General features: G+C 43.5%; 9 protein-coding genes across 16 annotated transcripts in view; 4 read left to right on the top strand and 5 right to left on the bottom strand.

Moving 5' to 3' along the window:
- SEMA6C (semaphorin 6C) overlaps positions 1–14,564 on the top strand; it is a 51,533-nt gene extending 36,969 nt beyond the window's left edge. For 2 of the 3 annotated variants that reach the window (XM_070766651.1, XM_070766650.1), the window contains exons 15-19: positions 172–249; positions 1,176–1,231; positions 2,553–2,603; positions 6,186–6,332; positions 11,695–14,564. In XM_070766651.1, the coding sequence (XP_070622752.1) occupies positions 172–249; positions 1,176–1,231; positions 2,553–2,603; positions 6,186–6,332; positions 11,695–12,851 (1,489 nt within the window). In that variant the 3' untranslated portion in view covers positions 12,852–14,564. The remainder of the gene's footprint in view (positions 1–171; positions 250–1,175; positions 1,232–2,552; positions 2,604–6,185; positions 6,333–11,694) is intronic. The other variant, XM_070766649.1, reaches the window with a different exon arrangement.
- A 12,597-nt stretch (positions 14,565–27,161) lies between these two features.
- MLLT11 (MLLT11 transcription factor 7 cofactor) lies at positions 27,162–30,536 on the bottom strand. Its single transcript, XM_070766197.1, has 2 exons — positions 30,320–30,536; positions 27,162–27,599 (listed from the first exon to the last, which is right to left on the bottom strand). Exon 2 carries the CDS (start codon positions 27,591–27,593, stop codon positions 27,324–27,326), a length of 270 nt encoding a protein of 89 aa, XP_070622298.1. The 5' UTR covers positions 27,594–27,599; positions 30,320–30,536; the 3' UTR covers positions 27,162–27,323.
- A 2,098-nt stretch (positions 30,537–32,634) lies between these two features.
- Positions 32,635–49,030, top strand: CDC42SE1 (CDC42 small effector 1). 3 transcript variants are annotated; one of them, XM_070766632.1, is made up of 5 exons: positions 32,635–32,786; positions 43,097–43,345; positions 43,449–43,562; positions 44,563–44,668; positions 46,018–49,030. In XM_070766632.1, the coding sequence occupies exons 2-4, from the start codon at positions 43,289–43,291 to the stop codon at positions 44,632–44,634; spliced, it is 243 nt and encodes an 80-aa protein (XP_070622733.1). In that variant the 5' UTR covers positions 32,635–32,786; positions 43,097–43,288; the 3' UTR covers positions 44,635–44,668; positions 46,018–49,030. The 3 variants fall into 3 exon arrangements, with proteins under 3 accessions (XP_070622733.1, XP_070622732.1, XP_070622731.1); XM_070766631.1 differs by having other exon boundaries at positions 32,663–32,786; positions 43,452–43,562; XM_070766630.1 differs by having other exon boundaries at positions 32,663–32,786; positions 44,563–44,672; positions 46,090–49,030.
- C13H1orf56 (chromosome 13 C1orf56 homolog) lies at positions 48,271–51,492 on the bottom strand. Its single transcript, XM_070766607.1, has 2 exons — positions 50,866–51,492; positions 48,271–49,873 (listed from the first exon to the last, which is right to left on the bottom strand). The coding sequence occupies exons 1-2, from the start codon at positions 51,490–51,492 to the stop codon at positions 49,841–49,843; spliced, it is 660 nt and encodes a 219-aa protein (XP_070622708.1). The 3' UTR covers positions 48,271–49,840.
- Positions 51,493–51,924: 432 nt separating this feature from the next.
- BNIPL (BCL2 interacting protein like) lies at positions 51,925–66,330 on the bottom strand. Its single transcript, XM_070766628.1, has 10 exons — positions 66,130–66,330; positions 59,788–59,871; positions 57,539–57,600; positions 57,194–57,403; positions 56,917–57,096; positions 55,511–55,613; positions 54,245–54,376; positions 53,915–54,001; positions 53,646–53,744; positions 51,925–52,265 (listed from the first exon to the last, which is right to left on the bottom strand). The coding sequence occupies exons 1-10, from the start codon at positions 66,177–66,179 to the stop codon at positions 52,247–52,249; spliced, it is 1,026 nt and encodes a 341-aa protein (XP_070622729.1). The 5' UTR covers positions 66,180–66,330; the 3' UTR covers positions 51,925–52,246.
- A 1,920-nt stretch (positions 66,331–68,250) lies between these two features.
- PRUNE1 (prune exopolyphosphatase 1) lies at positions 68,251–83,157 on the bottom strand. 2 transcript variants are annotated; one of them, XM_070766507.1, is made up of 8 exons: positions 82,912–83,157; positions 79,084–79,188; positions 78,391–78,596; positions 77,976–78,160; positions 76,803–76,961; positions 75,321–75,415; positions 73,681–73,839; positions 68,251–69,426 (listed from the first exon to the last, which is right to left on the bottom strand). In XM_070766507.1, exons 1-8 carry the CDS (start codon positions 82,948–82,950, stop codon positions 68,974–68,976), a joined length of 1,401 nt encoding a protein of 466 aa, XP_070622608.1. In that variant the 5' UTR covers positions 82,951–83,157; the 3' UTR covers positions 68,251–68,973. The 2 variants fall into 2 exon arrangements, with proteins under 2 accessions (XP_070622608.1, XP_070622607.1); XM_070766506.1 differs by lacking the exon at positions 79,084–79,188 and having other exon boundaries at positions 82,912–83,039.
- Positions 83,158–87,110: 3,953 nt separating this feature from the next.
- On the top strand, positions 87,111–97,610 carry MINDY1 (MINDY lysine 48 deubiquitinase 1). Its single transcript, XM_070766505.1, has 9 exons — positions 87,111–88,909; positions 89,014–89,071; positions 90,751–90,815; positions 92,143–92,301; positions 92,674–92,776; positions 93,291–93,433; positions 94,746–94,925; positions 95,933–96,067; positions 96,262–97,610. Exons 1-9 carry the CDS (start codon positions 88,454–88,456, stop codon positions 96,340–96,342), a joined length of 1,380 nt encoding a protein of 459 aa, XP_070622606.1. The 5' UTR covers positions 87,111–88,453; the 3' UTR covers positions 96,343–97,610.
- Positions 97,611–98,470: 860 nt separating this feature from the next.
- Positions 98,471–109,643, bottom strand: ANXA9 (annexin A9). Its single transcript, XM_070766247.1, has 12 exons — positions 109,602–109,643; positions 107,767–107,863; positions 106,157–106,359; positions 105,203–105,316; positions 104,126–104,210; positions 103,506–103,585; positions 102,842–102,901; positions 102,637–102,736; positions 100,998–101,093; positions 100,339–100,397; positions 99,404–99,526; positions 98,471–99,085 (listed from the first exon to the last, which is right to left on the bottom strand). The coding sequence occupies exons 1-12, from the start codon at positions 109,641–109,643 to the stop codon at positions 99,023–99,025; spliced, it is 1,122 nt and encodes a 373-aa protein (XP_070622348.1). The 3' UTR covers positions 98,471–99,022.
- Positions 109,644–116,062: 6,419 nt separating this feature from the next.
- Positions 116,063–140,361, top strand: part of CERS2 (ceramide synthase 2) — a 31,172-nt gene continuing 6,873 nt past the window's right edge. Inside the window, exons 1-6 of one of the 3 annotated variants that reach the window (XM_070766317.1) lie at positions 116,063–116,144; positions 133,643–133,816; positions 134,719–134,836; positions 137,753–137,871; positions 138,794–138,851; positions 138,980–139,030. In XM_070766317.1, coding sequence (XP_070622418.1) covers positions 133,644–133,816; positions 134,719–134,836; positions 137,753–137,871; positions 138,794–138,851; positions 138,980–139,030 — 519 coding nt within the window. In that variant the 5' untranslated portion in view covers positions 116,063–116,144; position 133,643. Of the gene's footprint in view, positions 116,145–116,507; positions 116,531–124,228; positions 124,481–133,642; positions 133,817–134,718; positions 134,837–137,752; positions 137,872–138,793; positions 138,852–138,979; positions 139,031–140,361 lie in introns of those variants that run through there. The other 2 variants (XM_070766319.1, XM_070766318.1) reach the window with 2 other exon arrangements.

Genomic DNA, 140,361 nt, shown 5'->3' with positions numbered 1-140,361 from the left:
TGGGCGTTCCAGGATAGACTGCCCCCCTCTCTGGAGGCTCTTTTTAAAAAATTATTTTTATTATTATTATTGTTGTTGTTGTTGTTGTTGTTGTTATTATTATTATGTTCTAAAGGGGAGGGGGCTATGCGGGCAAAGATATTTCCCTTCTCTCTTTGTCTTTTATTACAGTAGCTGCTTCGCTTCCCGAGATCCTTATTGCGTTTGGTTGCCCTCCGGGACTTGTGCAAACTTCGGCAACAAAATCAGGTCATTCCAAAGGCGTTGCGGATTTTATATATATAAAAATAACTAAAATGAAAAGACGGCTGCTCCCTATACCTTTATTCTGCCTGGGATTTGGAAAACAAAACTTGAATTTAGATGGGGGGCTATAGCAATAGCATTTTAGACTTATATACCGCTGCACAGTGCTTTGACAGCCCTCTCTAAGCGGTTTGCAGAATCAGCATATTTGCCCCCAACAATCTGGGTCCTTATTTGACCCCCCTCGGAAGGAAAGAAGGAAAGAAGGAAGGAAGGAAGATAGCAATAGACTTATGTACCACTTCATGGTGCTTTTCCAACCCTCTCTAAGCGTTTTACAGAGGCAGCCTCTTGCCCCCAACAATCGGGGTCCTCATTTGACCCACCTTGGAAGGATGGAAGGTTTAGTCAACCTTGAGCCAGTGCTGAGATTTGAACTGCTGAACTACAGCTAGCACTTGAAGGAGCCTGCAGGGCTGCACTCTAACCACTGTGCCACCCCGGCTTTCTTTGTCTTCCTTTCCATGAGGACTAGAAACGCGCTTTTCGAACCGCTTAGATAAAAATCGATTTAAAAAACCCCCCCAAAACTAAACAGAGCGGTTAGGATTTTACTGTACACCGGTTGTGGTCTCTTAGAGTCTTCCTTCCCACAACCTATAAATCCATATTAATAAATAAGTAAAATAAACCTTCATATAAATCCAATACATAAATAAATAAATTAAATAAACCTTTATATAAATCCAATACATAAATAAATAAATTAAATAAACCTTCATGATCCCATCTTGGTCCAGTCTTCTTCTCCCCATTTGCCAATCCTGAACCCAAGTCACTTCTGGGCCCTTCGTGCGAATCCTTCCCTCCTTCTGGATGCCGCCTAAGGGACTAATTAACGAGGCGTCTCTTCTCTCGCTTCCCTGCAGAAGCCGATTTGAACAAGATTTGGAAAACGTCGCCAAGCCCTCGGCCAATTGTCAAGGTGAGTGAATTTGGGAGAAGCTCCGAAATCTTTCCGAGAAGAAGAAGCTCCTAAAATTTGGAGTTTGAAGGCCACGGTTGCAAAAACCCAACAGCCGTTTTATTATTTCCTTTTAATTCCAGGCTGGGGGGAAAAAAGGACTTTTGTTTTCATTTTAAAAAGTCTTAAGACTCATGGCACCAGGGTTGAGGCCATGAGGTTCTTGCCCTCTGGCCAAAGAATGGGTGCAGAGAAAGTTGATTGAATGAAATGACTGCTTTTATGATTTTGGGGGCTTTGGGATCTTAAATTGAATTAATTGGATTAAGATGTTTCATATTGTTTTATTATATGTTGTAAGACACCCTAAGTCCTTGGAGACGGGCGGCATAAAAGTCCAATAAATAAATAATAATTATCATACAGATGAATAGATAGATACTTAGGCACAGGATGGATGGATGGATGGATGGATGGAGATAGAGACCGACAGATAGACAATGATGGATGGATGAAAATAGATGATAGAGATAGATAGATAGATAGATAGAGAGAGAGAGAGAGATAAAGAGAGAGAGAGATAATTAAATAGATAGATTGATAGATAGATAGATAGATAATTAGATAGATAGATAGATAGATAATTAAATAGATAGATAATTAGATAGATAGATAGATAGATAGATAGATAGATAATTAGATAGATAGATAATTAGATAGATAATTAGATAGATAATTAGATAGATAGATAGATAGATAGATAGATAGATAGATAGATAATTAGATAGATAATTAGATAGATAGATAATTAGATAGATGGATAGATTTTGATATTAGATAGATGAGATGATATATTAGATGATAGGAAATTGGATTAAGATGCTTCATATTGTTTTATTATATGTTGTAAGTCCGAGTCCTTTGGAGAGGGGCGGCATAAAAGTCCAATTAATAAACAATTGGACTTTTAAATTTAAAAATGCTGAAAGGAAACAACTGGATCCATTTCCTTATTTTGCCTGGAATCTAGAAATCAAAATTTGGTGGCTTGGGGCGAATGGGAAGAAAGCCAATTTGGCAGCTTTGGCCTAGAAGGGAAGGGCCTCCAGAAGAGAAATTTCAAGGATTTTGGGGGGAACTAAAGACCTCGGTTGTATTCCTGGCCACCAGCCTCTATTCAGACAAACGAGAGTGAGTTTTTGGGGGGCCACAACCTGGTTGCACCCTTGCAACTATGCTTCAATCCAGCTGCTTCCATTCTTTGCTCGGGAGGTTTGACCCTTTGGTTGAACTGGGTATTTTTGGACTCCGTCCCTTGACCTGCCCCCCATTTCTGTTCCAGGTGATGTGATGTCCACGGGGGAACACAACAGCCTCAGCGACTCGGCTTTCGGTCAGTAGCCCCTGTCCTTCTCTTCCAAACTTGGTTTTTCGTCCTTCATCTTCCTTCCTTCATTCCATCCATCATGTCTCTTTTTTTTTTTTGCTTCTCTCCCCATTTCTAAATAGGTGTCTGTCAAAATTGGGAACTTTGCAGTTGGAGTTCGATTCCCAGAATTTCCCCAATCAGCTTAGCTGGTTGGGGAGGGGGGATTCTGGGAGTTGGAGACCACCCCTCTTAAAGTGTTCCCAGGTTTGACAGACACTGCCCCAAATGGTGCATTTTAGGGTGTGATGGACAGACATACAGTGGTGCCTCTATCTACGAGCGCCTCAACTTACGAACTTTTCGAGATAAGAACCAGGTGATCAAGATTTTTTTTGCCTCTTCTCAAGAACCATTTTCCACTTACAAACCTGAGCCTCCAAAACTCTAACCGGAAAAGGCGGGGAGAAGCCTCTGTGGGGCCTCTCTAGGAATCTCCTGGGAGGAAACAAGGCCGGAAAAGTCGGAGAGAAGCCTCCGTGGGTCCTCTCTAGGAATCTCCTGGAAGGAAAAGGCGGGGAGAAGCCTCCGTGGGGCCTCTCTAGGAATCTCCTGGGAGGAAACAGGGCCGGAAAAGGCAGGGAGAAGCCTCCGTGGGGCCTCTCTGGGTATCTCCTGGGAGGAAACAGGGCCTCTACCCTCCCTGTGGTTTCCCCAATCGCACGCCTTATTTGCTTTTACGTTGATTCTTATGGGAAAAAATGGCTTCTTCTTACAAACTTTTCTACTTAAGAACCTGGTCACAGAACGAATGAAGTTCATAAGTAGAGGCACCACTGTATTTTGACATTCACAGCTGTTTTGGACATATTGGTTAAGTTTCTCCCAGATTGCCAGCTTGGCTGCACACAACACCACCCCAAATTCCCAAGGTGGGGGGATTCCCTTCAGGGAAATTGGAGGGGGGGGTTCTTCACCCATCTCAGAATATGGGCTTGGGTGCCCCATGCAAAACATGTCCCCCGTCTGTTTGAGGCTGGACCGAGGCCTCCAGGGAGCCTGGAGCAAGAGAGGACAGGTGGCCTGCAAATATTTGGGGTGGGGGCTGTCCATGGAGATCCTCGGGGGAGGAGGGAAACCTCTGTGAAGAAGATGGGGGGGCCATTGCTTTCGTTGCGAGGATGCTAAACGCAACGGCGCAATTTCTTGCTTTCTGACTTTGATGGATGATCGGTGCCCCCCGCCTCTGGGGAGAAGAGGGGGGGGACAGTCTCCCTCCCCCACTCTACCAGCCAGGGTCACTGGAGGGGTCTCTTTGCCCCCCCTCCTCCCCTCCAGCTTCCTCCCAACTGGGGAGTTTAATCCGTTGGAAGGAAGGCAATTAAATCCCTAAGCAAATCCATTAATTGCACAGCAGGAGAGAAAGTTCCCTTGATTGAATTGGGGAGGGGGGAGGAAGAGAGACTGAAAAGATGGGGGGAGGGAGTTTGGTTATGGGGCTAAAGGAAGAGTGGGGGTCTCTTGGGGAGGAGGGGAGGAAGAGAAGGATATTTTTAGCACCCCAAAATGAGGCGGATGGGAAACTTCAGGGCCCACCTTGAGTGGCCCCCAACCACCCAATCCTTGCAAAACTCCCTTGCTTGTTCTCTGCACCCTGCAGGGAGATGCCAAGGTTTCTGGCTGGGAGGGGTTCTGGGCATGGAGTGGGGGGGACACAGCGTTGCAAGGATCAATAGAGAGACCAGGATTAGGGGAGGCTTTGGAACTATAGAACAAACCCCGGTTCAGACTTTGGGACCCGTATAGTGCCGTTCAGACGGTGCACAAATATTTCACTGACCCATTTGGGGGTCACCTGGATCCCCTCGATTTAGAAATGGCCTGGAACCAGAGGTGAAATTCAAATTTTTCCCCTACTGGTTCTTGTGGCCAGGGAAGAAAATCTCCATTCGCTCCAGAACCTGTCAGAACCGCCTGGATTTTTCCCCTACCAGGAAAATGAAATGCTACCAGTTCGGGCTGCTTTGCCCAAACTGGTAGTAAAAAAAAATGCTTTAAAAAAATAAAATAAAAACAAGGTTATGACGATCAGCTGTCAGAATCAGCTGCGCCTTTAAAAAAAACTTTTTAAAAAGTATTTTTTGCTACCGGTTCCAAAGAATATGTATTTTAGAATGCTTTAAAAGTGTAAAAAAACCACCACTTGGCCATGCCCACCTAGTCACCTGGCCCCATCAAGCCACACCCACAGAACAGGTAGGGTAAAATTTTGAATTCCCCCACTGCCTCCCTCCTCAGACTGGGAGAGAGCGAAGAGACGAGTTCAAATCCTTTAGGTCTAGATTACAGGGGTCTATATTACAGGGGTAGGCCAAGTTGGCTCCTCTGTGACTTGTGGACTTCAACTCAACGAATTCCTGTGCCAATCAAGCTAATCCTGTGCCAATCAAGCTAATGCACTTGGGGAAAATGAATCCTCAATCTGAGTATTGTATTGGCAGTTCTGTGTTAGCATAAACTTCAGAAGAGAAGGATTTAGGGGTAGTGATTTCTGACAGTCTCAAAATGGGTGATCAGTGCAGTCAGGCGGTAGGGAAAGCAAGAAGGATGCTTGGCTGCATAGCTAGAGGTATAACAAGCAGGAAGAGGGAGATTATGATCCCACTATATAGAATGCTGGTGAGACCACATTTGGAATACTGTGTTCAATTCTGGAGACCTCACCTACAAAAAGATATTGACAAAATTGAATGGGTCCATAGACGGGCTACAAGAATGGTGGAAGGTCTTAAGCATAAAACGTATCAGGAAAGACTTAATGAACTCAATCTGTATAGTCTGGAAGACAGAAGGAAAAGGGGGGAACATGATCGAAACATTTAAATATATTAAAGGGTTAAATAAGGTCCAGGAGGGAAGTGTTTTTAATAGGAAAGTGAACACAAGAACAAGGGGACACAAACTGAGGTTAGTTGGGGGAAAGATCGAAAGCAACATGAGAAAATATTATTTTACTGAAAGAGCAGTAGATCCTTGGAACAAACTTCCAGCAGACGTGGTAGATAAATCCACAGTAACTGAATTTAAACGTGCCTGGGATAAACATATATCCATCCTAAGATAAAATACAGAAAATAGTATAAGGGCAGACTAGATGGACCATGAGGTCTTTTTCTGCCATCAGACTTCTATGTTTCTATGTTTCTAGTTCAGGAATTCTGGGAGTTGAAGTCCACATGCCATAGAAGAGCCAACTTTGCCTACCAATATTCTAGTCTAACCTCCTGCCCAAGATCATAGAATCCTAGGGCTGGAAGGGACCTTGGAGGTCTTCTAGGCTAGGGATAGGCCAAGTTGGCTGTTTTATGACCTGTGGACCTCAGCTCCCAGAATTCCTGAGCCAATCAGGCTAGCTCAGGAATTCTGGGAGTTTTAAGTCCACATGCCATAGAAGAGCCAACTTTGCTGACCCCTGCTCTAGAACATATCTGAGCCTACTCTGCAGGGTTGTGGTTGAGGTTGTAGCTTGAGCTCTCTGTGCTGCCCGCTCTTTGCTCGGGGAGGGCGCCAGGCCCCATCCTGACGGTGTGTTTGTCACTGCTGACGCAGGAGATGTGCCGACCCCGCCGCCGTCCTCCGGCCTCTCCTCAGAGGCGCCCCCGGGGTCTCCCTCCGCTAGCTTGGCTCCCGGCGCCCACCCAGCCCCTGGTGTGGGGGACCCCAGTTTCACCCTCCACGTGGCTGTGAGCACGCAGGGTAAGGAGGTGCTCCTTTTCCCCTCCCCCCCAAATAATGCTTGCACGCACAAGGTCACTAACTTAAAGCAGGCGGGAATCTAACCCACAACCTGGAACGTCGGAGCATGCGAGCGAGGCTGTGCACCATTGGACCTGTGCACTGCATGTGCCACGGGGGTGGGTGGCTGTCTCCCAGAGGTGCCCTTTGACCTTCCTGCAGGCACAGGGGTGCAGTGTGTGTGTGTGTGTGTGTGATTGTGAGATGCGACCCAGACCAGCCCTGTTTTCAGATGCAGCGGAGTGGAGAAAAGCTGCACAGCCAGACCCCATCCAAGTCTTTCCCTCTCTAGCTGGGACTACAAAACCCACCCTCCACCACTGACAAGACTAAGAATCAGGGGGGTTGTAATCCAAAATCATTGACAGGTGGGGTTGTTGTGTTTTTGGGTCCTCACTGTTGTGGTTGGGCCAAAATTTCAGAAAGGCTGAAATTACAAAATACAAATCTTGTAAGCTAAATTCAAGTGTGTAATTTTTCTCCTGCAAATCAGCCAAGTTGTGGGTTCCTGTTGTGATTCCGTATCGTCCACATTAGCTTCCCGTTGTGGTGATTTTGGCGTGCGCCGTATTTTGCCTCCGGCTAGGGTCTTCCTGTGTTGGTTTCCAAAATTTCACTTGCTCAACCACAAAGCTACCTCCTACCTGTGGGAGATGACTGTTTCTAGTTTTCTGCTATCTTCCACTGTTTAGGATGAGCAGTTGTGCATTTTCTCACAATAGGACTTGACACATCTGGAGAGTGGCTGGGAGCCGCAGCGTGTTGTGGCGAAAGAGTCTGCAGGTGTTTTGTGTTGACTGAAAAGCTTGCAAAGTGAGCCGTTGCAGGATATTTGTGCAGTGGAAATTTGCTGCTTTAGACTCTCTTGGAAAATAAAAAATAAAAATCCCCCAGACTTTACTTTGTCTAGAAACTGGGGGTGGGTGGGGAAGCTGTGGCAGGCGAGATAAAACTGGTGGGTTTCTTTCTTTCCTTCCTGATCGCCAGCTCTCCCCCATAAACAAACTCTATGATATTTTTTTATTTCCTTGCAATTTGGCAATTGATAAAATGTCCACAGAGATGGAGCAAAACTTTGCAAGCTGCTAATTTTTCTTCTCCCCTGTCTGGAGGAGCGCGAGAGGGAAAGAAACCCCCAAAATAAAACCCAGAATGGAAATTTCTCTTTATCTTTGCCTCCACCAAAGTCTTGTGCAAAAGCTGTGGCGGAAAGAAAATGCATTTAACAGCCGAAACTTTTTTTTTTTTTTTTTTTAAAGCAAAATACTTCCCTTTGCATTTTTGACGCGGTCCAGATTTATGGGGCCACGGCCCACCAGCAAGGATCCAGTTTCCAGAGCTGAAACTTTTTCTTGAACTTTTTATATATAGGTTTTTTAAAAGTCAAACTTGACCCTTCGGCTCCGTTGAGAACGGAGACGCAAGGGAGACTCTGAACCCTTTACGGAAATGTCCCGAAAGTTCAGCGAGGGAACTGGAAAAAGAAAACACTTTCCAAAAAATCTTGAAAAACCAAAACGCCCCCAGACAGATTGTGCAAATGTTTGTAGTGTGCTTGGAAATCTGACTGCTTCCAAGTCTTGGTTGCAAGAGGGGGAGAAGCAAAATTGTGTATGAGTTGTATGGTTTTAATAATGGGTTTTTAATGTGTTTTTAATACATTGTATTTGTTGTGAGCCACTCCGAGTCCTCGGAGAGGGATGGCATACAAATCTAATTAATAATAATAATAATAATAATAATAATAATAATAATAATAATAATAAAAACCAAAACAACAGAAGCAGAGCCCTTGTTAGCCTAAGAAGTGCGTGAGTTGAAAAAGGCACAAATGACCCACAAAAAAACAGGCTTTTCCTCCCTAAACTGCTTCTGATGTTTTTATTTATTTATTTATTGCATTTATATATCGCTCACTGCGAAACGGACTCTGAGCGGCTAACAACAGTTATAAAATACAAGTAAAAAGAGCAATAAAAACATTGATAAAATCTATAATACCATAAAAACGTGTATATCTTTTTTTTTTAAACCCATGCGTACTAACAATCAACCCTAATTCCAGGCCTGCTGAAAAAGCCAGGTCTTGACTTAGGCCGGTCGATTTCACAGGGTCAGAGCCACCACAGAGAAGGCCCTTCCCCGAGGTCCTGCCAACCAACATTGGACCTGGAGAAGTCCAACTCTGTGGGGCCCTTACTGGCTGCAGCGAGGTGTGAGGGAGGAGGCGGTCCCATAAATAATAATAATAATAATAATAATAATAATAATAATAATTTATTAGATTTGTATGCCGCCCCTCTCCGAAGACTCGGGGCGGCCCTGAGCCATTTAGGACTTTAAAAGGTAATAACCAACACCTTGAATTGCGTTCGGAGACCGACTGGCAACCAATGCAGCTCTCGTAAAGATGGAGAAATACAGGCGTACCTTGGTACGCCCGTAATTACATGCGCCGTTGCATTTTGCACCGGCTGAAGTCTCCGAACGCTCTTCAAGGGTTGCCCCACGTAGAGTGCATTGCAATAGTCAAGACAGGAGATGATGAGGGCGTGAGTGATTGTGCGGAGTAGTCGAAATAGGGCCGCGACTGATAGACAAGACGGACGGATGCAAAAGTCCCCCCTAGCCACAGCTGAGAGGTGTCGTTCTAACCTCAGCTGTGGATCCGGGAGGAGGCCCAAGTTGCGAGTCCTCTCTGAGGGGGGAATGTTTCCGTGTTTCCGATTGACGGTGGTAAGATGAGGAGGGTCCAAAGTTCTCAAGGCATCTTTCTGGATGCCAACTGGCCACTCGGGGGCCCTGGGGGTGTCTCATTTGCACACTTAACGCACAAAGAGTTCCAGCCATTCTTTGTCCCAATATTCCTCCTTTTCTTGGTGTTTTGGCTGGCTCCTTCGCCCGTCCCCTTCGCCCCTTCCTCTGCCTTCTCCCTTGGCTTTGTTTCCCGTTCGTCATCTTGGGGGGGGGGCTCCATTTTTATCCCTTTTCTACGTGGCAACCCAGCCACGCGCTGCCTTGGTGATGCCGTGATGCAAAGCAGCTCAGCCTCTTTTTAATTGAAAACACGTGTGCCAAAAGTCACACTCGCCCACGCTTTTACGCAGCGTCTCTGGCACACTGCCTCTTGCACATGGAGGGAGGGAAAGAAGGAGGGAGAGAAAGGATAGAGAAGGAAGAAGATGAAGGAAGGGAGGAGGGAGGAAGGAAGGGATAGGGGAAGGAAGGAAGGAAAGAAGGAGGGAGAGAAAGACGTAGGGAAAGAAAGGATAGAGGAGAAAGAAAGAGAAGGAAGGAAGGAAAGAAGGAGGGAAAGAAGGAAGGAAGGAGGGAAAGAAGGAAGGAAGGAGGGAAGGAAGGAAGAATCCACAGGAACTGAATGTAAACATGCCTGGGATAAACATAGATCCATCCTAAGATAAAATATACAGGAAACAGTATAAGGGCAGACGAGATGGACCAGGAGGTCTTTTTCTGCCGTCAATCTTCTAGGTTTCTATGAATGAGGAAGGAAGGGAGGAAGGAAAGAAGGAAGGGGGGAAAAAGAAAGAGAAGGGAGGAAGGAAAAGAAGGAAGGAGGGAAGAAATGAGGAAGGAAGGGAGGAAAGAAAGAAGCAACGAAAGAAAGAGAAAGGAAGGAAGAGAAAGAAGGAAGGAAGGAAGAATCCACAGGAACTGAATGTAAACATGCCTGGGATAAACATAGATCCATCCTGAGATCAAATACAGGAAATAGTATATAAGGGCAGACGAGATGGACCAGGGGGTCCTTTTCTGCTGTCAATCTTCTAGGTTCCTATGTTTCTAACACGACCGTGGGTTTTTATACCTATTACTCTTGTTTTAATCTCTGAGATTCAGCAAGTGGAGAGAAAAGAAATGTAAAGGATTAAAAATGATTTTTAACTGGCTGGGTTTGGTCCTTAAATCTACAGCCGACAAGGACTAAAATGGCTGCGAGAGACTCGAGTGAAGGGAGCCAAATCTTCCGCTTTTTCTCCTTCTGAAAGTCGATATAATCAAATTAGCGGTGGAGCAATGACATTTGTGCTGGATCGGTCGATCTCCCCCCGGGAAGGCAGGAGGGAGTTGACGTCAGCCCGTTTAATTTTCCAGCCGGGCGCAGAGAAAATAAAAGAGAAACACAAATGTCTTATTCTGGGTCATTACAAGTGTGGCGTAATTGACCTGTTTGGCTGCCTCTAATTGGATCTCCTTATTATGTAATTGTGCCATTTAGGCGGTTTAAAAGAAAGCTCATTAAACTGGGGGGGGGAGTCCAATTCTTGGAGGTATTTTTAATCAACCGCAGAGTTTTATCACCTAAAACACACGCGCCTAATTTTTCGGGGGAACGGAGAGCTTTTGATGAGCCAGGGGTCTCCGTTCCCTGTTTGTTTAAGGGTGACACCCCCTCCTCTTTACCTTGCACACTGGGTGTGTAAACACACACCCATCGCAAGGGTCTGCCTTCCTCCTCTGGTGCCAAGAGTTAGGGTCTAATCACCCCAAGCCTGGTGGCATTGGTGAGTCTTGAGACTCGTACGGAAAGTGAGGAGGGTGGGGTGGTATAAATCTCCAGGGGGAGTTGATTCCAGAGGGCCAGGGCCACCACAGAGAAGGCTCTTCCCCTAGGCCCCACCAGACGACATTGTCTAGCAGTTGACGGAGAAGGCCGACTCTGTGGGAACTGAGCGGTCGCTGGGATTCATGCGGCAGGAGGCGGTCCCGAAAATAATAATAATTTAATAATAATTTATTAAGTTTGTATGCCGCCCCTCTCCGAAGACTCACAAAAATTCTGGTCCAATGCCATGCAGGGCTTTGTAGGTCATTACCGACACTTTGAATTGTGTCCGGAAACCAGTGTGGTCCACGGAGTGTCGGAGAAACATGGGCTTTCCCAAGAAGGCCGATGACCGCTCGCGCGGCACAATTTGTAGTTTCCGGACACTCTTCAAAGGTAGCCTTGTGTCATTCCGAGCATCCTGGTCCCTCGAGAAAGTTTTGGGGCACAGCAATGGCCTGGGGTGTGTTTGTGGGGCAGGGAAAAACTACCTTCTTCCTGCACCATCCCAGTTCCTTCTGCCGGGTTTCTGGGGCCTTTCCACCCAGCCTGCTTTGCTCGCTACTAACACCTCCACCTCATTGCAACTCCTGGGCCTCCTTGTGATCCGTGCAAAGTGGCTGCACCCCAGGAATGTCGGGGGCCAGGGGGGACACATCCCTGCATGACTTGGGAAGTTCTTGGCTCAGCCAGGAGTCGGTCGGCTTAAAAATTGAATGCATTGAATTAAAATCTCCCTCTCTCCCCTTTGCCCAGGCGTGAGGCAGGAGTCGGAAGCGGCGGACGGCGCCAAATCTGTCCACTTCACCTTCCTCATCGGCTGCGTCTTTGTGGCCTTCCTCCTGGGCGCCTTCCTCTCCGGCCTTCTCGTCTCCTGCTATTGTAGCCACAGCCTGCAGCGCGGCAAGCACGCCGGGAAAGACCCCGAGAACGGCATCCAGCGCCCGCTGTCGCTCCGCAGCCTGGCCAAGATGAACACCCTGCTGGACAGCAGCCAGGCCAAAGACGGGCTGATGGAGGCGGGCGGCCCTCAGCTCTACACCACCTTGCTGCCCAGCGAGAAGGAGCTGCCCAAGCCCGGCGTCCGCGAGCACCCCGAGCTCTCCGCCTTGCCCACCCCGGAGTCGACGCCGGAGCTGCCGCTCAAGAACGCGAAGGCCATCCGCAACCAGTGGGAGAAGAACCAGAACTTCAACAACGCCAAGGACGCCCAGGGGAAGACGTTGCCCTTCCACGCCGCGCTGCCCAACGCTTTCTCCTTCCCCGGTTCGGGAGGGGTGCCCGGGCACCCACGCGGCTACGACACCCCCTTGGACGAGAAGAAGATCTGCAACTCGGAGCGGGTGATGGTGCGGCCTTCCCCGCTGCCCCACGGCATGGAGGTCACCACCTTGGAAGAGCTGCTCAAACACCTGCACGGGGAGGCCTTCCCGCCTTCCTCCGCCCCCTTTGCCAACCGGGTGCAGCCGAAGGTGCCGAATTTCGAGAGCTCCCCGTATTACAACGCCTCCACGCTGCCGCGGAGGTTGGACATCCCTCCCGACGCGCCTTTGCCGCTGGGCCCGGACCGAGGAGGCCGCGTGGTCGGGCACAGACATTCCCTTGGCGGCGCCCCGAAGCTGGTGAATGTGGGCGGGGGCGGCGGGGGGCTGCTGATGCGGCAGCACAGCCTGGGCCAAGCGGGAAGGGTGCCGCCGGGCCTCTTGACCCGCATGCACTCCACGGGGAGCTCCGGGCCGCCCCACGAAGGTCACCACGCCATCTTCCTGGCCAGGCAACACAGCTACGGTGAGCAGGGGGCCCTGCCCAGCCACGGGGTTGGCATCCGGCGGTCGGTCTCGCTGATCAAGCCGGGCATGGCCCCGCAGCCTCTCTTCCAGCCTTCCTCCCCGCCCGGCCCCTTCAACTGTTGAGCCGCCTGGAGGGAGAGGCCTTGTTTTTGCCGCCTCCCTGGGGTTTCAACTCCGAGTGCCTTGTGTGGAAGGGAAGGGAACTGGACGGACAGCTGCTTCCTTCCTCTCTTCCTTGCGAGATGCTTCCAGAAGCTTCTTCGGCCCTGCGGGGCCTCCCAAGTGGGGGCCCCCAAAGTAGCAAAGCTGGCCGTTCCTCCCTACCTCACGGGTGAGGGCCTCGAAGGCGGCCCGCCCTCACCCATTCCTTATGCAAGAAATCTCCACCATCTCGGCTCGCTCGAACTCCCCTCCACCGAATTCTGCAAAGATGCTCCAGGCGGGGGAGGCGGGGGGGAGCAGAGACCCCTTCAAGCAACCGTCTGGGAACAGCCCCCTCCCCACCTTCCTTCTCTCCGCCAGGCGGTCGTGTTTTGAACCCGCCCCGTGGCCGGTTCGACTCCAAAATCGACGCGCTTCGTGTTTTGCAAAAAAAGTGGGATTTTCAAAGGGTGGGTCTTTCTCGGCGGTGGAGCAAAGGGGGGGGACAGGGGATGAGGGGGGTCCCAGGGCAGGTTTTTGGGATGGCCTCTTTGAGGGGGGGGGTCTCTGGGTGCAGCCAGCTGGAGAGCAGTGGTCAATTCAGGGGACCGAACGGGATCTCCAAATCAGGAATGTGATGCTCGAAACGACTCCGAAGGATCCGAATTCAGGTCAGGCTGGACCACTTGCCCCCTTGGAGGGGGGCTAGAGAACTGTGTTTGCTTAGTGGGGATGGGGGGGTCGCAAGGGGTGCCCCCCCGCCCATCTTTGTAGCACTTTGGGTATTTGTGCGTGTGGGGGGTTCTTTTTCTCCCAAAAGGGCAAATTACAATGTTGTTTGGATAGAGAAATGGGGGGACTTGAACTTGCAACCGTTCCCTCCAGCGATGGAAGAACTTCGGGGTCATGTCTGGGGGCCCCCCAAAACAGCCCCTGCTAGCTGGCATTCTTCCTTGCACCCCATTTTGGCCTCTCTCTTTTTCTAAAGGCCAATTGGGCATGGAAAAACTCCGATGAAGGCCAAATTATCTCCACCTGGGGGGGTGTCCCCAAATTTTATTCTCAAGTTACACCCCACACCTCATTGGGCAGAGTTTTTGCATAAACCAGCTTGGTTCATGCCACTCACCTACACCTTGATTCTTGGCGGGCTGAGTTTGGAAGTCCCAGCTTGCCCCAACCGGCCTGCGCAAGGCGCTAGTCCACAAAGAGGTTTCGCAAACTCCGTTTCCAAGAGTGCAAAAATAATGTGTAGATGTTTTCCCCACGTGCTCCGGAATCAGAGAGTGGTTTTCAAAACAAAAGTAAAACCAGAATTTGGGGGATGTTGGACTTGTAAGTCTCCAAAATGGGGGGGGGGGGGCGACCCAAGAGGAGGAAGAGGGGGAAATCTGTAAACCTGACCCATTTTTTTTTTAATTTTTAGTTTTTTTAGCTAAGTGCCATCCAGAGAAACCCACCGAGGGCTGCAAATCTGTTTTTTTTTTCCTGGTTTGTTTTTAATCACGCAGACGGGATATTTTGGGGTGGGTGGGAATTGGGATTTGGGGGGTGGGGATGGAGCGTGTGTGTGGACAGTTCTTCCTTGCAGCACTTTTATTTTCTAAAAAAAAATGTACATAAAGTATTAATATATGTGTATATTTCATTGTTTTAACTTCGTATAAGAGAAGTAAAAAAACAAACAAACAACAACCAGCTCTTTGGCTTTGGAGAATAGCTTGACTCCTTCTTCTTTGGGGCCACCCCTGAGATACTGGAAGGTTGCTGTCATGTCTCCCCTGGTCCTTCTCTCTCTCTCTCTCTCTCTCTCTCCCTCTCTCTCCCTCCCTTCCTCCCTCCCTCCCTTCTTTCTTTCTTTCTTTCTTTCTCTCCTTCCTCTTTTGCTTTGGAGAATAGCTTGACTCCTCCTTCTTTGGGGCAACCCCTGAGATACTAGAAGGCTGCTACCATGTCTCCCTGGTCCTTCTCTCTCCCTCTCTCTCTCCCTCTCTCTCTCCCTCTCTCTCCCTCCCTCCCTCCCTCCTTTCTTTATTTCTCTCCTTCCTCTTTTGCTTTGGAGAATAGCTTGACTCCTTCTTCTTTGGGGCAACCCCTGAGATACTAGAAGGCTGCTACCATGTCTCCCCTGGTCCTTCTCTCTCCCTCTCTCTCTCCCTCTCTCTCCCTCCCTCCCTCCCTCCTTTCTTTATTTCTCTCCTTCCTCTTTTGCTTTGGAGAATAGCTTGACTCCTTCTTCTTTGGGGCAACCCCTGAGATACTGGAAGGCTGCTACCATGTCTCCCCTGGTCCTTCTCTCTCCCTCTCTCTCTCCCTCTCTCTCTCCCTCTCTCTCCCTCCCTCCCTTCCTCCCTCCCTCCCTCCTTTCTTTATTTCTCTCCTTCCTCTTTTGCTTTGGAGAATAGCTTGACTCCTTCTTCTTTGGGGCAACCCCTGAGATACTGGAAGGCTGCTACCATGTCTCCCCTGGTCCTTCTCTCTCCCTCTCTCTCTCCCTCTCTCTCTCCCTCTCTCTCCCTCCCTCCCTTCCTCCCTCCCTCCCTCCTTTCTTTATTTCTCTCCTTCCTCTTTTGCTTTGGAGAATAGCTTGACTCCTTCTTCTTTGGGGCAACCCCTGAGATACTGGAAGGCTGCTACCATGTCTCCCCTGGTCCTTCTCTCTCCCTCTCTCTCTCCCTCTCTCTCTCTCCCTCTCTCTCCCTCCCTTCCTCCCTCCCTTCTTTCTTTCTTTCTCTCCTTCCTCTTTTGCTTTGGAGAATAGCTTGACTCCCTCTTCTTTGGGCAACCCCCTGGGATATTGGAAGGCTGCTATCATGTCTCCTGTAGTCTTTCTTTTCATTCAACTAGACATAAACCCAGTTCCTGCAACCGTTCTTCGTATGTTTTAGCCTCCAGTCCCCTAATCCTCTTTGTGGCTCTTCTCTGCACACTTTCGAAGAGTCTCAACGTCCTTTTTGCATTGTGGCGACCAAAACTGGATGCAACTATTCCTTGCGTGGCCTCACCAAGGATTATAAACACTGCACGTGGTCTTGATTCTATCCCTCTGTCAGAAGTGTGTTGGCTTTTTTTGACAGCTGCTGAGTTGGGTTACAACTCCAGGAAGGAGCGGCAGCTGGGCGTGGGGAGGGTCTCCGAAGTGGGGGTCTCTCCCCCCCCCCCCGTTTGCTCAGACTGCCCTTCCAGCTTCCTTGAACATCTGGCAGCCTTTGGTCTCCCTCCTTCCAGCCTCTGCAGCACATCTGGCCCACCTCTCCCCCTCCCTCTTGTCTGGGTTGGGAGAATTAAAAAAAAGTTTGATTGCTAAAACAGTCTCTCTTTCTACAGCCCCCCCTCCCAAATCTTTTCCTCCTTGCTTCATCTTCACAGACCTCCCCCTCCCCAAATTGGGCAGGTGGCTGGGGAGGGGAAAAGGCTCTCTCACCCCCCACCCCCCAAAAGGAAACCTCCCAGCTGTGCCAAAGATGAGCTCATCCTTCTAATTCAGACTTCCAGGACTTTGGGAAGTTGGAGTTCTGCAGTGCATTACGAAGACGGTCTTTTTTAAAAATCATGGTAGATTTATTTTGAGATTAGCTAATATCTTTATTCGGGTTATTTACATATAAAACAGCAAACCAGCAAAATAGTCCAAATGCAAACCCACGTAAAGCAGAGAGGAGAGGAAAGAAAGAGAAAGGGAAGAATTAAAGACAAAGAGAGATAAGAGGAGAAAAAAGAAGAATTAAAGACAAAGATAAGAGAAAAAAGAATAAAAGAGGGGATAAGAAACAAAAGAAGAAGAGGGTCAACTAATCTGTGGGCTATCATTCCAGCCTTTAAGTAGCATGATATCAAAGATCAAAAGCAACATGAGAAAATATTATTTTACTGAAAGAGTAGTAGACCCTTGGAACAAACTTCCAGCAGACGTGGTTGGTAAATCCACAGTAACTGAATTTAAACATGCCTGGGATAAACCTAGATCCATCCTAAGATAAAATACAGAAAATAGTATAAGGGCAGACTAGATGGACCAGGGGGTCTTTTTCTGCTGTCAGACTTCTATGTTTCTATTTCTATATATCTTTCCTCTACTCTTTGATATTAATTAAAGAAAAATATTTTAATCCTCCTAACTACACTGCTCAAAATAAATAAATAAAGGGAACTCTCCAAGTCTGAATGAATGAAATATTCGCATTGAATCCTTTGTTCTGTACAAAGTTGAATGTGCTGAGAACAAAATGAAATTGATTGTCCATCAGTGTTGCTTCCCAAGTGGACAGTTTGATTTCAGAGGTTTGATTGACTTGGAGTTCTATTCTGTTGCTTATGTGTTCCCTTTATTTTTATTTATTTTGAGCACTGTATTTTTCCACTCTATACAAGTAGAACGTGAATTTAACAGCAACCAGTTGTTTTTCTAATCCAGGGGGGCAAGAAACGACCCTTAAGTCAGCACAGCCGTTTATTTTATTTCTTTTTAAAAGTCTTTATTGAAACGTAAGTATAAACAAAGAAGAAAGCGAGAAAAAGAAGAAGAAACAGAAAAAAGAATACATAGATAAATACAAATGTATAAATTTTGCTTTGTGCCTATTACATAGTAAATATTAAATGGCAAAAAACACAAGGTGAGAAAAGAAAAATATTATGTACGTAGAAACATAGAAAATGGATAGCAGGAAAAGACCCCCTGGTCCATCTAGTCTGCCCTTATATACGATTTCCTGTCTTTTATCTTAGGGTGGATCTATGTTTATCCCAGGCAGGTTTAAATTCAGTTCCTGTGGATTCTTCCTTCCTTCCTCCCTTCCTTCTCTTTCTTTCTTTCCATCCTTCCTTCTTTCTTTCCTTCCTTCCTTCCTTCCTTCTCTTCCTTCTTTCTGTTCCTTCCTTCTCTTTCTTTCCTTCCTTCCTTCTCTTTCTTTCCATCCTTCCTTCCTTCTTTCTCTTCCTTCTCTTTCTTTCCTTCCTTCCTTCTCTTTCTTTCCATCCTTCCTTCCTTCTTTCTCTTCCTTCTCTTTCTTTCCTTCCTTCTTTCTCTTCCTTCCTTCTCTTTCTTTCCTTCCTTCTTTCCTTCCTTCCTTCTTTCCTTCCTTCTCTTCCTTCCTTCATTCTCTTCCTTCCTTCCTTCTCTTTCCTTCCTTCCTTCTTTCCTTCCTTCCTTCTCTTCCTTCCTCCTTTCTCTTCCTTCCTTCTCTTTCTTTCCTTCCTTCCTTCTTTCCTTCCCCCCCCTCCTTCCTCATTCATAGAAACAGATTATTGACAGCAGAAAAAGACCTCCTGATCCATCTAGTTTGCCCTTATACTATTTCCTGTATATTTTACCTTAGGGTGGATGGATGTACTATACTACACAGTTTAAAGACATGTCAACCTTTCTGTGGACTCCTATATCATACAGCCTCTTTGACGTTTACTATAAGTATTTTTCTTTACTATGCTACAATTTGCAGCCCTTAAAACTTTCTATTCAAATTCCAGACAGCTGTCAAAACCACCGAGGGCTCCTGCAATGGATTGAGAGAGAGAGATGGTTATATTGTGGCTGCAGAGGAGAGTGACCTGCAACTTTTGAGCCCATCATCCACGTCCCGATTCTCCCAACGTTGCAACGTGGTCGCCAGATTCCCCCCAAAATTGCTTTTTTCCCCCTCCTACAAAGCCTAGACAATTCCCTTTGCAAATTCCTTCAAAACAACAGCTGGGATAAAACAACAACATTGAATCCACTTCCAGAGAGGAGAAAAATATAATTTGCTCAAGTTGGTAGACTTTGCAGACTAGATGGACCATGAGGTCTTTTTCTGCCATCAATCGTCTATGTTTCGATGACCTAATAGAATTTTTCCCTTGCTGGCTGATCGGTGTCCTATTCTCCACCCCGCTGCATGGGTTGCAGAGCAAAAGGAAGTTTGGGATTTAATTTCCAAAGGCTGGACATGAAATCCAAATGCTGGGGGGAGGGGGGGGATATTCCCCCCCTGGCTTCTCTGCTGGCTCATGTTAAAACATCAGCATTCAATTTCTGCCGTTCTTTGGAATTAATACAGCCGGCCACTTCCTGCAAAATTGGGAAGACAATGCCAAGTTAAACTCTGCGTGTGTTTGTGTGAAGTTGCCAGGTGTTTCTCCCCCCTCTCCGTTTATGCCAAGGGGCCTACAGATGTGGTTGATGACTGGAGAGGCAGAGGGAGGCCCAGGGAGCAAGGAAGCCATTTGTAAGATATTTTTTTAATTAAAAAAACCAGGGTTTCCTACGCTTGTGTTGGTGGTAAACAGCAAAAGAAGGAAAAATATATTTTTAAGGGGTTCTCGGGCCAAGCAGGACGCTCGAATCTCCCTGTGGAAAAGTGGATTATATCCTGCAACCTCCTGCCTGTCAACGACTACTTCAGCTTCAACCGCAATCACACAAGAGCACGCAACAGGTTCAAACTTAATATCAACCGCTCCAAACTTGACTGTAAAAAATACGACTTTAGCAATCGAAGGGTGGAACTTATTACCAGACTCCGCGGGGTCAACCCCCAACATTTTACCCTTAGACTATCCACGATTGACCTCTCCAGGTTCCTAAGAGGTCAGTAAGGAGCGAGCGTAAGTGCACTAGTGTGCCTTCCGTCCCCTGTCCAATTGCCCCTCCTATATTTTATATATCTTTTCTCCCATTCGTCTCTCTTTTCCTCTATTCTTCATGGACGTCTTCTATTCTCATATCTTGTCTTCTGTCCTTTCCCTGATATTTAATACTACATGTTTTTATTCTCTTTAACTTTCCATTTGTATTGGACGAAATAAATAAAGTTGGGGGGGGTCTCCAACTCCAGGAGAAGTCTACCTTTGTGGGCGCAGCGAAAGGGAAGAGGCGGCAATTTTGGGGGCGAGGTTCCTACGGAACTTTTCGCAGGAGCTCAGGTGGGATCCCTCCAGCCAGCCAGCCACCCACCCCTCTCCTGCCTTCCGTTGCATGGATTCTAGGGGCCAACACCCCCCCAAAAAAGGTTTTGTGTTTGTGTGTCTGCCAGATAAATTCCATGGGTTTCTTAGAAGGGAAGCCAGCCACCAAATAACTCTCTCTTTTTTAAAAAAGTCCCTTGATTTTGCAGCTTTAATTGTGCATCCAATTTTTATTTTTATTTTAAAAAAGATGTGGAAGAATTTTTTGCAGAGAAATCAGGAAATTGGTGTCTCTTTCTTCCTCCGTCAAGGGCTGAGAAATCTGGGCGCCCTTCAAAGAAGCAAATCCTGGCTTGGCAGTGCCACCTGGCGGCCCCCGACGAGCTATACTTCCCTGGCACCAGCAGCGCCCCCCCCTTGCAGAAGGGTTGGGGGTCTTCCAGCTGCTTGGAGCAGCTGGAAAGGATGCAAATTAAGAGGAGCGGGCATTGAAACACAGCGTCTGGTTTTCTCCTGTTTGGCCTTGAATCAAAGATGCTCAGTCATTTAAAAAAAAAAAACAACCCACAACCAAACCAGGATGACTATAAACTAGGTTTGTTTTCTGCTAAATTTGGATATATATTTTTTTAGACCGGCAAGCACGGTTAATGATCACACTACTAACCAGAGCATGCAAAACTTTTGCCAGACCATTCTGTCTGGAACCCACACCGCGTTTCGGACATAGAAAAGGCCCAGAGATATTTTACGAGAAGAGCCCTCCACTCCTCCACTCACAATAGAATATCTTATGCAACTAATCCTAGGTTTAGAAAGCATAGAACTACGTCGCCGTCAACACGACCTAAGCCTAGCCCATAAAATGATCCGCTACAATATCCTTCCTACTTCAGCTTCAACCACGACAACACACGAGCACACAACAGATACAAACTTAAAAGTAAACCGCTCTAAACTTGACTGCAGGAAATACGACTTTAGTAACTGAGTAGTTGATCCATGGAACTTGCTACCAGACTCTGTAGTATCATCACCTAACCCCCAAAACTTGACCCTTGGACTGTCCACTGTTGACCTCACCCGATTCCTAAGAGGTCAGTAAGGGGCGTGCATAAGTGCACCAGCGTGCCTTCTGTCCCCTGTCCTAATATTTATTTTATTTTTTATTAGTATCATGTACAGTGCTCAAAAAAAATAAAGGGAACCCTTCGACAACACAATATAACTCCAAGTAAATCAAACTTCTGTGAAATCAAACTGTCCACTTAGGAAGCAACACTGACTGACAATCAAATGGAATAGTTGTGCAAATTATTAATAATAATAATTTAATAATAATTTTTTAGATTTGTATGCCACCCCTCTCCAAAGACTCGGGGCGGCTCACTACAGCAATAAAACATTACAATGCTAACAGTAAAACTATGGCTAAAAACTTGCTATCTTAAAAAGCAATCAATACAATACAATCACAACCACACATAACTCTTAATGGTCAGAGAAGGGGAGACATTCATTGTCCCATTGAACATTCAATGAAAATATTTCATTCATTCAGATCTAGGATGTGTTCTCTGGGTGTTCCCTTTATTTTTTTTAGCAGTATATATGAATATTATTATATCTTTGTATACCACCAATACGTACGTGACGAAACAAACAAATTAAAAAATAAATAAATCTCTCTCTGCAAAAACAGACGGTAGCTTCTGGATATTTTTGTGACTCGCAGTCAATCCCCCCCCTCTTGCTGGATTGGAGGCCAAATCCCACCAAACTTTATCCCCTTTTGGGGGGGGCAAATTCCCAATCACCTCTCTTGATCTGGGGGTCTGCATTCACCCCCCCTGTGCCCATAACGGTCAGACCAACGTTTGAAAAATTGCGTCGTGCGTGTGGTTAGCTGCAATTGTGGCTTGTGAATCCAGGTTTAGGGTTTGGCCATCATTGGCTTCCGGGGGGGGTGAGTACAAAGCCGACCGCTTGTTTTCCACTCGCCCCAAAAGTTTAGCCTCCGATGGGGAGCTGAACATCACCCAATTTCAGCATTCTCCCTCCCTCCTGGTCCAGAGTTTGCTCGTCATCTCCATAGCAACCGGTTGCCCCTAGCAACAGCGATGAAGCATCTTTGGCCAGGCACGCGTGGGCACCGGAGGAAGCCGGCCCCACCCCTGGCAAAGAGGGGACCTCTGCGGCCCTCCCGGCCCCACCTGGGACAAATTCCTCTGCTCCCTGCCTTCGTATGCCACCGTCCCTCAGTGAGGAAGACACGGGAAGCCTCCGGCAAACGGCTTGTGTGCTAATCCCAGCCAGCCTTGATTTCCCGGAACGGCTGGGCGAGGAAGGGGGCCGTCTACCTGGCTGGCAGTGATGCTTTTGGCTAGAGATTGACTCCAGGTGAGTATTTCTCCCTTCCAGGGGCGTGAATCAGAGTGGTTGTATGCAGTGGGATGGGAGCCTTTGATGGGAAGGGTCCCATGTGGGCAGCAGCTGTGGGGTCCCCCCTGGTGTGCCCCACTTGCCACCTCCCCTCTTCCAGCCCTAAAGACGACCCCCTACTTGGAGTTCAGGATTGCATTCTTCACACCTTCTGTGAACCTTTTATAGCAGTGTTTGAAAGAGCTTTGAAATAAAAATGTTTTCCGCTGGCGACAAGACCTGGCAGGAAAGCAACCTTGGACCCCTCCCCAAATCCTCATCCTCTTGTTGGGCTGAAATAGGGTTGATATTGTTGGGTGCAATCGGGTTGATATTCCTGGAGGCGTACGTAACATGGCAAACAATTTAACTTTACTAGATGTGGTCAAAGCAATGGAAACTGCAGTTGAATGTTTCCAAATGTAAAATGTAAGGGGCGTCCATAAGTGCACTGATGTGCCTATCGTCCTCTGTCCAATTGTCTTTCCTTATCTCATATATCATATATTCTCTCCTTCCCTTCTACTTCTCTTCTTTCTTACTTTCTATCTTTATATATATTACTTAATGTCTATTCTCTTTCATGTGTTGTATATATATAAATATATTAAAGGATTAAATAAGGTCCAGGAGGGAAGTGTTTTTAATAGGAAAGTGAACACAAGAACAAGGGGACACAATCTGAAGTTAGTTGGGGGAAAGATGAAAAGCAACATGAGAAAATATTATTTTACTGAAAGAGTAGTAGATCCTTGGAACAAACTTCCAGCAGACGTGGTAGATAAATCCACAGTAACTGAATTTAAACATGCCTGGGATAAACATATATCCATCCTAAGATAAAATACAGAAAATAGTATAAGGGCAGACTAGATGGACCATGAGGTCTTTTTCTGCCATCAGACTTCTATGTTTCTATGTATATTGGACAAAGAATAAAATAAATAAAAATAAATAAAATAATGCCCTTGGGGAAAAGGAATCCTCCATCTGAGGATTGTATTGGCAGTTCTGTGTTACCAAAACTTCAGAAGGATACAAATCTAATAATAACTAATAATAATAGATGGACCAGGAGGTCTTTTTCTGCCGTCAATCTTCTATGTTTCTATCTGTCTGTCCATCAGAATGTTGCAATAAAAGGCCATTTTTAAAAATGAGGCTCCCAGGCTTTGGACAAACATCACCCAGCATTGATTTGTTAAAATTTACTTTTATTTGCCTGCTGTCTCTTCTATTTTGTTCTGAGCCACCGAGTCTCAGGAGAAGGACCAATTAAATCTAATTAATAAATCTAATCCAATTAATAAATCAATCAATAAATCAAATTAATAAATATTTCCTGGCTCTCCAGGCACGGCAGAGGCCACCCGCTGCTAACAGGGTTTCTGTCCCCCCTTCCAGGCGGTGCTGCGGACACAGCCGGCCACTCGCTCGCTCGCTGGAGGAGCTAGTCCTCATGGCCACCAGCCTGGCCAGCTCCTTGCCCGCCCTGGCCAGCGCCCTCCGGCCTGACCCTGCCCTCTCCCTGGAGCAGAAGGCGACCTTCCTCTTCGTCTTCTTCCTCTTCGTCTTCCTGGCGGTGCTGATCGTCCGTTGCTTCCGGATTCTCCTGGACCCCTACCGCAGTATGCCCCCCGCCACTTGGACCGATTACGTGGAGAAAGACACCCTGGACTACCGCCTGGCCTGAAGGCAGTGGCGGAGATGGCTGCCTCGGTGGAACCTCCACCCACAAGGGCAATCTACCTGCTCGGGCCCGGCGGAGACTTTTTGAACGGTTTAAACTCGGGGCAAAGATTTTGCGGCTTGGTTCTGTAGCTTAGGAAGGAACCAGAGGCAGGTAACGTTTAGCCTCTGTGTCACCAGGCACATGTAGGGCAAGATTTGGTAGAACAAATGTTTTAAGCTCCGGGAGACCTTTGCGTTGTGCTACACAAAACACCCCTGTACATAAAGCTCTTTGAAAAGCAGAATTTATTGGAGGTGTCTGGGAAATCTTTTACTGCCCTAAAAGAGGGAGCGACAGGAGACGAGGGTACCCTGTGCGGATCCTGACTCGTTAAGAACCCATAAGGTTTGGGCAGCATAGACGTCGAATGAATAATAAATAAGGCACAACTTTTCATTTGGAGATCGTTGTGCAAAGGTGGGCAGGAGGCTCTTTGGGAAGTGTTGCATGTGACCCAGAATGCTGGACTCGATGGGCTTTGGCCCCATTCGGCAGGGCTCTTCTTAGGCTCTTGGGTTCTTAACTCAGTCCACAAATGTCACATTCCCACAGGCAGCAAAGAGGGTTTGTTGAAAAGAGAGGCCCGTGTAGCATGGATCTGGGTTAATACAACTCATGCCAATTACAACTGTGTGAAGACTTAAGCAGGGGAGGGGGCCATCTCCACGCAGACTCCTTTGCTTTGGATGACCCCCACTGAAATTTTGCAAAGCTTTTTTTAGGACTTTGGAGAGATGTGTCATTTTGGGTGAGGAGGGGGCTGGTGGAGCCCCATTTCTGGCTCTTCCTGCACCTCAGGACTGGTCCCAAGGCCTTTTCCCCAGACAAAGAGCCGAGGTGGCACAGTGGGTAGAGTGGAATACTGCAAGCCACTAAAGCTGACTGCTAGATCTGCAGGTCAGCAGTTCAAATCTCATCACCGGCTCAGCCTTCCATCCTTCCTAGGTGGGTCAAATGAGGACCCAGATTGCGTGGGGGCAAAATGCCGTCTCTGTTTAAAAAGTGCTATTGCTAACATGCTGTGATGTCCTTTGTTAAAAGGGCATTATAAATAAACGTTTATTATTATTATTACATTGCTTGCAAGCTGATCTTACTAAGGAGGCTTTTGAGTTCCTTGGCTTGCTTTAAAGGCCTCTGTTAAACATAATCGAGACACCTGGGGGGCTTCAAGAACCTGCTCCCATATGGCCCCATCTCAAGTTTCCCCCGGGGCAAAACTTTGGTAGCCGTTTTTAAACAAGTGTAGCAAAACAAAGATTTGGGGGTTTGGAAGTGACCGTCTCAGTGTCTGTGGCGGCTAGGAGCTGCCTCTACTCTGGGGAGCCCCCCCCCCATTTCTTCTGAAGACACCTTGATGGGGTCAGCCCCATTGAGCTCCTCCTGGACAGCTCCTTCTCCCGTGTCGGCCTCCTGCTGGCTCCTGGTTACCAGTTTCATTCAGCAAAAACATTATATGTATGCATGTATGTATGTATGTATGTATGTATGTATGTATGTATGTATGTATGTATGTATGTACCGTATGGATGGAAGGAAGGAAGGAAGGGAGGAAGGGAGGGAGGGAGGAAGGAAGGAAGGAAGGAAGGAAGGAAGGAAGGAAGGAAGGAAGGAAGGAAGGAAGGAAGGAAGGAAATATATATGCCGCCCGTCTCTTATTATTCTGTTAATCTCAATTCAGAGGAAATAGAAGGTAACAAGGATCTGGTGTGAGCGCAGCCAAGGAGCAGGATCGGGGATGGGAGTTGTAGTCCTCCCAGGGAGGCTCAGCCGGTCCTCCTGGCGCTGGGGACGATGGGAGCCGCAGTCTTTGGCTTTCTGCTGGTCGGTGGATGATGGGAAATGTAGTAGTCCAGGTGTGGGGATGAAAAACTCTGGAGTTCAGGAGGAGGAGGGGCAATGCAACCAGGCACGCAGGACAGAACAATGGGCGTTGTAGTCCAACCCTATGGGGGGGAGTTCCTTTTCCTCCAGACCCGTTAAACCACCACCCCGGGCTTGAGGGGGGTCGGAGGGGCTCGCCGTGTCCCGACATGCTGCTCCCCAAAACGGTAAGGGGGGAAAAAAGTTTACCCGGAAGTATCTCTGATGGGGGAACCTTTAGGATGTAACACACATGGCCTCGCTCTTCCGGAAAAGGAAAAGAAATTGCGCGGTTGGAGACGCTTTGCTCTTCCACCTCTCTATGGTAACGGGGCGAGGTCGACCGTTCTAACGCCGCCTGAATGGAGTCGCTCTTTCCTTACGCGCCTCTATGGTCAGGCGCCTCCTTTAAACTGCACCAACAGCGCCCAGAATTGCATAAAACGTCCCTTTCATTGTGTGTGTGTGTGTGTTGATTGTAAAGGGGGGGGGGAGCACAAACGGGTGGAACTCCCCCCCAAAAACCATAATCCTCACTTGCTTGGGAAAGATTCCAATTGCCCCCAAAGGACTATGAACCCCATCTTCCCCAGCCGTGTGTGAAATGCAATATTAGATCAGAGATGCTCTCATTGGACTTTTCAGAATTGAGCCCTTTGCAAAGTGTTTGGACCCCCGCACCCATGCTCCCCAGCCCAGAACTGAATGGCGGCCCTTCTGGTCATTCCACAATCGGGCCAAGCGCTGAAGATGCCACACGTGGAGCATATGAACGTATGGATGAGCCATGGTGACACGCGTGTGCTTGAGACCCAAAGCCAGATCATGAGTGTGGCCCCAGGAAGGACCATGCTTCGGGCCAGATCGGAGGCCAGGGGCTTCATGGTTGAACATAAGATCCCTGCTGAATGGGGCTATTTCTTTTCCCCAACTAACCTTGTTTTTGTGTTCGCTTTCCTATTAAAAACACTTCCATCCTGAACCTTATTTAACCCTGAATAAGATCTGAATGAATGAAGAGGGGAGGGGTGGCATACAAATCTAATAAATTATTATTATTATTATTATTATTATTATTATTATTATTATTATTATTCTCATTGAATATTTCATTTGCACAACTATTCCATTTGCACAAAAAGCATGCGAAATTAACTGTCCATCAGTGTTGCTTCCTAAGTGGACAGTTCGATTTCCCAAAGGGTTGATTTACTTGGAGTTATATTATGTTGTTTAAGTGTTCCCTTTTTTTTTTTTTTGGAGTAGTGTATTTTGTCCTGTTTTTCTGCAATTCCTTCTCCTAGTCTTCCTGTGGACCCTTGGCAGATCTGAGAGACACACGGGCAGGAGAAAGATAATAGTATTTTAGCAAAGACACTCACACCAATGTAAACAGTCCATTTTTGATTTATGGCAAAAGATTCGGACACATCGGCGCGTGGAAGTGCGAACACGGCACAGAGAAGTTCAGGGAGGGAAGGGACACCACCGGGAGAGATGCAATTTGGGGTGGGTGGGGTAATTTAAAAAAAGAGGTGTGTGGCTTCCGGGCTTCAGACAAGGTCGAAATCTACGGGGCTGATGCTCGCGATGGGGGCCCTCCAGAAGTTGAAGCTGTTGAAGGGTAGCAGGGCACTTTCGGCGTCTTCTGGGCTCGGCTTCGGGGCCTTCTGCTCGGACGCCAGGCTGCCGTAGCCCCGTTTGGGCTGGAAGAGGGCGAGGTCGGCCAGTCCCAGGCACTCCAGTTGGGAGAGGTCCAGTTCAGGGATGGGCATCCTCCAGTAAAGGAAGGAATCATACTGGGAGTTCACCGTGTCCCTCATTTCTTCCTGGGGGAAGATAAAGATGTGGGGGGGAGAGAGAGAAGAGCAAGTTTTAAAATTAAGATTTCAATAATAATTTATTTTATGATTATTATTAATTGGACTGACTGTATTTTTGGGAGTATAAGACGCACCTTTTAAATTTAATTTATTAATTTAAAATTTAAATTTATTTTTGTAATTTATTAACTTAATTTTTTAATTTAAAATTAAAATTTATTTTTTAATTTAATTTGTAATTTAATTTTTTAATTTCATTTTTAACTTCCTTTTTAACTTAACTTTTAACTTCATTGTTAATTTAATTTTTAACTTCATTTTTAACTTCGTTTTCTAATTTAATTTTTAACCTCATTTTAACTTAATTTTTTACTGATTTCATTTCTACGCTACCCAACTCCCCATGGACTCTGGTTGCAACCTCAAACGGTTGCTAAAGGAATTGCTGTAAGTCAAGGATGATTTGTATACATTTTTTAATGGTGAGCCCTCTGCTCACCCCATCTTTTCCACCCACCCTCCTTCCTTCCTTGTATAAAGGGCGACATACAAATCTAATTAATAGTAGTAGTAGTAGTAGTAGTAGTAGTAGTAGTAGTAGTAGTAGTAATAATAATAATAAAAATAATAATAATTTATTAGAATTGTATGCTGTCCTTCTCCAAAGACTTTATATAATAATAATAATAATAATAATAATAATAATAATAATTTATTAGAATTGTATGCTGTCCTTCTCCAAAGACTTTATATTATAATAATAATAATAATAATAATAATAATTTATTAGAATTCTATGCCACCCTTCTCCAAAGACTTTATACAAGGAAGGAAGGAAGGAGGGTAATAACAATAAGAATTAAAATAATAAAAGGGCAGGTCTCTTTTCGATGGTCCATCAGGGGCAGATTCCTCTGCCATATTTATCCCTGCCTTCCTTTGTCCGCATCCTTTCAGATTCAAGCCTGTATCTTTGGGGTGGCTGCTTTGGCCAATTCCCCAGGGGACCCTCTGTGCCGCCATCGCTTTGTGCCCCCCTTCCCTCCTCCCTCCATCCACAAAACCTTTTTAAAACACCCAGGTATCTTCTGGGCTTTAATGGAAGCCTTTTCCAAGCCAATCTGGGCTGGGTTTATTTTACCCAGAATGGCCAGGCTGCGAAGGAAGAGCTCAGCGGCACGTATGAAATTACTCAGACATCTGCGCTCTTTAAATAGAGCATCTTTCGCAGCCTCTGCACGGGGAGAGATATTTGCATCTCTCTATTTGTGTGCTGGAGACATCTATGGAGGATTATTTCACCCCTCCTGGTGGTAGAGAGAGATGGACGAATGACTTGGCAAATATTGAAAAGGGAGGCGTGTGTCCACCAGGCGTAATAAATAGAAAAGAGACGGGGAGTGGTTAAAATTTTAAATCCCCCCCTCCCTTGGGGGTAGATGGGACTGAATTCCCCCAACTGATTTGAGAGAGAGAGAAAGAGAGAGGGAGAGAGAAAAAGAGAGAGAGAAAGAGAAAGAAAGAAAGAGAACGGCAGAGAGAGAAAGAGAGAAAGAGGGAGAGAGAAAGAGAGAGGGAGGGAGGAGGGAGGGAGAAAAAGAGAGAAAGAGAGAGGGAGGGAGGGAGAAAGAGAGAGAAAGAGAAAAAGAGAGAGAAAGAGAGGGAGAGAAAGAGAAAGAGAGAGATAGAGAGAGAAGCAAGGCAAGGCACCTGTTAAAAGAACTGAGGTTTGGGCTTTAAACAGATGTATAAATGATGAAGTCTTCCATCATCAGATATATTTATGTTCCAGCTCTCTCGACATTGACAAGATGGAAGAAACTGGCAATTTATTTATTTATTTTTTTAATTGTTATTTGGAATCCTTGAAATAGTGTATAAAATTATGTAATGTGTTACAGTTTTACAGCTATAAGGGTGCATGGGGAAATGAAATGAAATGATGTACAGTATTACATTGTGTCAGGGTTTCCTGGACCTATAGTAACTTAGAAAGGAAGATTGATAGATGATAGATAGATAGAGATGAGAGAGAGAGAGAGAGATTAGGGAGAGATTGATACATAATAGAGATAGATAGGTAGGTAGGTAGGTAGGTAGGTAGGTAGGTAGGTAGATAGATAGATAGATAGATAGATAGATAGATAGATAGATGATTGATAGATATAGATAGATAGATAGATAGATAGATAGATAGATGATAGATAGATAGATGATAGATAGATAGATAGATAGATAGATAGATAGATAGATAGATAGATAGATAGATAGACAGACAGACAGACAGACAAACAGACAGACAGATATCAGAGGGAGGGGAGAGATATTAGAGAGAGATTGATAGATAATAGATAATAGATAGATAGAGAGAGGGAATACCACGTACCGGTGTAATATAATATAATACAATACCATATTCAATATTACATCATATAAAATCACATTAGGCCACTGTTGGCTGGCTGGGGACAACCTAGAAAAATTATTTCGTGTCTGTTCGCTACGCCAAGAATTCCTGGCGAATGGAAAAGACTAGAACCCCCCATCCTGTATCTAAAATAGCTTCTCCCATCGGCAGACGCCCTGGGCATCTCTGGAGCAGCTCAGCCTCCTAAGGTGGAATAGGAGGAATAATAAAGATGCCAAGGCTCGCCCAGCCCTGCACCCCCTTCCCCCCCCCCGGCATCGCACCTAGCCTTGGGGGGTGTCTGGGGGGGTCTTCTTACCTTCTTCTTCTCAGCTGGACCTGGGATGGAGAGAGAGAGAGAGAGAGGAGATGCTGTTCAGGGGGAGCTGCCTTCCTCTGGCTGCCTTGGGCTGGGCGGGGGAGGGAAGGAGGGAGGGGGCTTCCAGGCGTGTCTCCCCTCCCCTCTTGCTGCAATGCAGCCCCTCCTGCAAAGAGATTGCACTGGAGGGTGGGTCCTTCCTCCCCCCACACACACACACCGGCTGCCCAGCCAATGAATCAGCTAGGAGGACTATTTCCAGGGAAGGGAGAAAGTGGAGCCTGGAGGGGAGGGGGGATGGATGGGGAGGGCTTGGAAGGGGAGGGCATGTCTGAGAGGGGTGTTTTGCATGGGAGGGGCCTGGGGGGGCTGAGCTCTCTAGGGAAGATCTACGGAGGGGCAGCATACATACAAATCTAATAAATAATAAGGAGGCCTGGGTTGCATTGGCTTGGAGAAAGAGACCAGGGGGAGGTTTGGGGAAAGGGTGGGGGGCAGCCACTTTGCCCCCTCCCACCAAGGAAGGGAGGCTCCCCTGGGAATCTGAGGACCAGGTGGCACAGCAGAGGTGATATGTGGGGGGAAATGAGCCTGTGGAACTCCCTGCTAGCCAGCATGTGAATTCAATAGCTTTGAGGTGGAGAGGGGTGTGTGTGTGTGTTATTTAACCTAGAATAGAATATAGAATATAGTAGAGTAGAATAGAAATAGAAATAGAATAGAATAGAATATAGAATATAGAATATAGAATATAGAATATAGAATATAGAATATAGAATATAGAATATAGAATATAGAATATAGAATATAGAATATAGAATATTATTATTATTATTATTATTATTATTATTATTATTATTTATTAGATTTGTATGCCGCCCCTCTCTGCAGACTCGGGGCAGCATACAAATATAGAATATAGAATATAGAATAAAATATAGAATAGAAATAGAATAGAATATAAAACAGAATATAGAATATTATAGAATACAGGAGTATAGAATATAGAATATAATATAGTAGAGTAGAATAGAATAGAATAGAATATAGAATAGAATAGAATAGAAAATAGAATATAGAATAGAATAGAATGGAATAATTATATTGGCCAAGTGTGATTGGACACATAAGGAATTTGTCTTTGGTGCAGATGCTCTCAGTGGACATAAAAGAAAAAGAGACATTGGTCAAGAATCATGAGGTGCAACACTTAATGATTGTCATAAGTGTCAAATAAGCAATGAGAAAACAATCAATATTAATATAAATCGTAAGGGTGCAAAAAAAAAAGTTACAGTCATAAGTGAGAAGAGATGGGTGATGGGAATGATGAGAAAAAACCAGTAGTAATAATAGTGGACTTAGTAAATAGTTTGACAGTGTTGAAGGGAATTATTTGTTTAGCAGAGTGAGGGCGTTCGGGGGGAGACTCTTCTTGTGTCTAGTTGTCTTGGTGTGCAGGGCTCTGTAGTGACATCTTGAGGGTGGGAGTTGAAACAGTTGTCCAGGATGCGAGGGGTCCGTAGATATTCTTCCAGCCCTCTTTTTGACTCTGTCCTCCATGGAAGGCCGGTTGGCAGCCATTGTTTTTTCCGCAGTTCTGATTCTCCTCTGAAGTCGGTGTCGGTCTTGTTGGGTTGCAGAACCGAACCAGACAGTGATGGACGTGCAGATGACGGACTCCATGATTCCTCTGTAGAACTGGATCAGCAGCTCCTGGGGCAGTTTGAGCTTCCTGAGCTGGTGCAGAAAGAACATCCTTTGTTGTGCTTTTTCAATGATGTTTTTGATCCTGGGTTTTTATAATTGTTTTTAATATTAGATTTGTACTTTGTATTTTGTGGTGAGCTGCTCTGAGTCTTCAGAGAGGGGTGGCCTACAAGTCTAATAAATTATTAAATTGTTATTATTAATTATGTTAGGTGACCACTTTAGATCTTGAAATATGACAGAACCTAGAAATTTGAAAGCTTCTACTGTTGATGCTGTGTTTATTTTTATTTATTTATTACTTAGATTTGTATGCCGCCCCTCTCCGTGTTGTCTAGTATTGTGAGAGGTGGAAGGATTTGAGGGGGGGGGTCCTCTTAAAATCCGTCCCCCTCCCCTGTTTGGTACAGCAATGCAGGGGGGGGACCCCAGCCCCACTAAATCCTCCAGCATCTTGCAGGCGGGGGCGCTGCAGTGCGCAACAACTGCCAGTGTGGGCAGCAGCCGCTCCGGTGAGTCCAAGGACGGGCTGTGGGTTGACTCATCGCGGGGGTGTGGTGTGTATGGCGGGGGGGGGGGATGTTTCTCAGTCTGCCTGTTGAAATCCTTCGCAGCGTTTCCTCCTCCGGCAGCCGGAGGGCGGAGGAGTCGAGCGCAGCCGCCGTTTTCCCACGGAAAGCAAAAAAAAACTTTCCATGCTTGGCACGCTCGGAGGAGGAGGAGAAGAAGGAGCGTCCCGGGACCCCCAAGTTGGCAGGTAAGGGGAGGGGGGGCTCGGAGGTCTGGGGACCATCCGTGGGGGGCGGAACCGTCAGCCTGATGGGCCAGAGAGACCCCCGCTTGCTTTTCTCGCCTACTTTATAGCGGCCCCAAAGTTCTCCCCAAACTTTGCGCAAAAGTTTTCAGGACTTTTTTTTAAATTCTCTCTCTTTCAAAAGTTCAGGTGAGTTGGTGTCTTCTTCTTCTTCCGCCCCTGAGATTTCTCACGACCCCTCCTCCTCCTTCCCCACCCACCCCCTCCTCTTTTTTGTTCAAACAAGTTTTGCCAGACAAAAAAAACCCCCACCAACTTATTTTGTTCCCTTTTAGAAAAACGGGCTTTTTTCTGACTTTGGAAGGGCATCTTGGCCCAGAATGGCACTTTTGAAAGTGGGGGGGGGCGTCCCATTGATTCAAGGCAAGAGAAATTTGGGGGTTAACCATGCGTTTAATGTCTTCTTGGGGAGAAGAAAGGCCCTATTCATTGGAGACTTCGTCTCCATGCAAAAGATCTAAAGTGTTGGGTTTTGGGTTTTTTTTTTTACTAAACTGCCTGACATTTTGGGGAGGGTCGGAGTCGAATCTTTGGGGAGCTGGGAAGAGGCCGGAAGTGGGGCTGTTTCTCCCCCCCCCCCCCCCAAAAATACTTTCATTTTCCTTTCCTTTTTCTTGAGCGCTTTGATGGCCAAAAACCCAAAACTCGTTTTCGGTTTCTAGAACACATTCCCATGCTTCCCAGCACTGGGGCGGTGTGAAAAAAAATCCAATTAAGACGTGAAAAGGCTTCTTGGCCACCCCAATAAGTGAGCTTGATGGGGGAGTGGAGGTGGGGGCTGGTTTTGTGCCAAAGAGGCAGGCTGGATTTTTAAAAAGTCTCAAATTTTCCCCTCCTTAATTAACGGCTGGTTCTTAACGGTTGGGAAGCACACTTTGGAGGAGGCCTCCCTTGGGCCCAGGGGATGTGGAGGATGGGCCCTGTGGTCCCTCCAGGAGGCTCTCGGGTCGGGGCCTTGGATCCACCCTTTCTGGTTAGAAATGTTTGAGACATGGTGGTGGCGTGAACTGCAACTTTGAATTTCCTTCCTGGTTACAGTTATGATTTGTGCATAACTGTTCTGTTACGTTAGGAAGGGCCTGGGTTGGTGTCACCCAGCTCGTCCCCCACTCTCCTTGCCCGAAACATCTGCCTGTTTCTTGCAAAATTCTCCGAAGGAAGTTTTAATTTTCCGCTGAGTCCTTCCGTCCCACCCTCTGCGTTTCCTTTTATGGGCCTGACTCAGAACCGGCCACTTCAAGAGAAAGAACCACAGCTGGAAGTTTTCCGGGGTGCAGCCCACCCACCCATCAACTCCCCCATCCCTCCCCCTTTGGCCCCCCCAACGGACTTCTCTCCGTCCAACCTGGTTTTGAGGAAGGCTCAAACCCAGGTGCCTCCTGAGTTGGGCCCAAGTCAGGTTTTTGCAAAAAAATAAATAGAATAAAAAATAATCCCCACCTTCTTGTGGGCTGAGATCCTGAGACATTATCCCGAGAAATTTATTATTATTATTATTATTTATTGGATTTGTATGCCGCCCCTTTCCATATTTTTGAAAGAATAGATTTAAAAACAATAACCCAAAACTGTAATTGGCGTTGTGTGTTTTGTATTTGTGTGTTGAGATCTTTAATAATGATAATGATGATAATAATAATGATAATAATAATAATAATAATAATAATAATAATAATAATAATAATAATATAACAGAGTTGGAAAGGACCTTGGAGGTCTTCTAGTCCAACCCCCTGCTTAGGCAGGAAACCCTACACTACTTCAGACAGATAGTTATCCAACATCTTCTTAAAAACTTCCAGGGTTGGAGCCTTCACAACTTTCTGGTGGCGATCGACCGTTCTGACTGTCAGGAAATTTCTCCTTAGTCGCTTTCTTCTAAGTCGCTTCTCTCCTGGTTTAGTTTATAAATATCTTAATGCATATTTTGCAAGGAAAGTTTATAATATTACCTATGTTTTGCAAGGGAATTTTCCCAAATTTGTCCAACCGCTTTGCTTTTCTCTGCCTCCGACCTCTGTCTATGCAAGAGTGAAAGTGTCCTCGTTTACACGCGTTTACATGTGTGTAACACGCGTGTGGAAGGGCACTGCAAACAACCTCACGTGCTTTGCTGCAAGCTGGCATGGTGTTTCTATCTCAGGGGTTTATTTATTGTTAGGCCTGGCGTGGCTACTAATTTCTTATTTATTTATTTGAAACCCTCACTTCCGGCTTCTTCCATTTGAAACAGAATCTTTACAACGTATCCTTGGCATATCTCGATTGTGTTTGTAAATAACTCCAGATATGACCAATGTACCTACTCCAATTTGTACCTACTCCTAACAACAACCCTGTGAGGTGAACCAGACTTGAAAGATCCCATGATTCGTTCCCGGGGGCAAAATTCATCCAGATCGGTTGACATTATGAATAGATTCATGCAGAAATGTCTAAACTCATTATGGAGATCCCAAATAGGGATGAATCTGATTTCTACAAGGCCTGGGAGAAATGGTACCATTATTTATCTTTAAAATTACTATCAAAAAAGAAGAAAAACTCAGTAACAATCCTACCTCCTGTCAACATGATACGGAATGAAAATAACTTTATAGATTTCAGTCGCAAAAGACATTGATTGAGACATCCTGAAGACAAATACTAAACCCTACAAACCAAACCCCAGTATTGACTATATAGACCAGTGTTTCCCAACCTTGGCAACTTGAAGGTATCTGGACTTCAACTCCCAGAATTCCCCAGCCAGCATTTGCTGGCTGGGGAATTCTGGGAGTTGAAGTCCAGATACCTTCAAGTTGCCAAGGTTGGGAAACACTGATATAGACTATATTATTTAATAAAGATTATTTTTAAATAAATAAATAGATTCCCTCTTAGTGGGGCAAATTGCACACAGAGGAATCAACAAAATAGGTAAAATGGGTTTTTCTACGCTTTGCTGACCCGGGACTCAACATCCCATCCTCCCCAGCCCTTTGGACCCTCTTTGCTAGATGGCTAGTTCCCAAATGACAGGGGCCAGGTTGAAAATATGCCTTCCTGGACATACAACGTTTTGTCCTGGAATAACCACAGTTTATGAATCTCTAACAAGGCTTTCAAACTTCCCGATCTTCTAAGCCAGGATAAGATTTTGGATTTTAACCTGGGTTCTCCTCCCACCCCCCAAAAAAAATCTAATTGGGGCTTCTTGTCAGAGGGACCCCTGCTTGGAATGAAGCAGGATCTCTCTCCCCTTCTCCCATCATCCTGGGACAGTTCATGTGGCAGGGTGGAAATTTGGCCAGGTTTTAGAGAAAAAGATGGAGCTAAGAGACCTTTAAATAGGTCCCCCAGGAAGTGTCAATCACTATGCAAAAACTGACTTTCTCTCCTGCAAATTGAAATGTTTCCGTTTGGCTTTATCTGGATGGCAAAATTAGAAAAGGAGGTAGCAAGACTTAAGAGATGAAATAGATAGATAGATAGATAGATAGATAGATAGATAGATAGATAGATAGATAGATAGATAGATGAGATAGATATAGATAGATGAGATAGATGATAGATAAATAGATAGATAGGTAGGTAGGTAGGTAGGTAGATAGATAGGTAGGTACGTACGTACGTACGTACATAGGTAGGTGTAGGTAGGTAGGTAGATAGATAGATAGATAGATAGATAGATAAATACATAGATATATGAGATAGATATAGATAGATGAGATAGATGATAGATAAATAGATAGGTAGGTACGTACGTACGTAGGTACATAGGTAGGTAGGTAGATGTAGGTACGTAGGTAGATAAGATAGATAGATAAATAGATAGATAGATAGATAGATAGATAGATAGATAGATTAGATAGATAGATAGAGAAATAGAGACAGATAGGGATAGAGATACAGTATATAGATTTATTTTTTATTTATTTTGTCCAATACACAATGAGGGTTTTAGTGGGTATATATCTACATACACATAGTAAAATACATTATGAAGGTTATAGAGGAGATACTCATAATAAAATATATCTAAGAAATAATAGAAAAGAAGATATAGTAATATATCAAGGCCTAGAGATAATTAAATTGGTGTGTGATTTTTCTCTCTCTCTCTTTTTAAAATTTGTACTTAAGACCTTTCGATTGTATTGAAGGTATGTGATGTTGTAATAAGCACGGAGAAAGATTTAGCCAGAAAAACCGTCTTCCCTTTCAAAAACTGCTTCTCTGGAGCGGCTGAGAAAACATGGCTGTGCCCATGACATCACTAGGGGGGCAAAGATGACTTGGCCGGCCAGCCACTCAGAGAGGCCAGACGTCCGATCCTTTCTTCTGACGGGGAGGAAATCCTCCCTCCCCCCCTGCCCAGATGTGATTCAAGGCCTTTTTCCTTCTGGGCCGTGCAGATCGTCTCCTCCTTGCAACAAAGGGTCCTTTTGTTCTGGGCTCCGGAGGGAGGCTGGGCATTTCCTGGCCGGAGCGGCTGACCGGCTGAAAAACCAGCCATGTTTAAATCCTTGGAAGAGAGAAATGGAAAAGAAGAAGCGGGGACGTTTATTTCATGGGGTCTCCACCTTCGAGATGCCCAAGTTGCGTGGCTGCATCGGGCAGGGAGATATTTTTAATTCCATTTAAAAATGGAATCTTTTTATATTTTCAATACGATATTTTTAATTCAATTTATTTGACTGACATGAGTGTCGGCCAGAAAGCGATGCACCACATTTTCTCCCCCCAGCCTACAGTATGTTTTTAAATGCAGGAGAAATGGGTTGCCACAGGGCCTTGTTTTGACCCTTGGGGAGGAGAGTGTGGATGGGAGGCCACCAGGAGATGCCAGCCTTTGTGGCTTAGATCTGGAAGCCGATTTCATTCTCAGCTGTTGTCGAGAAAAACCCTCAGAGTTGGCTCTGGTGAATCACAGCGGTTGTTAGCAAACCCTGGAATTTTGATCTGGCAGAAATGTGACATTTTCTGAATATCTGCTCAGTAAATCATTAACTTTGATGTGTTAAACAAGGGGGATCAAAAACACAACTTGTAACTCGACGTTCTCCCGTTTGGAAACGATTGGCTCTTTTTCTCCCCCTAAAAAACGACCTGCTTTAATTAGCCCAGCTGAAGGGTACTTCAGGTTTCTGGTCCTCAGGAGGCAAAGAGGCCAACAGACCTGACCAAAACATAATTCACAGCCTTGCACCTTGTTGCTTTCTTTCAAAACAAGCCTGCCAATTTTTTTCAAGGTTGGCTGGGTCACACGTCTCTTTCCAAGCTGCTGGTAGGTGTGTGCTGCGGCCAGGTGACCCCCCACCCCGGGAGAGTTTCCCCCCCCTCCCTTATTTGCACCCAATCGGCCACCGTGTTGCAAAACCAAGAAGATTTGGCTCGGTGGTAGATTTCTGCTATTCCAGGGCATGAAAAAACCAGGAGTTAAATTCAGAGGAAGGATTGAGAGGGTGTAGAGTTTATAGGGTATGAATGTATTTTATAGTGGTTTTTTTTAAAATTATGATAGTTATTTTTAGCCTATATTTTATATCGTTGCATTTACTGCTATGATTGTAAGCTGGCCAGTGAGTCCAGCTGGAATTGGGCGGCATATAAATTGAAGAAAGGAAGGAAGGGAGGGAGGGAGGGAGGGAGGGAGGGAGGAAGGAAGGAAGGAAGGAGGAAAGAAACAAAATGAAGGAAGGAAGGAAAGAAAGAAAGAAGGAAGGAAAGAAAGAGAAAGAAGGAAAGAGAGAGAGAGAAAAAGAAAAGAAAAGAAAGAAGGAAAGACAGACAGACAGAAAGAAAGAGAAGTAAGGACGGAAAGAAAGAAAGGGAAGGAAGGAAAGAAAGAAAACAAAGGAGAAAGAAAAGAAAGGAAAGAAGGGAGGAAAGAAAGAGAAGGAAAGAAAGAGAAGGAAGGAAGGATTGAAAGAATAAAAGAAAGAAAGAAAAAGAGAAGGAAGGAGAGAAAGAAAGACAGGGAGAAAAGAAAGAAAGCGAAAGAAGGAAGGAAAGAAAGAAAGAAAGAAGGAGAAAGAAAGAAGAAAGGGAGGAAAGAAAGCAAGCAAGAAAGAAAGATGATTCAAGGGGGGGGGAGGAGATAAAAGCAAGACCCCCTGTGAAGCTGCACCCTGAAATTTCACCGGGAGGGAAGATATTTGCCCATCAGATCAACACAGCCTTGCTTTCTACGTAGAAAGGATACCACCAGGTGAAGCCCGGGCAGGAAAATACTTCTTAAGAAGATGCAAACACCAGGGAAGATCTCTTTAATCTCACGCAGGCGTGGTCCAGCCCTGGGTGGGGAGGGTGGGGGCCGCAGAACAACCCCCCCCAGCTGCAGAAATCCTCCTCCTGGAGGGGGTGAGCTCATTTTGGGGCCCTCGTTGTTTTTCTCTTCCCCCTTTTCACTCGCTTCTTTGCCAGGTGGGTGGTGAGTCAGGGTTGAGTCAACCAGCACCCGTCCCTCCACCCACAACGTCTGGGGCAGGCTGGGTCTTGCCCGTTGGCTCTGCCCCCCCACAACGCCCAGGACGGTTATTCTGCAACAAGGCGGAGGAAAAATCGCTGCGAAAGGCCGACCGGTTGTGCAACGGAATAAGATTCAATTCATGGAGCGACTGTTCGAAGTTACGGCCATGGTTCACACTTACGACCAAAAATTCAGAGGACTTGGCAATGGGAATGTACTTATGGCTTTTAAATATATATATATATATATATATATATATATATATATATATATATATATATATATATATATATTTATTTATTTATTTTTCCAAACCATCAATCCATATACGTGCTGCAGTATTGTAAACACAGGCTTATAATTTACATTTTTCCATTCAATCATTTATACACCGCTCAAAAATAAAAGGGGGGGGGGAACACTTCAACAACACAATATAAAAAATAATTTTATTTATTTATTTTTTCAAACAATCCATAACACACTTATAACACAATAACACAGGCTTATAATTTACAATCATTTACACGCCGCTGAAGAAAAAAAAGGGAACACTTCAACAACGCAATATAAAAAATAATTTTATTTATTTATTTTTCCAAACAATCCATAACACAGTTATAACACAATAACACAGGCTTATAATTTACATTTTTCCGTTCAATCATTTATTCTCCGCTCAAAAATAAAAGGGAACACTTCAACAACACAATATAAAAAATAATTTTGTTTATTTATTTTTCCAAACCATCAATCCATATACATGTTGCAGTATTGTAAACACAGGCTTATAATTTACATTTTTTCCCATTCCATCATATATATAATTTTCTCCATCTGCCTACCCTCCAAGCTAATAAGAATATATATATATGTGTGTGTGTGTGTACACTGAGAGCATATGTACCAAGACAAATTCCTTGTGTGTCCAATCACACTTGGCCAATAAAGAATTTTATTCTATTCTATAAATATTGACAAGATGAAAATAGGATTTAGGATCTTTTATTAATTAACTATTGATCGAAGAAGATTTTATAAGCATCTTGTTCGGCTTGGAGGAGAGAGGTGTTTTTGTGTACGTATGTTTTCTAAGTTGGAGAAAAAAAATTAAGAAAAATTACACTCCAAAAAAAAAAAAAGGGTTTAAAAAGCACATCGCGATTTTGTTCTTGATGAAGTTTCAAAGTTGTTGAGCTAGTTAACCCACTGACCTCATTGGTGGGAAGCTGGCTGGGAAGGTTGAAATGACGTGACAGTTTGCTGACTCATTTTTTCTGGCCGGGCGGCTGTTTCAGGCCACAAACCTTAATCCTGCGCTCCCATCATGCCTCGGACGAGGGTCTCAGTGGCAAGCTGCTAGCCCTCATGGTGGTAAATCTGATCTTGTTCCCTTGCAGGAGGGAGATCCTTTGCGAAAAGCTCTGTAGAATTGGGGGTTTGTTTTAAATGGGTTTATTTTAATTCTTGTTGTTATGTCGCTTTTTATTCTGTGCATAACTATTTTACTGTGATTGTAAGCAGTCCAGAATCCGCAAGGAGTTGGGTGGCTTAAAATGTTAATAAAATAAATTACATTAAATCAAACAGCACTGGAAAGGACCTTGGAGGTCTTAGAATATATAGAATAGAATATAAAAAAGGAAGGAAGAAAAGAAAGAGAAAGGAAGGAAGGAAAGAAAGGAAGGGAAGGAAGAAAGGAAGGAAAAGAAGGAAAGGAAGTAAGAAAAGAAAGGAAGGAAGGAGGGAAAGAAATAAAGAAAGGAAGGAAAGGAGGGAAGGAAAGAGAGAGAGAAAGAAGGAAAGGAAAGGAAGGAAAGGAATGAAGGAAAAAAGAAAGGAAGGAAGGAAATAAAGAAAGGAAGGAAGGAAAGGAAGGAAAGAAAGAGAGAGAAAGAAGGGAAGGGTAGGAAGGAAAGAAAGGAAGGAAGGAAAGGAAGGAAAGAAAGAGAGAGAAAGAAAGAATGAATGAAAGAAAGAAGGGTAGGAAGGAAAGAAAGAAAGAGAGAAATGAATGAAAGAAGGAAGATTCAGGGAGGGGGTAAATTATGGAGATATCGAGATAAAAGCGAGACCCCCTCTAAAGCCACATCCTGAAATCTCACCAGGATTTGGCAGTCAGCTCAGTGTTGCCTTGCTTTCTACGTAGAAAGGATACCACCAGGTGAAGCCCGGCCAGGAAAACCCCCTTAAGAAGATTCCAAAACATGCCAGGCGAATGAAGGAAGGTCACTTTTATGTGTTATATTTTTTTCTCCCTTTTTAATGTCAATATTCAGTAAAGATTATTTTCTTTAAAAAAAGACAGAAAGGGGTGCACCAGATGACCTTGGAGGACTTATTCACCAGGAGGAAGTGGCGTCTTTGTGTGTTTGTGCGATCTTCTCTCTCTCTCTCTCTTGCCTCCCGTCTGGTTCTATGGAAACTCTTGGTGGTTTCCTGTTGATCTGAAATGATTTTTTTGTGAAAACTAAAATGCTTTTCCTCCCCCAGCACTTCCCCCTGAGCCTTGCGAGAGGAAACCGAGGCACGGTCAGCAACACCGGGGATGACTCGGCGAGGCCGCCGTTTCGAAAGAGAGAAGCTGCTCTCTTCTGCTCCTCCTCTTCCTCCTCTTCCTCCTTCTATTCTTTTCTTCCTCCTCTTTCTCCTCCTTCTATTCTTCATCTCCCTCTTCTTCTTCCTCCTCTTCCACTTCCACTTCCTCCTCTTCCTCCTCTTGTTTCCACTTCCTCCTTTTCCTCCTTCTATTCTTTTCTTCCTCCTCTTCTTCCCCTTCTTTCTCCTCTTCCTCTCTCTCCTCCTTTCCTCCAATTTTTATTTCATGTCGTTTCTCCCTCCTCTTCTTCCTTTCCTCTAATTTTTATTTAACACTCTTTCTCCAAATTCCTCCTCTCCTCTTTATTTCCCCTAATTTTACTGTTTTATCATCGTTCTCCCTTCTCTTCCTCCTCTTCCTCCTCCTCTTCCTCCTCCTCTTCCTTTCCTCTAATTTTTATTTAACACTCTTTCTCCCAATTCCTCTTCCTCTCTTTATTTCCCCCAATTTTAACTCAGTGTTATCATCGTTCTCCCTCCCCTTCTCGTCCTCTTCCTCCTCCACTTCTTCCTCTTCCTCCTCCTCTGATTATTATTTTTTTTAAAGCTTTGTTTATCCAATTTGTCAGATTTAAAAGAAAAACGTCACAATAATTTTTGCACAGAATCAAACCCAATCTCTCATATCCATTTCTATCACCGGATGCTGGACTCGATGGGCTTTGGCCTGATTCAGCATGGCTCGTCATATATCAATCTTTAACTTTGCATTGTTTGCAAAGATTTCTCATGTTTACCTAGTGTTTATACTGTATATTTGTGATTCGACACAAAAATATGTGACCCTTCCCTGGTGCAGAGCTGAAGGGATTGGATACTGTAGCCTAGAGGATAATTCTCTGCCTTACAAGGCAAAGGTTGCAGGTTCAAGTCCCAGTGAGAGTATGGCTAGCTGATGAGGCCAAAATAAGGCCGAAATAGATCTATCCTAGTCTCCCTTAATTTTCAAATTCAGCAAAAAAAACATGTGACATATATAAGCACTAGGTAAACATGAGGAATCTTTGCAAATCTTATTTATTTATTGGACATGTGCCGCCTCTCTCTGTGGACTCAGGGTGGCTATTTGTAGTTACTTTCAGATTATATCCCAGTTTTTTTAAATTTTATTTTCCATCCAATTATCCTAACATTCTGAATTATCTGGTCCTTCGATTTGCATCATCGGCTCTGACCTTATTCTCGCCCTCTTCCTCCAAAGGTGTCGTTCAACCCGTCAGAATCCAAATCGGTTTCCTCGCCGCCTGACGGAATCTCCGGGCTCCAAAGCGACCAGAGGGGACTGCGCGGCCTCCTCCGAACGTCATCTCTTGCTGGGCAAGAGCTCCCCATCCTCACCCCTCCGCCAATCCTCGGCGCCCACCCAGGCAGAAAGCTGGAAGCGACTCCAGCCATGAGCGATTTCTGGCACAAGCTGGGCTGCTGCGTGGTGGAGAAGCAGCCGCAGCCGGTGAGTTCCGCTCGCGGTCGGTCTCCCGTCGCAGGGGGTCGGCGAGGTCTTCCTCCTCCTTCCTCCCCTCATCGCATCTCTCTCCTGCTTCCCTCTTCCACAGCAGCAGCGGAAACGGCGGCGGATCGACCGCAGCATGATCGGCGAGCCCATGAATTTTGTCCACCTCACGCACATCGGTTCCGGCGACATGGTGAACGAGGGGCTCCCTGCCATGGTACGTCCTTCGCTAGCCTTCACTTGCCCGGGGACGCGACTGAGTCTTCCAGATCAAAACTCTTAAATAATGATGATGATGATGATGATGATGATGATGATGATGATAATAGTAGTAGTAGTAGTAGTAGTAGTAATGTATATAAAATTTATGCATGGTATGTCTGTGTGTATGATGGATTTCTTAAATAAGAGTTTTTAAAATTAACTTAAATATTAGATTTGTTCATATTGTTTCACTATTGTTGTTAGCTGCCCCGAGTCTACAGAGAGGGGTGGCATACAAATCAAATAAGTAAGTAAGTAAGTAAGTAAGTAAGTAAGTAAGTAAGTAAGTAAGTAAGTAAGTAAATAGTAGTAGTAGTAATAATAATAATAATAATAATAATAATAATAATAATAATTGCTCAAAAGAATAAAGGGAACACTCAAATAACACATTTCAGATCTGAATGAATGAAATATCCTCATTGAATCCTTTGTTCTGTACAAAGTTGAATATGCAACAACAGCAGGTGAAATTGACTGTCAATCAGTGTCGCTTCCTAAGTGGACAGTTGGATTTCACAGAAGTTTGATTGACTTGGAGTTATATGTTGTTGTTTAAGGGTTCCCTTTATTATTATTTTTGAGCAGTGTGTATTGCCAAACCCAAACTGCTATGTACATAGAATAGAATATAGAATAGAATAGAATAGAATAGAATAGTAGTAGCAACAAACATCGGTTGGGAGGTCTCACCCAGAGGCTTGGGGGGGGGGCTTTGCAGGGGGGGGAATATATTTTGGAGAGGACCATACAGGTAACCCTCGACTTAACGACCACAATCTTTGTTGCCCGGTGGGACATCGATGGACTGAACGTTGCAACTTTTCTCACTGTGGTGGGTCACGAATCAGCTTTTCCCCCTGAAGTGCTAGATTTCTAAGTGCTGGGAGGCCTAGAGCTTGAGGAAGGGTCTTCATTCTGTCTCACTTTTTTCTCTCCCTTCTCCCTCGCAGTCAGGAGCTGTCCAGGAAATGCGATCCAAATGCGGTCGGGAACGGCCTTGGAGCAATTCCCACATTTTATAACCTCCTGCAAGTCCTCCCCTCCATCCTTTTCCACGTAAGTGTTGGATGGATTTTGCGTAACTCCTCCGTCAGTAACTGCTCAATGAGGAATAGCCACTTGATACGCAAAGGGGCCTTATTCCCAGCCTAGGAGGGACTTTTTTAAAAAGTTGACATTTTATTTTCTAAAAAAGTAGAGATGCGGAAGTAAATACACTATTTTTGGCTATGAACAGTATCACAAGCCTTCCCTTAACACTTTAAAACCCTAAATTACAATTTCCCATTCCCTTAGCAACCATTTAGATTACTACTCACCATATTTATTTATTAAAGTTTATTTTTAAAAAATGTTTTTTAAAGGCAGACGAAAGTTTGGCAATGACATATGACGTCATCGGGCGGGAAAAACCGTGGTATAGGGGGGGAAACCATGAAGTATTTTTTAATTAATATTTTTGAAAAACCATGGTATAGACGTTCCGCGAAGTTCGAACCCGCGAAAATCGAGATATATCTCGATCACCGGAACATAGAAACTTTAATTATATATATATATATATATATCAAGAATAGTCCTAAAAATGCGAGTTCCAGGTATGTGTGTGAATGATGAGGCAGCAGCCATCTCGATCACCGGAACATAGAAACTTTAATAAAACCACTTAGCTTTCGTTAGCGTGCTGCTAACTTCGTCAGAGTATTAAAATGCCATGGGAGACAATCACCATTCAAAACAAATCTCCACCCCCACACTATATACTAGGAAGAAATGACAGTTGCTAACATTCCATTTACAACAACACAAAGATTGGAACTTCAGCCTGATGATGGTGAATGTGATTTCGCCGAAACGTCGCATAGACATGCAAAACATTACACAGGGCAAAACCCGAACTCAGAACAATCTACATATATATATATATATATACATACATACATACATACATACATACATACATACTGTATATACATACATACTATACATATATACATACATACTATAAATATATACATACATACTATATATATAAATAGTTTTCATAGATTTTCACGGGTATATGTATGTAGATTGTTCTGAGTTCAGGTTTTACTCCATATAATATTTTGATGTAATTACCCCCTGTAATAAAATATATGTTGACACATATATACAGTATATATATACATAGCTACATGCTTCCTAAGTGGACAGTTTGATTTCGCACAAGTTTGGTTGACTTGGAGTTCTATTGTGTTGTTTAAGTGCTCCCTTTATTACTTTTTTTTAGCAGTGTCATAAAACAATATCCTAAAAAGAACCACAACAGTCAATTGGATTATAATTCTAAATTCTAACTATTGCCAACATACGGGGCAAAAGTAAGTTGTGTTTATCCTCTCCCCCCCCACTTTTTCTTACAGGCGAATTAACGACAAAAATAACCTTGAAAGAAAGAAAGAAAGAAAGAAGGAAGGAAGGAAAGAAAGAGAAAGAAAGAAAGAGAAAGAAAGAGAAAGAAAGAAAGAAAGAAAGAAAGAAAGAAAGAAAGAAAGAAAGAAAGAAAGAAAGAAAACATCTCTTGAATGCGTCACTTGAATTTCCTGTTCGGTCTTGTCGAAACGAGTTGCCAAATTCAAAAACCGTTGAGGGAATTAGTCACCGCGTAACTTATCCTTTCGGGGAAAACAATAAAATGAGAAGAGCCACAGCCCTGAGCATCCATCACTCTGCAAATGCCCAGTGGCCTGGTGGTGGGTTTTTTGCCCCCTGGCGTTGTCCACTTTGCAGAAAACACCCCCCACCCCCACCTTGGTAAGCAATTTGCAGAATTACCCAGAATTGATCCACAACGCTTCCACGATACCAATAAATAATCAATATCTTTGGGTTCCTTTATAAACCGAAGCAGCCACCGGAACGAATGAATTATTCTGGGTGTTTTCGCCAAAGTTTCCACGCTGGATTTCGTTCATCCGGATGCTCACGGTGTCTGACCTTTTGGGTACCGTCCATGGGCGTGGCCACCGTTGTGCCGAACGATCCCTCCCAAAAGATGCTGGGAAATCTCGTTCTGGATTCCAAGCCCAGGCTGTGGCTGATGGGACAGGGTGGCCGACTTTTCCGGTGCGAATTCTCTCTCGGAAGCAGCGCTCAAAAGCCAACGTCGATTCGGTGCTTTGCGATATCCGTTGCTATTATTCCGGTTTGGTGGCATGCTCAGCCCGAGGTGGAAATTCGATTTGCCGTTGTCTACTCTACTGTATCCCGTCTCGCAAGTCGAAGTGGCTGGGGGGTTTCCCCCCCCCTTGCAAATCTTCCTGCCCTAAATCGATTGCATAAAAATGGAGATTTGGGGCACAATGTATCCTGCAGCAAGGGTCCACGCCGAGAGGCTTCGTGACTCGAATTCACTCTTGGCCCTCTTCTTCCCTTTCTGGATCAAAGCCCCCAACCACCATCCTCCACAGCCGAGGAGGACCAGGGCAAAATTACAACCGGGATCAACCAGCTTGTAAAATGAGGCAGCTGGAGAGAATCACCCACTGGAGATGGTTTTACTTGGAAGAAACTCAGTTTGCGTGTCCGAAAATCCCATCTGCTGTCTTTGATTTTGGGATTATGTAGCTCTTTCCTCCAGCCGGACTTGGGTTAAAATCGTACAAGGGCTCGGTGTGGAAATCCTGTTTTTTAGTACGATTCTCTCGTGTTCCCACGCACCCCTTCTCGCTGTGTTTTAAAAACGAAGCACCCCCAGAGCCAAGACTTTTAGACGGTCCAGCCTGGAGGGGGGAAAATATATACTGTATTTTTCGGAGTATAAGATGCACCTTAGTTTTTTGGGGGGAGGAAAATAGGGGAAATAATCTGCTTGTCAGGTATCCATCTGGCTAGTGTCCTTAGTCTGGTCAGCTTCAGATTATTTTATCCCCCGGTTAGGGCTTTAAAAAAACTTTATTTGGAGAGAGTAACCATGAAAGAGCTTGCAAGCTAGTAAGACTTGGGAACATCATTATTAGCACCTGGAAAGAAACATTCGGAGCAAGTAGAGCAATGGGAAAAAACCTGCAAAGATTTAGGGCTTGGAAAACATTATTTGGAGAGAGTAACAATGAAAGAGCTTGCAAGCTGGGAAGAGCTGAGAATATTGTTAGTACCTGGTTAGGGCTGGAAAGAAACATTGGGAGCAAGTAGAGCAATGAAAAAAAGCCTGCAAAGACTTAAGGCTTGGAAAACATTCTTTGCAGAGAGTAACATTGAAAGAGCCTGCAAGGTAAGAGCTGGGAAGATCATTAGCACCTGGTTAGGGCTGGGGGAAAAAAGCTTCGGAAAAAAGCTACATTTAGTGTATAATTTTCAGCCTCTTTTCGGGAGGAAAAAGCTGCATCTTATACTCCGAAAAAATACGGTATGTACATTTCAAATTCCAGGGTCGGGTTTTTTTTCAGCCTCCTTGCTGACCTGTGAGGTTGGGGACGGTTTCTCCATCCCCTGTTGGAATTCTTCATCATTGCATCTGGAGTTGCAGTAGATATGATGCCGCCGGCTGAGCCTGGGAATCCCCAGTGGGAACCCACTGCAACAAAACCCACACCGTTGTCTCTTCCCTTGTGTCTTCAACTCCATCCGGTCGCCCCGTACCCCAAATTACAAGGCTGGAAAAGGGTTTTTTCCCCCCTGTGCCTCTTGTTCCTTGCAAAGAGGTTAACTCTGAAAACTTTCAGCAGCCAATAAACTCTGAAATTTCCCCACCCTCTTTTTCCCCCCCTGGCGCGAGAACTACTAGGTGTAAAATTAAAGGTGTACATTTTTTTTCCTCCTCTTTGCTTCCTGTGTCTGCTAACCATGCAAAAATTAATATTTCGGAGCAGAATACCAATTTTTTTTAACCTTCGAAGCTTTAGGATTTCAATGCCCATTATTCCTGCCACAGGTTGGCAGTGGATTAATGGATCTGTAGTTGAACTTACCCGAAAAGCATCTTTCTTTTCTTTATTTAGCTGATGGGTCGATGTTTTCAAAAACACACACACGCACACACAGGAAAAAATAGAACTTTTGCCATGTTTATTATTATTTCCCTGCACCCCAGCTGGTCTGGGGTTAAAAAAATCAATAGCCGGGCTGCGTGAATGACTTTTTATTCGCCAGAAAATTCTTTTTTTCAAGCAAGAAAATGATGATGTGTGTATGTGTAAAGGGAGGGAGAAAATATATTATTTGAATATAATGTTGCAATCGAGACACTGAAATCTGGGCGAAAGGAAGAGCTGTATTTTGCTGGTTGGTCATTTTTTAAAAAAAAATACACCCTATTTTCTAGGCTAAATGCAGCGAAAGAATTATGCAACCCATTTCTTACATGTTTCTCCCTCGTTTGCAGGGCGTGTTATGTATGCTTGGAAAGACACAATTAAATGGCAAAAGAGAATTGTTGAGGTGGGTTTGTTGTTGGTTTTTTTGCAGAGGGCATTTTCACAAGAATTCCAACAGACTTCCTAAAATTTGCTTGGGATGGGCCAGAATAACATGCAAATGTTACTGTTGACTTCCCTTCTTAGGTATATTTAGAATTTATTCAGGGGCGAGAGCTTCTTTCGAAAAGAACCAGAAAACCGAGGACCAAACAGGAACTGCTGTTCACTGGCTGTAATAGAATAAATGAAATTTGCAACCGAAGGAGATGAACACCAGACAAAAGAGAAAAGGCTTCAGGGTTAATACATAGAATATAATATATATATATATTTTAAAAGAGTCACATTTCTAATGTGCGAGTGAAGGAAAGACGTAAAATAACAGGTTATTTCTTTGAAGCAAAAAAAGGGGCATTTTTAGGGACCGGGGGGAGAATTTATGCCCTTCCACCGGGTGGCCATGCAGGCAAGGAGGATGGGAAGTGTAGTCCGACGGTCTCCAATGCCTTTTCGATCCAACTGAAGCAAACTGGCTGTTGGGAATCTGGAATTTTAGTAGCACAGGGAGTGGGCTCCTCTTTGGAAAATTCTTGCCTGTTCAGCTAAACCTCCTTTTATTTTTAAAAGAGTCGCTCGGGGTGGAAGAGAGGGAAATGAGCTTTAAAAGCAGCGTCTTCGCCCAAATACAAGGGTCTTTCTTCCAATTTCTTGAAAATAAAACTCCTTCGCTTTGCAAGAGGTGGGGAAAAAATATATATTCGGGCAGGGGCTGATATCGAACTCGGTGTGGCCGCGGTCCGGCTACTTCCGGCGTCTTTTGAACCCGTGGTCAGTGGCCGCTCTTCATGTGAATTGGTTTTGACTGAAAACACATAAGAAAAAGAGGTTAAGCAGCAGTCTGTCCCCACCAGCTTGGATAATGCAATTGATTGAGTTGGAGGGGACCTTGGAGGTCTTCTAGACCAACCTGGGCTCAGTTAGGAAATTTCCCTTGGCCAAGAGAAAAGGTTCCAATTTTCGCATTTCTCTTTGGGTCTGTCTTTTCTGTCCAATTTAGACCTTGGTTGACCCAGTATTTTGACCCAGGAAAAAGGCACCAATGAAGTGATTGAAATATTTTTAAAGTTCAGGAAAGCGGCCGAAATAGGAGAAACACCATTGCAAAGATTATTTGGGGGAAAGAGCATCTATTCTGGCTCAAATGTCAACAAGGTTTTCAAATATATATACAGTATTTGAAACAACCCTGTTGACATTTGCGCCAGAATGCCCCATCCCACCCCTGCAGCAAGGGTCATTTCTGGGTTACAAACCACAGAGGAAAAAAATCACCTTGTGGTGCCCCATCCCACCCCTGCAGCAAGGGTCATTTCTGGGTTACAAACCACAGAGGAAAAAAATCACCTTGTGGTGCCCCATCCCTCACCTGCATCAAGGGTCATTTCTGGGTTACTGAACTGCAGGAGGAAAAAAAATCACCTTGTGGTGCCCCATCCCACACTTGCAGGCAGGATCATTTCTGGATTATAAACCACAGGGCGAGGGGGGGAATCACCTTGTGGTGCCCCACCCCACCCCTGCAGGAAGGTCTCTTTCCTGAGATTGTAACACTACAGGTTCATTCAGATGAATTCTGCAGGTGTGGGATGGAGCACCACAAGGTGATTTTCTCCCCTGAATTCACTCCATCGTTGATCTCAATGATGGAGTGAATTCAGGGGGGCAATCACCTTGTGGCGCCCCATCCCACCCCTGCAGCAAGGCCTCCTTCCCTAGATTTTAACACTACATGTTGGAAACCCGGGTTCCCCGCTACCCGCCCCGAGCATGGGCAGAGTGCCACCCGGAGCGCACCTGCTTGGGCCCGCTGGGGAAGGCCTCCTTCAGGCTGCGCCAGAGCGCCTTGAGCCCTCCGTTGACTTTGGCCCAGAAGCGCCTCCGCTTCTCCTCCTGGTCCCTCTGGATGTCGCGCAGGGCGCAGAGGTGCGTGGGGCCGAGCTCGCAGTCGAGGGCCAGCCGGTCGCACTGCCGGGCGGGGCGGCTGCAGGCGCAGGCGGCGTAGCTGCAGACCAGGCGCTCGAAGCGGAGCAGGTCGTACTGCGCGGGATCCAGGCGCATGGCGGGCGCGGCGTAGGTGATGTCGCGCACGCGGCTCATGCTGCCCGCGCCGCAGTTGCAGTGCCAGGCGCTCCACTCCTGCCAGGCGTAACGCGTGTCGCCCACGATCAGCACCGTCTCGTGCGTGGGCGCAGGGCTGCCCTCGTGGATCGCGGGCAAGTGGGGCATCTCCTTGGTGGCCGCCGCCTCCGCCTCCCCCGGGTTGATGTAGCCCGCGGCCACCGTGGCCTTGGCGGCGGCGGGCACCTTGGCCAGCAGCTCCGGGGGCGCCGAGATTTGCGCCCCATCCTCCGCCTCCTCGGCCCCCGCCAGCGCCCCCGCCCACAGCAGCGCCGCCAGCGCCAGCGCTCGTCCGGGGGCCATGCCCGCCCCGCCGACCCGCCCGCCTCCCGGGATCGCGCTGGGCAACCGGGCGCAGCAGGACAAAGGAGCGCAGCCGCTGCCTGGAACGCGCAGCGGAGGGAGGGGGCGCCCACGCCCACGCCTCGGAGGATGGCCGCGTGGCCCCCGCCTCCAGGGGGCGCAAGGGAGGAGCCGTTGGACTTATAGACCGCTTCGGGAGGGAGGGAGGAAAGGAAAGAAGAGAAAAGAAGAAAAGGAAGGAAGGAAGGAAAGTAGGAATAGAATCAGCCTCTTGCCCCCAACAATCGGGGCCCGTAGTGAGAGTGGACAAGATGGTCGGGGGGGGGGTCGTCCTTCCTAGGTTTGGGGCAATTGGGGAGACCCCCTACTCCTCCCCCCACTTTCCTCTCCTCCCTCCCTGGTTATTGTCCCGGCCTCGCCCACCCCCCAACCTCTCCGGCCAGGCCAAAGGGCCTTCCTCACTCCCCACCCCCCACCCCAATGAGCCCCAAAGTCCCTGGGAAGATTGGGGGGGGGGGATTTGCCCTGCATCTTGGGCTTCGAATTCCTCTCCCCCATTTGGGGGGGGTCATGGGAAGCCTGGGGATGCGGCCCCTAACTCTGCAGAGGGCAGTGATGGGCGTTTGACCGCTTGTCGTATCCATTTTAAAAGAACAGCAAAAGAGGAGGAAGTGTTGAGCGGGGGGCGGAGGTCCCCAGAGGCCATCCAGACGGTCTGGCTTATTTTGGCGGGGTGGGGGGGGTGGGGGTGTCTTCAGCTGGATTCATGTAGCCTGAAAGAGAAGAGAGATGAAAGTTGAAAAAATAATGTCCGAGCAAGAATTCAATTTTTTTTTTGTAAAAAAAAAAGTTTTTTTAGCCATATTAATTGGATTTTATTTTAGATATGTACATTGTATATTGTTGGATATGTTGTGAGCTGCCCCGAGCCCTCAGCATACAAATCCCACTAATAAAATAATAAATACATAATGAATTTTTTGCCCTCCTGCGAAAGATTTCGGAGCCGGAAGCTGCGGGACTCCAGCCTCCATCATCCCCAATCAACTGGGGTGGAAGGAAGGAAGGAAGGAAGGAAGGAAGGAAGGAAGGAAGGAAGGAAGGAAAATATAGAGAAAGGAAGGAAGGAAGGAAAATATAGAGAAAGGAAGGAAGGAAGGAAGGAAAATACAGAGAAAGGAAGAAAGGAAGGAAGGAAAATATAGAGGAAGGAAGGAAGGAAGGAAAATACAGAGAAAGGAAGAAAGGAAGGAAGGAAGGAAAATATAGAGAAAGGAAGGAAGGAAGGAAAATACAGAGAAAGGAAGGAAGGAAAATACAGAGAAAGGAAGAAAGGAAGGAAGGAAAATACAGAGAAAGGAAGAAAGGAAGGAAGGAAGGAAAATATAGAGAAAGGAAGGAAGGAAGGAAAATACAGAGAAAGGAAGAAAGGAAGGAAGGAAGGAAGGAAGGAAAATATAGAGAAAGGAAGGAAGGAAGGAAAATACAGAGAAAGGAAGAAAGGAAGGAAGGAAAATATAGAGGAAGGAAGGAAGGAAGAAAGGAAGGAAGGAAGGAAAATACAGAGAAAGGAAGAAAGGAAGGAAGGAAGGAAGGAAAATACAGAGAAAGGAAGAAAGGAAGGAAGGAAGGAAAATACAGAGAAAGGAAGGAAGGAAGGAAGGAAAATATAGAGAAAGGAAGGAAGGAAGGAAAATACAGAGAAAGGAAGAAAGGAAGGAAGGAAGGAAGGAAAATACAGAGAAAGGAAGAAAGGAAGGAAGGAAGGAAAATACAGAGAAAGGAAGGAAGGAAAATATAGAGAAAGGAAGGAAGGAAGGAAGGAAAATACAGAGAAAGGAAGAAAGGAAGGAAAATATAGAGAAAGGAAGGAAGGAAGGAAAATACAGAGAAAGGAAGGAAGGAAGGAAAATATAGAGAAAGGAAGGAAGGAAGAAAGGAAAATACAGAGAAAGGAAGAAAGGAAGGAAGGAAGGAAAATATAGAGAAAGGAAGGAAGGAAGGAAGGAAAATATAGAGAAAGGAAGGAAGGAAGGAAGAAAGGAAGGAAAATATAGAGGAAGGAAGGAAGGAAGGAAGGAAAATATAGAGGAAGGAAGGAAGGAAGGAAGGAAGGAAGGAAGGAAGGAAGAGAATAACCAGACCACACTCACTGCTGGACACAGGCTGGGATGTGAATCTGTTCAAGGGGGACAATTTGGCCCAGAGCATCCAAACCATCGACAAACTTCACTTTCTGGCTGAACTTGGTACTGTGGAAAGGAAGAAGAGAGAGCGGTGACCAGTGTCCTTGCGTTGCCATTCCCACCACTGTGGCTGCAATGCAAAGGGGCTTATTTTTCCCCAGACCAAACCTGGGCCTCCTTCTAGTGGTTAAACAGGGGCCTGCGTATGTGGCCCCTCTCGGCATCTTCACACCCACCTGATAAAAGGCTTAAACACGGCCATCAGCGCTTTGATGTACCACGTGGGATGAACAATGACCAAAGATTTCAAATTCTTCCGAAGCCTGAAAAATAACATGGAAAGGGACAGTGGAACTCCGTGCCACAGGATTTCCATAGCCTGCGCTGGTTTGTCCTTCATCTCGGGGGTGGGGGGATAGGTGGGAGGAAAAAATATATTAAATAACCATCTGAGGTTGAAGCCAAGTTCACATGAAATTCTGGGGAGGGGGAGGAGTGAAAATATCAGGGGGCAGGGAGGGAGGGGGCCCTTGAAATGGCTTTGCTTTCATTTCAATTCCTCTCACCGCCGGTCGATGGCCTGGTAACACCGCTTGATCCAGGCAAAGGAAGGGAACCGATTCCGGGGAGTGGCCCCGTTCAGACAGACCAGCATGTAATTCTCGGCCACCATCAGCTCCAGAGTTCCTATGATGTACCTGCGGGGTAGGACAAAAGAGCCCCGAGTCCATTGCCTGCACCTGAATCCAATTTAATCCCCTCCCTCAACATCAGAACAATCTGAAAGACAATCGCTGGAGAATGTATAATTTTCATTTCTCTCTTCTCTTCTCCTTTCCCTGTCTTCCTTCCTCCCTTTTTTCTTTCTTTTCTTTTTTCTCTTTCTATCTCTTCTCTTCCTTCATTCCCATCCTCCTTTCTCTTCTTTCTTTCTCTTTTTCTCCTCTCCCTTTCCCTCCTTTCCTTTCATTCTTGCCTTCTCTTCTCCCTGTCCTTTTTCCTCTCCTTTTGTCTTTCTTTTTCTTTCATTCTTTTCTTTTTTCTCTTTCTATCTCTTCTCTTCCTTCCTTCCCATCCTCCCTCTCTCTTCTTTCTTTCTTTCTCTTTCCTTCCTTTCCCTTCCTCTTGCCTTCTCTTCTCCCTCTCTTTTATGCTCTCCTACCTCCCTTCCTTCCTTTCTCTTTCTTTTCTTTTGTCTTCTTCTCTTATCTCCTTTCCTTCCCATCCTCCCCACTCTCTCTCCTTTCTTCTTTCTTTCTCTTTCTCTCTTCTCTTCCTTTCCTTCCTTTCCATTCCTTCTTGCCGTCTCTCCTCCCTCTCTTTCTTCCTATCTTCCTTCCTTCCTTCCTTCCTTCCTTCCCTGCTTCTTCCTTCCTTCCTTCCCTGCTTCTTTCTTTTTCTTCTTCTTTTCTTCCTCTCTGTCTCTTTATTTCTTTTCTTCTTCGTTGCATATAAAACAACCAACAGCTCTGCCCCAATTTCCTTTCAAGGCTCGGTTCGTGGAGAGCAGACAATCGCATGGCAAACCTGTAGTAGCAGGCAGCTGACACACAAACACACACACACCCTTCCAACGAGGAGTGTTTACACACTATCCCGGCCTGCTACAACTTGCCTTTTCAGCCGCTCTGTTTCCAAATAACCAGCCGGAAGGATTGTTTTTATTTCAGATTTCAAATAAATACAAAGATTTATTTTTATGCGTCTTTTCACTACTTGGAGGGCTAGCTAACCACGGTTAAACCTATCACAACCCTGGTTGTCTTTTTCCAGAGCGCGGACTCTCGAACGCCTTTCTCCCCAGCTCAGGTAGAGGGACAGGGGGAGCTTACCTGAAGAGGTTCTCCATGATGTAGGGATAATTGGGGACGCTGCTTTCGGGTAAGTAGCAAGAAGCAAAGACGAGGACGGCGTTCAGACCTTCCCCGCAATAGCCTGGGCAAAGAAAGGAGTGCAGAGGTCAGATACCTTAAACAAAAGAAAACACCAGGAGCCACAAAACCTGGCTGGGCGTCTTTCCACGGCCAAAATCCAGGCGGGAAGATAAATTCTCGAGCCAAAGTCTATGTACAAGATTATTAACTCTTCAAATGTCCAAGGTTTGTCAGGCAAAAACACTCTGCACATGCTCTTCTCCTCCAAAAGGCATGAAGAGCACCTTCCAACTCCTCCCTTGTGCTCACTTCCTCCTCCTGAGCCTCCGTAACTGCTCCTGCCTCCCCTGCATCCTTCTCACCCGAGCATTCAGGATCCGCCCCGAGTCCTCGGAGAGGAGCGGCAGACAAATCTAATAAATTATAATTATTATAAATTATTATTATCAGGTCCCTTATCTACTCTTCCTCCTCCTCAGACCCTGGCAAGGCCCCAGTTCTATAGCCTATGTAGGATCCTCGCCCCCAGACTCTCCCTCCTCCTCCTCCTCCAGCTCGCTGACTGACTCCTCTGAGAGCCACACAATCCAACCGTGCCCAGACGGCCCCCAGTTCATCGGGCTCAAAGTCCATTGCTGGAGGGCCTGGCTGCGAGCCAACCACAACACTACCTGGGATCGAACTCCTGATTGTGAGGCGAGAGCTCCACCTCCTAGGCCACCGCACCACTCAATGTTAAAGGGTTCAATAAGGTTCAGGTGGGAAGTGTTTTTAATAGGAAAGTGAACACAATAACAAGGTGACACAATCTGAGGTTAGTTGGGGGAAAGATCAGAAGCAACATGAGAAAATATTTGACTGAAAGAGTAGTAGATGCTTGGAACAAACTTCCAGCAGATGTGGTTGGTCAATCCACAGTCACTGAATTTAAACATGCCTGGGATAAACATCGATCCATCCTAAGATAAAATATACAGGAAATAGTATCAGGGCAGACTACATGGACCAGGAGGTCTTTTTCTGCTGTCAATCTTCTATGTTTCTATGAATGAGGAAAGGAGGGAGGAAGGAAAGAAGGAAGGAAGGAAAGAAAGAGAAGGAAGGAAGGAAGGAAGAGAAGGAAGGAATGAAAGGAAGAGAAGGAAGAAAGGATCCACAGTCACTGAATGTAAACATACCTGGGATAAACATAGATCCATCCTAAGATAAAATATACAGGAAATAGTATCAGGGCAGACCAGATGGACCAGGAGGTCTTTTTCTGCCCTCAATCTTCTATGTTTCTATGTTTCTAATTTAACAAGCCAGGAATGATGGTTTGGTGGTTTAAGATGGTGCCAAATTAGTCCAGGGGATGAGCCTACCTCCGTGGGAGATGACCTTGGTGTAGGGCTCAATGATGCTTAGATCCACTTTGTGTTCGTGTTCGTCTCCCAGGAAGATGCGCCACACCCGTCCATCGGGACCTTTGGTGTCCACCACACGTCCAGTGCAAAACTTCTCCGGAAGGTTAGCCTCCACTCGCCTGGCCCGGGGCAGGTCGTCTGGAGAGACAGAGAAAGCAGGCGTCAAATCCCACCGGAAGAAAACCAGGAATTTCTTAACCTTCTGTTTCCTTGAGACTTGAACCCAGGACCTCACCTTCCCATTCGAATTCGTGCCCGCTCTCGGGGCCTTCTTGGAACTCGCTTTCCGACGGCGTCTCCAGCTCGTCCAGGTTGATGTCCAAGCTGTCCTCTGGGGTGCTTTCGGGCAGCTCCCCGGATTTGACCGAGCCCTCGCTGAGGTCAGGGACCTCGAGACGCTTCCTCATGTGCCTCCGACCGCAGAGTTCCAGGGTGTTGGAGGAGACTGCGGAAGGAGGAAAGGATTTGTAAGTCTCTTGCCCTGGGTGGCGGTTGGGGTAGAGTGCCTTGAGCAATGGAGGCTCTATGGGAAACACACACACACCCCGCTAAAAACAGCAGTATTTTTCCTGAATCTTACCTGGACTCAATTCGGAACTGGAGGGCTCAAGGTCTTCCCCAGAGGTTTCCTCCGGCAAAGGCCTGTTAAAAATAAAAAAAAAAAGGGAATTTTTAAATTATTATTTATTCATTTATCTATTATTTTGTCCAATGTATAATAATACACAATGAAGGTTATATAGAGGATATACTCGAGTAAGATATATTAGAGAAAGGGTAGAAGTGGAAAATATAGGAATGGAATAAATAAATAAAATATAGGAATAAAATATATCAATAAGAGAATAGAAGAATATTGTAGAAAAGTATGAGACAGATAGAAGAATAGTAGATATGATATATGAGATATAGAATAGAAAGAAAGAAGGAAAGAAAGAAAGAAAGAGAGAAAGAAAGAATAGGGAATATAATGAGGAATAGAAAAAGAATAAGAATAGAATAGAATGAAAGAAAGAAAGAAAGAAAGAATAGGTAATATAATGAGGAATAGAATAAGAATAAGAATAGAATGAAAGAAAGAAAGAAAGAAAAGAAAGAAAGAAAGAGGGATGCAAACCATGAGGGCTAGAAACCTGAGGTGGACGCCCAGGGTTCACTTTCCTATTGTGAACACAAGAACAAGGGGGCACAATTATTATTGTGCTTGGTTTATTATTATTAATATTGATTGTTTCTTCATTGCTTATTTGACCCCTATGACAATCATTAAGCATTGTACCACATCATTCTTGACAAATGTCTCTTTTTCTTTTATGTCCACTGAGAGCATCTGCACCAAAGACAAATTCCTTGTGTGTCCAATCACATTTGGCCAATAAAATTCTATTCTATTCTATTTATATGGATGTCATTATTTGTTTGCATGGTAGAGAAAAATAATTTTTAAAAAAAAGATATCTAAAGAAAACCTTCAGAATTATGACTAGCGCTACGTGAAGCTACATAGCTCGGGTCACCAAAGGTGAGCAGCAATATTTATTTATTTTATTTATTTATTTATTTTGTCCAATACACAATGAGGGTTTTAGTGGGTATATATCTATATACCCATAGTAAAATACATGATGAAGGTTATAGAGGACATACTCATAGAAAAATATATTTAAGAAAGAATAGAAAAGAAGATATAGGAATAGAACATATCAATGAAAGAATTGAAGAAGAGATATAGGAATAGAAGAAAGGAATAGGAGATATAGGAGAGCAATAGGACAGGGGATGGAAGGCACTCTAGTGCGCTTGTACTCGCCCCTTACTGACCTCTTAGGAATCTGGAGAGGTCAACTGTGGATAATCTAAAGGTCAAGTGTTGGGGGTTTGGGGATGACACTATGGAGTCCGGTAATGCAGTGTTTCCCAACCTTGGCAACTTGAAGATATTTGGACTTCAACTCCCAGAATTCCCCAGCCAGCATTTGCTGGCTGGGGAATTCTGGGAGTTGAAGTCCAAATATCTTCAAGTTGCCAAGGTTGGGAAACACTGCGGTAATGAGTTCCACGCTTCGACAACTCGGTTACTGAAGTCATACTTTTTACAGTCAAGTTTGGAGCGGTTGATATTAAGTTTAAATCTGTTGTGTGCTCTTGTGTTGTTGTGGTTGAAGGTGAAGTAGTCGCCGACAGGCAGGATGTTGCAGCATATGATCTTGTGGGCAATACTTAGATCTTGTTTAAGGTGTCTTAGTTCTAAACTTTCTAGGCCCAGGATTGAAAGTCTAGTTTCGTAGGGTGTTCTGTTTCGAGTGGAGGAGTGAAGGGCTCTTCTGGAGAAGTATCTCTGGACATTTTCAAGGGTGTTGATGTCTGAGATGCGATATAGGTTCCAAACAGATGAGCTGTATTCGAGGATGGGTCTGGCAAATGTTTTGTAAGCTCTGGTAAGCAGTGTGAGATTGCCAGAGCAGAAGCTACGTAGGATTAGGTTTACAACTCTTATAAATAAATATAAATATAAATTCTCAAAATAAATAAATAACTATATCAAGTTAGAAAGACAATTCAATCAATAGGGACTCGAATCTTGGGAAGGGGGTTGGACTAGAAGACCTCTTGGGTCCCTTCCAGCATTAGGATTCAAGGCAAATTTGCAAGTTTGCAACCCTCTTCAATTTAAGCCGGTATCCGGTTTTATTTCTCAAGGATGCGATTGGAGGGTGGGTGGGAAACAGCAGGAATTGGGAAGGGAAATTGAATCCTAGCCAAGGAAACTTTTTATTTTATTTTTGGTATTCAAGGGTAGACTTCTCCTGAACCTGGAGTCCCCCTTACCGTGGGAATTCATCGTCCTGCCACTCTTCTCTCAGTTCCATGTCTTGGATACTTGCCGACACTTCTGTAGCTTCCTGCTTAAGCCTGCAAAGGTAAGAAGAATGTGCACGGGTTATTTCCCACCTGTCCTGTTCAGCATGGATAAAATTATTCTTCGTAAACAGTATATTTGGTAAGTTTTTTCTTTCCTTTACGTGCACAATTCGTACGACTTTTGAGGGTATCCTGTAGCACGAATCCCAGCGGCCGATTAGGTCCCACCGAGTTGGCCTTCTCCGGGTCCTGTCGACTCAGCAATGTTGTCTGGCGGGACCCAGGGGAAGAGCCTTCTCTGTGGCGGCCCTGGCCCTCTGGAACCAACTTTCCCTGGAGATCAGAACTGCCCCCACCCTCCTTGCCTTTCGTAAGTTGTTGCCACCAGGCATGGGAAAATTGACACCTCCCCTAACTAATGTTCTATGTATGGTTTGATTGGGTTGCGTGATTATTTTATTAATAACGGTTTTTAAATTGTGTTTTGGATTTGTACATTGTTATGATTGTTGTGAGCCGCCCTGAGTTTCACATCCAACATTTTATTCGCTTATTTTTAATTTATTTTAAATTTAAATGTATTTATTTTTTTTGCCCAGTATCTATTGGTGGCATACAGAGACATACTAATATTAATATACATGACACTAGCAAAAGATCAATAAATATACTCTGCTCAAAAATAAACTGCGGAGAGGGGCGGCATACAAATCTAATAAATAAATATAAATATAAATATAAATATAAATATAAATAATATAAATATAAATAATATAAATATAAATATAAATATAAATATAAATATAAATATAAATATAAATATAAATATAAATATAAATATAAATATAAATATAAATATAAATATAAATATAAATATAAATATAAATATAAATATAAATATAAATATAAATATAAATATAAATATAAATATAAATATAAATATAAATATAAATATAAATATAAATATAAATATCACTTAAAAAACAGAATATAACACCCAAGTAAATCAAACATTTGTGAAATCAAACTGTCCACTTAGGAAGCAACATTGATTGACATTCCATTGCACCCGCTGTTGTGCAAATGGAATAGTTGTGCAAATGAAATATTCAATGAGAATATTTCATTCATTCAGATCTAGGATGTGTTATTTGAGTGTTCCCTTTATTTTTTTGAGCAATATTATTATTATTATTATTATTATTATTATTATTATTATTATTATTATCATCATCATCATCATCATCATCATCATCATTATTATTATGGTATTATTATTGTTGTTATTATTATATTATTATTATTATTATTACTATTATTATTATTATTATTTAAGTTGCCGTGATAGACAAAAACTGGTTATTTTTCTGGATCCAGAGGCCAAACGTTAGTTGAAAACAAGTCACAGCTTTAAGACAACAAAATTGCTAATTATTATTAGCTGGGCCCAACAAAACAGGTGGAGGGATTCCTGAAGGTTATTTAGTCCCTCCCTTGCTCGACACCTTTTCATTCCTGCCTGAATGGGGGGGGGGCTAGTAGACCTCCAAGGTCCCCTCCCATTCTGGGATTCTTGTGGGGCTGAGTCCACTCTCCAAAAAGACCCATTTAAAAAACTAAGTGTATGGGATTTTTAAAAAGTATTAAATTGGGTTTTTAGATTATTTAAAATAGGACTTGAATCTGCTGTTGTATTTTGACATGTCGTAAGCCGCCCTGAGTCCTTGGAGAAGGAGGACATACAAGTCCAATCAATCAATCAATCAGTCAGTCAGTCAGTCAGTCAATCAATCAATCAATCAATCAACAAACAAACTTTGGCTGTTTTCTTGGTGCGCCTTGCAATGTCCCACCCAAATCTCTCTCTCCGTTTTCACTTCTACTCTCCTTTCTTCTTTGGCACAGTAAAAAACTAGGTGTGAAATAAACGTGTGTTTCCAGCCCTCTTTCTTTCTGGTTAATCCTTGAGATGGTTAATCCTGGCACGCCCAGGAAAGAGAAAAATCTACCCCTCCCTCGGTGTTTTAAATATACAAAACCAGCAAAAAGCGCCTGGAAGGCTTTGTTTATAACGCAGAGGTCACCAAAGTTGGGCGCTTTTATTTTATTCATTCGCTTGTTTTTGTCCAAGTACCTTTTGGTGGTATACAAAGATATAATAATAATATTTATATACATGATGTACTAGTAAAAGATCAATAAATATTCACTGCTCAAAAATAAATAAATAAAGGGAACACTTAAACAACACAATAAAACTCCAAGTCAATCAAACTTCTGTGAAATCAAACTGTCCACTTAGGAAGCAACCCTGATTGACACCTGCTGTCGTTCACATTCAACTTTGTACAGGACAAAGGATTCAGTGAGAATATTTCATTCATTCAGATCTAAAATGTGTCATTTGAATGTTTCCTTTATTTTTTGGAGCAGTATATTTATATATACAATGAATAAATCAAGAGAAACACTAGGACAGGGGACGGAGGGCACGCTGGTGCATTTATGCACGCCCCTTACTGACCTCTTAGGAATCGGGAGAGGTCAACAGTGGACAGTCCAAGGGTCAGGTTTTGGGGGTCAGGTGATGATACTACACAGTCTGGTAGTGAGTTCCAGCATCAACTCCTCGGTTACTAAAGTCGTATTTCCTGCAGTCGAGTTTAGAGCGGTTTAGATTAAGTTTGTATCTGTTGTGTGTTCGTGTGTTGTTGTGGTTGAAGCTGAAGTAGGAAGGACGTTGTAGCAGAGGATTTTATGAGCGTGTTGAAGGCGACGTAGTTCTAAGCTTTCTAAACCTAGGATTGTGAGTCTCGTTGAGTAGGGGATTCTGTTGTGAGTGGAGGAGTGGAGGGCTCTTTTCGTAAAGTATTTCTGGATGTTTTCTAATGTATTTATGTCCGAAATGCGGTTTGGGTTCCAGACAGATGAGCTCTATTTGAGTATCGGTCTGGCAAAAGTTTTGCATGCTCTGGTTAGTAGTGTGAGATTGCCGGAGCAGAAGCTACGTATGATTAGTAGGTTAACAACTCTTGAAGCCTTTTTGGCGATGTTGTTGTAGTGGGCTTTGGCACTTTGGTCATTTGATGTGAGTATATTCCAAGATCTTTTACGGAGTTGAAATCCACACCGTAGTAGTAGTAGTAGTAGTAGTAGTAGTAGTAGTAGTAATAATAATAATAATAATAATAATTTATTAGATTTGTATGCCGCCCCTCTCTGAGCACCCCAACTTTGCAAACTCCTGGTTTTAGTGTCCACCTGAAATCTAGCCATTCTTGCTTCCAAGAAATTCCCAAGCAGGCTGCTCCTGGCTCTGGTGTCAACTCTCCCAGAATTAGCATGCAGATAGAATGCCCCGAAACCTGGAGGTTCTACTCTTTGCTTATTAGTGGCTGGTGAATTCCAAACAAGGTGAGTCAACTTGGATCAACAGCTTCCCCCGGGGCGGGGGAGTGAAATTATGCCAGACCACACCAAAAAAATGTATCGCCGGGCGCCGAAACCCGTAATTAGTGCTGGGGGGAAGGAGCGCGGAAGTATTTATGTCCATCCGAAGGGCATTGCAGGAAAGAAAGAGAGAGAGAGAGAGAAAGAATGAATGAAAGAGAGAAAGAAAGAAAGAAAGAAAGAAAAAGAATGAAAGAGAGGAAAGAAAGACAGAAAGAGAGAGAGAGAGAGAATGAATGAATGAATGAGAGAGAGAGAAAGAAAGAAAGAAAAAGAATGAAAGAGAGAGAGAGAGAAAGAAAGACAGACAGACAGAAAGAAAGAATGAGAGAAAAAGAAAGAAAGAAAGAAAGAAAGAGAGAGAGAGAGAGAGAGACGCAGAAAGAGAGAACACATCCTAGATCTGAATGAATGAAATATTCTCATTGAATATTTCATTTGCACAACTATTCCATTTGCACAACAGCGGGTGAAATGGATTGTCCATCAATGTTGCTTCCTAAGTGGACAGTTTGATTTCAAAGACGTTTGATTGACTTGGGAGTTCTATTCTGTTTTTAAGTGTTCCCTTTATTTATTTATTTTTGAGCAGTATATATTTATTGATCTTTTGCTAGTATCATGTATATAAATATTAGTATGTCTCTGTTTGCCGCCAATAGATACTGGGCAAAAAAATAAATTTAAATTTAAATTATTTAAAATGAATTAAAAATAAGTGGATGTGAACTGGACCATTGCCGTGGAGACAAAATCCAGATCTTTAATCCTGCGTGTGACGGTTATTATTATTATTATTATAATTATAATTATAATTATAATTATTATTATTATTATTATTATTATTATTAATTAGATTTGTATGCCGCCCCTGTCCGAAGACTCGGGGCGGCTCACAACATGACAATAACACAAGATTGCATTTACATGGTGCTGGTCATTGGGACAGAGGCCTTAGGCAGAACTCCGCGTAAACAGGATGGTCAGAAGGCCGGAAGGGTTGAAATTAAAACCCAGGACAATTTAAATGGCCCTTTTGCCGGCAGGCAAAACATGATGTCCAAAACGTGCCTAGTTAATGAAACAGTTCAAAGTGTTTCCAATAGCAGAAGGACCAGCCAACATCTTCCAGGTCAAAATTTAATCTCTGCCTTTGGGCCACTTGGGGCAAATTGGGTTTGGATCGGGGTTCAGGGATCCAACACCTGAAGCCCTTTCCAAGTTTTCTCGTCCCTGAACTGGGCGTGAAAACCTGCAGCCCCACGATTGGTGCCTCTTTAATGTCAAGTTCTCAGTATCGAAAAGCTTTGTAAAAGAGTAAGCCAAATTGGGAAAGCGAAGCAGGGATGGGAGACCACCAGGCGATGTTGGCTTTTTAAAGGGAAACTTCCATATTTTATTTTATTTTTAAATGAAGGATAAGCCTTCAAAGCAACAATGAGGATTTGCTTTCCCGTTCCAGAAAAACTAGAGAATTGGCTCGAAGACGTTTAGCCCACAATGATAAAAAATAAGATTTAAAATAGCTTTTTATTTTCCCGAACGCTCTCACTCTGCTAAAGAAATAATCCCCACAACACTGTCAAACTATTTACTAAGTCTGCACGACTGTTACTACTAGTTTTTTTCTCATCGTTCCTAACACCCGTTTCCTCCCACTTATGACTGTATGACTGTAACTGGGTTTATCCTGAAGATTTTTATTAATATTGTTTCTTCGTTGCTTATTTGACCCCTATGATAATCATTAAGTGTTGCACCTCATGATTCTTGACAAATCTACTGTATTTTCTTTTATGTACACTGGGAGCATCTGCATCAAATTCCTTGTGTGTCCAATCATACTTGGCCAATAAATAATTCTATTCTATTCTATATTCCATTCTATTATATTCTATATTCTCTTCTTTTATATTCTATACTATTCTATATTCTATTCTCTTCTATATTCTGTTCTACACTGCTCAAAAAAAATAAATAAAGGGAACCCTCAAATAACACATCCTAGATTTGAATGAATGAAATATTCTCATGGAATACTTTGTTCTGTACAAAGTTGAATGTGCTGACAACACAATGAAATTGATTTGTCAATCAGTGTCGCTTCCAAAGTGGAGCTTGATTTCACAGAAGTTTGATTGACTTGGAGTTATATTCTGTTGTTTAAGAGTTCCCTTTATTATTATTTTTGAGCAGTGTATATATTTGTAGATTGTTGTGAGTTTGGGTTTTCCCCCCTGTGTAATATTTTGAGTGTCTTTGCGACGTTTCTGCGAAATCACATTCACCATCATACACACAACAATATATACTATTTATTATATTATGCTTATATTGCATCTTATGATTCTTGAAAAACTTACCTTCTATTCTATTCTATATTCTATTCCATTCCATTTTAATTCTTGACAAATGTCTCTTTTCTCTTATGTCCACTAAGAGCATCTGCATCAAAGACAAATCTCTTGTGTGTCCAATCACACTTGGCCAATTTTTTTTAAAATTCTAATAATTCTAAATTAAGGGCTGGGCAACCACCTGGTTACAGGTAAACTTTGCCTTGCTTTAGCGAGGCGGTGCTGGTTTATTTATGTTTGGGAAGATTTCGCCTGGGTAGTTTATAAAAAAAAAATTCTCGTAAAAAGGGGAGGGGATCGAATCTCGCCGTGTTGCCAAGCAGAAGATCGGGGGGGGGGGGGACCTGGCTTACCTGCCAGGTAGGGGTGGACTACAATTCCCACCAACACCCCAAAGGCCAGCTTAGAGAGGGAATGCAACCTTACAGGGGGTGTTGTGAAGACGTTTAGCCCAGGTTAAAGAAAGAAAGCACACACCGTTGAGACCTTGCTAAGGACTCACCTTTCCGAGGGAAGGGTCCTTCGGCTGCCGTCTCCCGCAAAGGAACCCATGGAGGGGGAGAGAGTTTTGCCCGGACAGGTGTGATTCCAGCCACCCCTGTGGGTGATGGACACCCGAACTCACACCACCGCAGCCCTGGAGGTGTGGACATGCCGAGCGGAAGCCGGAGGAAGACACATCCCAAACTGGTTTTTCTGCTCGGAGAAGTTGGCGGAGGGAGGGTTGGGTCCTAATGCCCGAGTCGAGCACCTGGGAAAGAAGCCACCGGTGGGCTGGGGACGATGGGGTTTTTGGAAGAGTGGAAGTTTGGGGGGGGGGGGGCTTGGTTTGAATGCCGCGCAAGGGAGAAGGGGCCTAGATTGGTAGCCAGGTTAGCTGGTGGGTGTTGGAACAGGAAAGCTCAACCATGGCGACTTGAAGAACCAGGACTTCAATCATGGCCACTTTAATACCCATGGACTTCAATCACGGCCTCTTTAAGCCCAACCATGGCCACTTCAAGAACTGTGGATTTCAACCATGGCCATTTTAAGATCAACCATGGCCACTTTAAGAACTGTGGATTTCAACCATGGCCATTTTAAGTTCAACCATGGCCACTTTAAGAACTGTGGATTTCAACCATGGCCATTTTAAGATCAACCATGGCCACTTCAAGAACTGTGGATTTCAACCATGGCCATTTTAAGTTCAACCATGGCCACTTTAAGAACTGTGGATTTCAACCATGGCCATTTTAAGATCAACCATGGCCACTTCAAGAACTGTGGATTTCAACCATGGCCATTTTAAGATCAACCATGGCCACTTTAAGAACTGTGGATTTCAACCATGGCCATTTTAAGATCAACCATGGCCACTTTAAGAACTGTGGATTTCAACCATGGCCATTTTAAGTTCAACCATGGCCACTGTAAGAACTAGGGACTTCATGACAACTTTAAGAACCATGGATTTCAACCATGGTCTTTTTAAGTCCACCTATGGCCACTGTAAGAACTAGGGACTTCAACCATGACAACTTTAAGAACCATGGACTTTAACCATGGCCTTTTTAAGTCCAACCATGGCCACTTTAAGAACTGTGGATTTCAACCATGGCCATTTGAAGTTCAACCATGGCCACTGTAAAAACTAGGGACTTCATGACAACTTTAAGAACCATGGATTTCAACCATGGCCATTTTAATCCAACGGTGGCTACTTTAAGAACTGTGGATTTCAACCATGGCCATTTTAAGTTCAACCATGGCCACTGTAAGAACTAGGGACTTCATGACAACTTTAAGAACCATGGATTTCAACCATGGCCTTTTTAAGTCCAACCATGGCCACTTTAAGAACTGTGGATTTCAACCATGGCCATTTTAATCCAACGGTGGCTACTTTAAGAACTGTGAATTTCAACCATGGCCATTTGAAGTTCAACCATGGCCACTGTAAAAACCAGGGACTTCATGACAACTTTAAGAACCATGGACTTTAACCATGGCCTTTTTAAGTCCAACCATGGCCACTTTAAGAACTGTGGATTTCAACCATGGCCATTTGAAGTTCAACCATGGCCACTGTAAAAACTAGGGACTTCATGACAACTTTAAGAACCATGGATTTCAACCATGGCCATTTTAATCCAACGGTGGCTACTTTAAGAACTGTGGATTTCAACCATGGCCATTTTAAGTTCAACCATGGCCACTGTAAGAACTAGGGACTTCATGACAACTTTAAGAACCATGGATTTCAACCATGGCCATTTTAATCCAACCATGGCCACTTTAAGAACTGTGGACATCAACCACGGCCACTTTAACCATGGACTTCAACCATGGCCACTTTAAGAACTTCAACTCCCAGAATTCCCCAGGCAGCTGTGCTTTATTTCATTTTGCTCTTTTGTCCAAAAGCCCCCAGTTAGAGACCCCTTAGTAGCCACCGTAATAAAATATAATTTTATTAGCGTAATAAAATATAATTAATTTAATTATTTAATTTAATAGTACTATTATTATAAACCGCCACATTTGTGGTCAACACCTCCCGGCTGAGTGGCAAAACAGCTGTAAACCCTGCAGAAGTATTTAAAAAAAACAGGCCCGTTCACACATTCATAGGAAAATGTTTGAAGGAAATTTGTGTTTTTATTATTCACTATTGGAGAAGTGGCCCAAATCTGGTGTTGGTACAGCATGGGGGGGTCCCCAAGCTTGGCAACGTTTAAAGACTTGGGGGCTTCAACTCCCAGAATTCCCACAACAAGTCCCCCAAAGTCTTCAAAGTTCCCAGATTTGGAGACCGCGATTTTACAGGATTCGGCACAGCCGAAAACGCGACAGGCTCCGGCTGCAAAAGAAACACATTTTACATTTTGTACATGCAAAAGGGTGAGAAATTTTAACACTTTTTTTGTTTTGCAAAAAAAAAAAATTAAATATTATAAATGCAGCCCTGGAACATTTCGAGGTGGGACCGAGAAGGTGTCAACGAGCACCAAGGAAATAAATTTACCTGTGCCAGGCAAATCCATTTTGGGAACGATTGAGACGGAAAGAATAAAGAATATTGCATCAGAAAAATAAAAATATTTGGGGTGTTGGAAAGCTACACTCCCCCCCCCCCCCCCCGGAACCTCCCCGAGAAACAGAATTCTGCAATTTTGCGGTCGGTCAGTTTAATCTCACCCACCCCCCAAAAAATTAATGGCTGTGAATGCCGACTTCAGCAGCCCCCCCCTTCCTTTCTATTCTTTGCAATGGGGATTTTAATTGTAGTCGATGTCCTACAATTAATTGAAAAACGGCCATTGACCGCCACTCGCTGAGGTTCCGCTGTGGTTTTGAATGGTCACTTTTCTGGGCTGTTGCGGCGTCCCGACGAGCGATCGATGGCGATGCGGTTGACCCTCTCGAAGATGACCTCGGGCGGAACATCAGGGAGCCCCTGGTGGAGGGGGCACTCGTCCACCAGGCTGTTCATGGGGGTGGGAGGCAAGGGGCCCTCTTCCTCGGCTGCCTCCTCGCCCAGGCGGGGGGGTTTCGGGGTCTCCTTGGCCGCCCCGCTGGGATCGGCGCCTTGGGGGTCCACCCTGGTCGGCGGGACACAACTGGTCAGTGCCGGCTGCATGGTGCTAGAACTAGGCCCGGCCCACTGGTGGAGGAATTCTCGGACGATGGGCAGGACTTTCTTGCGGGAGGCGCCGGAGTTGCCCTGCTGATAGGCCCGGACGGTGGAGTAGGGGGTCTCCAGACGGGTCAGGCCGAGTGACGGGTTGCTACAGCGCTCCAAGGCTTGGCACACCTGGGAAAGACAGAAGCCAGCAGACATGAACATCCGAAAGCTCTCGGAACATGGGGGGGGGACACCCACATTTCTCCCCCGAACCCCCCGAAGCTCCTGCAGGTATCTGTGGGAATCTTCCGGTGCCGCGTTCAAGTTGCGTTTTTCAGGAGCTGCCCAACCACTTGTTGGTTACGGGGTTTTTCCCCCCCTGTTTATTTGTATCTTGTGTTTTGTGTCGTCAATAATAATTTTCTTAATTCCTTTTGAAGGGATAATAATCATTTAATAATAATTTATTAGATTTGTATACCGCTTGTGGACTCGGAGCAGCTACGTGATGATTTAAATTTTAATAGATAGATAGATAGATAGATAGATAGATAGATAGATAGATAGATAGATAGATAGATAGATTAGATAGATAGATTAGATAAATAGAAAAAAGGTAGGTAGGTAGGTAGGTAGGTAGGTAGGTGGATGGATGGATGGGTAGGTAGGTAGGTGGATAGATGTGTAGGTAGGTAGATAGATAGATATAAAGATAGATGGATAGGTAGGTGATAGATAAATGGAAAAAAGATAGGTAGGTAGGTAGATGGGTGGGTAGGTAGGTGGGTAGATATAGATAGATAGGTAGGTAGATAGATAGATAAATCGAAAAAAGATAGGTAGGTAGGTAGGTAGGTGGGTGGATGGGTAGGTAGGTAGGTAGGTAGATATAGATGGATAGATAGATAGATAGATAGGTAGGTAGGTAGGTAGGTAGATAAATGGAAAAAAGATAGGTAGGCAGGTAGGTAGGTGGATGGGTAGGTAGGTAGGTAGATATAGATAGGTAGGTAGGTAGATAGATAAATGGAAAAAAGATAGGTAGGCAGGTAGGTAGGTGGATGGGTAGGTAGGTAGGTAGATATAGATAGGTAGGTAGGTAGGTAGATAGATAAATGGAAAAAAGATAGGGAGGGAGGTAGATAGATGGATGGATGGGTAGGTAGGTAGGTAGGTAGATAGATATAAAGATAGATGGATAGGTAGGTAGGTAGGTAGGTAGATAGGTATGTAGGGGGGCTTGAATGTTTAATGTAACAAAGAAATATCATTTATAATTATTTTAGGCGCCGATTCTGTGAGTTTTTTTTTTACTGCTTGTGTTGTTTTTACTGTAGGTTGGAGAAAAAAAATAAAGAAAAACTGTCGAACCAACAGATCCTAAAATCGCAGGGTGAATTTATTTGGTGGTAAGTGAATTAAATATTGGTGTCCGGGGGTGGGGGGGGCTCAGATTCCCGCATCCGATATATTGGAAAACCCTTCGGGCGTGTGCAAAATGCAAACTTCACACTATAAATTCACCCCTGAACGTTTAAGAGGAGTCCCAACAAAGTCTCCGTTGTTTCTGCAAAAAGAGAAGACCAGCCGGGCTTAAAAAATAAATTTTCTTTTGGAAGCATCGTGACTTTTGAGTCAGCCTCCTCCCTGGGGTTTAAACTTGCATTAGCTAATGTTTTGTCAAGCAGGGTGGCGATCTTCAATTATTTATCCTGCTTTGGCAACACGGGTTAAAATGTAAATAAGATAAAATATACAGGAAATAGTATATAAGGGCAGACTAGATGGACCAGGGGGTCCTTTTTTTGCTGTCAGTCTTCTGTGTTTCTATAAGTGAAGAGGGAAATAACAAAAAAATAATCCTGGTTTCAAACAGGAGGACAAAAAAACCAGGACAAAACTCCAGAAAGCTTTGGAAAGTTGTTAGTTTAACATCTTGGGGGGGGAAATTAATCACAAATCCAAGTCAGTAGGAAAATTATTCCAAAATAAACCTAGAGGTTGGGGGGCAGAGGGGCTGTTTGTGGGTGAGCTGGGGGGGGGAAGCTTAATTGTAGGATGTCGGAACCGGTGAAAGCTCTCTTTAAAAAGAAATGATAATAATACTGATAATACTAATACTAATAATAATGGATTTGGAAATGGGATGTTGAGCCTTTCACCAAACCCAGATTAATAATACTACTGCTAATAATAGTAATAATACTAATCCTACTCCTACTAATAATACTAATACTAATAATAATGGATTTGGAAATGGGATGTTTAACCTTTCACCAAACCCAGATTAATAATAATACTAATACTAGTAATAATACTACTACTACTATTACTACTACTACTACTACTAATAAAACAACAAAAAAACAACAAAAAAACAACAATAATACTAATAATAATGGATTTGGAAATGGGATGTTGAGCTTTTCACCAAACCCAGATTAATAATAATACTAATGATAATACTAATAACAGTAATACTACTACTAATGATAATACTAATACTAATAAAACAATACTACTACTACTAATAATAATAATACTAATACTAATCCTACTAATAATAATAATAATACTAATAATACTAATACTAATAAAACAATAATAACAATAATAATAATAATGGATTTGGAAATGGGATGTTTAACCTTTCACCAAACCCAGATTAATAATAATACTAATGATAATACTAATAACAGTAATACTACTACTAATGATAATACTAATACTAATAAAACAATACTACTACTAATAATAATGATAATACTAATACTAATGGATTTGGAAATGGGATGCTGAGCCTTTCACCAAACCCAGATTAATAATAATAATAATAATAATAATAATAATAATAATAATAATGGATTTGGAAATGGGATGCTGAGCCTTTCACCAAACCCAGATTAATAATAATAATAATAATAATAATAATAATAATAATAATGGATTTGGAAATGGGATGCTGAGCCTTTCACCAAACCCAGATTAATAATAATAATAATAATAATAATAATAATAATAATAATAATAATAATAATAATGGATTTGGAAATGGGATGTTCTGCCTTTCGCCAAACCCAGATTGGGAGCCTCGCCCTTGACAATAAGGACTGATGATTGATTCCAGCCTGAACATTTTCGTCATCGTTACGGAGCGATGAAAAAAAACCCGACAATTAAAAAAGCGACAAAGGCTGTGACTCCCTGCCTGGCAGACTCCCTCGCGCGAACGGAGTGGATCATGCAAAGAAACCGTCCGGACAACTCAGCGGCTGATTAAAATGGATTCCCCTCCATCCATCTCCTCGCTCCTGAAATCCGTCTTCGCCGTTTGCAAAAATCAGGCACTTTTAATTACCGGGTTCCCATTAGGGGAGAACAGAAGGGGAGAGGTGGGGGGGGGGTTGTTGTGTGGGTGTGGCAAAGGGGGGGGGATACAAAAGAACCCCCCCACCCCTCCCGCCCAAAGGCTTTGCTTACCTCCCAGCTGGAGCCGCGGCTGTTTGGCGAAGGCGAAGAGGATCCTGCCTGAGCTCTCCGGCCGGCCCCCTCCCCTCCTGCCTTGTTCGGCTAGCCGGCAAATCGCAGGGACCTTTGGCTGGGGTTAATGATTGACAGGAGCAACACGCAACCTGCCAAAACAGGCTCCTTTCCCCGAGAGGGGATGGATGCTGCCTGGGGTTTGTTTGTTTTTTTGCCCTGGGCTTTCTGGAGGAGACGGGTTGAGTCTCAAATCTGGGGGAAATATCAGCAAGAGGGGGCACCAGGGAGGGTGGGGGGGGAGGAATCGTTCCGAAATAAAACCCAGGGGTCGGGGGCAGAAGGAGGCGAGGTCTGCAGGTCAGCTGCGCAAAGGAACCCTTCCTGAATGCGAATAGAATGGAATAAAATAGAATAGAATAGAGAGAGAGAGAGAGAGAAAGAAAGAAAGAAAGAAAGAAAGAAAGAAAGAAAGAAAGAAAGAAAAGGGAATATAATGAGGAATAGAATAAGAATAAGAATAGAAAGAAAGAAAGAAAGAAAGAAAGAAAGAAAGAAAGAAAGAAAGAAAGAAAGAAAAAAAAATAGGGAATACAATGAGGAATAGAAAAAGAATAAGAATTGAATAGAACAGAATGGGGATAGAATAGAATGAATGAAAGAAAGACTAGAATCGGGAATAGAATGGGAAAAAGAATAAGAAGAGAATAAGAACAAAGAATAAGAAGAGAATAAAGAAGAAGAGAATAAGGAATAAGAATAGAGTAGAAATTAGAATAGAATAGAATTCTTTATTGGCCAAGTGTGATTGGACACACAAGGAACTTGTCTTGGTGCAGATGTTCTCAGTGGACATGTGTGAGAAAGCGCTGAAAATATTTGCCTTAAAATAGCTTTTTACGAGGACGGAGCCAGCAGAAGCAGCACGGGGAAAGGCAAACTCCGGGCCTTGAAGGAACTCACCGCCTCTTGAAATTCAGCATGTTGGCTGTATACCGCCAGCTGCCGGAACGGCTTCTTGTGGTCCCCGAAAGAGATGGCCATGGCGATCAGGAGGTCGAAGCCCTTTTGGTGACAGAAGGCGTCCAGCTCCTGTTCGAGCCCAGGGCGGTGCAGGAAATCCTGAGGAAAAAAGGAGATTTCAAATACGAGGGTTGGTACGCACGCGAGACTTTAGATACGCATCATTTGAATGGTCCAGGAGTGCACTGGCGTCAATTCTGCCTTTCTTCCGACAGATCGCGTAGCTTCAGCCGCGTTTCAAAATGGCGTCGCCAAATGCCATTTTGAATTTCTCACGGCGGAGAAAGAAACGGCTGGGAACACTCCCCAACATTTGTGTGCAGTTTATGGAGAATCTACAGAATGGACAGAAGGACAGTTGTCGATGAACTCTTGGAAATGCAGCGAGTTACCTGGCTTGTCCTATCACAGGTGGTGGACGTGTCCGGAAGCAGGTAAATTTTGGACACGAATTCAACACTGGGTTCGGAAGATCTTAAGAAAGACTATTGATCTTAAACCCGAGATAAACCTTCTGGGTATTTTACCAGATAATTTTGATAAAGAAGAGACATATTTTATTATTATTATTATTATTATTATTATTATTATTATTATTATTATTATTATTATTATTATTTAGATTTGTATGCCGCCCCTCTCCGTAGACTTGGGGTGGCTTACAGCATTGATAAAAACAACATATAATGACAAATCTAATAGTTTGAATCTAAAATAACAATAATACATTTAAAAAGTCTAAAAAACAAGAAACCCCAATATATATAAAAACAAAACATACAATTATACATGTAGTTACAGCAGCTAGGATTGTATATGCACAACGTTGGAAATTGAATCGGATACCAACAGAAAGGGAAGTTTTGAGAAAAATTACGGATTGTGCAGAGATGAATAGATTGGCTTTGAAACTCAAAGATAAAGAAGACTCGGATTATTATAAAATTGGGGGGAAGTTTTAGGATTGGATAGAAAATTAAGAGATACATTATGTATGTATTAGTAATTGGGTAATTTTGGAAAAATTGGAACAAGAGAATTTGTCTTTGGTGCAGATGCTCTCAGCGTACATAAAAGAAAATATACATTTATCAAGAATCATGTGGTGTAACACTTAATGATTGGCACAGGGGTCAAATAAGCAATTAAGAAACAATCAATGTTAATAAAAATCTGAGGATACAAGCAACAATTTACAGTCAAATTTACTACCGTATATCAATTTAACGATGATTCAAGCTACAATGATGGTTCATGGTGCTCAATAAATAATGGTTGAAGGAAATTAAAACGGGGTGCATTGCTTTCCCGGCGACCCTCATCGCCCGAGCCCACCGCACCAAACTTTTAAGCCCCCAGGGGAAAACTGGGAGTTAAAGCCCACAAGTCCGAAAAGTTGCCAAAGTTGGACAATGCTGGTTTAGCGGGAGTCAACAAGGTTCCGCCAATGCCGATGGAAACACCTGCTCAGCAACGGTTCCAAGAGAGACCGTTAAAAGGGGACCCTGACCAAGGGTCTCTTGGGCTCCAATACGGTTGAACGAAGAGGACACCTGTTACCTCTGCAGGCTCCGACTCACCTGGAGGCTCGTGTATAGGGCGCTGATGGCCACAGTGGCTTTCTTTCTGGTCAGGCTTTTGAGGTCCTTGCGAAGCATCTGCTCGGTGGTGAGGCCTATGGGAGGGAGGGTCCCAAATGTGAAGGTGGGGGAGTCACCTGGCATTCCTTTCAAGAGAGAGTTCAGGCCCCAGGGCACCCCCCCCCTCGGCATTTCTCTCTCGTACCCCTTAATTTTTAGGGAAATCAGCAGCATAGAATGAAAGCCTGATGGATGACGTTTGGGTGTCTTACATGTTGTGTCTTCTGTGTGCTTTTTATTTTGTAAGCCGTGGTGAGTCCACTAAAGAAGGGTAGATAGATAGGTAGACAGATAAATAAATAGAAAAAAAGAAAAATAGGTAGGTAGGTAGGTAGGTGGGTGGGTGGACGGACGGACAGATGGATCGATCAATAGATAGATAGACAGGTAGACATATAAATAAATGGAAAAATAGGTAGGTAGACCAGAATATCTCCAAGACCGCCTTCTGCCGCATGAATCCCAGCAACCGATTAGGTACCACAGAGTGGGCCTTCTCCGGGTCCCGTCAACTAAACAATGTCGGTTGGCGGGCCCCAGGGGAAGAGCCTTCTCTGTGGCGGCCCCGACTCTCTGGAACCAACTCCCCCAAGAGATTAGAACTGCCCCTACTCTCCCTGCCTTCCGTAAACTCCTTAAAACCCACCTTTGCTGTCAGGCATGGGGGAACTGAAACATCTCCCCCGGGCATGTACAATTTATGCATGGTATGTTTGTAAGTGTGTGTGTTAGTATATTGGGATTCTTTTAAACTTTTTAAATATTTAAATTTATTTGGATTTGTTACGATTTGTTGTGTCTTGTTGTGAGCCGCCCCGAGTCTGCGGAGAGGGGCGGCATACAAATCTAAATAATAAATAAATAAATAAATAAGTAAGTAAGTAGGTAGGTAGGTAGGTAGGTAGATAGATAGATAGATAGATAGATAGATAGATAGATAGATAGATAGATAGATAGAGGATAGACAGTTAGACAGATAAATAAATAGAAAAATAGGTAGGTAGGTAGGTTGATAGATAGATAAGGTAGATAGATGGATGGATGGATGGATGGACGGATCAATAGATAGAGGATAGACAGGTAGACAGATAAATAAATAGAAAAATAGGTAGGTAGGTAGGTAGGTAGGTAGATATATAAATAGATAGGTAAATAGACAAATAAATAGATAGGTAAATAGATAGATGATATATATAGACAGATATTTATTTATTATTTAATTTCAGTTCTATGCCGCCCAATGCCGAAGGATTCAGATTGATAGATAGATAGACTCCCACCCCTCGTCCTGCCTCCCAAACAGGCCAGGATACGAAACCCCACATCCTGCCATCTTGGCTTGCAGATGACCCTGGCCTGGGAGAGGAGGGTGTCTTTTTTTAAAGAAACGCCTCTCCTGGACCCTCGCCCCCACCCACCTACCTGAGACGTCGAACTTGGCCCTCTGCAGAGCGTCGAAGACACGGTTCCTGGGCTGCAGCTCGGAGAAGGCGGCCTCCAGCTGTGAGACACATAGGGCATCCCTCGGGGTGGCTTTGGCGGCTTCGACAGCCATGTTGACGCAGTCCAGCAAGATGGTTCCTGGAGGGGCGAAGAAGAACCACCACAACCCTGGGTTCAAGGAGGGCCCACCCCCCTCCGTCCCATTCGGACGACCCTCCCTGGAGTTTCTAGGCCATTTCCAACAGAGAAACACTGGAGATTGAGGGCAGAAAAGGACCTCCTGGTCCATCTAGTCTGCCCTTATACTATTTTCTGTATTTTATCTTAGGTTGGATCTATGTTTATTCCAGGCATGTTTCAATTCAGTCACTGTGGATTGACCAACCACCACTGCTGGACGTTTGTTCCAAGCATCTTCTACTCTTTCAGTAAAATAATATTTTCTCACGTTGCTTCTGATCTTTCCCCCAACTGACCTCAGATTGTGGCCCCTTGTTCTTGGGTTCACTTCCCTATTACAAACACTTCCCTCCTGAACCTTATTTAACCCTTTAACATATTTAAATGTTTCGATCATGTCCCCCCTTTCCCTTCTGTCCTCCAGACTCTACAGATTGAGTCCATGAAGTCTTTCCTGATACGTTTTATGCTTAAGACCTTCCACCATTCTTGTAGCCCGTCTTTGAACCCGTTCAATTTTGTCAATATCTTTTTGTAGGTGAGGTCTCCAGAACTGAACACAGTATTGTTCCAAATGTGGTCTTACCAGCGCTCTATATAAGGGGATCACAATCTCCCTCTTCCTGCTTGTGATACCTCTAGCTATGCAGCCAAGCATCCTACTCTTTCCCTACTGCCTGACTGCACTGTTCACTCATTTTGAGTCTGTCAGAAATCACTACCCTTAAATCCTTCTGGAGCTTTTGCTAACCCGGAACTGCCAATACAAGACTCAGATGGAGGATTCCTTTTCCCCAAGTGCATCATTTGACATTTGGAAACATTCAACTGCAGTTTCCATTGCTTTGACCACTTAATCTAGTAAAGCTAGATCCTTTGCCATATTACAGACGTCTCCAGGATTATCAACAGATGCCTCCAGGAATATCAATGGGCACCATTTTGGGGTGGGTACCGAATCTCGCCCCTCACCGTAGAGCAGCGCAGCTATTTGGCCATCCAAGGTGGGCACCGGTGCTTGGAGGAGCCTCTCAGTCACCAAAGTGGCACAGGAGCCCACCAGCTCAGCCGTCACTCTGCAGGGAGGGGGCCTCTCCCACTCCAGGGGCCGGTGGTCCATCACTTCCACTACGGCCGCTTCCAATGCCACATCCTTGCTGGGGAAGAGAGACAGAGGGGGGCAAATAAGGACTCTGATAGATAGATAGATAGATAGATAGATAGATAGATAGATAGATAGATAGATAGATAGATAGGGAGATAGATAGATAGATAGATAGATAGATAGATAGATAGATAGATAGATAGATAGAAGCACAACAGACAGGCTGATTTTTGCTCCCCTTCGTGTGTGCGGGTGGGGGACGTGGTTCCACTTAGTGCTCACCTGGGCAGGACGTGGTGATCCACCAGGGTGAGGGAGAGGATCCCGGCCTTGTGCAGCCCGGCCAGGTCGATCTCATCCCGGAAGATGAGGACCTTCTCGGAGATGTGTTGCTGGAGCAGGAGGAAGGTGCTCTCGGTGCGCAGGGGGAAGTCAGCTCGCGGGACGTTCAGGACAGGGACGAAGGCCGCCGTGGAGTCCGGGGTGGTCTGTGGGGGGCCACAAAAACGATTGTGCAGATCCCAACAAGGATGACGCCCCCAAACCTGACATTCCTGGCTCTTAAAAAAAGACGGGACCTTCGCGGAAGAGAATGGCACTAACCGTGACGGGGCGGCCCATAATAAGCAATCTGTTGCTTTATTTGGGGTTCAAAACACCCCAAATATCCAGTGGGTCCCTGGAAGGCAGGGACAGAGGTTTTGTTTCCTCCTGGAACTGCAGTTTCCGTTGCTTTGACCACTTATCCAGTAAAACTAGATCCTTTGCCATATTAAAGACGCCTCCAGGAATATCAGACAGACGCCAATCTCCGCCTGGCCCCCCATTTGAATCCTGTGATACGGAATTCAGAGGGGTGGAGATGCCGCAAACGCGTCAGCAAAATGGGGCAGGGGGCAACCCTGTGGGCGGCAGTGGGCCCAAGGCGTCCCGGCGGGATCAGGACCCCGAGCGGCCCGTCCAAAGAAGGCTGACCTTTGCCAAGAAGTAAGCGAGGACCAAGGCAGACACCATGGAGTCCAGATCGCACGCCTCGTTGCCCAGCACCACGTGAACTGGCCTCCCGCGCTGGACGTGATCCTGCCAGGGGACAAAGAAATAGATGCAACATTGACTTTGCTTACAGGGTGGCATGGTGCCAGTCCCTGGCGTCTGATGGGCAGGGAAGGGCATGTTTGGGGTAGCATCACTTTATAGCGATGTCAAAGCAAAGGAAGGGTAATTTGGCGCCACGGAGAGCATGGGGCTCGGATCTCCGACCTTGAATTCGAGGGGAAAATTTGCATTCGGGACCCGGTGTCAGCCTGGGTCAGCGTCCGCAGAGAGGGTGCCACGCCAACTTTCAGAAAGGGATAGATAGGAGCTGAAGGGCACCCATTAATGATCTCTTTTTAAAATTAAGAAGAACTTAAAAATTTAAAGAATTAAAATTTAAAAATTAAAAATGAGGGCATGTGCACCAAGACAAATTCCTTGTGTGTCCAATCACACTTGGCCAATAAATAATTCTATTCTATTCCGTTCCATTCCACTGGTCAACACAAAAAAAATAACCAACAAAAGTAATATGTCTGTTTTATGGAGTTTGATGTGCGGATTCCAAAAATATGCTTAGAATAGAATAGAATAGAATGGCTCTAGTTTTGCTCTATCACATAAAGTGTCTTATATAGCATTGGACCAGATTACCTCCGGAACCGCTTGCTACCGCACGAATCCCAGCGACCAATAAGGTCCCATAGAGTTGGCCTTCTCCGGGTCCCGTCGACTAAACAATGTCGTTTGGCGGGCCCCAGGGGAAGAGCCTTCTCTGTGGCGGCCCCGGCCCTCTGGAACCAACTCCTCCCTGGAGATTAGAACTGCCCCCGCCCTCCCTGTCTTTCGTAAACTACTCAAGACTCATTTATCCCGCCAGGCATGGGGGGAGTTGAGATATTCCTTCCCCCTAGGCCATTACAAGTTATGCATGGTATGTTTGGTTTTATAATAGGGATTTTTAGTTGTTTTATTATTGGATTGTACATGTTGTGTTTATTATTGTTGTTAGCCGCCCCGAGTCTGCGGAGAGGGGCGGCATACAAATCCAATAAATTATTATTATTAATTATTATTAATTATATAGAAGCACTTTTGTTATTGCATTATTTTTTGCTTTGTAGGTTAGTTTTCTTAATGTTGCCAGTATATTTCCTATGTGTGTCCAGTCACACTTGGCCAATAGAAAATTCTATTCTATTCTATTCTATTCTATTCTATTCTATACCTTATAATAATGATTGCTGCTCCATGGAAACTATACTTGCTACGGAAAAACTATATGCATTTTTTAAAAAATCAGAACAAAAAAAAATGATTCAGAAGTACAAGGTCAACTGCGATGATTATAAAAAATATTTTTTGTTAGACCTGCATTATTATTATTATTATTATTATTTTTTCTCCATCATGCAGCAAATAATTGCATCCATATACACCAAACATAACCGTAAAGAAAGCTCTAAAAGTATCGTGCTTTTGACTTCAGTCTGAATTATTCAGACCTGTCAGTTTCTCGTCTCTTTTCTCCCACTTGCCAATCAAATGAAAGAAAGGAGAAGAAATGAAGAATAAAAATTTCCCAATTTTTCTGAATTAACCCGGTTGAGATGAAAAGCCCAGATGTTGGTGGTTGGTTTTTTTGTGGCTTTGTAAAAGGCATCTGGAGATCAGGGGTGGCCAACTTTTTGGCAACTTTTAAGACTGGTGGACTACAACTCCCAGCCGGCTGAGGAACTTTGGGACTTGTAGTCCACAAGTCTTAAACGTTGCCCAGGTTGGAGACCCCCCTGCCCCTTTTTCCAATCTGTTTTGCCAGCTGTTAGGGAGCTCAGTAAAGCACTCCCCCACCCCACCCTCTTGGCAAACAAACCCTGGTTTCCCAGCCCCGGCAGCATGTCGGAAGACGTCAGCCGATAAACCACTTTCAGCTCACCTGAGGCTTAAAAGGTGAGACGTGGACAAGGTTTAATGGCAGCGGCAGATGGCTGACCGGAAATTAGAATATATATATTTTTGGGTGTGTGTGTGTGTTGGATTAAAAAGATAAAGAGAAACGGCGGAGAGGCACCCAAGAGTGATAGAAGAGAATGTAGGAGATAAGATATAGGAGGTAGGATAGGATATAGAATATAGGACAAAACAAAATAGAATAAATATAGAACAGAACAGAACCGAATAGAATAATAGAATAGAACAGGAATACAGAGTAGGGTAGAATAGAACAGAATAGAAATATGGAATACAGTAGAATAGAATAGGAATAATAGCACAGAATAATAGAATAGAACAGGAATACAGAGTAGAGTAGAATAGAATAGAAATATGGAATAGAGTAGAATAATAGAACAGAAATACGGAATAGAATAGAATACAATAAACAGAATACAATAGAATAGAATGGAACAGAATAGAATAATAGAATAGAAATGCAGTTAGAATAGAACAGAATAGATATTGGAATGGAATTTAATAGAGTTAAGTAGAATAGAATAGAAATTAGAATAGAATAGAATAGAATAAAATACAGAGCAGAACAGAACAGGCCCACCTGGAAAAGCCAACTTAATAACTGCTGCTTAACGATGGATTTCCTGGTGTGGTCGTAACTTGAGGACTAGGTGCATGAAATGTTCTGGAGGTGAGGACCAGGGGGATGTCTCCGAAGGGCCCAAGCCTGGCAACTTTAAGGCTGGAGGACCTCAACTTCCAGAATCCATCCCCCCCCCCCCAGGCAGCAGGGGAATGCTGGGAGTTGAAGTCCCCTGGCCTTCAAGTTGCCCACTGGACACTGCTGGTCCAGAGGAGCCTCCAAGAGGGACAGAGAGCCGCACGGCGTGGCTCAGCCCACGTGGCCTCCGTGCCAGAGAGGACGCCAGGCAGACGGGCACAAGCTGCTGACTCACCAGGGTCTAGCAACCCGAGACGCTGAGTCATCCCCAGCAGACGGGTGGCAAAACAAGGCTGGGCAGGATTCGAATCCATGGCCCCATCTCTGAGGAGAGGGAGGGGCAGGGGATGATGGGAGCCAGATCCTTCCCATGGGACTTTGAGTGGTCCACCAGGAAGGAGATGGGGCGACATCATGATGGGAGTTGGAGTCGCCCAGCCTCTGCAGGATAGCAGGGTGGGGATGATGGGAGTCGGGTCATCCAGCCCATGTGGCAGTGGTGGGCAGGATGATGGGAGCCGGAATCATTCTTAACTAAGTGGAGCTGCTGGGGAGGGTGGGAGCTAGAATCCAGCACTCCCTAGAAGCGACGGACAGGATGATGGGAGTCGGAGTGCTCCAGAGCAGGTGGAGCTGTCAGGGGCGGCTGGGGAGGATGGGAGATAGAGTCCAGCCTCCTCAGGAGCGGTGTGTGGGGATGATGGGAGTCGGATCATCCAGCCCATGTGGCAGTGGTGGGCAGGATGATGGGAGCCGGAATCATTCTTAACCAAGTGGAGCTGCTGGGGAGAATGGGAGCTAGGATCCAGCACTCCCTAGAAACGAGGCAGGATGATGGGAGTCAGAGTGGTCCAGTGGAGATGCCAGCAGGGGCTGGGGAGGATGGGAGCAGGTGACAGTGTCAGGAGCGGCTGGGGAGGATGGGACCAAGATTCCAGCCTCCCTGGGGAGCGGTGGGTGGGGATGATGGGAGTGGCCTCCAGCCCGTGTGGAAGCAATGGGCGGGGCCTGGCCAGGGTGCTGGGGAGGATGGGAGCGAGCAGAGGCCGGGGCAGCGGACCATGGGGCCGGTAGTCCTCCCCGGACGCGCCAGGTACCTGAAGGGCGGCCCTGCAGCCGGCCAGGAAGCTCTCCATGGCTCCGCACAGCCTCGGGCCCCTCCCCGCCGCCCGGCACACACGTGTGAACACAGCCCCTCCCGGACACGTGTCGACGCCGCCTTCTTTCCGGCCGGCGGCGGGAGGGGCCGAGACAGCCGCTCCTGATTGGCCGGCGCGGGCGTGGGGGAAAGGGCGCGGCTTCACACGAGGCTCTGCGCAGGCGCGGGAGGAACCGCCCTTCCACCTCCTCCTCCTCCCCACTGGCGTAAAAAAAAGGGGGCGCGGCCGAGGCACACGCGCTTCCCGGGTGACGTCACCGCGGCCAGAAGGCGGCCCGGCCTACCTTGCAGGGCGGGCGGTAAGCAAGAGGGCGCGCGTGACACGGGTTCGGGGCTGCCTGCACGGTCGTCTGAACGGGGGGGTTGGACTCTGGGAAAGGGGGGGGGTTGGGCCTCCACAGGCGCCCAGACTTGCAAGGGGGGGGCGGCAACATAACACCCCTCATCTCCTCCTTCTTGGCTGCCACTTTGTGTCCAATTTGTCTTTGTATTTTCCTTCCTTGGTGGCTACAGAGTTTCCTTCCTTCCTTTTCTTTTTCTTTCCTCCCTTCCTTTTCTATCTCCCTTCCTTCCTTCCTTCCTTCTTTCCTTTTCTTTCTTTCTTTTTTCCTTCCTTCCTTCTTTTCTACCTCCCCTCCTTCATTCCTCCATTCCGTTCTTTTCTTTTCTTTTTCCTTCCTTCCGTCGTTTGTTCCTTCCTTCCTTTTCTTTCTCTTTCCTCCCTCCCTCCCTTCCTTTGTTCCCTCTCCTCCCCCCCCTCTTTTTCTTCTCCCCCCCCTCCAACCCCCCCCCATCTCCTGCGGTGCCTCCTCCCTTCCCATAGAGGTCCCTGCAGGAAACTGGGCAGACATAAAACCCCAGCTAGCTTTGGTGGTATTTTTTTTTTAAAGGGGGGTGGTGTTATTTCCCCCCCCCCTCTGCCAGGCTGGGGGCCACTCCTCCCAGGCTTTGCCCAACGCAGGCGGGAGGAAGAGGAGGAGGAGGAGGAGGAGAGGCTGGCCCACACACGCCAAAAAAATATATATCAGGATTTATGTTCCCAGGAGGAGCCGAGCAGGAATATCCAGGTATGGCGTCTGGCTGAGCCTTTGCTTGCTGGAGGAGAAAGGAGAGACAGGGGCGGGATTTGAACCCAGAACCCGAAGCTTTGAGGGGCAGGGGGCTCCTTTGTGTGCCAGCTAGCCTGTCACCCCTCTTTGACGGATTGGCAGCTGGGCTGGGTCGGTCTTTAAAGAGAGTGTTTTGCCCAGCTGTCCCCCACCCCTCAAGGTTGGGGATCGAGGGGAAGGGGGGCAACGAGGTGATCTTTCCCCACCCCCACCCCAAAACCAGAAAAAAGGGGAAACGGCGGATTTTGCAAACGCCCAGAAACTGTCAACATGTCCGGTCTGTGTGCAACAGTTTTCCTTTGAAAACAAACTTTGCAGCAGTGAGGGAGTGAATTTGTTGGAAGGGAGGGAGAGATTTTTGGGGTGGGGGTGGGGGGCAGGAGGAGGAGAAGGGATAAGCTCCTGGGGGGGGGCTTGATTGACAGGGAGACCCGATTGGATTGGGTGGGGGGTTCGGTTCCCTCTCTTTTCATGGCTAAAGGTTGAAGGTTTTGCAAGAGTGGGTGGAGGGAATTTATATTAAATTAAGGCATCATGAACTAAATTAAACCATAATGAATAATAATGAATGATGTTAGAGGTTTTTTTTTTAAGTTTTTGAGTACATTAATTGGAGATCTCTCTCTCTCTCTCTCTCTCTCTCATATATATATATATATATATATATATATATATATATATATATATATATATATATATACTGTATCTATATATCTCTATTTCTCTCTCTCTCTCTATATATATCATCTATCTTTCTCTTTCTCTCTCTCTCTCTCTCTATATATATATATATAATGTATGTGTGTATATATATATATATATGGTATATTGTTTTGGACATGTTGTGAGTCCTTGGAAAGGGGTGGCGTACAAATCCAATTGATAAAATTAATAGATTTCTGGCTGTGCACAGCAGGGGTCTCCTCCCCCCCCACCCTCAATTTCCCTTATTTTGCAAGGCTGGGGAGGATGGGATTTGGAGTCCCCTGTCTGTTTGCCGACCCCTCACTCTTAGCATGTTGCAGACAAAATTAGCATGTTTTCAAAGCCGGGAGGGGGGATTGGGAGGGGAGGGGGGGGGCTACAGCAGTGCAGAGGGGTGGGGGCAAACTATTTTTGGGGGGTGACACCCCCTCCCTCCCTCTGCCCTGCCCCCCCCCGCCCTCCACCCTCTAGATGTTTGCAGCTGTTGCTTAAAAGCAAGGAGGTGTTTTTGTCAAAAATACCGGTTGGGCGGGCTTTCTCCTTGCTTGCAAAACAAGCCACTTTGTCAGCAGGTTAATCCTGGCACGTATACACACACACACACACACACACACACACACACAGCGCCACCTGGGTGCAGCTTTTTGGGGATGGCCCCCTCCAGCGTTTCCTGCTATGGACCTTGCAGAGTAGCATAAGGGACAAGCTGGATGACCTCTGGTGGGACCCAAACTCGGTCCCTGGGCTGCGGGATCGAAATCTGCAGGCCAGGCGGGGGTCCCGATTGCAGGAGCGCGAGACGTCTCGCGGAAAGTTGAATGGTGGGCAGCTCGGTGTAAAATTGGGTGGAGTGGACACTTCCTGATTTCGGCCTCGGTTCAGACGTGAATTGGGATGTATGACGTGGTGGGAATGAGATTTTAGAGGGGTTTTATATTGCTGTTGTTACTGTTGTTATAAATTGTATACAGTATATGGTTTTATTATTTCCATTGTTGGAAGCCATCCACACTGGGACTTGAACCTGCAGCCTTTGCCTTGTAAGGCAGAGAATTAATTATATATATATATAAATTGTCTGCCTGCCTGCCTGCCTGCCTGCCTGCCTGCCTGCCTGCCTGCCTGCCTGCCTGCCTGCCTGCCTGCCTATCTATCTATCTATCTATCTATCTATCTATCTATCCATCTATCTATCTACCCACCTACCTACCTACCTACCTACCTATCTAAAAACATAAATTAATATGTCTGTCTGTTTGCCTGCCTGTCTATGCTCCTACCTACCTATCTATAAATATAAATAAATTTTATTTATTTATAAATAAATCAGTTTGTCTGTCTGTCTATCTATCTATCTACCCATCTACTACCTACCTACCTATCTATAAATATAAATAAAATTTATTTATAAATAAATAAGTTAATCTGTGTATCTATCTGTCTGTCTGTCTATCGATCTATCTACCCACCTACCTACCTACCTACCTATCCATAAATATAAATACATACAATTTATTTATTTATTTATCTATAAATAAAGGTCAATCTGTCTATCTGTCTATCTCTCTATCATCTATCTATCTATCTCTACCTACCTACCTATCTATCTAATCTCTCTCTCTCTCTCTCTCTCTCTCTCTCTCTCTCTCTCTCTATCATCTATCTGTCTGTCTGTCTGTCTATCTATCTCTATCTATCTCTACCTACCTACCTACCTATCTATCTTCTCCCCACTCTTCTGCTGTCTGTCCCAACATCCCCACAGCCCCCCATGGGTCAAAATTCAGGCTCTCTTTCAGACGGGGAGAGAGAGGATGAGAGACCCCAAGGCGGGGGGGGTTGGGGAAAAAAACTCCTGACTTTTGTCTAACCTCCTTTTCTTTCATTGGCTCTCTTGCTAGGCTCAGGGCCGGCCGGCTGTTAAAATTCCCGCCTTTCCCCCCAATACAAAACCCACCGTCTCAACTTCGGGCCATGAAGCTGGAGAAAAGTCGATTTCTTGGACGTGGTCGGTTGGCAGAAGGGAAGACCCAGAGCTGACCAAAACTGAACAGGAATCGCCTCTGTGCTCTTCGTTGAGCTTTAAGGACTAAAAAAAGCTCACAAAACAAGCCAAGAAGAAACCTACACATAGGTCAATAAAACACAGCATTTCCGTTCTACTAATCCGTTAAAAAAATTAATACCCTGAAAAAGGCACCAGGATTTTGGCCCAAGTCTGCATGTTTGGTTTTCTATATTATTTTTATTTAAAAAGAGAAAAAAAAAGCTTTAAAATATCACCCTTTAAAAAGAGAAAAAACCCTCATCGCCTTTTTAATGCTTTTTAAAAAAATTCACAAGCATAAATTTCTTTAATTGGTAAGGAAAGAAAAAAAAAAACATTTTGTATTCCTTTTTTTCCCCCCGGGATAAGAAAGAAACTTCCTTTTTTTATTAAAATATACTGTGTATATATATATATATATACTGTATACACAAGTTGTTTCTTACCCAGATTTGGTGCAGATGAAAACTTGCAAGTGAAGGTCACGAGAAAAACATCGACCTCTCTCGTGGTTTTAAATAATTGAGTGTAAAATCGAGGAGAAAAAAAGCAGTATTGAAAACCCGATGAGTCGGCAAGTGGGAAAAATACAAGACACACCAAATAAATTAGGGGACTTTTTGAGGGATTTGTATCCAATGTTGATCAGTGCCTAAAACCAAAGGAGGAAAAGGACTCAGCCGATAAAACCTCATGCCCTGCGTAATTTTTACGATCCGTTGAAGGCGAACGCAAGACCCAACTTCAAAGTTTCCGTCAAAGTTTTTGCATTTTGGACTGTTGGGAAAGGAAAAAAAAGTTTTCGTCAAAGTTTGTGCATTTTTGGCTGTTGGGAAAGGAAAAAACACTCCACAAAGTTTTTGGTGAAGTTTGCGCATTTTTGGCTGTTGAGAAAGGAAAAAACACTCCACAAAGTTTTTGGTGAAGTTTGCGCATTTTTGGCTGTTGGGAAAGGAAAAAACACTCCACAAAGTTTTTGGTGAAGTTTGTGCATTTTTGGCTGTTGAGAAAGGAAAAAAACACACAACAAAGTTTTTGGTGAAGTTTGCGCATTTTTGGCTGTTGAGAAAGGAAAAAAAACACACAACAAATTGTTTGGTGAAGTTTGCGCATTTTGGGTTGTTGGGAAAGAAAAAAACACAACAAAGTTTTTGTCAAAGTTTGTGCGTTTTTGGCTGTTGAGAAAGGAAAAAAACACACAACAAATTGTTTGGCGAAGTTTGCGCATTTTGGGTTGTTGGGAAAGGAAAAAACACTCCACAAAGTTTTTGGTGAAGTTTGTGCATTTGTGGCTGTTGGGAAAGGAAAAAACACTCCACAAAGTTTTTGGTGAAGTTTGTGCATTTGTGGCTGTTGGGAAAGGAAAAAACACACAACAAAGTTTTTGGTGAAGTTTGTGCATTTTTGGCTGTTGGGAAAGAGACAAGACACAACAAATTGTTTGGCGAAGTTTGCGCATTTTGGGTTGTTGGGAAAGCAAAAAACCGCCATCGTTCCGGCTGTCGATTAAAGAGAACTTGTTTTTTTAAAGTTGGCGAAAAACACAACTTTTTTTGGGGGGGGGGAGTTTTGAATTTATTTGAGAAAAATTAAGGCGCCAAAAGAAAATATTGCTTCCGATGGAGACCGACGGGCCGGTTGCAGAGGCTGTCCGAGGGGAAACGGAGCCTGTTGAATCTGGCCGGCCGGAGACCCCGAAGGCTGGCGTAGGGGGCGAGGAAGGGGTTGCTTCTACCGCCCCTGCAGAGGAGACCCCAACCCGCCAAGCCAAGGACAGTGCCCAAAGCGTCGCGCAGAAAGATGGCGGAGAAGCAGACGAAGGTGGGGTGAAGGAGGGACCCCCGTCTACGAATGAGGCCTCCCTTCCTCCGGCCGTTCCGGTGCCCGCCGACTCCAGCCCATCAGAGGAAGCCCCCAAGCCTCGCCCTTCTCCCACCAGCCAGCCCAGAGCGCCCGACTTCTACTGCGTGAAATGGATCACTTGGAAAGGAGAGAGGACACCGGTCATTATGCAGAGCGAGAATGGCCCCTGCCCTTTGCTGGCCATCATGAATATCCTTTTCCTTCAGTGGAAGGTAATAACTGGCCCAGGGGGAGAGGAGCAAGGGGGGGCATAGTTTGGGGTGCCCTAGATAAACGGGGAGGGGGCTCCTCTCAATTGTTTGCTTCCCCTCCCCAGGTAAAACTGCCAGCCCAGAAGGAAATGGTCACCTCGGACGAGCTGATGGCTTATCTTGGTAAGAAGCCCCCATTTTCATTTTATTTTATTTTTAGTTAATTCTATTCTATTCTGTTGTATATTCTATATTCTATATTCTATTCTACCCTACTCTATTCTTCTATTCTATTCTATTCTATTCTCCGTCCGAATCCTCGGAGAGGGGCGGCATACAAATCTAATATATTATTATTATTATTATTATTATTATAATATATATTTTTTTAATTATTTATTTATTTATTTATTTATTGGATTTGTATGCCGCCCCTCTCCAGAGACTCGGGGCGGCTAACAGCGACAATAAAACAGTGTACAATAGTAATATACTATTATTTATACTCTATATTCTGTATTCTAAAATATTCTGTATTCTATTCTATTCTATACTGCATTCTAAAATATTCTCTATTTTGTATTCTATTTTATTCTATTCTATACTCTATGTATTCTGTATTCTAAAATATTCTATATTTTGCATTATATTCTATTCTCTATATTCTGTATTCTAAAATATTCTATATTGTGCATTATATTCTATTCTCTATATTCTGTATTCTAAAATATTCTATATTCTGTATTCTATTCAATTTTATTCTATTCTATACTCTATATATTCTGTATTCTAAAATATTCTATATTGTGCATTATATTATATTCTCTATATTCTGTATTCTAAAATATTCTATATTCTGTATTCTCTTCTCTTCTATTCTATACTGCATTCTAAAATATTCTATATTCTGTATTCTATTCAATTTTATTCTATTCTATACTCTATATATTCTGTATTCTAAAATATTCTATATTCTGTATTCTCTTCTCTTCTATTCTATATATATTCTGTATTCTAAAATATTCTATATTCTGTATTCTCTTCTCTTCTATTCTATTCTATACTGCATTCTAAAATATTCTATATTCTGTATTCTATTCAATTTTATTCTATTCTATACTCTATATATTCTGTATTCTAAAATATTCTATATTGTGCATTATATTATATTCTCTATATTCTGTATTCTAAAATATTCTATATTCTGTATTATATTCTATTCTCTATATTCTGTATTCTGAAATATTCTATGTTCCGTATTCTATTTTCTTTTATTCTATATATATTCTGTATTCTAAAATATTCTATATTGTGCATTCTCTTCTCTTCTTCTATTCTATTCTATTTTATACTCTATATTCTGTATTCTATAATATATATTCTATATTCTATTCTATTCTTGACAAATGTAAGCCTCCTTCCGTCCCTCCCTCTCCTGCCCCTACCACCTCTACTCAACGATCCTGCGAGGTAGGCCAGTTTAAGGGAAGGGCCCAATGGTCGCCGCCGTCTGACGGCAGAATAATCCTGAACGTTATGGAAGGATCCTGAAATCCTGGCCAGCCTTTCTTGGCTAGCATGAGTGCTCCGGGTTTCAAAAATAAACCGGAGAGGAGCATTTGAGCAGGGGGTCAGACTAGAAGACCTCTGGGGTCCCTTCCAGCTGCGTGTTCCCAGCCCTTCCCCTTTCTCGTGCTCTGCCACAACCAGCATTCCCATATGCCGCTCCGAGTCTCTGGAGAGGGGCGGCATACAAATCTAATTAATAATAATAATAATAATAATAATAATAATAATATTTTCCTCCTCCCCAGTGGGAGGCCCTTTTCAACAGACTCTCTCCCTTTTTTTCACCCCTGCAGGGGATTGCATCCTGTCCATCAAGCCTCAGGACCAAGCGGAAGCCGTCCAGCTCAACTTCCAGCAGGTGAGTGAATCCGCTTCCGGCTCTGCCTCGGACCACCGCATTCAACAGTGGCGCCAGGGATACTAAACTGAAATATATATATATATATATTAAAAAAATACCATTATTTAATATTACACATCCTCACATCTGTAACAATCACACTGGTACACGAGACTGGAAACGGGGAGGGGAACCCACCGAAAATATAATAATTAAAATAGGTTTCGGGTTGCGCAGAAATAGATACGTTGACTCTTGAGCTGAAAGGAAAAGAAGATTTCGGAATATTGCAAAGCATGGAATTTGTGGTACGAGCGGCTCAGCAGAAGACAAGGGAAGAATATATAGGAAAGGAAAGAAATAATAATAATAATAATAATAATAATAATTAATAATAATAATAATGAGGAGGAGGAGGAGAAGAAGAAGACGAAGAAGACGAAGAAGATGAAGAAGAAGAAAATGATGATGAAGAAGATGATGAAGTAGATGAAGATGATGAAGAAGAAGATGAAGAAGATGATGAAGAAGAAGATGAAGAAGATGATGAAGATGAAGAAGTAGATGAAGAAGATGATGATGATGAAGAAGATGATGATGATGAAGAAGAAGATGATGAAGAAGAAGATTAAGAAAATGAAGAAGATGACGAAGAAGAAGAAGAAGAAGTAGTAGTAGTAGTAATAGTAGTAGTAGTTGTGAACCACTCCGAGTCTTCAGAGAGGGGCTGCATACAAATCTAATCAATAATAATAATAATAATTAATAATCATCATAATAACATATTAAACATTAGGATATCAGCATTAAGATATTAAGGACAATCAGAAATTGTCAGAAGTTGGTTTTCGGAGTTAAACGTGCTTGCAAATATTTGAATTTCGACAAACGTTGATCAACATTTATAATATTCCTTATACACATTTGCATTGTTACTTACCAGTTACGTGATATCATTAGGTATTATTAAGTATTGTTTTCTTCTAACCCGGCATAAAGGTTGTCCCATACTTTATCGTACTCTGATTCCTCCTGTCCGTTTAACCTTTTGACCTTTTTTGTATTTTTTTAAAGTTTATATACCAATAAAAATTATTATTATTATTATTAATAATAATAATTATTATTATTATTAATAATAATAATTTATTAAATGTGTATGCCGCCTCTCTCCAAGAACTCGGAGCGGCTCACAACAATAATACAGCATGTACAAATCTAATAATAAAAGAAACAATTTAAAACTTATTAAAAAATAATAAAAAACAGCTCCAGGACAGTTTGGGGGCCAATTTTCTTTGAGCTCCTTTGAGAACAGGTCATTTTTTTTTCCTTCCCTGGGCAGAACGTCAACGATGCCATGACGGTCATTTCCAAGCTTTCTACGGGACTGGACGTCAACGTCAGGTTCACGGGGGTCTCGGACTTCGAATACACCCCCGAGTGCATCGTCTTCGACCTCCTGAGTGTCCCCCTTTATCACGGCTGGCTGGTGGATCCCCAGGTGGGTGGCTCTGTCCTGGGAATTCTGGGAGGTGAAGACACGCTACCCCCCCCCCCTCAATAGATACACCGCAGACTTCAATTCAGGGCAGAAAAAGAAACCAGGCTACTAGTCCTCATGGAGAAATTTGGAAATCTTTGCCAGGTTGGCCTGGAACACCCCGTTTTGAAGTCTCTGAATTCCGTTCTTGCCTCCCCTCTCAAAACTCTCCTGTGGGCAGTTTTGTCATCCCCGCAACTCTCTGACATCAACAACACCCCTGCAAAGTAGACTAAAAAAACCACAGAAATATAATCCCGGTTCTCGCTGGGCCTTCTTGTGCATGGCACCCTGGTTTGGGGTTAAGCATTTCTGTCCGTCCCCCCCCTCCAGATTCCCGAAGTGGCCGGAGCGGTCAGCAAACTGAGCTACAACCAGTTGGTGGAGAAAATTATCACCTGTAAACACTCCAGTGACCCCAACCTGGTGACGGAAGGTAGGATTGCGGGGAGGGGGAGGTTTAAACCTGGCTGGGGGATTCTGGGAGTCGAAGTTCACAAAAGCTTAAAAGTGGTTGGGGAATTCTGGGAGTTGAAGTCCATTTGGTTAGGGAATTCTGGGAGTTGGAAGTCCACTTGGCTGAGGAATTCTGGGAGTTGAAGTCCACAAAGGCTTAAACTTGGCTGGGGAATTCTGGGAGTTGAAGTCCATTTGGTTAGGGAATTCTGGGAGTTGAAGTCCACAAAAGCTTAACTTTGCCTGGGGAATTCTGTGAGTCAAAGTCCACAAAAGCTTAAACTTGGCCAGGGAATTCTGGGAGTTGAAGCCTACAAGGCTTATACTTGGCTGGGGAATTCTGGGAGTCGAAGTCCACAAGGCTTAAACGTGGCTGGGGAATTCTGGGAGTTGAAGTCCACCGGTCTTTAAAAGTGGTCCGGTTTGGCCACTGCAATCTCAAAAGGACTGGTGGCCTTCTTTGCGCCCCTCCCTCCCTCTTTTCCCTCCCCCAGGCCTGATCGCAGAGCAATTTTTGGAGTCCACGGCCTCGCAGCTCACCTACCACGGGCTGTGCGAGCTCACGTCCACCGTCAAAGAAGGAGAACTGAGCGTTTTCTTCCGAAACAACCACTTCAGTGCCATGATCAAGCACAAGGTGATTTCCTATTTTTGGGGAGAAATGTGGGGTTTGTGACGGTTGACGGTGGCTGGGGCACCAAAGCTTATCGGCCACGTAGGAATAAACATAATTTTAGTTGTTTTTATTAATTGGATTGTTCATGTTGTTTTACCACTGTTGTTAGCCGCCCCGAGTCTGCGGAGAGGGGCGGCATACAAATCCAATAAATAATAATAATAATAATAATAATAATAATAATAATAATAATAATGACACCCTCCCACGCAGTTTTCAAAAAGGGACAAGTTTCTGGCCCTTCTTGAGAAGACGGGCTTTGCATCGCCTAAACTTTCATGCCGACTTTTATCCATTTTAATTGGTTTATATTTATGTGTCATTTTGGTCGCTTGGAGGCAGGATGAGGAGCGTGTAGATTTAATCGATCAAATAAATATTTCAAATCTTTTAGTTATACGGCAATTTTAATGTGATTTTGTACATATGTTTAGGCTTTTCATGTTGTAAGCTGCCCGGAGTTGCTTTATGGCGAGATGAGCAGCAAGGAAGGATTTGGGAAGGAAGGAAGGAAAAGTGAGGAAGGAAAGAGAGAAAAGAAAAGGAAGAAAGAAGAAAAAAGAGGAAGGAAGGAAGGAAGGAGGAAGAAAGAAAGAGGAAGGAAAGCAGGAAGGAACCAAGGAAGGAAGACAGGAAAGGAAGGAAGGAAGGAAGAGGAAGGGAGGGAGGGAGGGAAAAAGGAAAGAAAGCAAAAGGAAGGAAGAAAAAGAGAAAGGAATGAGAGAGAAAGAAAGAGAGAGGAAGAAAGAAAAAAAGACAAAGGAAGGAAAGAAAGAGAAAGAAAGAAAGAAAGAGAAAGAAACAACGAAAGGAAAGAAAAAGAAAGAAGAAAGAAAGAAAGAAAGAAAGAAAGAAAGAAAGAAAGAAAGAAAGAAAAGCTTAGAAGCCCAAACCAATGCGAGGATAAATAATAATAAAATTGGTTGGCACCACTGTTTCCACATTGCATGCCTAAAGAGAGAGAGAAAGAAAAAGAGAGAGAAAGGAAGAAAGAAAGAAAAAGAAAGAAGGAAAGAGAAAAGAAAGAGAGAAAGAAAGAAAAGAAAGAGGTGGAGGAAGGAAAGAGAGAAAGAAAGAAAGAAAGAACCTTAGAAAACCAAAGCAATATGAGGATAAATAAAATTAAACTGGTTGACACAACTGTTTTTACGTTGCACGTCTAAATGATTTCCTGAAAATTCAATCCTCTTTGGAAAGACCCCGTTCACTCACTCTTCTCCTTCTTTCCTTTTTTTGTCTTGCTCCCCCTCTCTCCTCCGGCTGGGGGCTCCAGAGCCACCTCTACCTGCTGGTGACCGACCAGGGCTTCCTGAACGAAGACGGGGTCACCTGGGAGAGCCTCCACAACGTGGACGGAGACAGCTGCTTCTGTGACGCCGAGTTCCACCTGAGCCCCACGCTGGGCAAGGAGGCGGCCGGGGGCTCTCCGGTCGACCAGGGGCAGGTGGATCAGGTACACAAGCGATGATGGGGAGGTTGAGGACCCTATAGTAGATGCTAGAGTTAGAAGAATGGGAGCCAGGCGTAAAAATCGCTCTAGATGAGGGTCTAGGCACTGAATATCTCTATGGGACATGCAGATACAGCCTGGCTGTATATATTCTCCGGAGAGGGGCGGAGATTAAAATAAAATTAATTAATTATTATTCCAAGTAATGAAGGACGCCAGAAAGAACGGATGCAGGGTGGGATTTGGGCTCCCGTAAGGCCAGGGGTTCCCACCATCGAGCCTTGTGGACTTCCACTCCTAGAATTCCCCAGCCAATTTTAAGACTTTTAAGACTTAAGCCTTTCTTTTAAAAATTTAATTTAAATATATATATATATATATATTAGAAAAAGTTATTTTTTAAAAAAATATTCTTTTTTAAAAAATATTTAATTTCTTTTAAAAATTTAATTGATATTATGACATAGGAAAGTTGATAAAAAGTTATTTTAAAAAATTATTTTTTAAAAAAAGTTGATATTTTTATTTTTAATCAACTTTTAAATTTTTTTCAATAATATTTTTTTAAAAAAATATTGGGGGAAAAAAGAGAGAAAAAACCCAAAACAAGATGGCGACGCATGCGCAGTGCTGGACATTCAGCTCCCGCATATGCTCAGACGTTCCCACAGGTACGGTTACTGCGTCCACGGGATTGGGCGACACAGAAGTCAAATTTATAAATAATAATTCATCAATTAATAAATACTTCTCTCTATTTGCATCTGGAGATGGCTAGAGGGGCGGAGTCTCGGTTCCTAAGACCGCCGGAAATAATGTCTTTTCCATTGGTCTCAGGCGACCCCTGTGAAGGTTCAGAACCGCTGGGCTAGTGGAGGATTCTGGGAGTTGGAGTCCACAAGGTTTTTAAGGTGCTAAATTTTGGAGACCCCCGGGGACTAAGGTGTGGATAAGAAACAGGTAGCCTTTCTACCCCCCCCCCCCTTATTTTTCTCTCCCCCCCCCGGCAGGACTACATGATTGCCTTGTCCCTCCAGCGCCAACAGGGGGGTCCGGCCATGAGCGATCTGGAGCTGGCCCAGCAGCTGCAGCAGGAGGAGTACCAACAGCCCCCACCTCCCAGCCCTTTGCCCTCCCCAGGCCAGGTACGGAGAGCCCCCACACACAAAAATCGGTTATTTTTTTAAAATGCATTTAATTCGATTTCTACGCCTGGTTAGTTGAGAAGGGCAGTTCAGAAATCGAATTAAATTAAATAAGATAAATAAATACACCCCCCCCCGCCTTGTTCAGAAGGTTATTTGACCCCTCCCCAATTAATGCCATTTTTCCGTTTCAGTCAAGAAGCCCAGTGGCCCCCCGGCCGGCCGGAGAACGCAGGCAGCGGCAGAAGGCGGACACGGACTGCGTCGTCCTTTGACGCCCCCCCCCCCATCGAGCCCCCCCCACCATATTCCTTCCAGTGCCTGCAACGGAGAAGGAAACAGCCCCCCCCCCTTCTCAATTTGCTTCAGATCGGACTCTCCTGCGATACCAAAAATGCTTCGGAAAGCGGGGAGGGAAATGTTTTGGAGGAAAAAAAGTCCACACACTGGGAGGGGGGGCTCCCCGTGGTAGATTTGCTTTCCCCCCGGGGGGTCAACATGGGAAGGGGGCCAGGGGGCTTAGCTCAGCTCCCCACGGAAGCTGGATCGATTGAAGGGGGTTACAGTCAGATAAATGAATGATAGTTCGATCAGGCTCCCTGGGGCTGACATGCGGCCCGCCCGCCATAAAGACAGCACCAGGAAGACAGAAACCAAAGGGGGAGATGGAATTCCCATCTCTTTTGTGGGCGGGGGGGGGGGGGACAGAAGGCTGCTTCCGTTGGAGAAACAGAGTCACTGCCTGGAAAGGGGATGAGGGGGGGGGTTCCCACCTTGAGGGCGACGCACGCACACAGGAGGGGCCGCTTGCAAAGTGACAACCGGAATGATCCGACTGGTGCAAAGTTTTTCACACGGTGGAAAAATGGATCCTTTTTGCCAAAAGCACCTTTTTGGGGTGGGGGGGATTTGAATTCTGTTTTTCTTCACCACCTCAAAGGCTGCTGAAGCGAGGCAGAAAAACCCCTCTGGTGATGCAGTCTAAATGCGGTCTTTCCAGCCTTTCTTTCTTTCCCTCTTTCTTTCTTTCTCTCTTTCTTTCCTTCTTTCTCTCTCTCTCTCTCTTTAGGCATGCAATGTGGAAACAGTTGTGCCAACCAATTTATATTTTATTTATCCTTGCATTGGTTTGGTTTTCTAAGCTTTTCTATTTATTTCTTTCTTTCTTTTTCTCTTTCCTTCCTCCATCTCTCTTTTTTCTTTCTTTCTCTCTTTTCTTTCTTTCTCTCTCTCTCTCTCTCTAGGCATGCAATGTGGAAACAATTATGCCAACCAATTTTAATTTTATTTATCCTCGCATTGGTTTGGAGTTTAAAGCTTTTTTCTTTTTCTTTCTTTCTTTCTTTATCTTTACTTCCTTCCTCTTTCTTTCTTTCTCTCTCGCTTTCTTTTTTTCTTTCTCTCCTTTTTCTCTCTCTCTCTTTCTCCTGGTTTTTTGGGGCTAAATTCTAAAAATATCGCTCCGGCCTCCGTTTTGTGTCGATTCGTCGATTAATCCTGCCTCTGTTTACATTGGAATAAACCAATTTTCTGAACCCCGAAATAATCCACAATTGGTCGAGACGGATCCCAAAGAGATTTCAGCTCTGGATTATTTTATTTTTCACAAGCGACGTTTCGGTTACCGGGAAGGGGAGGACCAGATTTTGGGGAAAGAGGAAGGAAGGAAGGATGTGCGGGTTGCACAGGGCTATGGGGTAAGGGATGAGGCTGATGGGTTTGGGAGTCCCTTGACGGGAGGAAGGAAGACGGAGCCGAGCTGTTGAGGCGGGATGGAAAACGGAGACTTTTTTCTAGAAATGTCAGCCCCGTAAAATGCCATCGGGCTGAAGCTGTTACCTACTCCGTAATCCGATTTATTTCCCCAACTGGTCCAATGAGAAAAGTTTGTCAGCATTTTCCTGGCAGCTGTTGAGAGGTAGACTGCGTCTGATGCTGGAAGCTCGCTCAAGTCTTTGCTATTGATTATTATTACGGTGGTCTCTCTACCTAAGAAGGCTTTTTCTTACGAACTTTTCTAGATAAGAACCGGGTGTTCAAGATTTCCCCCCCTCTTCTCAAGAACCATTTTCAACTTACAAACCCGAGTCTCTGAAACTAACTGGAAAAGGTGGGGAGAAGCCTCCATGGGGCCTCACTAGGAATCTCCTGGAAGGAAACAGGGATGGAAAAAGTGGGCAGAAGCCTCCGTGGGGCCTCGCTAGGAATCTCCGAGGAGGAAATGGCCGGAAAAGGCGGGGGGAAGCCTCTGTGGGGCCTCTCTAGGAATCTCCTGGGAGGAAACAGGGCCGGAAAAGGTGGGCAGAAGCCTCCATGGGGCCTCGCTAGGAATCTCCTGGAAGGAAACAGGGATGGAAAAAGTGGGAAGAAGCCTCTGTGGGGCCTCTAGGAATCTCCTGGAAGGAAACAGGGATGGAAAAAGTGGGCGGAAGCCTCCGTGGGTTTTCTCTAGGAATCTCCTGGGAGGAAACAGGGCCGGAAAAGACAGAAGCCTCCGTGGGGCCTCTAGGAATCTCCTGGGAGGAAACAGGCCTCCACCCTCCCTGTGGTTTCTCCAATCGCATGCCTTATTTGCCTTTACATTGATTCCTATGGGGAAAATTGCGGGTTCTTACAAACTTTTCTACTTAAGAACCTGATCGTGGAATGAATTAAAGTCGTAAGTAGAGGCGCCACTGTATTATTATCCCCCCCACACACACACACTTTTTAAACTTTTTTGGTTGTAAAAGACCTGACCAAATTTGCAGGTCTCCCCACCAGCCCCTGGAAAGCACGTGAAGAATTCGGGGCTGGGCGAGGGGCCGAAACCTGTCCGACGGGTCGGGCTGAATTCCACAGCTGGGGGTTGCTCCTTTGCAACTTTGGGAGGCGGAAGGAATAGCCGGAGCGGTTTCCCCCCCCCCCAGGTAGACTGCCTCTGGACAGGGAGGATCAGCCCGCTGGCAGCATGCTTTAAAGATCTTCCGCTTTGCACAAACCAAGCAGAGCCGCCTGGGGTTCGCCTTGCGTTTCTGCCTGGGGAAAGGAGGCAACAAGGAGAGTTTGGGGTGAGAAAAGGATTAGGAAGACGGGGTTGGGGTGGGTGGGAAGGAATTTCTCTCTGCCTGGATGGCTTTTCCCAGCGAAGATAACTTTCCCCTGCTGGCCTCCAAACTCTTTTTTTAAAATTTGCAGATCGACTGCTTCCGTAGCTGGAGGCTCTGTTTCCTGGCGAGCGGGGGGCAATCTAGGGAAACAGACCAAGGCTGCTGGCTGGGTGGGGGTCCCTGGTCACTTTGGGGTCCGTAAGGTATCCGTGATCCTCCTCCCTCGATGCTACCCGGGGGCGTTTACCTTAATGAAGGAGTAAAGCGAGATCCCGTAGCGCCTCTTGAACTCGGCACGGATGCTGAGGAGGTCTCTCTCACTGCGGGAGATCATGATTCGGAAGGCCGGCCGAGGGCTGAGTTCGACTTCCTGGGAGAAAATGAAAAATTGAGCCAAACAAGCCAATATTGCTTGTTTTTAATTCATGGCTTGTTTGCTGCTTAAAGTGCAAAAGGAGATGGGTGGATTATAAATGTAGTAAATTATCTTAAATTAAGTTAAATTAAGTTAAGTTAAATTTAATTAAGTTAAATTTAATTAAGTTAAGTTAAATTTAATTAAGTTAAGTTAAATGTGAGCCGCTCGGAGTCCTCGGAGAGGGGCGGCATACAAATCTAAATAATAATAATAATAACAACAACAACAATAATAATAGTGCTTGGGAAGCTCCCGACTGAAATACGAAATGCAGCATAGTGATCTTGTTTGCTGTGTTGTATTGTTGAAAATAATAATAATAATAATAATAATAATAATAATAATAATGACTTTGGAAAGTTGTAACTCAGTGTGGCTTTGAAACCCAGCCGATAAAATTTAATAAAAGGTAGTGTTTTAAAAAGCCAGAAAGTTGGGCAAAGCAGAAGTCGAACTCGCTTCTTGGCCCCGTGTGCCAGCAAACATTTAATTACGATCCTGGGTGGTGAAAAAGGACTACGGAATCCTTCTCCGGCCTTTCATTCGAGGCAGTGGCTTATGGGCTTTCGTTTGGGGAATGGGCCTCGGATGGATCAGCGGGGCGGCGCTCATTTCTACCATAGGAGAGCCTCGGTCCCCAGTGCGAATTATGACCCACAAGCCGAACGCCAAAGATGGCACACCTTGGAGGGGTTTTGGCAGCACCAGTGGGATTAAGGAGGGGGATTTGGGAAGGAGTGGGCACCAACAGGAGAGACTCTCACCTTAATGGCCAAGTGGAGCTTGGTGGCAAAATACTGTGGTGTGTTTCTCAGGAGGGAAACTGCAAGAGAGTTTATTTTTTAAAGTAAAAATGACATTTTTTAAAACAAAAATTACAATTTTTTAAAACAGAAATTACAATTTTTTCCTGTTCTCCTTCCTTCTGATTTCCGGGCTGAAATGGCTGCAGGGGAGCCAGCTGCACCCGTTGGATTTCTGCCTGGCAGGCCGATAAGAGAGAAGTAGGAAGTCCAAGCCAAGCAGAACAGATCTGGTTTAAAGCTTGCTTGTCGCCTTGCAAAAATTCCCGAGCCGACAATTTTTATGCTAATTGCTCCTTTGCTTAACTAGTTTGGGAGGAGGAGGATTCAACTTTCGCTTAACTCAAAAGTCCCGTAAAAACCGTCTTAAAATAGGATCAAGAGGGCTAGCAACTTGGATTTTTACAAGCAGTGAAAATGAAGTTTCTTGGGTCTTACTCTGGGTATTCTCCGCCTAGGCTGTGCCAAACAAGAGAGAACTCGGAGTGAGAGGGCTCTTGACCATGTCCAGAAGGCACTAGGCCTCATTTCCCCCTCCCCAATTTAATCGGGATTAAAAAAGGGGGGCTTCTAAACTCCCTTGGCAGCTATCGCCACCCCCTGCATTGAGGTGCACCTACCCAGGGTCAAACCCGCTTCCCGGAAGTGTCCTTGGAAATATTTCTCCATAGTTTCCTCAACGGAGATTCCGATCGTCTCCTGGTACCAGTTGAACACTGGAAAAATGTCATTGAAAAAAGAGGTTTAAATCTCTCTCCCTCCCTCTCTCTCTCTCTCTCTCTCTCTCTCTCTCTCTATCTATCTATCTATCTATCTATCATCTAGCTATCTATCTAATCTATCTATCTTTCTATCTATCTATCTATCTATCTATCTTGTATCTATCTCTATGTCTATCTCTCTCTCTCTCTCTTTATCTCTATCTACCTATCTATCTCTATCTATGTATCTCTCTCTCTCTCTATGTATGTATGTATGTATCTCTCTCTCTCTCTCTCTCTCTATATATATATATATATATATATATATATATATATATATATATATATATATGTAGATTGTTCTGAGTTCGGGTTTTGCCCTGTGTAATGTTTTGCATGTCTATGCGACGTTTCGGTGAAATCACATTCACCATCTTCAGGCTGGAGTTCCAATCTTTGTGTTGTTGTAAATTCCATTTACAACAACACAAAGATTGGAACTCCAGCCTGAAGATGGTGAATGTGATTTCACCGAAACGTCGCATAGACATGCAAAACATTACACAGGGCAAAACCCGAACTCAGAACAATCTACATACATATACCCGTGAAAATTTACGAAAACAAATATATATATATATATATACATACATACATACATACATACATACATACATACATACATATATTTACAGCAACACGAAGCTTAAAACTTCAGCCTGATGATGGTGAATGTGATTTCACCGAAACGTCGCATAGACACTCAAAATAGATTGTTCTGAGTTCGGGTTTTGCCCCATGTAATAATTTGAGTGTCTATGCGACGTTTCGGTGAAATCACATTCACCATCATCAGGCTCAAGTTTCAAGCTTCGTGCTGTTGTAAATATGTTGTAAATATGTAAATATTTACAACAGCACGAAGCTTGAAACTTCAGCCTGATATATATGAAGAATGGACCTAAAAATGTGAGTCCCAGGTAGATTAATAAATGAAGAGGCAACAGGCATTGCGATCCCTGGAACGTTTAAAATTTATTAAAAATGAGTAAAATTATTAAGCTTTTGTTAGTCCTATACTCTGATGATGTCAGTAGAGGACTGACGGAAGCTTAGTAATTTTAGTCGTTTTTAATAAATTTTAAATGTTCTGGAGTTTGCAGTTGGCCTCCTTAACCCTTGAAACATCATCCCGTCCTTCCTGTCAACGACGACTTCCGCTTCAACCACAACAATACACAAACTCAAAGTAAACCGCTCCAAACTCGACTGCAGGAAATACAATTTTAGTAACCGAGGAGTTGATGCCTGGAACTCACTACCTGGCTCTGTAGTATCCTCCCCTGACCCCCCAAAACTTTACTCTTAAACTATCCACTGTTGACCTCTCCCGATTCCTAAGAGTTGAGTAAGGGGCGTGTATAATTGCACCAGCGTGCCTTCCGTCCCCTTTCCTAACGCTTCTCTCTTACTAGTATCATGTATATAAATATTATTATATCTTGACAAAACAAACCAATAAATAAAATAAATAGCGTGGCGAAACACGGCCGCTTGCCTCTCCTCAAATGTTCGGGGCTGCGTTGAGACAGGATTCGAACCCACTCCCGCTCCTCCAGGCGGCCTCCATCTCCACTGTCGGCTGCGTCGGCCAGGGCCTGCGGGGGGGGGGCAAAATCCCAGGTGTTTGGGGGGGACCCTGGAAATGGGCCCCGAGAGGCACCCCAGCGTGGAGGGGAGGCACCCCAACATCTCCGTCTCACCTTTGAATCTTGCCGTATCAAGACGTAATCGATCGTCCCCGAGTAGCGTTCCCGCTGGCCCTGCGGAGATGGACGGCGTGAAAGGGTCAGCCGTGGGTTTCCCAAAGGGTGCCCGGCGTTGATTGGGCGAAAGAGTTTGGGATAAAGAAGAAGCAGAGGATTTTAGGACAACAGCCCCAATCTTTGGAATGCTTACAAAGGGACCCTGTTTTGTGTTGTGTTGTATTGTACATTTTGTTTTATATTTACATTACATTATATTATATTTAAATCATGTTTTATGTTAGTTTTAACTTTTAAATTAAGTTTTAAGTGTTTATTTGAAGTTTTAAGAAGTTTTAAGAAGTTTTAAGTTTTACATTTTAAGTTTTACGTTTTATGTTTTTAAGTTTTAAGTTTTAAGTTTTACGTTTTACGTTTTATGTTTTACATTTTACGTTTTATGTTTTAAGTTATTAAGTTATTAAGTTTTAAGTTTTATGTTTTAAGTTTATACTTCTATAAATTCTATGATACGATATATAAGATATTTATTATGTGACATTTATTACATTATATTTATTTATTTTATTTGATAGTGTTTGTTTTACGTTATAAATTATATTACATTGTAAGCTGTTATTTTTTCTTCCGTTTATTATTTTATCTTCATATCATTGATTACCTTGATGAGGGCCAGGAGAAGGTCTCGGAAGCCACCGATGGTGCCACGAGCGATGGCCTTTTCCAAGTCTGATTTGAAATCTGTCAAAGTAGAAGAGGGAGTTTTAGCCCTCCACACCCAAGCAAGGAGAGGAGGGAGCCGCTTGTTCTGAGATAGACTGCTCTTGTCCAAGGAAGCTCAGCAATACGATCAAGAAAACGATATTGTGGAGCCTCTCCAAGATTTTATGGGTTGGGTATATTAATATATTAAGTCTAGGGCAGGCGTTATAACTTTTTTCTTACTCTGCATCAGGGATGTCCAATTTTGGCCACTTTTTAAGACGTGTTAGACTTCAACTCCCAGAATTCCCCAGGGAGTTGAAATTCACACGTCTCAAAATAGCAGAAGTTGGATGGTCTATAGGAATGCTCAAAAAGTAGGGGGGGGGAAACACTTTAAAAAACTCACGGTCGTATCATGTTGCGGGGAGTTCCGCATGCATCGAAAAGGAGGGCAAGTCCAGCTTCTCTTGCTTTTTCAAGCTTGCCAGGCAAACTTTCTCTCCCAGCAAACCCCCTCTCCCATTTCTCTACCTTTTGAAGAATGAGCGAATAAGTTTCAAGTATATATATATTTACCCTGTTTATAATAAGCCAGCATTTCCTGCAGCTGTTTTGCCGTTCGAGTGGAGATGATTTCAATCAGGGTTTCCACCTCTGGACCCTGGAAAGGAAAGGTGACGCAGGTTAAGAAAAGTGCAATTGTTGACATTGTAAGATGGCAGCAGAGTAGTCGAATAAATTACATTAAATTGAATTAAATTAAATCTTCCGTGAGCTGGTTACAATGCTCCAGCGTGGTTATGTCTTTGCAAACTCCTGAACTGATAGATCGATTTATTAAATTGTTGCCGTAAGCTATTAAATGAAATTACTATGCGTGGAAAGCGCCCTTAAAAAAGACTGGGAATTTTAAAAAATTTAAAAACCACACATTTTTAAAATCAAATTATCCTCCTGACCAAATAAACTCCTATCCAGTTTATTTTTTATTTTGTAAATTGATTCCTTCTGTTTTAAGATCTTTATCCAGTTTGTAAACAAATGTGGAACAAAACGTCCAGCAGATGTGGTTGGTCAATCCACAAGAACTGAATTTAAACGTGCCTGGGATAAACATAGATTCATCCTAAGATAAAATATACAGGAAATAGTATAAGGGCAGAATAGATGGATCAGGAGGCCTTTTTCTGCTGTCAATATTTCTATGAATGAGGAAGGGAGGGAGGAAGGAAAGAAGGATGGAAGGAAAAATAGAGAAGGAATGAAAGAAGAGAAGGAAGGAAGGAAAGAAGGAAGGAAGGAAGGAAGGAAGGAAGGAAGGAAGGAAGGAAGGAAGGAAGGAAGGAAGGAAGGAAGGATCCACAGGAACTGAATGTAAACATGCCTGGGTAAACATAGATCCATCCTAAGATAAAATATCCAGGAAATAGTATAAGGGCAGAATAGATGGACCAGGAAGTCTTTTTCTGCCATCAATCTTCTAGGTTTCTATGTGTCATTTTTCAATTGTATGTTGGAGAAAATAAAAATGTTACACCCAAAAAAGATTTGGGGTCCCCCAACCATTTTAACCTAGTGTTAAGAATGGTGGTGGTGGGGTAGCGGTGTGTTTCCCTGGCAGAAATGGGGCACCCCTTTTTGGAAACGAGGTACCTGCAATCCTGCGTAGATTTCGTGGGCATCGAACTGAGCCGCCGGGTAGAGTAAACTCCTTAAAATGGTCTCAAACTGGTTGGGCATCACGGCCTCCAGCGTTTTAAGGAGGCCCTGAAAAGAGAGAGAAGACGGAGATAAATTTGGGGAGAGACTGCGGAACCCATAGTTTGCTGGCTCTTGCCCTAAAAAAATTACTGTATTTTTCCAGAGTATAATAATAAGCATGCAAGCCAATCGTTAGCACATTGTTAGGGCTGGAAAGAAACTTATTCAGAGCAAGTTAGAGCAATGGGGGGGAAAACCCTGCAAAGACTTTAAAGCTTGGAAAACATTCTTTGCAGAGAGTAACAATGAAAGAGTTTGCAAGCCAGTAAGAGCTGGGAACATTGTTAGCACCTGGTTAGGGCGGAAAAGAAACATTTGGAGCAAGTAGGAAAATAAAAAAAACCTACAAAGTTTGGAAAACATTATTTGCAGAGAGTAACAATGAAAGAGCTTGCAAGCCGGTAAAAACTGGGAACATTGTTAGCACCTGGTTAGGGCTGGAAAGAAAGTTATTCGGAGCAAGTTGGAGCAATGAAAAAACCCTGCAAAGACTTAGGGACTGGAAAACATTCTTCACAGAGAGTAACAATGAAAGAACCTGCAAGGTAAGAGCTGGGAAGATCGTTAGCAACTACTAGGGCTGGGGGGGAGGAAGCTACATTCAGAGTATAAGATGCACCTGAATTTTCAGCCTCTTTTGGGGAGGAAAAAATTGCGTCTTATACTCTGAAAAATACAGTAGACTCTGAACAGTCTTCAAGGGCTGCCTTCTACAATTGCACATAGCAGTAGTCTAAGTCCATTTTAAGTGCTTTGCCCATTTTTTTTCCTTTCCAAAAAGGGCCACAAATTCCCTCCCACCCCCCACCCCACCATCCCCAAAATAACCCCCCCCCAAATCCTAACCTGTTGGGTGAAATCCAGGAAGGCTTCCGCGATTTGCTGCCGATGTTCGCTGCTCCGACTGGTCAGCAAATCAATGACGGCCCTGCAGTCCAGACTTTTGGGGAGACCCGGAGACCCCAGTTTCATCCGAGGCCTCCAAACCAGGAGTTTGCAAAGTCTGCTCCTGCCCCTGGAGTTCCCCAGGCTCCCGGAAGACTCAAAATCTGCATATGCAATTTGTCTCTACATCAAAAGCCTCGTTAGCATAATGGTTTTCTCACGCTTAGGCCCAGGTTACATTTTTAAAAAATTATTATTATTATTATTATTATTATTATTATTATTATTATTATTATTTATTGGATTTGTATGCCGCCCCTCTCCGTACACATTCATGCCTCCCGTCACCATATTTCTCCATAGAAACATAGAAGATTGACAGCAGAAAAAAACCTCCTGGTCCATCTAGTCTGCCCTTATACTATTTCCTGTATATTTTATCTTAGGATGGATCTGTGTTTATCCCAGGCATGTTTAAATTCAGTTCCTTGGATCCTTCCTCCCTCCCTCCCTCCCTCCCTCCCTCCCTCCCTCCCTCCCTTCCTTCCTCATTCATAGAAACATAGAAGATTGATGGCAGAAAAAGACCTCCTGGTCCATCTCGTCTGCCATTCTACTATTTCCTGTATATTTTATTTTAGGATGGATCTAGGTTTATCCCAGGCAGGTTTCAATTCAGTGACTGTGGATTGACCAACCACGTCCTCTGGGAGTTAGTTCCAAGCATCTACTACTCTTTTTCAGTAAAATTATATTTTCTCATGTTGCTTTTGATCTTTCCCCCAACTAACCTCAGATTGTGCCCCCTGGTTCTTGGGTTCACTTTCCTATTAAAAACACTTCCCTCCTGAACCTTATTTATTAACTCTTTAAAAACATTTAAATGTTTCGATCGGGTCCTCCCTTTTCCCTTCTGTCCTCCAGACTCTACAGATGGAGTCCATGAAGTCTTTCCTGATAGGTTTCATGCTTAAGACCTTCCACCATTTTTGTAGCCCGTCTTTGGACCCGTTCAATTTTGTCAATCTCTCTTTGTAGGTGAGGTCTCCAGAACTGGACACAGTATTATTCCAAATGGGGTCTCACCAGAGCTCTATACAGCGGGATCACAATCTCCCTCTCCCTGCTTGTGAGACCTCTAGCTATGCAGCCAAGCATCCTACTTGCTTTCCCTACCGCCTGACTGCACTGTTCACTCATTTTGAGTCTGTCAGAAATCACTACCCCTCAATCCTTCTCTTCTGAAGTTTATGCTAACACAGAGCTGCCAATACAAGACTCAGATTGAGGATTCCTTTTCCCCAAAGTGCATTATTTGGAAACAGTCAACCGCAGTTTCCATCGCTTTGACCCCTTATCTAGTAAAGATAAGGAGATAGTAAAGATTAGGAGTAAAGATTAGGAGACAGGTGCCTTTAGCTAGATGTTCCAACTCGGCTATTTGTTGGATTCGATGGAGCCGTTGAACCGCAGGCCCTGGGTTCAAAAGCCCGTTGCAAGTGCAACTCCTACCTTGCAGGGCGGTTGTACAGATGTAGGTGATGGGGAAGGGAAGGGGGCAGGGGTCTTACCTTCACCAGTGATGGCCTGGAAGAATGTCTGAGCATCTTTGGCGGCATCGAAACTCAGGTGAGGTCGGATGGTCCCCAAAGTGCCCCATATGGCTCTCTGGGGCAAGAAAGGATGCTGCAGTTATTTATTATTTATTAATAAACAGATAATAAACTATTAATTATTATTAATAATAATATCAATATTAATTAAATAGGATTATTCATTAATTAATAAATAAATAATACATAAAATAATTTTACCCACAATGTTTAAATGCAGCAAAGCTGCCGCACGAATCCCAGCAACCGATTAGGTCTCACAGAGTTGGCCTTCTCCGGGTCCCATCGACTAAACAATGTCATTTGGCGGGTCCCAGGGGAAGAGCCTTCTCTGTGGCGGCCCCGACTCTCTGGAACCAGTTGTCCCTGGAGATTAGAACTGCCCCCACCCTCCTTGCCTTCCGTAAACTCCTTAAAACCCACCTTTGCCACCAGGCATAGGGAAATTGAGATATCTCCCCCGGGCCTATACAATTTATGTATTGTATGGTATGTTTGTACGTATGTCTGATTAATAATTGGGTTTTTAAAATGTTTTTAAATGATTAGATTTGTTATGAATTGTTCTATTGCTGTTGTGAGCCGCCCCGAGTAAATAAATAAATAACAGCAAATGGTTAGCGTTTCCTACAATCTCTTTACTTAAAACACATACACATAAACAAAAAGCATACAGACGTGAACGAAGCATAGGAAAAAAGTAATAATAATGCAATAATATTATATAATGATAATACAAAGATGATGGGAAAAGTAAGATCACAAAAACAGAAACAACATGAAAAACACCCCCCCACCCCCCAAAAAACGAGAAAGGAAAAAGCAGCAGTATGGATATATATACACTGCTAAAAAAAATTAAATAAAGGGAACACTTCAGCAACACAATATAACTCCAAGTAAATCAAACTTCTGTACAATCAAACTGCCCACTTAGGAAGCAACTCGGATTGACAGTCAATTTCACCTGCTGTCGTTCACATTCAACTGTGTACAGAACAAAGGATTCCATGAGAATATTTCATTCATTCGTGTTTTATTGATTGATTGATTAATTGGATTTGTATGTGTTGCATGTTGTATTATTTGTATCTTGCATTATTTGAGTGTTCCCTCTATTTTTTTGAGCTTTTATAACTTTTATAACTCTTGCTATGCTACATGTTGGGGCCTTCATTTATTAAAAAGAGAAAAATAAGCCGTTTCTGTCACTGCTTCCAAACCATCCACATAAATTCTGAATAATCTTGTGTAGTTTTGCATATCGCAATTTACTGTTTTCATTTGCTTGGTGGATAGGAAGTTTTATTTATTTATTTATTAGATTTGTATGCCGCCCCTCTCCATAGACTCGGGGCGGCTCACAACAGCAATAAAACAATTCATGACAAATCTAATAATTTAAAAACATTTTAAAAACCCTGTTATTAAGCAGGCATACACACAAACATAGCATACATAAATTGTATAGGCCCGGGGGAGATATCTCAATTCCCCCATGGTGGGTTTTAAGGAGTTTACGAAAGGCAAGGAGGGTGGGGGCAGTTCTAATCTGGTTCCAGAGAGTCGGGGCCGCCACAGAGAAGGCTCTTCCCCTGGGACCCGCCAAACAACATTGTTTAGTTCTTGGGTTGCAAAGCACGGGATCTGGATGACCGGCAGAGCAAAGCCCCCACCGGCCAGCGCAGTCTACCGGAGGGACATTTCCATCCGTTTTCTCCTCCTTAGGGGGCAACACCTTGCCAAGGCCAGGCGGCCTCAAAATATTCTTTTTAGAAAGTTTGGCACCTCACCTTTTCTGCCAGGGGCAACTGCTCCAAAATTTCTTCTGCCATGGATTGCTGTTCCAGCAAAGCTCCTTGCACCCTTGCCAAGCTGTGGAGGATGGGGTGGGGTCGGGGGAGACCCCCACTCAGCGAGTCATCTCGGGCTGCTGCAGAGAAGCCAATTTGCAAGACATTTGCAGAAAAACTCACCAACCTCTTCTGATCCCCTCGCTACATACACTCCCCCCCTTCCCCAGGAGCAAAAGACTCCACCTGTCTCCAAAGCCTCTCTCTGCAAAAACCGTGCGCTCCACCGGAGGAGCCGCGCGTAAAAGTTGCTATTTCTTCCTCTTCCTCCTCAGCGGTCCCCGAAGGCGGAGGGGGCGGGGGGTGAGCGGCGGCTCCGGCTGCCCCCAGGGCGGCTTGGCAGCCAACCAGCGCTGAGGCAGCCTTAGAAAAACCAGTCGGGGCTGTCGCTTCTGCAGTTGAGCGTCGCCAGTTCGGCGGGTTTTGGCCGGGCGGAGCGCACCTTGCCGCCGTGGGGCGTCCGGGAAACCCCGGGTGACTACGGGAGGATGCTGCTGCCCAAGGCGGGGGGGGTGGAGAAGCCCCTTCAGACCGCAGGGACCCCCTCTTCACTCCATTCAGGCTATGGGGTCGCCAGGAGGACCCTTCCACCGAGGCCCCAGAATGCGGGATGGTGCGCTTTTTGGAGAGGTCGGCAGAGGGGGGCGCCTTGCAATCGCCACTTCTTGGAACGCGCTTCTTCTCTTCCGAGCATCTTTTTGTGGACTGGAACTCAGCACCCTTTGGCCATTTAACTCCCCTGGACTGGTTCCAACACCCCACCCCTCCATTTCGGCTGGGAGAAGAATGGAGGAATGGAGTGGAGAATCCCAGGCGCCCAGCTTCCCGAGCGCCGTCAGAATGCGAGACCTCACGGGTTCCAGATTTGGAGTGAAGTCCCGACTCGGGTTTTCCAACTCTCCGGGTCCTCCGCGGGCAGAACCGGAGGTCAGACGCGCAACTTTGGAGAGCCTCGCGGCGCAGGATGAGTGGTTTCCTCTGCGCAAATTTTGCAGCAGAGGAGGGAGAGAGATTCTGTTTCTTGTGTGCGCCGGTGATGCTTCTTGGGATGAAAGGGACGCTCTTTGTGGCTTTCTTGATTGCTTGGAGTGTATTTTATTTTATTATTATTTCATTTCATTTCTTTATTTTGTCAGGTGTGCCTATGATTGTAGATAAAGTGTAAGCTACCGTATTTTTGGAGTATAAGACGCACCTTAGGTTTTGGGGAGGAAAATAGGGAAAATTATCTGCTTACTAGGTATTCATCTGGACAGCGTCCTTAGTCTGGACAGCTTCAGCACATTATTTTATCCCCTTTTTTAAGGGCTTAAAAAAAATTTATTCGGAGAGAGTAACAATGAAAGAGCTTGCAAGCCAGTAAGAGGTAGGAATATTGTTAGCACCTGGAAAGAAACATTTGGAGCAAGTAGAGCAATGGAAAAAACCCTGCAAATACTTAGAGCTTGGAAAACATTCTTCGCAGAGAGTAACAATGGAAGAGCTTGCAAGGTAAGAGCTGGGAAGATCTTAGGGCTGGGAGGGGGAGGGGAAGCTACATTCAGAGTATAAGATGCACCCAAATTATCAGCCTCTTTTAGGGAGGGGAAAAGTGCGCCTTATACTCTGAAAAATATGGTAAGTATAAACATGATTGCGACTATATAAGAAGTAAGCATGAATATTGGGGAAGGAACCACAGAGTCAGGTAATGCATCCCAGGCACTGACCACTCCGTGCACTCTCTTGAATTTTTGGCAATCCACTTCAGAGTAGTTTACATTAAGTACTGTATCTATTGTGAGCTCCTGTGTTGTTGCAGTTGAAGCTGAAGTAGTCGTTGACAAGGAGGATATTGTAGCAGATAATTTTGTGTGCTATGCTCAGGTCAGATGGAAGGCGTCGTCGTTTTTAATTGTCGAGGGACGCAATTTCAAGCATAAGGTATTCTATTGCGAGCAGAGATAATAATAATAATAATAATAATAATAATAATAATAATAATAATAATTGTAATTGTAATAATAATATGTTGCATTGGCATCCTTCAGTCTTGAAAGTCCATGGTATCATGCTCTGGATTAATAATAGTAATAATAATAATAATAATAATAATAATAATATGTTGCATTGGCATCCTTCGGTCTTGAAAGTCCATGGTATCATGCTCTGGATTAATAATAGTAATAGTAATAATAATAATAATAATAATAATAATAATAATAATAATAATATGTTGCATTGGCATCCTTCGGTCTTGAAAGTCCATGGTATCATGCTCTGGATTAATAATAATAATAATAATAATAATAATGATAATAATGATAATAATAATAATAATAATATGTTGCATTGGCATCCTTCGGTCTTGAAAGTCCATGGTATCATGCTCTGGATTAATAATAGTAATAATAATAATAATAATAATAATAATTGTAATAATAATATGTTGCATTGGCATCCTTCAGTCTTGAAAGTCCATGGTATCATGCTCTGGATTAATAATAGTAATAATAATAATAATAATAATAATAATAATAATAATATGTTGCATTGGCATCCTTCGGTCTTGAAAGTCCATGGTATCATGCTCTGGAATAATAATAATAATAATAATAATAATAGTAATAATAATAGTAATAATAATAATAATAATAATAATAATAATAATAATAAAAATAATAAAAATAGTGCTTGGGAAGCACCTAACTGGTGATGAAATATGAAGTGCAGCATAGTGATCTCATTTGCTCTGTTTTATTGTTATAATAACAACAACAGCAGCAACAACAACAACAACAATAATAATAATAATATGTTGCATTGGCATCCTTCAGTCTTGAAAGTCCATAGTATCATGCTCTGGATTAATAATAATAATGATAATAATAGTGATAGTAATAATAATCATAACAATCATAACAATCATAACAACAGCAGCAACAACAATAATAATGATAATAATAATAATGATGATAATAATAACAACAATAACAATAATAATAATAATAATTTTTAAAGGAGCAAGGAAGCTGCGCTGTTACCTATGTTTCGCTTGTGGGCTTCCCTTTATAGTCTAGGGCGAAGTGGCTGGCTGAGGCCACCAGAGGGCAGCACCCTCCCTCTTTTTCATCCACTAGTCAGTCTTCCCAGGTGGGAAATTGAAGAATCCATTAGGGTTTCCCTTCTCAAAGTGTTTTGAAAGAGAGCAACGCTCTGTGGGTGTGGGTGTGCGTCACTCCGCGTCTCCTTAAGCAGAGCCTCCTGTCCAGGAGCAGTCTTCCTTCAGAGCAGCCCTGCCTTGTAGGCCCAGCTTGGCAGGAACACCGGGCTCTGCTTTTTGGTCAATTCCTCCAGGGAAGTCCATGAAGTGGACAATGTGGCCTGGTGGCATTTCTGCCTGGAATTCCTCCCGGCTGCTAACGAGAACGGGATTGGCACTTGGGATGACCCGGAAAAGAGGAGGCAGCTGTGCTTTGCAAACCTCTAACCTGTTCGGTGTTTTATGACTGTGTGGCAAATCCTCCCGGGGTAAATATGCTCCGAGGGCCTCCATCAGGAAGCAGGGCACCTGCGCTGACTCGCTCCTGTTCTCCCACCGGAGTCATTAATTTTTCCTCTTCCTCTGGTGGAGTCTGCCGCTTGTTTTCAATCCAGGGCTGCACGAATTGGGAGATTTGACTTGGAGAATTCTTCACTCAAGGATCCTAATCTAACTGACACATATGGGCATAGGATAGAGAGAGAGAGAGAGAGAGGTAGTTAGGTAGATAGATACATAGGTAGTTAGGTAGGTAGAGAGATAGGTAGGTAAGTAGAGATCAATATATAGGTAGTTGGGTAGGTAGATAGATAGGTATGTAGGTAGGTATGTAGGTAGGTAGGTAGATAGATAGATAGATAGATAGATAGATAGATAGATAGATAGAGACAGACAAACAGACAGACAGACAGGTAGGTAGGTAGGTAGAGAAAGAGACAAATAGGTAGAGAGATAGGTAGATAGATAGGTAGGTAGGTAGGTAGGTAGGTAGATAGATAGATAGATAGATAGAGACAGACAAACAGACAGACAGACAGATAGGTAGGTAGGTAGGTAGGTAGAGAAAGAGACAAATAGGTAGAGAGATAGGTAGATAAATAGATAGGTCGGTAGGTAGGTAGTTTGATTGATTGATAGGTAGGTAGATAGGTAGGTAGGCAGGCAGATAGGTAGGTAGGTAGGTAGGTAACTAGAGATCAATATATAGGTAGTTAAGTAGATAGATAGATTGATTGATAGGTAGGTAGGTAGATTGATTGATTGATAGGTAGGTAGGTAGGTAGAGAAATAGGTAGGTAGGTAACTAGAGATCGATATATAGGTAGTTAGGTAGATAGATTGATGGGTAGATAGGTAGTTAGGTAGATAGATAGGTAGGTAGGTAGGTAGGTAGATTGATTGATTGATTGATTGATTGATTGATTGATTGATTGATAGGTAGGTAGATTGATTGATTGATAGGTAGGTAGGTAGGTAGAGAAATAGGTAGGTAGGTAACTAGAGATCGATATATAGGTAGTTAGGTAGATTGATGGGTAGATAGGTAGTTAGGTAGATAGATAGATAGATAGATAGATAGATAGATAGGTAGGTAGGTAGGTAGGTAGATAAGTAGGTAGGTAGGTAGATTGATTGATAGGTAGGTAGATAGATAGATAGATAGGTAGGTAGGTAGGTAGGTAACTAGACATCAATATATAGGTAGTTAAGTAGATAGATAGATTGATTGATAGGTAGATAGGTAGTTAGGTAGATAGGTAGGTAGGTTGATTGATTGATTGATTGATAGGTAGATAGGTAGGTAGAGAAATAGATAGGTAGGTAGGTAACTAGAGATCGATATATAGGTAGTTAGGTAGATAGATAGATAGATTGATTGATTGATTGATAGGTAGGTAGGAAGATAGGTAGATAGAGAGATAGATTGATAGGTAGGTAGATAAGTAGAGATAGATATATAGGTAGTTAGGTACATAGATTGATGATAGATAGATATAGATAGATAGATAGGTAGATAGGTAGATAAATATATTTTATTTGTTTGTTTGTTTGTTTATTTATGCATTTATACATTTATTTATTTATGCATTTATTATTGATTGACAGATTGATCCATCGGTTGTATTTATACGCCACCCATCTCCCAAAGGACTCCAAGTGGCTAAGAGACAATTTTTAAAGAAAAGTTTCAAAAGTTTCAGAAACATTGAGAAAACAGAGAAGAGAGTGTTTGGAGGGGTTTTTTAAGAAAGCTTTTCGGTGGAAAAAATCCACTAATGGCTCCTACAGCCACCGCCCCACCCTTTGTAAATAGGAGAGCTTGCAGGGGCCTGTAGGGATTCTAGGGGGGGCGGGCGCGGAAAAATATTGACAAACTTGGGTTTGCTGCAAACCAAAGGTTTGTGGATTTGTGGGGGGCAGAGGAGGGGGCCCGGGCAGCCTAAGAAGGGGAGGGGGGCTCTCCACTCAGCTGAAAGGTCCAGCTTGGTCTAGCTGGAGAAGGCCCCCCCCCTTTTCTATAGTTTTCACAAATGGGGTTCAGCAAAGAATGCTTGGAGAGGTTGGGGAGCACTGCTTCTGATCCCCCTCCCCTTTCCAAAGGGGGCAGGGCTGAAATGGGAGGAAGCCCCCACCCTCTCAATCTGTCCAATAAATAAACAAACGGGGTCGATTGCCAGGAAACGAAGCTGGCGGGGGGGGGGGGGGGGGGATATTGGAGAAATGACTTTTTTGCCCTGGGTGGGGCCCCTGAGCTGATCCTGGGGCACAGTCCTCTTCCTTTCTAAACCCAAAGCCCCCCCCTCTCTGCCTCTTCCTACAGCCCCCCCTTTTGCAATACTTCTCCTTTCTTTCCTTCCTTCCTTTCCTCTTTTCTTCTTTCTTTCTTCCATACCTTCCCTCCTTCCTTCCATCTTTCCTTCACATTTTCCTTCCTCCATTCCTTCCCTTTCTTCCTTCCTCCTTCCCTTCTTTCCCTTCTTCCCTTTCCCTTCTTCCTTTCCGCTTTCTTTCCTGCCTTCTTTCCATCCTCCATAGCTTCCCTTTCTCTCTTTCCTTCCTTTTCTTTCTTTTCTTTCCTTCCTTCCTCCCTCCCCTCCTCCCTCCCTCTCTCCCTTCTTTCTTTCCTGCTTTCTTTCTTTCTTTTCTGCCTTCTTCCTTCCTTTCTTCTCTCCTTCCTTCCTGCTTTCTTTCCTCCCTCCCTTCCTGCTTTCCTTCTTTCTTTCTTTCTTTCCTTCCTGCTTTCCTTCCTACTTTCTTTCTTTTCTTCCTTCCTCCTTTCCTCCCCTGGCTTTTCCCAGCCAAGGAGAGCGACCCCCGGGAGGGGCGGGGCGGGGCCTCTTCCCGGCCTCCCCCACCGCAGTGACTAACTTTCACGTGGGGGGCCGGCGCTGCTCCGCCCCCCCTCCCTTTTTTTTCTCTCTTTCCGCTTCCGAAGCTTCCCGGAGCCGCCGCTCAACGAGGTAAAAAGGCCGCCTGGGGGGGTGGGGGGTGTCGAGGGGGGAGTGTGTATGGGGTGCAGCTCCCCTTCCTCCCCCTCCTCCCTATGACTAACCCCCCTCCCCTTTTTTCCCTTGCCCCCCCCCCCATTTTTAAAACCCCGCCGGGAAGAGCCGAAGAAAGTTGGAAAGAGAGTGAAAGTGATTGCGCGGGGCGGGGGCGGGGGGGGCACTTTCCCTTTTGGGAGGAGGGTCGCTTTCTCGCCCCCGCTCGGCCCTCCCCGCGCTGGCCCCGCTGGGATCCCCGCGCCGGGGAGGGGAAGGATCCACTAGGGATCTGCCTTCCGCCCCAGACGCGGTCCCGTTGGGCTGAAACGCAGCAAGTGGGCCGGGAGTTCGAGGCCGGGCAGGTTCGGTTCGGGGCTGGATTTTTTTGGGGGGGGGGCAGGATTTTGCCTCTGTTTATGGGGGGGCTGTCAATTTAATTCCGGGGGGGGTTGATTTAAAAAAAAAGCAGCTTTGCAGAGGCTGCTTTGCTGGTTGGGGCATTTTTGCAAATTCTCCTCTGTCTGTCTGTCTGTCTGTCGGTATGTGTGTATATGTGTGTGTGTGTAACCTCTTGTCTGTCAGTCATCTTTTTTCTTCCTCTTCCTCCCCCCTCCCCTCCCCGCCCCTCCCTCTGTGCTTGTTGCAATCCTCCTGGCCGGTGGTGGATCGGGCCCTGTTGCTCTCTCACCTCTGGCCTGGAATGCACTGGGAAGGGAGGGGGGCAGGGACTCCATCTCTCTGCCCCCCTCGTTGGAAAAAGCCCCCTTTTCTGCCCCCCCCCCTTTCCTGTGTGATCCACCCCTCGCCCCCCCTTGCAAACCCACAGAGCTGGCGCTTCGATCCAGGAAGTGCCCTGTTTGCTTCCACCACCACCCCCCCCCCCCCCCAGGCCTGCAACACTGCTTGGCTGCCTCTCTTCTGCAACAAGGCTGGCGGTGGGCAAAGGCCGGGCAGGGGGGATTCTCCTGGCACCCCCCTCTCCCAGGCAGGCTGGGGGGCCTCAGAAACCTTTGCCCTCCGGTGCTCTTAAGGGTGGGGGAACACACATTTCTATTTTAATTTTCTTATTATTATTTTATTTTATTTTATTTTGTTTTCTATGCTATGTTATGTTGTTATGTTATATATTACATCGTATCATATCATATATCATTATTTTATTTTCTATGTGATGTTATGTTGTTATGATATATATTACATCGTATCATATCATATATCATTATTTTATTTTCTATGTGATGTTATGTTGTTATGTTATATATTACATCGTATCATATCATATATCATTATTTTATTTTCTATGTGATGTTATGTTGTTATGATATATATTACATCGTATCATATCATATATCATTATTTTATTTTCTATGTTATGTTATGTTGTTATGTTATATATCATATCATAGCATATCATATCATATTGCATCATTACTTTATCTTCTATGTGATGTTATGTTGTTATGATATACTGTATATTACATCCTATCGTATCATATCATATTATATCATTATTTTATTTTCTATGTGATGTTATGTTGTTATGTTATATATTATATAATATCGTACCATATCGTATCATATTATATCAATAAGTCCACAAGTCTTAAAAGTGGCCAAGTTTGGAGATGGACACCCCTGACTTAGGTGACCCTTCTGGCCTCTTCCATCTCTATCATTCGGGGCACAAGTCTTAAAGTAGACAAGGTTAGAGACCCCTGACTTAGGTGACCCTTCTAGCCTGTTCCATCTCTATCATTCATGGCTGGCTGAGGGATTCTGGGAGTTGAAGTCCGCAAGTCTTAAAAGTGGCCAAGGGTGGAGACCCCTGACTTAGGTGACCCTTCTGGCCTCTTCCAACTCTATCATTCATGGCTGGCTGAGGGATTCTGGGAGTTGAAGTCCGCAAGTCTTAAAAGTGGCCAAGGGTGGAGACCCCCCTGATCCAGAGGGGAAGGAGAAGCCCGAGGGAGAAAGGCAGGGAGGGGCTCCCATCCATCACCAGGACTCGAACTCAGAGCGGCCCATTAATCCCCCCACCCTCAAACCAGCCTTTGCAGAAGGAAAGCTCGGCCTGCCTTCTGGACTTGTGCAAACTTGCCACCGCCCCCCACCCCCCAATAAAAAATTACTCATGAGAAACTGGTTAAGTCGCGGTGAAATTGTGCGGGGGTTGGGACACCGCCTGTTTTTTAACGTGACACCGAGCGCAAAGTGAGCAGCTTAACAACATTGGAGGAGAAACTCAACATCCTTTGTGGTGCTTTGGTTTGGATTTTTTTCCCCACGACGAATCGTGGGGTAATCTCTTTGTGGGAATGGCGTGGCCCCGAAGCAGGCCTTGTTGGCTTGGCCCTTTGAGCAATGTGTTTCCCAAGGTAGGCTGCCTCTGATGGGGGAGGCTCCATTTCGTGACCGCCGTTCAGCCTGTATCGCCATCAAATCTGCCTCTCCTGTTGCACCCCAATTTATTTATTATTTTATTTTATATATTTTGTGTATTTGTTTTGTCAAGTACATATGGGAGGTAGGTAATGATATAATAATATTCATATACATGATACTAGTACCAAGAAGAAGAAAAAGAAGAAACGTTAGATATAATATTTACATATATGATACTAGTAGGAGAGAAACGTTAGGACAGGGGACGGTGGGAACGCTGGTGTACTTATGCACGCCCCTTACTCAACTCTTAGGAATCGGGAGAGGTCAACAGTGGAGAGTCTAAGAGTAAAGTTTTGGGGGGTCAGGTGACGATACTACAGAGTCTGGTAGTGAGTTCCATGCATCAACTACTCGGTTACTCAAGTTGTATTTCCTGCAGCCGAGTTTGGAGTGGTTGACTTGGAGTTTGCCTCTGTCGTGTGCTCGTGTGTTGCTGTGGTTGAAGCCGAAGTAGTCTACAACTTGGTCGTAATGCAAAGCACCTTGGAACTCTTTGTATTTTCCCCGGAGGATCTGTCGGTTATTTTATCCCCAAATTTCTTCACCGCCCCTCCCTTCATCTGGTGGTCTCGCTTTCAAACATCCACTAAAGTTTATTATTATTATTATTATTATTATTATTATTATTATTATTATGTATTTTAGCCGTTCTTCCTCACTACGCAACTTCAGATCTTGGCTGGGTTTCTCTCGGTGTTGGCCCCTTTTGTTTCTGATAACCGTCCATTGGTCCCTTCCTGCTATTAATTACTCTCGCCGTTCGATTTTTAAATCCGCCCTGATGGGTTTCCCAATAATTCCTGATGCATCAACCCATCCATCTTTCTCGTCCGCCGTTTTTCCCTTCTGCAAACATCCTTCCTGAGCCAAAAGCCCTGGGCACAACCTAAGCTTATATATCTCTATTCTAAGTTCTCAATTTGGCACGGCTAATTCAAAACGATTTTTTAAAAAGTCTGCCTTAATTTTAATTTCACCGGGTCATAAATATCCATGCCGCCGAAACAGAGGTTGAAGGTTTGTTTTATTTTTATTTTTTCCACTGGCGAGTGATGCTAAGAATTGAACCCCTGGACTTCACTTTGATTCGACTTTTCCTTGTGTGCATGTTATTAAAACCCACATCATGTTTAGATGGAGGCCTGTTGGTTGGAGAACTCTGTAGCCTCCAAAATGCTGGAGCCAGCAAATATATGCCCAGGCCTTTATCTCTGAACTTTTAGTATCCTGTTCCCAAATACCTAAAAATAGTTGGGATGGGGTGCAGAGGAGAACTTTATCACGGTGCCCTCAAGCGCGAAAAAATTTAAGAGGAAGTTCCTGGCACGATGCTAAACTGTATAACTTAGACTATCAATGCTTAATTTTGTGGACTCTGTATAACTTTTTAGGCAATCTATAACTTTGTAGACAATCTATAACTTTGTAGACTGTCACTGCTTGATTTTGTAGATTGTCTATAACTTTGTAGACAATCTATAACTTTGTAGACTACCACTACTTAATTTTGTAGACCGTTTATAACGTTCTAGACTATCTCTAACTTTCTAGACTATCTATAACTTTGTAGACTATCACTACTTAATTTTGTAGACTGTCTATAACTTTCTAGACTATCTATAACTTTCTAGACCATCTGTAACTTTGTAGATTATCACTGCTTAATTTTGTAGACTGTTTATAACTTTCTAGACCATCTGTAACTTTGTAGACTATCACTACTTAATTTTGTAGACCATTTATAACTTTCTAGACTATCTCTAACTTTGTAGACTATCTATAACTGTGTAGATTATCTGTAACTTTGTAGATTATCACTGCTTAATTTTGCAGTCTGTCTATAACTTTGTAGACTATTGCTGTATAATTGTATCAGCGGCTGCTGATACATTTTGCAGAGGGATTCAGACTTAGAAATAACTTGATTGTCACTTTATATGGACACGAGTTGGCAGACATTAAAATGAAATTATGTGGTCAACGTATTGTCATTTGCACTTTTGTAAGCGCCTGGTTTGGCATAGCAACCAAACAAGGCAGGCCTGGACTTCAATGGATAGTTAGAACAAAGCGGTCTGAGGAATTCTAGGAGTGGACGTCCACCGGTCTTAAAGTGGCCAAGGTTGGAGACCTCCACTATAGGTCGTTGCACACCAAAATAACCAGATAGAAAAAAACGATGAAGAAAAACCTCGTAGTAATAGTAGTGCAGACTTAGTAGTTAGTTTGACAGTGTTGAGGGTTAGACACAGAAATAAAGTATAAATACAATACATACATCGTATCGGGAATGTAAAACCAACCAAACCAAGTGTCAATGAATGAGTTGACTATCGTTTCGAACAGCCTATATACACACAACGTACTTTTTCCCCCTTTATTGTACTATTTTTATTAATTGGATATTTGCCGTACCCGTTCTATACCAGCTATGAAAAATAAAGAAAGGAGTATTGAAATCAATTTAAACAACAGCTGATATTAATTCAGTTGTTACACTGAATTAAACTGATAGTTTAAATATCAATAAAATTAAATAATATCAACTAAACTGACATTAAATAATTCTATTCTGTTCTGTTCTATTCTATATTCTATTCTATATTTTATTCTATGAATAAAATTAAATAATATCAATTAAACTGATATTAAATCATTCTATTCTATTCCATGTTCTGTTGTATTCTATATTCTATTCTATATTCTATTCTATTCTGTTCTGCTGTTCTGTTCTGTTCTATTCTATATTCGTTTATTCTATCAATAAAATTAAATAGTATCAATTAAACTGATATTACATAATTCTATTCTATTCTATTCCATGTTCTGTTCTATTCTCTATTCTATTCTATTCTCTATTCTCTATTCTATTCTATATTCTATAACATAGAATAGAATATAGAATAGGATAGAATAGAATATAGGATAGAATAGAATAGAATGTAGAATAGAATGGAATAGAATTCTTCATTGGCCAAGTGTGATTGGACACACAAGGGATTTGTCTTTGGTGCAGATGCTCTCAGTGGACATAAAAGAATAGAGACATTTGTCAAGAATCATGAGCTGCAGCACTTAATGATTGTCATAGGGGTCAAATAAGCAATGAGGAAACAATCAATATTAATAAAAAACCTCAAGGATACAGGCAGCAGGTTACAGCATAGAATCATAAGTGGGAGGAAATGGGTGATAGGAATGATGGGGAAAACCTAATAGTAACAGTAGTGCAGACTTAGTAAATAGTTTGACAGTGTTGAGGGGATTATTTGTTCAGCAGAGTGATGGCGTTCGGGGGAAAACTGTTCTTGTGTCTAGTTGTCTTGGTGTGCAGGGCTCTGTAGCGACGTTTTGAGGGTCGGAGTCGAAACAGTTTGTGTCCAGGATGCGAGGGGTCCGTAGATATTTTCCCTGCCCTCTTTTTGACTCTGTCCTCCATGGAAGGCCGGTTGGCAGCCATTGTTTTTTCCGCAGTTCTGATTCTCCTCTGAAGTCTGTGTCGGTCTTGTTGGGTTGCAGAACCGAACCAGACAGTGATAGAGGTGCAGATGACAGACTCAATGATTCCTCTTTAGAACTGGATCAGCAGCTCCTGGGGCAGTTTGGGCTTCTATATTAAGGGGTTTTAATTTGCTTTTAGTATTGGATTATTATTGTATATTGTCTATGATTGTTGTTAGCCGCCCCGAGTTTTCGGAGAGGGGCAGCATATAAATCCAATAAGACTTGAAACTTCCTGAAAGTTGGAGTAACGCTGAATCGATGGAACCGTGTCTCCCTATTGGCAGATTGTTGGGATCGTGACACTTATATTCCTCTGGCTTTCATATGTCTTGTACTTAACCCCAGGCAGGTCCTGGAGTTAAGTACGTAATTAATCCTCCTCCCTCTTTCTCCTTTTTATTCACCACAACAACCACCTTGCGAGGTGGGTTGGGCCCTGTTTCCGTGGTTGGCTCAAAGTCACCCACCCAGCTTTGGTGCCTTGAGGCGGGATTGGAACTCGTCACCTCTCAGGGTGTCAAGCCCAGCGCCTTAACCACTAGACCGCAGCCTCTGCCCGATGGCCTGCAAAGAAAGAGTGATCTGAGCTAGTAAAAGGGGCAACCTCGCCATCCAAGGAGCACCCGGTATTTTGGGGGGGCAAAGGTTGCAGAACCTGGGCACGGCTAGTTTAATGAAAAGAAGGGGGGACATGATCGAAACACTTAAATATGTTACAGAGTTAAATAAGGTTTTAATTGGAAAGTGAACCCAAGAACAAGGGGGCACAATCTGAGGTGAGTTGGGGGAAAGAGCCGAGAAAATATTATTTGACTGAAAGAGGAGTAGATGCTTGGAACAAACTTCCAGCAGACATGGTTGGTCAATCCAGAGTAACTGAATTGAAACAGGCCTGGGATGAACATAGATCCATCCTAAGATAAAATATACAGGATATAGTATAAGGGCAGACTAGGTGGACCAGGAGGTCTTTTTTTGCCGTCAATCTTCCATGTTTCTATGAATGAAGGAGGAAGGGAGGAAGGAAAGAAGGAAGGAAGGAAAGGAAAAGGAAGGAAGGAAAGAAGAGAAGGAAGAAAGGAAGAGAAAGAAGGAAGGAATGAGGAAGAAAGGAAAAAAGAGAAGGAAGGAAAAAAGAGAAGGAAGGAAGGAAGAGAAAGAAGGAAGGAAGGAAAGAAAGGAAGAGAAGGAAGGAATGGAAAGAAGGAAGGAAGGAAGAATGCACAGGAACTGAATGTAAACATGCCTGGGATAAACCTAGATCCATCCTAAGATAAAAGACAGGAAATAGTATAAGGGCAGACGAGATGGACCAGAGGGTCTTTTTCTGCCATCAGTCTTCTATGTTTCTATATAAACTGCTCAAAAAAAATAAAATAAAAAATAAAGGGAACACTTAAACAACACAATATAACTGCAAGTCAATCAAACTTCTGTGAAATCAAACTGTCCACTTAAGAAGCAACACTGACTGACAGTCAATTTCACTTGCTGTGGTGCAAATGAAATATCCAGTGAGAATATTCCATTCATTCAGATCTAGGAGGTGTTCTTTGAGGGTTCCCTTTATTTTTTTTGAGCAGTATACTTAATTTAATGGAAAGAAGGACCATTGGAGACACGATAGCAGCCTTCCAGTATCTCAGGGGATGCCCCAAAGAAGAAGGAGTGAAGCTATTCTCCAAAACACCTGTAGAACAAGAAGCAATGGGTGGAAACTAAACAAGGGGAGAAGCAATTTAGAAATTTCCTGATAGTTTGAACAATTAATCAGTGGAACAGCCTGCCACCAGAAGTTGTGAATGTACCAACACTGGAGGTTTTTAAGCAGATGTTGCATAACCATTTTGTCTGAAGTAATGTAGGGTTTCCTGCCTAAGCAGGGGGTTGGACTAGAAGACCTCCAAGGCCCCTTCCAGCTCTGTTGTTGTTGTTGTTGTTGTTGTTGTTGTTATGATTATGATTATTACCGCTTCTGCTATTAAATCCAGCCTCCTTTCCTGGCTGAGCTGTCTTTGAGCCTCGCCCAACTCTCTGGGCCAAGTGGACACTCCCCACGATTGCTCAAGCCCCACAGAGGGGGTGGGAGGCTTCCTCCCCTCCTCTGACTTGGAGGGAGGGGGCCGATCGTATCAGGCAGGTGGTTGCTGTGGTGCTGGGAGCCGGGGCTGGGTCGCAGCGGTGCAAACTGGGGTGAGGCCCCGAACCACCTGCCTTGCTTGGACACAGGGGAAGGAGCCCGGTCCGCCTACAGCCTGGGACGGAAGGCATTAGAAGTTGGCACGGAGTTCCCTCGAGGCTGCCTGGTGTGCTGAGCTTCTTCCCGGCTACATTTAGACGCAGAGCCCAAATTCAAGATCCAGGTGAGGAGAGAGAGAGGGAGGAGGGGAAGAAGGAAGGAGAGAGAGGAAGAGAGAGGAAGGAAGGTGGGAGGGAGGGAGGGAGGGAAGGAGAGAAAGGAAGAGAAAGAAAAAGAGAGAAAGGAAGGAAGGAGGGAGGGAAGGAAGGAGAGAAAGAAAGAAAGAAAGAAAAAGAAAGAGAAACAGAGAAAGAAAGAAAGAGAAAAAGAAACAGAGAGAAAAAGAAAGAGAAAGAGAGAAAGAAAGAGAGGGGGAAGAAAGAAAGAATGAAAAGAAAGAGAGAGAGAAAGAGAAAGAAAGAGAAAGAAAAATGGAAGGAAAGAGAAAGAAAGAGGAAAAAAGAGAGAGAAAAGAAAGAGAAGGAGAGAAAGAAAGAGAAAGAAAGAGAGAAAGAAAGAAAGGGAGAGAAGGCGAAAGGAAGGAAAGAAGAAAGAAAGAGGGAAAGAAAGAGAAAGAGAGAAAGGAGTGAGAAAGAAAGAGAGAAAGAAAGAGAAAAGAGAATGAAAGAGAGGAAGGAAGAAAGGAAAAAAGAGGAAGGAAGGAAGGAAGGAAGGAAGGGAGGGAGGGAGTGTGTTTCTTTCCTCTCCAGTTTGCATCTAGCCCCATTGAACCAGGCAGGTGGGAGGGCCCCAAAATTGGAGCCGTGCCCTCAAAATCGTGGTTTTCTCTCCAGCGGTTTTGAACAGCTGCTGAATCTCTTTGCACAGAGACCTGGAGCGTTTGCACAGGAATTGTGCCCGCTGCCTGTGGAACTCCAAACACTGGGCCTGTGATTGCCAAGGATTATTAGGGAAAGGTGACCCTCCGGGCACCTGGTGGGATAGGAAGTCTGATTCCTCTAAGGGGCGCTGTGCCTCAGCACTCTCCTTTGAAGTAAGAAAGGAAACTTTTTAAAACAAGAAAATTAGTCCAAAAAAGCTTTGTGAAATAGGCCCTGCACAGTTGGTTATTTTATTTTATTTTATTTTATTTTATTTTATTTTTTTATTTTATTTTATTTTATTTTATTTTATTTTATTTTATTTTACTTTACTTTACTTTACTTTACTTTAATTTATTTTATTTTATTTTTATTTTATTTTATTTTATTTTATTTTTTATTTATTTAATTTTATTTAATTTTATTTAATTTTATTATTTAATTTTATTTTACTTTACTTTATTTATTTTATTTTATTTTATTATTTTATTTTATTTTATTTTATTTTATTTTATTTTACTTTACTTTATTTATTTTATTTTATTTTATTTTATTTTATTTTATTTTATTTTATTTTATTTTATTTTATTTTATTTTATTTTAATTGATTGATTGATTGATTGGATTTATTGGATTTATTTATTGGATTTATTCCCCACCCATCTCCGAAGACACGGGGCGGTTTAAAACATATTATTAAAAAAATAAAATACAATAATTAGTTATTGGAGCAATTAGTTCCATGGCTTTGAAAGATCACAATAAGAGGTGAATTTGATAAGCCGTGATTAATGTGGAGGTTACTGTAATGATTTAATATTGGATGGAGAAACGGTATGTTTTAAGAGGCTTGGGAATATATAAGCTATGTATATGTTTGTAGGGTCCTTTCATAAGAGATACAAGGGCCTCCACTGAATGACTGCAAAGGAAAAAGGGAAATAAATTGTATATTTATTATTCATTTATTACTTGGATTTGTATGCTGCCCCTCACAACATATCAAAAGAACATAGCAAATACATTAAAACATCAGATTAATATGACTAAAAAGAGTTTAAAAACTCCGACATAGTTTAAAAACATTCATCACCATTCACTATGTTTGATAATAATAATGATGATAATGATGATGATGATGATGATGATAACAATAATAATAATATGTTGCATTGGCATCCTTCAGTCTTGAAAGTCCATGGTATCATGCTCTGGAATAATAATAATAATAATAATAATAATAATAATAATAATAATAATAATAATAATTTATTAGACTTATATGCCGCCCCTCTCCAAAGACGCTTGGAAGCTATGTATCATTTTTGATTCTGGGCTGGAGAAAAATAAAAATTTGACGTTAATATATATATATATATATATATATATATATATATATATATATATATATATATTGATTAGGTTTCTATTCGATTGGATTTCTAGGCGGCTTACAATAAAACACTTAACATTTTTGGAGAAATCTTTGCCGCATAGTTTTCTTTAAAAGTTCTTTTTTTTTTCTTTTTGGGCCCGCGGGGTCCGTTTGAAAACAGGGATTGTGATGTTGTGATATTGTAAGTTTGTTTCCAGCCACACAGTCTTAACAAACAGGCTTTGTTTTGCACCCAAAGATGGAGGGAGACACTCTGTGAATTTTGATGTCTGTTTGCTTCAATCCCTTCATTTGCAAACTGGTTTCTGGGTGATGGTTTCCAGCGCTGGAGCCAAGATTGTTTAAAGCCTGTGTCTCAAAAAAAAAGAAGCAAAAAAGCGGTTGGCCATTTTTTCCAGTACCGGGAAGTCCCAAAGGCAACCAGCCATGTCTAATTGACTCAGGCCTTTGGACATCGTGACCCAACCATTTTTGAGTTGGGTAAAGAAAAATATTTTCGGATGGTTGTTCTTCCGGGTGTGACTGCTGGCGGTTGAAATCACCTTTGGAAGGGGGGCCAAAAGGTGATCATACAGATCGGGGTTAAAAACTGAAAAAATTGAGAGTCGCTGAAATTAAAAGGCTGGTCGAACTCGAATATATATTTTTTTTTAACAAAAAGTTAAAACAGTCTGACCATGATGTGTCTGTCCCCTATCCCCCTGAGGTTCCACCAGCCTGTCCTTTCCTTATCCGTCCTCACAAGGACTAGAAACTTGTTTCTAATGCAAAAACACTTAGGAGCATTTTGACGGGCCTCGCTTTAAACCGCGGTTTGCTTATCCTGTTTTATTTTTTTAATGGAACATTTCTGTAAGCTGTGAGTCACTCTGGAATCAGGCAGCACAAAAAAAAAATTATATATATCACGACAGGATCAGCATCGATTTCAGTAGCGAATAAATATTCTCCATTGTTGACCACGGCTATCGATTGCAGGCCTGCTTTGAGAAAGGACAATAATATTATACATATAAGGTTCAGGAGGGAAGTGTTTTGAATAGGAGAGTGAACCCAAGAACAAGGGGGGCACAATCTGAGGTCAGTTGGGGGGAAAGATCAGAAGCAACGGGAGAAAATATTATTTGACTGAAAGACTAGTAGATGCTTGGAACAAACTTCCAGCAGACGTGATTGGTCAATTCACAGTCAGTGAAATGTAAACATGCCTGGGATGAACATAGATCCATCCTAAGATAAAATACAGGAAATAGGAGAAGGGCAGACTAGATGGACCAGGGGGTCTTTTTCTGCCGTCAGACTTCTATGTTTATAGACAGATAGGTAGGTAGGTAGGTAGGTAGGTAGAAAGAAAGAAAGAAAGAAAGAAAGAAAGAAATGTTGGCTAGGTATGCAGAACCAGTAGAAAAAAATTGATTTATTTTCCTTTTTTCCCTTTTGGGAATATCTAACTATCATCTGTCTGTCTGTCTATCATCTATTTATCCATCCATCCATCCATCCATCCATCCATCCATCCATCCATCCATCCATCCATGCGTCTGTCTATCTATCTATCTATCTATCTATCTATCTATCTATCTATCTATCCATCCATCCATCCATCCATCCATCCATCCATCCATCCATCCATCCATCTACCTACCTATCTATCCATCCATCTGTCTGTCTGTCTGTCTGTCTACTATATCTATCTGTCTACCATCTATCTTTCTATTTATCCATCCATCCATCTACCTACCTACCTACCTACCTATCTACCTATCCTGGTGAAGCTAACTCACAAACACACACTGCTTTGAGGGCAAACCAGGTTGCCAAAGAGGAGAAGAAGCAGATAAAGTTCAAAACCAAACCTAGTTATCGCTTTTGTTCCTCTTAGGGGGGTTCGCAAACCATGATTCACACTTAAGAATACGAGTTCCTTTAAGCTGTTTGTGTTGATTGTGTGTTTGTGTGTGAGAGAGCCCGAATGCTTTGCTCCTGTTGGCTGTGGCTCGTGGCATCGGAACAATAGCCAATGAATTGAAGGATTGTGTTGCGGTCACAATCCCACATTGTACAGATTGTGTTATTCATGCAGGCCACGCCACGCGGGGTGAAGCGAGGTTGCGATGCTGTTTGATATGCCCAGATCCTGCAATTTTTAGTCCTTAGGTTCCCGGCCATCCATTTTCTTTCTTTCCATCCTCCGAGCTTAAAACCAGGTGGATACTCTTATTCCAAACGCAAAACACAAATACTGTGTAAGCTGAACAAACAAGACCTTGCAGGTGATCCTTACTCCACGAAAGACCTTGGGATGCTCCTCCTACCCAATGACCTCAGTGCCATTAGGGCCATTGCAACAACATCTCCCAAAAGGTCACAAGAGTTGTTGACCTACTCATCCTACGTAGCTTCTGCTCCGGTAATCTCACACTACTAACCAGAGTTTACAAAACTTTTGCCAGACCAATCCTCGAATACAGCTCATCTGCCTGGAACCCACACCGCATTTCAGACATAAATACATTAGAAAATGTCCAGAGATAAGAGAAGAGCCCTCTACTCGCTACAGAATCCCCTACGCAACTAGACTTACAATGCTAGGTTTAGAAAGCTTAGAACAACGTCGCCTTAAACACGACCTAAACATAGCCCATAAAATCATCTGCTATAACGTCCTTCCTACTTCAGCTTCAACCACAACAACACACGAGCACACAACAGATACAAATTTCAAGTAAACCTCTCCAAACTCCACTGCAGGAAATACAACTTGAGTAACCGAGGAGTTGATGCATGGAACTCACTACCAGACTCTGTAGTATCATCACCTGACCCCCAAATTTTTAATTTAGACTCTCCACTGTTGACCTCACCCGATTCCTAAGAGTTGAGTAAGGGGCGTGCATAAGTACACCAGCATTCCCACCGTCCCCTGTCCTAACGTTTCTCTCCTACTAGTATCATGTATGTAAATATTATATCTAACGTTTCTTCTTTTTTTTTCCTTGTTACTAGCATCATGTATATGAATATTATTATATCATTACCTACCTCCCATATGTACTTGATAAAACAAATACATAAAAATATAAAACAAAATAATAACTAAGTTGGGGTGCCACAGGAGAGGCAGCTTGTATGGCGATACAAGCTTAACGGCGGTCACGAAATGGAGCCTCCCCCATCAGAGGCAGCCTACCTTGGGAAACACATTGCTCAAAGGGCCAAGCCAACAAGGCCTGCTTCGGGGCCACACCGTTCCCACAAAGAGATTACCCCACGATTCGCCATGGGAAAGGATGTGGAATTTCTCCTCCAACATTGTTAAGCTACACACTTTGCGCTTAGCGTCAAGTTAAGAGGCAGGCGGTGTCCCAACCCCCGCACAATTTCACCGCGACTTAACCAGTTTTTCATGAGAAATTTTTTATTCAGGGGGTGGTGGGTGGTGGCAAGTTTGCACAAGTCTAGACGGCAGACCGAGTTTTCTTTCTGCAAAGGTTGGTTTGACCCCCCTGGCCCCCAAAACTTTACCCTTAGACTATCCACTATCCCGATTCCTAAGAGTTGAGTAAGGGGTGTGCATAATTGCACCAGCGGGCCTTCTGTTCCCTGTCCTAATGTTTCTCTCTTACTAGTATCATGTATATAAATATTGTTGTATCTGTATATACCACCAATACATACTTGACAAAACAAAACATTTGGCGGGACCCAGGGGAAGAGCCTTCTCTGTGGCAGCCCCGACCCTATGGAACCAACTCCCCCCCCAGATATCAGAGTTGCCCCCACCCTCCTTGCCTTTCATAAGCTCTTAAAAAAACCCCTTCTGTCGTCAGGCATGGGGGAATTGAAATATTCCCTTCCCCTAGGCTTATAAAATTTATGTATGGTATGACTGTATGTATGACTGATCTCTTAAATTGGGGTTTTTAGATTTTTTAATATTAGGTTTGTTTACGTTGTCTTTTTACTGTTGTTAGCCGCCCCAAGTCTACGGAGAGGGTCGGTATACAAATCTAACAAATACAAATACAAATAATACGTAAATAAAAATAAATAAATTGTCCCTCAATCTGAGGTTAGTTGGGGGAAAGATCAGAAACAATGTGAGAAAATATTATTTTGCCGAAAGAGTAGTAGATGCTTGGAACCAAGTGAATTTAAACCTGCCTGGGATAAACCTAGATCCATCCTAAGATAAAATACAGGAAATAGTATAAGGGCAGACGAGATGGACCAGGAGGTCTTTTTATGCCGTTCATCTTCTATGCTTCAATGAATGAAGAAGGAAAGAAAGAGAAGGAAGGAAGGAATGAGGAAGGAAGGGTGGAAGGAAGGAAGGAAAGAAAGAGAAAGAAAGAAAGAAAGGAAGAGAAGGAAGGAAGAATCCACAGTAACTGAATTGAAACCTAAACCTAGATCCCTCCTAAGATAAAATACAGGAAATAGTATAAGGGCAGACGAGATGGACCAGGAGGTCTTTTTCTGCCGTCAATCTTCTGTGTTTCATTTGACAGCAAGGAATAGGTGGGAAATTTTGCCCCAAATACCGGCTCAAACAGACCTTTCAATCTCTTTTCCCCATTTTTTTTGCATCTCTCCTCTTTGATTTTTAAAAGCTGACCAATGCGACCGCTTGGCTTGGAAGAGGCTGTGGATTTTTTCTTTCCCTTATTTTTTTTCCACTCCACTCCTCTTTCTCATAAAGGAAATGAGATCAGGCAGAATTCTGGAAAGGAAAAAAAAACACATTTGAATCAGGGCCCTTAAATTGTGGAATATTCCCCTGCACTTCAGGAAGGAGTGATGAATGGATGGGTTTTCCCCACACCAAATGTGTTTGTTCTTCCATTTTCAATTTTGCAGCTTCAAAACACGGGCCTTGCTAACAATCGTGTCTTTTTCTGTATTTTGGTTTCCTTTTAATAATAATAATTATTATTATTAACAACAACAATAATAATAATAGTAATAATTTATTAGATTTGTATGCCACCCCTCTCCGAAGACTCGGGGCGGCTCACAACATTAGCTTTTATCCCATCAGATCCTGCATTTTATTTTCATTAAAATATATTCATATTCCTCTTTATAGCCATCATTTCAAACCAAATGTGTTCCACGATGTAGCGGTTCCAATTTTGTATTGTCCATTTTGTTGCATCCTTCCAACCTAGAACTATTACCACTTGGGCACTTTGTACAGTTATCTTAATTTCTCTAATTTCTCCCCTATTGTTCCTTTTTTTTTTTTTTTTACTAACACTGCCATTTCCTTGGTAATTGTCCAGTTTATATTTAATTTCCTCTTTCACCACTTTCCAAAATTTCTCCAAATTCCCCCCTCTCGTTTCCTTTTTTTAAACTAAAACTGCCGTTAACTGAATTTAAACCTGCCTGGGATAAACATATATCCATCCTAAGATAAAATACAGAAAATAGTATAAGGGCAGACGAGATGGACCAGGAGGTCTTTTTCTGCTGTCAGTCTTCAATTTCCTTTGCAATTGTCCAGCTTATATTTAACATTAATTTTCTCTTGTACCCCTTTCCAAAACTTCTCCAAATTCTCCCCTATCGTTCCCATTTTTACTAACACTGCTTATATTTAATATTAATTTTCTCTTATACCCCTTTCCAAAATTTCTCTAAATTCTCCCCTATCATTCCCATTTTGACTAACACTGCTTATATTTAATATTAATTTTCTCTTATACCCCTTTCCAAAATTTCTCTAAATTCTCCCCTATCATTCTCATTTTTACTAACACTGCTTATATTTAATATTAATTTTCTCTTATACCCCTTTCCAAACTTCTCCAAATTCTCCCCCATTGTTCCCTTTTTTTTTTACTAACACTGCCATTTCCTTGGTAATTGTCCAGCTTATATTTTAATTTCCTCTTCCACCCATTTTCAAAATTTCTTTAAATTCTCCCCTTTCATTCCTTTTTTTACTAATTGCCCAGTTTATGTTTAACATCCTATTAATTTCCTCTTGTGCCCCTTTGCAAAATTTTTGCACGGCGAGACGTCCTGTTTGGGAAAGGTTTTTAAAATCTCTTTATTTGGAGGTCAGGCGGCAAGGCCAAATTTGCAATGGGCATAAACTAGGAGACAAATAGGGAAGGCGAAAGAAGCCACCTGCTCCAAGGAGGATGAGCCAGTGTGTATCTTTCTTGGTTTGCATCCAGACACCGTTGCTGGAGCAAAGTCCAGGTTCAAAACCTTTGCCCCCCACGTGGAAGGAGAGAAGGAAGGCCGGGAGATTGGGTTGAGCAGTCACATCTGATTAAACTACCCGGGCAGGGCTGTTAACTCTTTCCCTGGGCAGAAAAAAAGCACGCCGGTTTAACCCCCCAGCCGCGCGGAACGGATTCTTCATCTCCTGGTGGTCTCCTTTCCGGGACAAAGTCGGCCCAGAGAGTCTCCCGCTAGGATCGAGGGGGAACGCTCGGAATCTGGCGTGGAATTGGGCTGCTGCGGAGTGAAGGGGACCCACCGTGGACTCGGTGGGGGTCCATGCCTCCTCCCTCGATCAGTTATTGATTTATGTTTGCAATCTTTGAATTGGGGTGGGGGTGGGGGGGTTAAAGGATTGGGTGGGAAGGAGATAAAGCGGAAGAGGGTGTTTTGGGAAGGACTGAAAAGGGGGGATTGTTGGGGGGGGGGAAACCCAAACCCTGAGGGTTGTGTTTTGATTTGCTTTGTTATTGGAATTTATTTATTAGATTTGTATTGGAATGACAGGATAAAACGGTTTTTCCCCCCTGACTTTGATACAATTTGCAAAGCGTTCCCAACTATAGGAGATGCAACCTGTAGCTGATTTACTCATCAATACATGAAGGGTGAAACGTAGTAGCCAACACAGGAGAGGTGGAGGGGGGGGAGCTTTCTTCCTTCTTTCCTTCCTTCCTTTTCACTCCTTTCCTTCCTCCCTCTTTTCCTCCTCTCTCTCCCTCCTTCTTTCATCCCTCCCCCTCTCTTCCTTCCCTTCCTCTCTTCCTTCCCTCCCTCTTCCCTTTCTCTCCATCCTCTCTCCCCTTGCTCACGGCATCTCTCCTTCCGGCAGGATGTTTCAGACGCTGTACAACTACTTCTGGTGGGACCGACTCTGGTTGCCGGCCAACCTGACCTGGGATGACCTCCAGGGCGAAGATGACCAAGTCTACAGCAAAGCTGCTCACCTCTACTACACCATTCCCCTGGGCTTCCTCTTCATCATCATCCGGCACTTCTTCGAAATGTGAGTCTCCCTGGAGCCACATGGGAGGGAAACGACAGGACTCCTCTTCTTTCTCTCTCTTTCTTTCTCTCTCTTTCTCTTTCCCTCTCTCCCCCTCTCTTTTTCTCTCTTTCCCTCTTTCTCTCTTTCCCCCTCTTTCTTTCTCTTTCTCTTTCCCCCCCTCTCTCTTTCTCTCTTTCTCTCTCTCTTTCTTTCTCTTTCTCTCCTCTCTCTCTTTCTCTTTCCCTCTCTCCCCCTCTCTTTTTCTCTCTTTCCCTCTTTCTCTCTCTTTCCCCCTCTTTCTTTCTCTTTCTCTTTCCCCCCCTCTCTCTTTCTCTCTTTCTCTCTCTCTTTCTTTCTCTTTCTCTCTCTCTCTCTTTCTTTCTTTCTCTTTCTCTCTCTCTCTCTCTTTCTCTCAGCCCCCCAACCTTACAGATTTGTTACTGTGGAGAAACTAGGAGGAGAGAGCAAATCCTTTGTTTGGGGCTTAAAAAATAAATATTGACTCAGGATCAAATCAGCAGAAGAATTAGAACCAGACAGTGGAGAGACTTTGGATGGAATTTAAGAGCCCCAAAGTGGCAGGATTTATTTATTTTTATGGATTTATCTCCCCTCTCCTCTCTTCTCCTCTCTTCTCCTTTCCTTTCTTCTTCTTCTTATCCTTCTCCTCCTCTTTTCCTCTCCTCTCTTCCCCCCTTAATTTAATTTAATTTAATTTATTCAATTTATAATCCATCCATCCCCTAACAGAGTCAGGGTGGCGTACAAGAATAAAACAGCATACAGTAATAAAAGCCCCGATATTTTTTTTTTTAAAAAAAGCATTCCTCCATCTGTCCTTCATTGCTTTTCCTTTCTTTTCCTTGTCCTTTCTTTTCTTCCATTTACTTTTTTCACGCTCTTTTCTTTCCCCCTTCCAGCTACATCGCCACCCCCCTGGCTGGGCTCTTGAACGTCAAAGAAAAAGCCCGATTAAGAGCCACCCCCAACCCGGTGCTGGAGAAGTTTTACTCCAACTCCTGCAAACATCCCAAACAGGTAAATACGACCGACAAGGTGTCCTCGGAAGGGGGAAACACCTGCCGAACGGATTTGGCTGGGCGGCTGCAGAAACGGAGCTGGGTTTGGGGGGCAGAGGAAAAAAGCAGCTTCCGGGGGGCTTTTGGGGGGCCAGAATTGTCCTCCACAACCTCCCACCCAACGGAGTTCTACATTTAGGCCAGAAAAACAAAACACACAGGTATAGTCTAGACCAGTGTTTCCCAACCTTGGCAACTTGGAGATATCTGGACTTCAACTCCCAGAATTCCCCAGCCAGCATTTGCTGGCTGGGGAATTCTGGGAGTTGAAGTCCAGATATCTCCAAGTTGCCAAGGTTGGGAAACACTGATCTAGATGGTACATTGCTCAACTGTTGAGAAGGATGGAGGGAGAGAGGGAGAGAATCAAGATCACGTGAAGGGTTAATGCCATTTTATTATTATTTATTTATTGTATTTATATGTATTTTATAATTCCCTGGTGAGGCCACACTTGGAATATTTGCATCCAGGATGTTGAGACTCTAGAAAAAGTGCAGAGAAGAGCAACAAAGAGGATCAGAAGGATAAATGATAAGTGATAAGTGATAAGTGATTCTTTTAAAGCATGTTTAGAAATATGGCTTAAATGGCAGAGGACAAGTGGAATAAAGATATCCAAGCTATCAACGTTACATGCACTGAATATAGGGGATGAGGCTAATTTAACTAGAATTATTAAAATATTAAATAGTAAAGGGGTAATGAGAATGGAACAGTTATATGAGAAAGATGGAAGAGTTAGTAGAACTAGATTGGAATGGTGGATCGGTAAACAGCAATGGTTGCAGATTAATGCAATATGTACATGTTTAAATAAAAGTGAGAATAAAGAAGCCTTCTTACGAGAAGAAAACAGATTGGAAAAAATAATAAAGGTAAAGATAAATGAAAGTAAAGCACAAGCCAGTAACATATATAGAATGCTATTGCAGAGGCAAGAAGAAGTAGTTAAAAGGTTAACAAGATGTTGGCAGGATGACTTACAAATAGACGAAAGAGAAATGGAAGAAATAATAGTAAATATATATAAGATTAAAAACACGAGAGTTAAAGAGATGAGAAGAAAAATCTTACATAAGTGGTACTATACACCTGCACAACTTGCACACTTCCAGGGGAAAGAGAAGGGTAAATGCTGGCATGGATGCCAGAAAAAAGGAATCTTTATGCATATGATCTGGGAATGTACAGAAATACAGAAATTCTGGAAGGTAGTCCAGAATGAAATTAATAAAATGTTAAACATTAATTGGATAATTACAAAAGAAACAGCAATTTTAATTAAATATAGGGAACTAGGAGAATCTAAAGAAATTAAAACTGTAGCATTGGAAAGTGCTCAAGCGGTGATAGTATTAGGATGGAAAGACTCTACAAAATGGACACTACAGAATTGGTACTGGTACATGGTGGATTACATACATTTTGAAATTATGGAAATAAGATTAAATAATTTTGATGAGAATAAACTAGGTAAAAGACTATATGTTAAGTAGAATCTGTGATGTAAATACGAAAAATAAACTACAATCACTCTTTTAGTAAAAAAGCGTTCAAGATAGAGCCAAGGATCAATAGATAGACAAATAACTTAAAAGTCTTTGAATCCTCCTATAGGGGTGGTGGGGGTGACGGTGTGTGTGTGTTGTTTGGTGATGGGCACATGCACTGTGCACTGTTATATGTTTGTTTTTTGTAAACCTATAAAATCAATAAAAAAATTATTTTTTTTAAAAAAGAAGGATAAATGAAGAACGGTTGCAGGAACTGGGTTTATGTCTGGTTTAATGAAAAGAAGGACCAGGGGAGACAGGATAGCAGCCTTCCAGTATCTCAGGGGTTGCCCCAAAGAAGAAGGAATCAAGCTATTCTCCAAAGCAAAAGAGGAAGGAAGGAAAGAAGGAAGGAAGGAAGGAAAAGATAGGAAAGAAGGAGAGAGGGAAGGAAGAAGGAAGGAAGAAAGAAAGAAAGAAAGAGAAGGCCTTGGGGAGACATGATAGCAGCCTTCCAGTATCTCAGGGGTTGCCCCAAAGAAGAAGGAGTCAAGCTATTCTCCAAAGCTCCTGAGGGTAGAACAAGAAGCAACAAGTGGAAACTAAACAAGGAGATAAGTAACTTCGGAGAGGGGCCGCATACAAATCTAAATGATAAATAAATAAACTTCAAATTAAGGAGAAATTTCCTGACAGTCAGAACAATTAATCAGTGGAACAGCTTGCCTCCAGAAGTTGTGAATGTCCCAACACTGGTAAATGTTGGATAACCATCTCTCTAAAGTAGTGTAGGGTTTCCTGCCTAAGCAGGGGGTTGGACTAGAAGACCTCCAAGGTCCCCTCCAACTTTATTATTATTATTGTTGTTGTTCTTGTTGGGAGAGTTTTGCACACACACGGAAGTTAACCCACCAACTAGCCACAGTTCACAACTATACCTAATTGAAGTCTTCAATGAAAAAACACTGCAGCAGGCTTTCTTGTCAAAATATATTTTACTTTCTTCTTATCAAAATGCTTCCCTAAATAAACTACCACTTATATATTTTAACCACTCTAATAAACTATTCACAATACTATCATATAACTCTCATCCCATCCACCACTGCAACCACTAAGGACTCACCACTAACTGCAAACCACCCTATAACAAAACCACTCTGTAACAAACCACTCTCTACTATAACAAACCACCCCCGTGCAAGGGTGCTACGCCTGTTATATAGGTTACAGCCAATCAGGATGCAGCAGGGTTAGCAAACCCATAGTTGCATGCTGATTAGGGTTTACACCAGCCTTTTCCCGTGGTTACAGACCATTTACTTGCATTGTAACGTTACCTCCGGAAATAAACTTATTTCTGACATTTATCCCCGCAGGGGGCTATCGAGGCCCTGTCCAAAAAAAGCGGCTACAGCCCACGGCAAGTGGAACGCTGGTTCCGGCGAAGAAGGAACCAGGATCGACCAAGTTTGCTCAAGAAATTCCGAGAAGCCAGGTAGACACTTCACCCCCCCAATCCCCGGCTGTTTCTCGGGAAGAAAGCCATCGTTGGGGTCGCCAGCTGCAACCTGGGGGGGGGCACAAAACCCTCCTGGCATTCCGTGTTAAATAGTCCTTGGTCTATGACTGGGCCCGTCAATCATGTTCATAAGTCACAACCGTTGCAATCCAAATCATCGTGCACCTGAGCTGATTTTATGATTTTTTGGGGGGTGGGGGGCGGTTGTGTGCGGCAGATTTATTTTATTGTATTTTTATTGATTTTTTAAAATAATCTTGTATGTATTTTTTATGTATTTATTATTTTATTTTATAATAATTTTTATGTATTTTTCCTCTTTTTTCCTTTGCGTGTTCTGTTCGCTTAAATTGTTTCCCTTATCTATTTTTATATGTAGAAACTTAATAAAGTTTCTACATATAAAAATAGAAAGAAAAGAAAAACAACTTAAACAAACAGAACCTGCAAAGGAAAAAAGAGGAAAAATGCATAAAATATTTTAAAGGAGAAGCAAAATTAGACACTCCTTTTCATAATTGTATTAAAAAGAATTATTTAAAATTTGTCGGTGCAATTTGTTGGATTTTAAAATTTGTGCTCAGTGCAATTTGTCAGATTTTAAAATCTGCTCTCGATGCAATTTGTTGGATTTTAAAATTCATGGTTGGTGAAATTGGTTGGATTTTAAAATTTGTGGTCGGTGCAATTTGTTTTATTGGGTTTGAATCTTTCTGTCTGTTTTTATTTTATGTAATTGGGGCATTTTAATTTCTGTAACGGTTTTACCCTTGTAAACCGCCCTGAGTCCGTTAGGACAAGGGCAGCCTATAAATTTAAAAAATAAATATAATTTTTTTAAAAAAACACCACCATCCCCAAACCACAACAAGCCCACTTTGTGCTTCCTATTTTCCAGTTGGAGATTCACCTTCTACCTTGTGGCTTTCATTGCTGGCATGGCTGTTATAGTTGATGTGAGTACAGAAAAAAGATTTAAACCTCTTTCTTAATGTATTAGTCTCGGTAATTCCCTGGCTCCTTCCTTCTAACGGGCTTGTCTCTCTTTTGTGTCCGTCTGTGTGTATTTGTGGGTCTGTTGCAGAAACCTTGGTTTTACAACCTCAAAGAAGTGTGGGATGGATACCCCATTCAGGTAAGCACAGTTTTCGAGGGAGAATTTATTCCGAAAGCATTGCATGGATTTTTTCAAAAGAAATGCACAAACCCCAATGGGTGACATCGACATTGCAAAGAAGCGAAAAGCCTAAATTCTTCTTTTTCTTCTTCCAATATTTGCTGCTCGGTCAAATCTAGAGAATTTGGCCCCTGAATTTATCCAAAAATGTGGCTGGCTTTCCAATAGACTAGAATAAGAATAGAATTAGAATTAATTAGAATTAGAATTAAAATTAGAATTATTTTATTGGCCAAGTGTGATTGGACACACAAGGAATTTGTCTTTGGTGCAGATGCTCTCAGTGGACATAAAAGAAAAAGAGACATTTGTCTAAGATAAAATAGAATAGAATATAGAATAGAATATAGAATAGAATATAGAATAGATAATAGAATAGAATAGAATAGAATTCTTTCTTGGCCAAGTGTGATTGGACACACAAGGAATTTGTCTTTGGTGCAGATGCTCTCAATGTCCATAAGAGAAAATATACATTTGCCAAGATTAGAATAGAATAAGAATTATTAAAATTAGAATTAGAATAGAATAGAATTCTTTCTTGGCCAAGTGTGATTGGACACACAAGGAACTTGTCTTTGGTGCAGATGCTCTCAGTGTCCATTAAAAATATACATTTGTTAAGAATAGAATAGAATAAGAATGATTAAAATTATAATTATAATTAGAATAGAATATTTTATTGGCCAAGTATGATTGGGCACACAATGAATTTGTCTTTGGTGCAGATGCTCTCAGTGGACATAAAAGAAAATATACATTTGCCAAGAATAGAATAGAATAAGAATGATTAAAATTATAATTATAATTATAAGGGGCGTCCATAAGTGCACTGGTGTGCCTTTCGTCCCCTGTCCAATTGTCTTTCCTTTCTCTCACTTATCATATATATTCTCTTCCTTTCATATATCCTCTCCTCTAAGTTCACTTTTACCCTCATATATATTACTACATGTCTATTTTTCTTCCTATGTATTTGTGCATTGGACAAATGAATAAATAAATAAAATAAATAAATAAAATTATAATTAGAATAGAAGTCTTTATTGGGCAAGTGTGATTGGACACAGAAGGAATCTCTATCTTCGGTGCAGATGCTCTCAGGGTACATAAAAGAAAATATATATTTGTTAAGAATCATGAGCTGCGACACTTTATTTTTATTTTTATCCATCCATCCATCCATCCATCCATTTCGACTTCTATGCTAGCCAATCCCGAAGGAAGAAGTTTTCAGCTTGAGTTTTTAAAAAGGGGGAGAGTTGTAAATACCAGTTTCTGGTTGGGCT

Source organism: Erythrolamprus reginae, chromosome 13 (genome assembly GCF_031021105.1).
Source record: "Erythrolamprus reginae isolate rEryReg1 chromosome 13, rEryReg1.hap1, whole genome shotgun sequence".
Classification (NCBI taxonomy): Eukaryota; Metazoa; Chordata; class Lepidosauria; order Squamata; family Dipsadidae; genus Erythrolamprus; species Erythrolamprus reginae.
The sequence above is the reverse complement of the archived record's forward strand: the minus strand, read 5'-3'. Positions and strand labels throughout refer to the sequence as shown.

Bases quoted from the DNA above. Each gene is read 5' to 3' on its own strand.
- PRUNE1 (XM_070766507.1), bottom strand. From the start codon at position 82,950: ATGGAGAGCTTCCTGGCCGGCTGCAGGGCCGCCCTTCAG. The intron at 78,597-79,083 runs GTCAGCCTTCTT...GGCCCCCCACAG, and splicing joins TCGCTTACTTCTTGGCAAAG to ACCACCCCGGACTCCACGGC. The intron at 76,962-77,975 runs GTGAGGGGCGAG...TCGCCCCTCCAG, and splicing joins AATAGCTGCGCTGCTCTACG to GAACCATCTTGCTGGACTGC.
- MINDY1 (XM_070766505.1), top strand. From the start codon at position 88,454: ATGGAGACCGACGGGCCGGTTGCAGAGGCTGTCCGAGGGGAAACGGAG. The intron at 90,816-92,142 runs GTGAGTGAATCC...TTCCCTGGGCAG, and splicing joins TCCAGCTCAACTTCCAGCAG to AACGTCAACGATGCCATGAC. The intron at 93,434-94,745 runs GTGATTTCCTAT...TGGGGGCTCCAG, and splicing joins GTGCCATGATCAAGCACAAG to AGCCACCTCTACCTGCTGGT.
- MLLT11 (XM_070766197.1), bottom strand. From the start codon at position 27,593: ATGAGGGACACGGTGAACTCCCAGTATGATTCCTTCCTTTACTGGAGG.
- BNIPL (XM_070766628.1), bottom strand. From the start codon at position 66,179: ATGGGTTCCTTTGCGGGAGACGGCAGCCGAAGGACCCTTCCCTCGGAA. The intron at 59,872-66,129 runs GTGAGTCCTTAG...TTACCTTTGCAG, and splicing joins AGGACCCTTCCCTCGGAAAG to GCTTAAGCAGGAAGCTACAG. The intron at 54,377-55,510 runs GTAAGCTCCCCC...CCTACCCCGCAG, and splicing joins ATCATGGAGAACCTCTTCAG to GTACATCATAGGAACTCTGG.
- CDC42SE1 (XM_070766632.1), top strand. From the start codon at position 43,289: ATGAGCGATTTCTGGCACAAGCTGGGCTGCTGCGTGGTGGAGAAGCAG. The intron at 43,346-43,448 runs GTGAGTTCCGCT...CCTCTTCCACAG, and splicing joins TGGAGAAGCAGCCGCAGCCG to CAGCAGCGGAAACGGCGGCG. The intron at 43,563-44,562 runs GTACGTCCTTCG...TCTCCCTCGCAG, and splicing joins ACGAGGGGCTCCCTGCCATG to TCAGGAGCTGTCCAGGAAAT.
- C13H1orf56 (XM_070766607.1), bottom strand. From the start codon at position 51,492: ATGGCCCCCGGACGAGCGCTGGCGCTGGCGGCGCTGCTGTGGGCGGGG. The intron at 49,874-50,865 runs GTGCGCTCCGGG...ATGTGTTTTCAG, and splicing joins TCCCCAGCGGGCCCAAGCAG to TCAAAACCAATTCACATGAA.
- ANXA9 (XM_070766247.1), bottom strand. From the start codon at position 109,643: ATGGCAGAAGAAATTTTGGAGCAGTTGCCCCTGGCAGAAAAG. The intron at 105,317-106,156 runs GTTAGGATTTGG...CTCTCTTTTCAG, and splicing joins TCCTGGATTTCACCCAACAG to GGCCTCCTTAAAACGCTGGA. The intron at 104,211-105,202 runs GTACCTCGTTTC...TTTCCTTTCCAG, and splicing joins AAATCTACGCAGGATTGCAG to GGTCCAGAGGTGGAAACCCT.